At 45.3% G+C, this 108591-nt stretch overlaps 5 protein-coding genes across 11 annotated transcripts; 1 reads left to right on the top strand and 4 right to left on the bottom strand.

The window, feature by feature from the left end:
* The first annotated feature begins 801 nt into the window (after nt 1-801).
* Nucleotides 802-3659, top strand: ndufaf3 (NADH:ubiquinone oxidoreductase complex assembly factor). 3 transcript variants are annotated; one of them, XM_042339493.1, is made up of 5 exons: nt 802-954; nt 2053-2288; nt 2661-2723; nt 3025-3125; nt 3504-3659. In XM_042339493.1, exons 1-5 carry the CDS (start codon nt 875-877, stop codon nt 3600-3602), a joined length of 579 nt encoding a protein of 192 aa, XP_042195427.1. In that variant the 5' UTR covers nt 802-874; the 3' UTR covers nt 3603-3659. The 3 variants fall into 3 exon arrangements, with proteins under 3 accessions (XP_042195427.1, XP_042195426.1, XP_042195428.1); XM_042339492.1 differs by having other exon boundaries at nt 2053-2293; nt 2657-2723; XM_042339494.1 differs by having other exon boundaries at nt 807-954; nt 2053-2245; nt 2657-2723.
* Nucleotides 3660-4330: 671 nt separating this feature from the next.
* LOC103176703 (inosine-5'-monophosphate dehydrogenase 2) lies at nt 4331-21146 on the bottom strand. 2 transcript variants are annotated; one of them, XM_042339490.1, is made up of 15 exons: nt 20899-21146; nt 16349-16397; nt 15688-15789; nt 14279-14353; nt 13620-13826; nt 12768-12855; nt 12000-12199; nt 11445-11535; nt 10743-10838; nt 10168-10239; nt 7641-7784; nt 6852-6996; nt 6496-6639; nt 6317-6400; nt 4331-5642 (listed from the first exon to the last, which is right to left on the bottom strand). In XM_042339490.1, exons 1-15 carry the CDS (start codon nt 20994-20996, stop codon nt 5621-5623), a joined length of 1617 nt encoding a protein of 538 aa, XP_042195424.1. In that variant the 5' UTR covers nt 20997-21146; the 3' UTR covers nt 4331-5620. The 2 variants fall into 2 exon arrangements, with proteins under 2 accessions (XP_042195424.1, XP_042195425.1); XM_042339491.1 differs by lacking the exon at nt 10168-10239 and having other exon boundaries at nt 20899-21144.
* Nucleotides 21147-25512: 4366 nt separating this feature from the next.
* LOC103176701 (transcriptional regulator QRICH1) lies at nt 25513-41735 on the bottom strand. Of its 4 annotated transcripts, none has more exons than XM_042339502.1 (11): nt 41247-41735; nt 37850-38158; nt 36439-37398; nt 35752-35850; nt 34647-34818; nt 34227-34381; nt 33758-33872; nt 32549-32660; nt 30907-31058; nt 30365-30455; nt 25513-29613 (listed from the first exon to the last, which is right to left on the bottom strand). In XM_042339502.1, exons 2-11 carry the CDS (start codon nt 38135-38137, stop codon nt 29424-29426), a joined length of 2334 nt encoding a protein of 777 aa, XP_042195436.1. In that variant the 5' UTR covers nt 38138-38158; nt 41247-41735; the 3' UTR covers nt 25513-29423. The 4 variants fall into 4 exon arrangements, with proteins under 4 accessions (XP_042195436.1, XP_042195435.1, XP_042195437.1 ...); XM_042339501.1 differs by lacking the exon at nt 41247-41735 and adding an exon at nt 40955-41157 and having other exon boundaries at nt 32549-32657; XM_042339503.1 differs by lacking the exons at nt 35752-35850; nt 41247-41735 and adding an exon at nt 40955-41157.
* A 5128-nt stretch (nt 41736-46863) lies between these two features.
* qars1 (glutaminyl-tRNA synthetase 1) lies at nt 46864-70746 on the bottom strand. The gene is made up of 24 exons (XM_007890405.2): nt 70594-70746; nt 68655-68802; nt 68314-68423; nt 67270-67345; nt 67062-67126; nt 66483-66536; nt 64359-64419; nt 59753-59824; nt 58850-58935; nt 58012-58098; nt 57576-57675; nt 56789-56867; nt 56349-56457; nt 55520-55650; nt 54837-54929; nt 53569-53706; nt 52705-52792; nt 51955-52098; nt 50875-50979; nt 50230-50322; nt 49766-49893; nt 48909-48975; nt 48247-48372; nt 46864-47372 (listed from the first exon to the last, which is right to left on the bottom strand). Exons 1-24 carry the CDS (start codon nt 70717-70719, stop codon nt 47322-47324), a joined length of 2337 nt encoding a protein of 778 aa, XP_007888596.2. The 5' UTR covers nt 70720-70746; the 3' UTR covers nt 46864-47321.
* Nucleotides 70747-88972: 18226 nt separating this feature from the next.
* LOC103176699 (serine/threonine-protein kinase pim-1) lies at nt 88973-99089 on the bottom strand. Its single transcript, XM_042339755.1, has 6 exons — nt 98732-99089; nt 94506-94612; nt 94360-94410; nt 93564-93927; nt 92538-92714; nt 88973-91624 (listed from the first exon to the last, which is right to left on the bottom strand). The coding sequence occupies exons 1-6, from the start codon at nt 98823-98825 to the stop codon at nt 91446-91448; spliced, it is 972 nt and encodes a 323-aa protein (XP_042195689.1). The 5' UTR covers nt 98826-99089; the 3' UTR covers nt 88973-91445.
* Between the last annotated feature and the right edge of the window lie 9502 nt (nt 99090-108591).

Below are 108591 nucleotides of genomic sequence, written 5' to 3'. Positions count from 1 at the left end.
CTGACGGAATCTCCTAACTGCACACGTCACGTTACCTACCTGCTGGAAATGTCCAAAATGCGAAGCCATCACGCTTTACAGCAAAATTCCTGCGAAGCACTTCGAAACAACTTGCAGACGTGAAAGACCAAATGTAAAGATCGTCATTAAGGCATCGCTCACAGTGGTGGATCAGAGTAACCGAATAGAAAATTGTCTAAAAGCAAACAAGGAACAGAATATCAAAACAACGAGGAACATTCCAAGGAGGCGAAACAGGATATCTTGAGTCAGTCTTGGGAGCTATGGTCAGCCTTAGGGGTCAGCCTGGCTCGGGTGGTAGGACTCCCAACCTCCGAGTCAGAATTCTTTGGAATCGTAGTCGAAGGCGGAAACTCCCGACGCGGAGCCGAATCGTTGGAGGTGAAACTTCCAAACCAACGTCCCACCTGCGTGTTCGGGGACATTTCGAAACGGGGACGTCTCCAGAATCCCTGTCCCAAACAATAATCCCGCAGCGAAAAATTGGTCAATCACTTCATCGCTGTGTACTGCTCACGGCATCGCCCGTGTTTGCTCCCCGGTCACTACGCTGCTCCACCGTAAAATCCTGCAAAATGCTTCCCGGGGCAGTCGGACACCGGGCAAAGTAATAGGGAAGGCGATCTCTCCCCCCCTCCCCCCTCCCCCAACCCCAACCCCCCCCCCAAAAAAAAAATACTTCCTGAAGAACACATCCAAACCAAGTGGGAGATGAACCCAGGCAAGTGGAGGCAGGAGCTGAGGTGCAGTGGCGGGTCAGGCGCGGTAGGTGGCGCCGGGGAGTCAGTGGGAGGCGAGGCGTGTCAGCTCTTGCCTGCTCGGCGGCTCTTTGGCAGGGCGGGAACCTGGAGCAATGGCGGCGCTGGTCGTCTCCGGCCTCCGCGGCCTCTGGAGGGGCTCCGGCTCCGGCCTGAGACATCGGCAGCAGCTCAGGTGAGGGGGAGGGGGGGGGGGGGGGGAGAGAGAGGGGGTTACGGGGCAGAAGCCTCACGTGGGGACTTTTGTTTACAATGACAATAATAATCCCTGTGTTTGATATGGCGCCTTATCACGTGGTTCAGGCGTCTCAAAGCGCTTCGCAGGATATACGCTGTCAAGTGAACCGACTGTATGTATCTCTGTGGGCAATGACCAACAGCCCCCTCCCCCCCTCCATATCCCTCCCCTCCCTCCATTCCCCCCCTCCCCCTCTTCCACCCCCCACTCCCTCCTCTTCCATACCCCCCTCTCCCTCTCCTAACAAAGTGACTGTGAGACCCTCTCTGGGATTCCCGAACTGCTCATCCTCACCTACAAGGCTATTCACGGCCTCGCTCCCTCCTCCCTCTCCGACCTACTATCCCCCTACTTACCCGCCCGTACCCTCCGTCCCTCTGGCTCTGGTCTGCTCCACATCCCCCGCCCCAACCGCCCTACCATCGGTGGCCTTCAGCCTCTCAGCCCCTCGGCTCTGGAACTCTATCCCCAGTGCCTTCGCCGCTTCCTCCCTTTCCTCCTTCAAGGCCGGTCTCAAGACCTTTCTCTTTGACCGAGCCTTCAGCTCCCCTCTCGACTCTCTTCCTCCTCCTCGCTCCCTCCCTTCCCTCCCCTTACCCTGACCATTTCCCCCCTCCTCGCTCCCTCCCTTCCCTCCCCTCACCCTCACCATTCCCCCTGCTCGGGTCTTGACCCAACTGTACAGCGCCTCGGGACGTCCTCCTGACGTGAAAGGCGCTCTATAAATGCAATGTTGTTGTTGTTGTAGCGAAGGTGTGGAATAGTGCGTTACGCTGAGGTGAAAGCCCAGAGAGCTGGACACTGCTGAGTTGAAAAGAAGGAAGATAATTTGAGCAATAGTGGCTCATTCCTCCCCGAGCTGACGTTTATGAGTCTGCCGCTGGTGACCGAGGCATGGACATGAAATTATGGGGGAGTAGCACGAGTTGGTAGCTCTTTGAAAGAGCGGACGCGAAGGGCCTCATTCTTTGCTGTAAGATTCTTTGATTCTATGAAGCATTTTAACCTTCGACAAGTTGAATTTTTTTTCTGCAGGCAGCCCAGCCGAGGGCACAAGCTGACCCCAATGGACGATGAAATGTACCAGAAGACAACCATTACCTTGTTGGAGCGCGACAGCCCTGAGACCATGTTCATCGAGAATTACAGCAGTAACGGCTTCCTCATCAACGGCGACAGAGTCATCGGTCCCTGTGCCGTGATCCCACGAGCCGTCCTGCAGTGGAACGTGAGTCCAGAGTTCAACTACCAGCACCCAGACATGAATTCAGGTCAGGTGTGTGTGTGTGTGTGTGGTGGTGGTGGTGGGGGCGGGAAAGAGAGGAGGAAACAACAACAAATTACATTTGTAAAGCGCCTTTCACCTCGGGAGGACGTCCCAAAGCCGCTGGACAGCCAGTGATTTAGACCCGAGCTGGGGATTGGGATCAAGGGGGCGTGAAGGCCAAGGAGGATGGGGGTGTGGTGGTGGGGGAGTGTACAAAGGTGTGGTCGAAGAGGGTCTTGAAGGAGCAAGCGAGAGAGCGAGGCAAAGGGACTGGGATGAATTCTAAAGAGTGGGGGCACAGAGGCTGAAGGCCGGGCGGGGGACAGAAATGAAGAAAGAGGTTAAATTTGTTGCCCTTTTCTCTCTGTGCAGGTAGGAAGTTACAAGGACATCACTGAGGACAGCCTGGCTTTGTTCCACTTGTTGGAGCCGAAGATAGGTGCGTATGTGTGTCAGTTACAGAGAGGTTCACCTCACCGCTGCTGTGATGGGAGGGGGGAAAACTAAGGAAGGTCGATGGTGGTGGGTAACAGAAACAGTAATTTAATCATTGCCTGCTGCATTCATGTTAGTGGATGTTGTGTGTGGAGCTCAGCTGTTTCTAAAGATTTTCAGAGGTCAGGATTGTTTCAGACCCGGGGTCTGCAGGGAAACGAGAGTGAGTGGATGTATATGATTAGTGTCTGCAGCTTCTGCTCCTGATACAGGTTATATCTCCTGTTCTGGTTTGTGCTTTGCAGAGATTCTGGTTTTGGGACTCGGCCACAAGGTGGAGAGAGTGGATCCGCAGGTTCTGAGGTTTATAAGGAGGAAGGGAATCGCGGTGGAGATACAGGACACGGTGAGTCACACAGGAGCTGCCGTCCTGGTCCCCTTTAAGCCTTGAAGGGTGACAAAATAGGAACTGGAGGAGGCCATTTAGCTTGTCGATTCTGTTCCACAATTTTATCAGGATTTTATTTGGCTACAGTTTTTTATCCCAATTTCCTCTTATCTCTTACTTTCCAAGGATCTATCTCCTCTTTAAACATCTCAAATCGTTTTGTATCTGTGTCTTTTTACCATACTGTGTTTAAATAGACTCTTTGCGTGCAGAAACGTTTTCTGATCTCATTCGTAACGTTAAGACTTATGCCCGTTTGTATCGGATGCGTTTGGTCAGTACCCTTTGTTGTGTTAAACACCTCACTCGGGTCTTTTTTGGGTCTTTTCCCCTTAGGCAAACGCTTGCGCCACATTCAACTTTCTCACAAGTGATCGGCGAATGGCGGCAGCTGCTCTTATCCCACCGAGCTACCTACCCAAAAAATTGGTGTAAGGACTTGTGCAGTTGTTAGCTTGTAAATAGCAATCATTAAAGTACATTGCGTGATTAGCTGATGAGGTTTGGTCAGTTGTTGGATGTTAGGATTCCTGGGGTAACTCCAGTTTCCTATTAGCCTCAAACTGAACACGAGCAGCACTCCTCCGAACCTGACTATTTGCACACCCACAACCTCTCCACGGAGTTGCAGACCAGGGGACATTCAATTGATACAGCGCTCACGAATGTCAGCCGGGATGCTGCAATTGGCTTGAATGACCCTGATCTCTGGAGGGAAAAATGAAGCAGCCAGGATTCTCACCCTTTCACTCTCAAGTGATTTCAGGTAAGGAGCAGATGAGCCTCAGCTCAAAGGGGAGTGAGTTTTTTTCCACTGCAGTCAACGATCTGCTGCCTTTGGTATGGCTCATATCAAGCCCTTTGCTACATACACCCTCAGTGGAAATGTACCCCGACCAGAAGAAAGGAGAAAACATTCTTTTGATCTTTCATTTTCCTGTTTTAAATTCTGTCATGTTGGGAAAACACTTGCAATAGTCTGTAAAAGAGTTTTATATACCAAAATAAAATTCTTTAAGAAATTAAAACACTTGTTTTTGCACCAACCTGGAATTGAATACATTTTTCCTTCCACACTTTGTACTCAAGGTGCTGGCAGATGTATGTATACCCAACAGATAACTAACGGATCCGATTTCACTCATTAAATAGAGGGCATGACATTGAGGTTGTGACGATTTATTCTGCAGCACAAAGGGAATTCCTTGGTAGAGTGGCACAACATTTTGCATCAGACTTGCAGATCTACTAATGCTCAAAAAAACAGTAGATAAACATTTTTTATCATAGAGAGGCAATGTACAGGACCAGCAGATGTCAATAGTATTGGAACAGACTTGTATTAATGGATTAATGTTAAAAGAGACTCCAGCTAGGACAGGTGTCTACTGGAGCTTCCAAGGTTAACAGGATTAATAAAAAAAATTCTTATCTGTTATCACCAACTCATCTTTTACTTGCCAAGGCTCTGTTGGCAAAATACTACGGAAGGATATTCTCTTAGTTTAAAAAAATTGCATGAAAATATAAAAGGGCAGTTTCTCGTGTAAGACCCACATTGGTGATTCTTTTGTCAAAGAAAGACAAGTCTCCCAACTGTACAGCCAGTACAGAGATCCATGTAGTTAATACATTGGGGGAAATGCTATCATTAAGATGTATGAAAAATTATTCCAAATAATTTACAAACTTTGAACATTCTATCTTAAGACATTGTTGGGCGTCTAAAGCTTCAGAAACCACATCTTATTCTTGGTGCTGAAAGTGTTAACTGGCTTATTAACAAGTTCTGCAAGTCATCAGGTTAACCTTGTAAGCTCAATAGTTAATACTTGAAAAGCCACGGGTGGGCAGGAAAGTGTTCAACACATTCAGTGCTAAAAATGACTCCAGATTTTTTTTAATGCATCAACTCTTCTATAATAAGGCCAGTCCAAATCTGTAACATATAACCATTTGATATTGGCAAAAATACTTAACAAAACCCATTGGAATTCGGGGAGAACGGAGAAGGAGGGAGGGAGAGAGGCAAAGGCAATTCTATCCCAGTTTGAGTGAGAGAGTAATGCTGGACTCAGCCCCAGCAACGGGCTTTGCACTTGCAACTGGTCAATCCTGTGAATGCTTAGCACTGAAGACAGTCACACTCAGCTCTAAGTGAGAGCTGTGAGCGCTTTAAAAGCTCGAGTTGGATAACATCAGTGCATTTCAGTGAAAGAATGAACCGTTTGTAGGAATCAAACCCCAGTTAGAGACCGATTTAACCACAGAATACAAGAGAATCAAACTGCACACAGTGAGTGTCACCTCCCCAGACGCCCACGTCCTCAGTATCGATCGCACAGGGATATTGCAGCGTTTGTTTGGAAGTCAATGGACGCCAAAAACGGGTTTCGATGTGGAGCAAGATCTCGGTCTGTGCAACTTGTTGGAAGAATTTACAGCCAGTGCTTTCAGAACAGTCGCTTCTCGTATCTGGAACAGCGCAATGGGGACTTCAGTGAACATAGCATCACCCTTTACGTACAATACAACGTACATATTTATACAGCCCCTTTCATGTCAGGAAGATGTCCCAAAGCGGATTGATTTACAGTGCTGGAAGGGCACCTGAGCTCAAAGCCTGACAACACAACAATCCACATCTGCTACCTGTACAGCTGTATGTTACAGAACAGTACAATACACATAAAATAAGGTGAGGGTTAGGTGTAGGTCACCAATGCCTCTTTCTGCAGCAAACCAGTCTTCAGCCTTGTAATATAAACAAACGCCCAGAGCCAGTTCAAAGTAATTTCACACAAAACCTATTAGTGAAGGATTCAGTCAGTCAGTGAGAGCTGACATTCACTTTCTCTACTGGATGACAGTTGCAGCTTTCACACTGAATAAACTGCCATAACTTGACTTGAAATTCCCCTCTCTTTTGAAATACTGTCCTTGGGTCTTTTACATTCACCTGACCAGACATACAGGACCTCGGTTTCAACATCTAATCCAAAGGATGGCACCTCCAATAATGCAGTGCACCCTCAGTACTGCATTGGAATGTTAGCCTAGACCTCAAGTCCTAACTTGGTGTGCGTCTCAAACCCACAACCTTCTGGTTTAAAGGCCTATGTACCAGAATGATGTGTAAAGATACTTACGAGTGCAGCCCATGGACCCCTCCTTCCACCTGGGCACAGAGAGTTCTCTTCTCAAACTTCAGCTCCCCCGAGTACATCATGGCTCTGAAAACAGGAATTAAGACGGAATCAGCCACTGACGCTGGAGTTCAGCCATCGGTCAAGTCAGCGGCTCTGTACATTGTGGAAGATGGACGTACCTTAATTGTGTCAGACTCTTGGCCCCGATATCCTGGCAGCCATGCTGGATTCCAGCAATGAGATAAGGAATGAACTTCTGAATAGAACCCTTGTCCTGTACAGCACCAGACACTCCCTGAGCAACTTTGATCTTATCAGACTCACTGGAGAAGGAAGATATTTAGTTAATAAGAGCAGTTGGCGAGTTAACAGGTCTTTAGCAGCACCTCATGCAGATCTAGTGGGCCCTCTGAAGGTATGAATGATTGCTATACAGTTGCCGCCTCTCTCTACCCCACCCTCTCCCCAGGCAACACTGACTGCACTTCTAGTCGTTCCAAGTGCCCACAGTGCACAAGTGTAATTAATCTCTGACCTGAAGTAGCGGCTTTGACTGCCCAAGTGTTTGTCCATGGCATCCAGTGAACCCATCCCTCTGTATTTCTTGAGCCTGACCCCGTCCGAGAAGAAATACTCGCCAGGGGCCTCTGTTGTGGCGGCGAGGAGCGATCCCATCATCGCTGAAAGGTACCAGCCGGAGAGCAGGAGGATTAGAACACGTCTAATTGATTGTCAGACAAAGACGAACCCTCTCACATCTAATAATAATAATCCTTGCATTCGATATAGCGCCTGATCACGCAGTTCAAACGTCTCAATTTACTTAGTATTGAAGGTGACATTCTGTGCCCTGAGAAACAAATTAACGAGATGACCGACACATTTGTTTTTAACAAAACTGATTAAAAAAGTAACCCATTTACACTCGAGAACATTCGACAACCTGTTTTTCCGCAGGATAAGTTTACTTAGCCCACAGCGGTGAGTTTTGGCCGATTGTGACCGTCACAGCTGAGCCCAACCCCGCCCTCGCCCGATATCCACACCCATGCAAATTCCAGACAGTGATCAGCAGTGGGAACTGTGGGCGAGGTGCAACAAGCTAAATTGTAGCACCTCATTTATTCCCAGGCTGAGAGAAGCTTCTTAAACAAACCCGGAATTAAACCCAGGCCCTTCCAAGTCTGTGCGATTCAGTTTGAGTCTCGGTCGTCTTTACCAAGTAAGTCACTGAGTTGGCTCACCGCTCACATTATTTTAAATCAGGATTATTGCTTTACTGTAAAACAGTGCGGTTTGACTGTGACTGGAGTTTGGCAATCACCTGTGGAAGCTCCCAGCGCTAAGGCCTTGGCGATGTGTCCCACGGTCTGAATCCCTCCGTCCGCAATGACTGGAACCCCGAACCTCCTGGCGTATTCTGCCACCTTATAAACCGCAGTCGCCTGAGGTCTGCCCACAGCCAACACTACAGAGGGAAGCAACCAGAGGAGACGCATCAGCGGAGTACAGAGCGAGCTTCATTCTGTACAATTTAATCAATTGTGAATTTAGGCTGTGTCCTCAGAGAGAAAGAACCTCGCATCTTTACATGTAAAGCACAGATTTCTATCCCAGTTCGCAGTGAACCAATCTCGAGTGTGAAAAGGCATCAGAAACAAATCAATGAGATGACTGACATCCGGTTTTCCACAACTAAATACAAAGTTAAAAAAAAAATCCATTTACACTCAGGAATGTTTGACTGCCTGATTTTGCACAGGCAAAATGGAGCCATGCTTCAAGGCAACGCTGGAGAAATAGATCTAGACTCCTGAAGCGCCCTGCAATCCCCACTACTGTAACCTCAGCGCAAACCTCTGTGTTTGTGGGTACCTGAAGCATTTGTAGTCATGTTCCCATTCACCGAGTGTCAGTTTTGAGGCCCTATTGCACTCTGACATGTATGTAGTTCCCCTTCAGCACTCTGAGGGTTTAATTTTCACTCGCCCCAGACAGAGGTGTAAATCTACAGTTGGTGTGTTCATTAATTTTCTCCACGAGTCTCTCCATTTTCCACTGACACAAAGAAACCGACTCAACTTTTAAAGCTAATCATTTGACCCTCTTTTGGCAAGAGGATATCCGCGAATTCTTGCTCCAGAGGATTTACCCTCATCACAGCTTTGTTGGCACAAGATTCGTTTTGTTGCAACACTTCAAATGCACACATTTTCACCCGGGGGGAATCATTGGGCTCAGCCTTCCCTCTGTGCGTCATGCACATGCAGAGGTCCCATGCAACTCAAAACACCGAGCGCGTCAGGTTATCAGGTGCACGATAACAGACAAACAAACACAGACAAAACAACTGATGTTAAATTAGCTCTTTTGGAGACGCACACACTTGTCCACACAAGTCAAATTCACGAAGCTGTCCACTGTCATGTGAAAGGGCTCCACTCTCACTCCCAAGTACTTTGCAAAATGAACAAATGGTTTGGAGGTTTAAAAAGGAAAGAGCTAAAAGGAGCATTCAATACTCAAATGTGAAGGTACGAGTTTCTACCCATTTAAGGATGTGTCTAGCAATCAAACAAAGATTTGGAAGATACAGGACCAGATAAAGATTTACATATGAGCAACTGACTGTAACTTCTAACTCCAATCAACACAGGTTCCTCACAGACCACTGACTTCATCAGAAAGCAAGGTCCAGGATTCCAGTCCCATTATTTTAATCTTGTGTCTGCTGCACACACCACCAACCACACACACATTGCTTGAAGTTACCTTTTTGAAATTAATAAATAAAACTAAAATCCTTTTAATTGACATCCCTCCTTTCATGCCAGGAGGCCGTCTCAAACACTTCAAAGGATTTACACAGACTGTAAAATGCAGTGACCACAGTAAACTACTGATAACTCAACCTTGGCTTAACTTGTCACTATCACTGAAGTCATCTCGCTGTCAGTATCCCGGGCACATTTATTTATGTATTTATGCATATGCCTAACTTGCCATTCTGGATAACTCCTCACTGAGCCCCTTTCCCCTTGGAGACGAATTTACTGCACCTTGTAGGCAAGCGCCCTGGGACGCTACCCTGCGTGAGGGGATCTGTATATAAATGCAAGTTGTTGTTGTTGAATGTGGCAGCCAATTTGCGCACAGCAGTGTCCAACAAACAGACACGATGTGAACAACCAGAATTTAGCAATAAGGTCTCAGCTGACTGTTCAGACCAGTGGTGGCCAACCAAATAAATTTTTTCTGGAATGAATATTCCCTGATTTAATGGCCACACCAGATTGATTGGTACTCAGTAGCTACTGGAAACAAAATATTGATTTAAACAGACTTACCTAGACTAGTGTGAATGTTTTGGCCCACTGGCCATGGGTTGGCCACCACTGGTTTAGACACTAGATGGCAAACAATCTGATTTCCCTAGTGATTCTAGTTAAGTCGAGGATGATCATTTTCCTATGGTTCAGTCGCATAGAAACTCAGTCTGATTCACCATAAGATTGTTAGTGAATCTCATAGTGATGGTGCACCAAACCCCTCCACCTTGCTGATAAACACAACCCTTCCCCAGGCTAAAGTGCTCCCAACAGATTTGCTGTCAGTGTCAAACATTCGAATGGTTAGAATCAAAGAGAAAATTAAGCAAAAAAAACAAAAGCCACAAAACCCCAAATCGCATCTAAGACAAAAGTGGATCCAGTTTGGCGTGTGTGGCTGGCTGTGAGAGAGGCACGTGTTATTTTGTTTTACTTTTGGGTTTGTGGGATAAATAAAAGCAAAATAGTCAACGGTGCAGCCAATTGCAAACCAGCTAACAACACAGCCTAAAAGAAACTTACTAAAGGAGCCAGAGATGGTAGATGGGAGTTTGGGGCTGTGAGACCTAAGGTCTGGAGGGATCTTTGGCATAGCTACAGGTGGGGGGGGGAAAAAGAGGGGGGAGGGGGGAAAAGAAAGGTTATAGCAGAGAAGCAAAGTCAGACAGAGTGAGCGAGAGATCACACCTCGTGCCAACTGCTGCAGAGAAACTAAGCTGAAAGAGAGGAACAAAGGACTATAGAAAACAAATGCAGAAAGCAGCTCCCAGATAACGTGCTGGAACGGACAAAAGCCGGGATTTCTAACGCCCACGTTTTGAGCCAGTCACTTATATCGGTGCGTGGACCAGTTGGGACGCACAGAGCGCAGAAAGCACTCAGTTTGAATGGTCACCCGGGGAGTAGAGACGATTGCAAGGATATTCCCAGGGATCAGTGCAGACAAGTGGGAAAAACTGAGTGGCACAGGAGCTGCTCACTGGGTGTGAGGAGTGCACTGCATTCTCTCGGGACGCAACATGAATTATCCAGTCACTGAAGGTCAGTTGGACGCAGACCCTCTGACACACACACAGATTCGCGCCCTCTCCGCTTACCTTCCTGTGTGATGCAGATGGATCCGCTTCCCATCCCCACGCGCAGAGCGTCCACTCCGGCGTCGATCAGATTCTTGGCCTGCGCCGCAGTCACCACTGTGTCACCGAAGGGCAGAAACGGCTTCGTTACAGACGTGGTTACATGACAAAAATCACACCCGCGAAACGCCTTTCGCGCCGGGAGGAGGACTTCCCAACACGACGAGCAGGAGAGGGGCAGGCACCGCCACCGGGATGCTCCAGTTGTTATATTCAAAACTCACCCACCGCCCGTGCGTTTTATAGAGCCTTATGGTTTACAGTAATTAATGCCGAGTGAAACAACAAGAAGTGACATTTGTATAGCGCCCGTGGTGTCAGGAGGATGTCCCAAGGCGCTGGACGGTCAGGGATTTAAACCAATCTGGGGTTGGGATCAAGAAGGGTGGAGGGCAGGGAGGGTATGGGTAGGAGGGTGACCAAAGGTGCGGTCCAAGAGAAAGATCTTGCATAGAGACTGTTGCAGCCATTTTGTGTAAGTTCCGCAGTACGTTCTTACAAACAGCACAAGCGTAAGATAAATGGCCGGTCAAGGTGGCAGATTGTTGGGCATGACTGTCCCCGAAGCTGCAGCTACAGGGAGGCTGTGTGTAACAGCGCTTCCTCTTGCCCTGAACAGCAGCAGCTCAAACCTTGGATCCCAACTCATTCGAATTGACTTACCGTTGCCACCAATGACCTGCACGTCTGGGTACTTTTCTTTGATGTGTTGAATGAGGTCGATCTGGAAGATGGAATTTCCTTGAGAGGAATCCTGGAAGATAAAGGAGGGAAAGAAACGTAATAATCCTTGCACTTGCTATCGTGCTTTATCACATCGCCAAAAGGTCTCAAAGCATTTCCCACTGTACTGTATTTTGCAGCTAAATGCAGCAACCAATTTGTACATGTCCCACAAACAGCCAAGTGAACGTCCCTTCTCTATTTGAATAGTGCCACGAGATCCTTAAAGTCCACCTGAACAGGTACAAGGCATCTCAGTTAATGCATCATCCCAAGGACAGCGACTCCAACAGTGTTGTTCCTCCCCCAGGATTGTATTGGAGTGTCAGTCTCGACTGCGAGTTCACAGTCTGTGACGTGGGGCTTGAACCCACAATATTCTGAATCAAGAGGCCAGAGAGGGGCCAACCGAGTTGGCCTTAGAATACTGCAGAGGGCTTTTCAGTAGCTGGCGTAGAAACAACAGCTTGATGCTTCATCCAGTCCTGAACTCACCAGAACCACCACATCCACACCGGCCTGAAACAGCTGGTCCAGCCGGTATTTGTCGTCCTCGTGGGTCCCGATAGCAGCTCCGCACAGTAGCTGTTTCTTCGAGTCCTTGGAAGCCAGCGGGTAATCGCGATTCTTCTTCAGATCGGTCCTGGCGATGATGGCCACCAGCTCGTCGTTGTCATTCACAATGGGCAGCTTTCCTGCAAACAAACACGGCGCAGGGGGATCAAAACTCCCAACTCCAGCAGCCAAGCAATACACAACCCGGCCCTCAGATCCGGCCACAGTGAGATTATTCCATTATTATTGATGAGGGTCTGGCCTCCGCATAGCCTGAGAACTGAAAAGGTCAGACCTTCAGCAGCTCCAAGACTACACACTATTGGATGGAAGTCAATCACCCCTTCGTCTCCAAACAATGCCCGCTCACATTTTCCAGCAGGAGTCACTAAAATTGTGAGCAGGATCCAGACAGATTCTCTAACATCCAGTCTCAGTTTAGGGACACTGAAGCCAACTGCACCTCAGCCCAACTGAGATTATTTTGGCACAGACCAGGGAGTGACCCTGGCTCTCTCGAACTCTTTACAGCTTCCTGCAGCAAAAGAATCAAGGGGTAGCTGAAACTTTGGCTTGTTTGGTCCTGTGCCTTTAATTACTTTGCCTCCCTCCACGTGCCTGTTGGAACACAAACGTTTGTCTGTGCGGAGAGCATCAGTTTTGTCTCTCACAAGGCCAGCCTCAGGCAGGCACGCACCGTCAGGTTACCTTTTTTACTTCTCTGCAGAATCTCGTTGGCTTCTTTCAGAGTGACCGCGGCCGGTGCCACCACCAAATCCTCTCTCCTCGTCATCACCTGCTGACAGACAGGAAGAAGATGAAGGCGAAACAGGAAAAAACGAGCGGCTAAAAAAAAAACCCAACAAACTCTGCAGCAATGTCTGCACCACAAGGAGCCAGGTCTGACCTATTTTATGAATGCAAGTGTAACACCCCTGACAATTCCACACCCAGCCTCACATTTTCAGGTCGCGCTGAGCAGAGCACACAAAAAAATTCCTCCTCCCAGTGGCTCTTGATGTCAAGCTGCAAGTGGCTTCTTCACTCAGAAACGACACTGCTTACACTCCAGTCTCTCAGCCCGTGTTACGTCACTGGATCCACTACAAGTTACACCCTGGCTATGCTGCTATGTTTCAGTCGCGATATTTCCCAAGCAGTTGCACATCCACACAATGACACAGACATAGAGATACGTGTTGTTATTATTGTTCCATCAAACATGCAGTTAATGTGGGGGCTCAATGCAGTGACTGCTGGGAGTGCAATCTCTTGGAACTCGCCCTGGGATTAAGATACACTATAGAGGTTGGATTACACTGTGAATGGGAAACACATTTGCACCACCACATAATAATAATCCTTGCATTTGATGCAGCGCCTTATCACCTTGTTGAGAAGTGCTTCACAGAATATACTGCGAAGTGTATGACATTGTGTTTAGTGGGTAAAACATGGCAGCCAATTGCGCACAGCAGTGGCCCACAAACAGTCGTGGATTGAGTGGCCAAATTACTGTTATTATTTAACGTACAACATCACAAGTGAAGTCTCACGTACCTCAGAGAGCAGCAGGTCATGCTCCTTTTCAGTAAGGAAATCAATATCCCGAGAAGAGATGATTCCCTTAAGCTTTCCGCCCATCTTCCCGTTGTCTGTAATTGGAATTCCGGAGAAACCGTGGCGAGCTTTAGCTTCGAACACGTCTCTAACCTTTTCTGAGGGGCTCATAACAACCGGGTCTGTGATGAATCCCTGCTCGTATTTCTGAAACAAAAGACCACAGAGATCAGAGTAGATTTGAAGTTTAAAAACTCCTCTTAACGGAAGATGTTTCAGTGCATTGAATTCAGTTTAAATGGAGGTGTCAGCCTGGCTCAGTTGGTACACCCTCACCTCTGAGTTAGTAGGCTGTGGGTTCAAGCCCCGCATAGGCACTTTGAGCTCACAATCCAGGCCGACACCGCAAAATAGTGCTGGGGGGTTCTGCGTTGTCGGAAGTGCTACCCTTCAGGTAAAACATGAAACCTGATCAAGTGGTTGTTAAAGATCTCACAGGAGTATTTGATAAGAGAAGGGAGTTTAAAAACAAAAAAAACTTGGGATAATCTCATGCAAGGTCACATCACTAATCTCAGGCCTTAATTCAGTTTATTGTTGCCCTGTAACACCGCGCTCAACTCAGTTCCTCTCCTGGAACACGGACAGACCAGACATACCTTGACTTTGCGAACCTCGTTAGCTTGGAACTCCGGCGTACAGTTGTGATGGATGAACCCAATTCCTCCCATCAGCTGCAGGTGAAACAAAAACACAGAAATATGAAGCAACGCGATGTTCTGGCAGACAGTATCCACTGCCCACCCACACCGTCAGCAAGTCTGTCCTAACCCAGGCTGCCGCTCGTTCACCGGCAATTCCAGAGAAATGAGCAAACCAAAGGCAGGGCAGACAGAAACATGGGAGAAATTTTCATTAACAAATGCGATTTGGTGGCTTGGGTGGAACAGTACACAAGTAAACTATATTTTACTAAAGTGCTAATTTCACAGCACATGTCTTTGGGAAGGGAGGGGAGAGAATTTGGGTGAAGTGAAAAATCTTAAGACACACACACTTGAGGTTCCCCCAAGTAGACAATTGAGCAGCCAACTCACAGGCACAAGAGAGAGAGAGCGCATTCCTCAGTAATCAATTTAATGTAGTCCCGAGGTGCTCACGTTGGGAGGAAACTATTCTGTCTATTTAGCCGAATAAGGGAATAAGTTAATTGAATATGGTCCACTAGCCTGACCTGGCTGGGCATGTAGGTCAAACATGCTGAGAGAGAATCAATCCATTTAAAAGTTACACATTTACATTAACCAGAAAATGTAATTTCGGCTTGTGACTGCATGAATGGGAAAGAAAACTAAGAGCAAAATCCAATTAAAAAATATATATACTATTTCTCTTCTTCAAACAGCTTTCTCAGGTGGTAAGAGAGCGATCAACCCCCCCACGGACATAAATCAGAACCCAGTTACAACACACGTCATTGTAACACGATTATTGGATGTGAACTCCGACATTGATTTGTTACAAAAATTCAAAATCCTCCCACTGCCTCCATTAGACAAGGGCATGAAGGGAGATTGGCAGTGACCTTAGAGCCCAGATGTTAGTCATTTTGGCTTCGTGTTTGCCAGCCAGCTTTTGAGGCGGCAATGAAGCTGGACATCTTTCTGCGTGCGTGCACAATAAAGGCTGAAGTGCTCACTGGTCACCTCGCCCCACTATAAGCACTGATTGTGAAAATTTACGGCCTTAGCTACAGTTGGAACAGGGGCCCTACTGTATGCCAGAAAGAGGTACAACAGGCAACGGGGAGATGAATGAAGATAACTTTGATGTCGAGTGGCTGGGTGGGACACCGCAGTTTGCATCGATGCAAATATTTATTGGCTCCTAAATGCCACGGTACAACCACAAAGGCCAGGAGGTAAGCATTCGTGAATCATTTCGTCCCTGTCTTATTTTTTGTGTAGTAGTACACTTTGCGAGTGAACAAGGCTGAGTATCTAATGAATACTAGAGACAAAACAAAGCAATAGACAAATGGCTGGGACAGTCAGGACTCCACACTTACTGCCATAGCGATAGCCAGGTTAGCCTCCGTGACTGTGTCCATAGGGGATGAAACCAAGGGTGTTTTCAGGGTGATTTTCTTTGTTAGGGCAGATGTCAGGTCCTGCAGATAAAAAGTACATTTAGAAACTACTAAACTTTCATAGATTTACAAGATAATTAGTCCTATGTCTACTTGTTCAGGTCAATGTTAAAGATCCCACAGCTCAAAAAAAGAAGGGGATTTCTCCCGGTGTTTGGCCAACAACCCCCCACCCCACCCAATTAAATTGGTCACTCATTTTATAGTTCTTTGTGAGACACTGCTGGGTGCAAAATTGGTTGCCGCTTTGGCCTATAAAATATAGTCACTACACTTCACTGTAAAATGCTGTCAATCGCTTTGAGACGTCTCAATGTCATATCAAATATAAGGACTATTATAAATCAAGGATGATTGAGCAATTTTCTATTATTGTGCTTGCAGGTTACGAGTCTGATGCCAAGTGGAAGAGCAAACTATATACATTCGCACCCTCGCTTGCTTCTGGCAATAGTAGAGACTTATCCTCAAAGCCTTTTCAAATCAAATACTATTGCGTTCATGTGATTCAAGTATTTCATGAGCCTTGTCGCGAATTAACTGGGCAGCTTGATACACAAAGTTTAATGCTGAAACTTACCACCTGATCAGAGGTGAAATCGATATATCCTGGCAAAATGAGGAAATCACTAAAATAGAAAGAAACGTACAAGTGTTAAACACAGTCTGAAACCAATGGTCAAGTAATGTTCCCCACTACCTCTCAAACTTAACCCGAGCAGCCCAGACACGTAAACTGTTAATTTACTACTGTGTTTCCTTCAGGGTGGTTTGGCCCAACTATTCCTTTCACAACAGCCTTTCGGCAGGGTTAGGGGAGTAGTCAGGTTTCCTGAGGGAAAGAGAGAAACGCAGACATATGTACCTCACATTCATGTCACCAATCTGTGAACCTTGGCTTCCGAGGTCAACATTAATATTGAGTCAGAACTTTTCCAATAAAAAGTACAGTACATTAGCAGCTACCCATATGGTGACCCCACTGATGAAAATAACTCAAACATCCTTGGGTTGTGCCAAGTCAGTTGATCTCTTCTGGAAAGCAGTGGGACAGTAAATGTGCCTTCAGTGTCTCTGAGATAGGGAGAGGAAGATCATCCAAAGTTCTTCCTTGTGAACACTCTATAGTGACTTCCGCACGAAAGTATATGTGTGAGAAGGATAGGAGTGGGCTTGGCTGTTGTTGTTCTGGAGAATCCTATTTTGCCAGACATTTACTCTCCAGGTTTACATATAAAGGCACACATGGAAAGTTACCAGAACACACTGTGGAAATGTACCCGAGAACCTTCGGGGAGGGGGCAATTTTCACAACCCCTGGCTGCTTCCCTGATAACGTTTGCGTTTCACAACCTAAAATAGCTTCCAAGATGTGTGATAGACAACGCCATGTGTGGCCGTCACAGTATGAGGCTGCAACAGCCTTTCTACTGGAATCCAGACTATTTATAAGCAATGACCACAGATGCTGGCAGATGATAGCTAAGCTTATCCTAATCTGACCCCCCCACACAAATTTTCCAGCAAGAGTCACTGCCTAGTGATCAGCCACAGGGGAATTTCTGACTGCTCCTTCACCCAGGTGGCTGAAGCCAGTTTTGCACCCCAATAGCTTTGGATTCCAGTCTCTCTGGCTCAGTGTCACAAGGTGATGTGCTTGTTAAAAGGAAATTAATCAAAGAACATAGTTCAACTTGGGTCCAATATCAAACACTGATAAGAGTATCCATGTTATATCAGTTCATGGACCGTCACTTCTGACATTTGGTGGGAAATTAAAAAGAATTTCTAACTCTTTCGACCGACTGATATTCTAACAAACCCTTCTCAAGAGAAGCCTGGTGGAATCTCTGCTCACAAGGTTGACCTGCTTCCCACCCCCCCCCCACCCTCCAGAGAATAACCTCTTGATGCAAAAATCAGACCATGAACAGGACCCCTGTGCATTAAACATAATGAACATGAATTGCAATAAAGACATTGAATTCATTCATCCCAATGCCATACGCATCTGAAATCCAATCTCAAGTGACTACTGTTCAGTCACGATGAGACATCACATGCCGTGGCAATGCAGGATCACAAGTTATTTATTTACTGGAAATATCTCCTGATCGACCGCACAATTAATTTAGTTAAAATTCATATGATATACACTTCTACACTTCTGGCCAATCAAGCCATTTCATATCTGAGCTGCTGCCTTACTGAGCAGGAGGTGCTTGATGTCCAGGTCTATTGGGTTACTCAAGAGTTCTTTCCGCATCACTTTACTCACTTCTTCAAAATGCACAACTCCATGGCTCAGATAAAACATTCCACCCAGTCAGAGTTCGCTGAGTATTTACATTTATACCCACCTGCAGTCTAAACGAGATATCAGCCTTATAGAATAACTTCACAAGGACATTTGAACTCCATGTGGCCAACTCGATTATCAGACACACAGGACACCGGTTGGGAGGTGAAAGAAACACACACGTGCACAAGTCTAGTTTCTAACAATTAAACAGTTCAAATCGAGCCGTGAAACTGAAATGACAATTTCAATTGCCCGGAAATAGCCGTCACAGAAAGTCAAACCCCTCACTGAAATAAACCATTTAGTCTTACCTGTATTTATCCTCAGTGAATACAGTTTGTGGCGTATATCGAGGACAGCCACTCTGCCCTACTGGAGAGTTTTGCGTTGACCCCATTTTACATTTAGGAGGCCTGCCTCATAGCTGATTGCAGGTTATAGAGATTAGGTCATATTCAAATGTAGCAGAAATGCAACTTGCGTATAACCCTCCTCACCCCCCGGGCACTGGACATCAGATAATACCCCACACTGTTTACATGGCACCTCAGAGCTTCATAGCCGAAGTGGATCTGATGTGATCTGAAAATCAAAAGCTTGCACAAGCTGCTGAAGGAAACGTTTAGCTGAGACGGGCAGCAGCGAGGACACACACGCGCGCACAATCCATGCAGAGGGATGCATCTCTAATCGGTTATCTAACTGGATTTGCATAATTCAGTTATATATACAAAATCTGCTGCTGAATAGATAGTCACACCCTTGATCTGTGATAAGCACAATTTTATTCAGCACGTGGCTCCCGATAACCAGGGCCCAGTGAACTCCCCACGCCGGTCTGATCCCCGTTAGGCCCTCCGATAAGGAGCAACTCAGCTGGGATAAAGGTGGGAGAATCGGCCCTGGATCACAAACCAAGGGTTCAACAACAAGAAATTGTATTTATACTGCACCTTTCCCGTCCAGGGGATGTCCCACCGGGCTGGACGCTGGAGAGTTTGCACCGGACTGGAGCCTGGTGTCAAGAGGGGTGGAGGGCAAGGGGGTGGGGGTGAAGGTTTGAAGTGGGAGGTTGACCAAAGGCACAGTTGAAGAGGAAGGTCCCGAGACAGGCCTTGAAGGCGTCAATAGAGGGTGCGAGGCAGAGGGGGCTCTAGGATGGCGGGGGCACAAAGGCCGAAGTTCCGATTACCGAGGCCGGAGCAGTGAGGGTGGGGGGACATGGGGCCGGTTCACGCCCCGGCGGACGCGGGGAGCGGACAGGTCAGTAGGGTTCCAGTAGGTCGCAGAGAACGAGGAACAAGACAGCGGAGGGTTTTAAATGTGAGGGCGAGGATGGTGGAATCGATCCTCGGGGGTGGGGGGTGGGGGGGGGGAGCTAGTGAAGCCCGGCGAGGACGGGGGGGGGCGATCTCCTCACCGAGCTTGGGGCGGGGGGGGGTGTATGAGCTGCGGAGTTCTGAATAATCCGCAGCCTGTGGACGGAAGAGTCGGGAAGTCTGGCGAGAGAGGAGTTAACACGGTCGACTCCTGGAAAGCGCGTGGGACTTGGAACGACAACCCAGAAAAGGCCCAGACAGTAAGAAACGCCAACTGCTCTCCCCTTCCCCCCACCCACCGGTCGGATCACAGTCTCCCCCCCACCCCCACCCCGGCACCACCCGTGTCCGTAAAAGCGCCGGCACCGCCTGGACGTCAAGTCCGCGTGGTTCTAGCAGCGCACAAGAGTAACGTCTAGAAACCGCCGCCGCCGACAGGAGTCGACGTGCGCGGGACGTCTGCCGCGGGCGCATTTTGCACCCCGACCCCCACCGCCCCCCCCAAAAAAAAAACCCCACACACGTACGATCAAATCCACTTGTCAGGGATATCCGGCAAAGCGTTTCGAGGCGTCTCGACGATGGGAGGGAGAGAGAGAGCCCATACCGTGTGCCACAGGATTATTACTATTATTATTATTATGTTATTATTATTATAACAACACGTGACCCCGGCGGCTGCTTTAGGGGCTTAGTATTGGGATGATTTGGGGGTTACAAATTAATTGGTGGCAAACCTGACCCCCGCCCCTGTGTATTTCTTTCTCTCCACAACCCCCCCCCCCTATTCTCCCCCCACACCCCGTACCCCTCTTTCTCTCTCCCCCTTATTGTCCCCCCCCCACCCCGTAACCCCTTCTCTCCCCCCCCACCCCCCCCTATTCTCCCCCCACACACCCCCTTCTCCCCCCCCACCCCGTACCCCCTTCTCCCCTCCCCCCCACCCCGTACCCCCCTTCTCCCCCCCCACCCCGTACCCCCCTTCTCCCCCCCCACCCCGTATTCCCCTTCTCTCCCCCCCACCCCGTACCCCCTTCTCCCCCCCACCCCGTACCCCCTTCTCCCCCCCACCCCGTACCCCCTTCTCCCCCCCCCACCCCGTATTCCCCTTCTCTCCCCCCCCACACCCCGTACCCCCTTCTCCCCCCCACCCCGTACCCCCTTCTCTCCCCCCCCCCACCCCGTACCCCTTCTCTCCCCCCCCACCCCGTATTCCCCTTCTCCCCCCCCACCCCGTACCCCCCTTCTCTCCCCCCCCCACCCCGTACCCCCCTTCTCTCCCCCCACCCCCTTCTCTCCCCCCCACCCCGTACCCCCCTTCTCTCCCCCCCCACCCCGTACCCCCTTCTCTCCCCCCACCCCGTACCCCCCTTCTCTCCCCCCCACCCCGTACCCCCCTTCTCTCCCCCCCACCCCGTACCCCCTTCTCCCCCCCACCCCGTACCCCCCTTCTCTCCCCCCACCCCGTACCCCCTTCTCCCCCCCACCCCGTACCCCCCACCTCCTCACTTGTAGGTCAGGCCGTCGCCCGCTCCCAGCAGTTGTTGGGCGCTCTGCCCGTCGTCGGGGACGTATCCGGTGCCTCCGCTGATCAGGTAGTCGGCCATGTCGGCGCCGCCGTTGGGCCGGGGCTCGCTCTCCCACGGCGGCGTCAGGGACCGGCGGCTTCTCGGGACCGCCGCGGCCGGGGCCGGGGCCTCTGCGCCCCGAGGTTGGGCGCTGCAGCTGTCCAGGATCGTGGCTGTGCGGGACCGGGGCGGCGGCGAGGAGGGCGGGAGGCGGGAGGAGGGGCGGGAGGAAGGCCCGGGGCCGAGCCGACTGCACGTTGTGGCAGAGAGAGAGAGAAGGGGGGGCGGGGGGGGAGGCACGTGACCGATAACGCACTGTGACGTAACTCGAGTGCCCCCGCCCAGGAGGGGCTCAGGCCCCGCCCAGGAAGGGCTCAGGCCCCGCCCAGGAAGGGCTCAGCCCCACTGCCCAGGAGGGGCTCAGGCCCCGCCCAGGAAGGGTTCAGCTCCCTCTGCCCAGGAGGGGCTCAGGCCCCGCCCCCGCCCCCCCCCACGTTGGGGGCAACGGTGGGTTCCACGAGAGAGAGAGACAGAGAGAAAAAAACGCGGTTCGTTTCCAGAACGAACGGTGGCGCGCGGCCGCCGTGTCTCTTTCCGCCATGAAACCAATCCCGCGGGAGACCCGCCGCACACCGTTCGGGACGCGGCCGAACCGAGCCGAGCGGGCGGGTCGGCCGGGACGGCGAACCGGGTGGACCCGAGCTTTCCTGGCGCCCGGCACGTTCCCGTGTTGTTTTTGCCCCCACCCCCCACCCCCCACCGAGAATGGTGGACGGGATAATAATAATAATAATCCTTGCATTTGATATAGCCCTTTTCACGTCGGGAGGACGTCCCAAAGCGCTTCACAGAACACACTGTAAAGTGAATTGACTGTATATTTGTGGGCGAACGCGGCAGCCAATTGCGCACAGCAATGTCCCACAAACAGTCGTGGATTGAAAATGACCAATTTATTATTGTTTTGGGTTTTGGAGGGATTATTATTAGGCTCTGTGTGGAGTAAGGAAACTTGCCCAAGGTTTCGCCCTCTGCCTGGAATTGAACTCAGGTCTCTCGCTCGCAAAGCGAGTGCTCTAACCGCTGAGCTACAGGGATCTGCCAAGCGCTTCGAAGACGCGATATAAGCATAAGCGCGTGCAAGGATCATTATTCCGGATGAATGGGGGGGGGGGGGGGAGGGGAAAGACTTTTCGAGCCCGTTCCAAGCTTTCCCTCCACAATACCCACTCCCCTCCCATTCCCAGCAAAGCCCATCGCAGCACCCGCTACGCGACACGGTATCCCCAGGGCCACTGTGTTGCGTGAACCAAACCCGGGGGCGCACCCAGACACAAAAAAATTGGGCTCGCCCCAATTCCTGATCCTGGCGGTGTGACGGGGGGGGGGTGGGGGGGATTGGTTCTCGGCTGCGTTTCTCTGCTGAGTGTGTCGGGATTTGGAATTTTCTTGCCCGGTTTGTTGCTGAACTCCAGACTGTGGCTCACAATACCTCATCCACAGGGGCTGAGCCTGTAAATCGGGGACGTACGATTACCCCCATCTTCATAGATCTTCTTTACACAGAGGTTGACAAGAATGTGGAACTCACTGACATACGCAAAGACCCATGACTGCGCCGAAGTGGATTTCTCTTGTTGCACAGTGTCATGATCCCTTTGATGCCTCATCTCTGTCACAAAATCTTCCCAGAAGGGGAGGAAAATCAAGCACACGGGCCCACAATCCCACCATGTGTAAAACAACCTTTCGGAGGTGTAACAAGTTATACCATCTTGTCAGCCTGTCCTTGAATGACACCCCAGAACCGCTCCTTTATCGCTGACTGTTCCATACAGAAGCCAATGGCTTTGGGAAAAGTCTGTGGACCGCTATACCATTACACAAACTTAATATGAGAGCACAAGTCTTGCTGAAGCACAGATAAGGTCAGGTTAGTAAAAAAAAAGTACTTTAATTTCTATCCTATCCTTTGGGATTCATGAGCTTTTAGAAGAGAAAAAAGTTAAATGGAGGATAGAGGAGAAATATTTCAGATTTAATGTTTTAAAGCATCAAATGCGGGATGGGGGGGGGGGTTAGAGTTAAGGAAAACTAGAAATGGCGGGCAGGTACTCAACTCTATACAATTTACTATAATTACCTCAGAACTAAGTGGTAGGCAAGGTAAAAATGAATTTCCAGGCAGAATATTAAATATTAAATGAAATTTATCATCTGAAGAAAACAGTTAATGTGGTAAAACTACACCCCACCACAGAACATCAGGAATTTTATTAAAGGGGGTGGGGGGGGGGGGGGGGGGAAGAGAGCGGAGTGTAAAATAAATTATAAAAAAAGGCAGAAATTCTGCCGTTAGCACAAACATTTCAACTAGCACCAACTGAATACAACGCTAATACTGTGTTGCAAGCAAGGGTCAAGTGGCGAGGTTTATANTTTTTTATACATTTTTAATGCCCACCATTTATTCCTTCCCGTTACAATCCATTCCTGAAACCAATGATCCATATTGGGGATATAGCTTCACAGATAACGGCAGACCATATACCCAACATAAGCCTGACCCTGTCCTATCTCACTGACGGGACACAATATTCTCCCAATAGCTGTGCACATAAATTTTCAAATAGGCACCAAATGAACAATGCTCAGAGATCAAAAATGTGGCCTACACGTTTGCTGCCCTCCCTGACCAATCGACTAACGTGGCACCAACCGAGCATCATAACGGCGGCATTTATTCAGTGAGCATCAGGCAACACCGGTGTTGTCCATTTAATTAAAAGCAATTGTGGCGTTGCTCGTTGCCAAAAGAAATTCAGCCAAGGCTACTTTGAACTTTTCAGCACAATCCAGCAGAATATATAATCGTAGCATTTTTATGTGTTAAATAGATATTCGTGGGCTTTTTTTTTTTAACTGACAATATACTTTATTTAAAAGATACAGGCGATCAAAAGATCTAATAAAGCCGTGACATTGTGTGACTTGCTGGGATTTCTTCTAAAAAGGGCAGCTCGGGACATTAAGGATCTTGGTAGTGACAAGTCAAACTCTTTTGACAGTCTTAGGGAGTTCTCTCCAGTATCTTGGGATGATTCCACACCTAAATCAAACCGCTTAAATTGAAGTTTGGTCAAGTATTTTCTTTAGCCTCAACTTTTCAAAGACATTACAGGAAGAGGGAAAACCTACATTGCCGCTTGGCATGTTACTCCCCACATAATTACACATTTTTCATGTAACCATCGTAGCAAGCGCTTTACTTGGCAAAAAAAACATTTTTAAAACCTGTGTCCCGACTGTAAAGTCCTACTGTATTATTCAAACTTCAGAGAAACCCCTGAAGGTCATTTTGTCAAAAGAAATGGGAAAATATATTACAACCCACTGTATTACTATTTCAACAGCAAATGCAAAATGTTCAGCCAACAGTCAGGAACTAGGACATCATTCTAACAAAACAAATTCCCGCTTTTATTCATTTTATAGAATACTACAGTAAGGTAAACGTAGTGCCAGAAAGGTAGAAAGCAAATATTCTGCTAAAACATAGAAAACCTAGTCACTTATTCATGAATCTTTTAGAAACTGATCGAAACCCAATTCATAAAATTCCTGCACCAAAAGCATTTTCTGACTGTCCATTTTATTACTGGCCACAAGAAATGTGGAACATTTTCCTAGTCAAGGAGGGGTGTATAAGACTGATTAGACAGTTCTGTAATGCATTGGCAGCTCAAGGGCTGCTTGAGCCTTCTGTAAATAAACGTAATTCCTTGTGAAAACATTGTAAAGCCAATTAGTCTGCATCAAACTGAAACAAAATAAGTAAAATGATCAATGTGCTGAGCATTGGGGCACATTGCATTGAGCCTGACCTGCATGAGATGGGGTTTTGACGCTTGCCAAGCCCTCTGTTACCATCTAGTGGCATGTGAATGTGTTCCACGTGTAGTGCTGCTCAGAATTCATTATCCAAGCACATCGCCCTACATTTTCCAATGGTTTTGATCACGGCTTTTATATAAAGGCAGACATTAGAAAGTAAGTGGCCCAATGGGCGAGATTGCACTCCTTTCAACAATAATACCAAATCCAGCACTCAAATGGGATGGAAATTTCTCCCCGTCAGCTAAAAAGGGCCCCTAAAAACCATCGACAAAGAGCTAACCTAATTCAGAGACGCTACAAATAGCTGACGTGGGAAGCACAAAGGTTGCTGTACCTTTAGTCGAAAATGTTGGTGTTGCAATATTTTAGTAGTAAGAGAGTTTCTGTGGCAGTTGACCTCTGAGTGCCCAATATTGAAGCCAGCTGCTAAAGGTAGAAGATATTCCAGACATGTTGGAGATATTCTTCAGCTCAAGTAGCACAAGATTCACCAACATTGGAAAACTGTGCAGGAAGCCTGCAATCAGATTGTTTAATGTTAGTGGCCATCAAAGACTGACAAATTGTATTCGGTCAAATTGATAAATCAAAGGCTTTTGAGTTTAGTGATAACCTAAACTTAAAAGGGGTGTTAGAAGAAATATGCAACACAACGAAGTACTAAAAGAATTATATTTACTCATATCTCTGAGGTGATTCCCACCTCCCCCGAGCCCGTTGGCCTGAGAGGGAGAACAAAGTATGAACGAGTCAACGTTTTAGCAATTATTATACAGCTGATTTGCTATTTAATTTTTTCTAACAAAACCCCAACATTTTAAACTTTAACTTTATTTAAAATACTTGAACCTGTATGACAAGGGTGAAATACATGAAGGAATATTATACACGATCAAGCTTTTGCCCTTTAAATTTGTCCTAATTAATTTCAAACATGGATTCCATCTCTCTACAATAAAGCAAAAATGTTAGACTCTGAAGTACCTCAAAGCTAAAGCACTGTGGCACGTTTCTTCACTGGTTGACAGAGGCCCTGGGGAAACCTGGAAGAATAGAGCTCCCGTTTCACATGGGAGTTGAAGTGTTGTGAACTGCACTCTGGTGTCCCCAAATCTTGGCTCCTACCAACCTTATGCCTAATACTCTCTGAAATTAGATAAGACGTATGCATTGCACTCAGTGAGAGATTGTGCATTCCATTTCAGATACAGGCATATTCTAGGCTGCATACACGTGCGCAACTCAAGTCTGGTGTGATGGGTTTCCACGTGTCTGACCAAAAAGAAAATTGTTCTGAATTGCAAAACAACGTCAAAAATTATAAAGAGAAATCATGAGCGTCTTTCAGCTGCAGTTAGTCCTCCAATTAATATTTTAAATTAGCTGCTCAGAAACAACTTGGGCCATTTTGAATGGTATTTTTCAGTGACATTAAGAAAGCAGAATAACCTCAGCTTGTGGACACCTCAGTAATCAAAATATCTGTAAGAACACCTTTTATCCAAGTCTCTCTTTCCTCCTCCCCACTTCAAACTGTTGTTCAAAATCCCCAACTCACTAATAAGGACAAAGAAGGAACATATGCCATACACAATTAATATCTACTTAGCACAAAGGGATAGGCGTAAATATACTGTGCTAGAGTGGTTGGAGGAGGGTTGGTAGTCTCCATATTTTTACAAGATTCTGAGTGGGGAACAGACACTTTCCCATAGAGAGGGAAAAGTCAGGAGAATCATCAACAAACCACTTGTGTGAATGATCGTTTCAATAGACATATGTAGAGATAGAGGGGAAGAATTGTCTCAGAACGAAAAAGTCCAGCAGGATAAAGCAGAGAAACACCACCAAGCGGTACAGATGGCTTTTGTTCCCAATACAGTATTTATATATTAAACAGCATTTCAGATGAATATGTATACAGTATAATGCTCTTTATCTGCAAAGGGCACGGAAATTGAACACTGCCTTGAGAGTCCAAAACACTCTTGCGGGTACATGCAAAGTTGTGTGTAAGTTTTCTATGGAAGCTTTGATACCAGCTATGCGATCCAAGTAACCTTGTGTGCATGCACAAAACTAGGCACATGCACACTAATGTTTTTTTTTGCAGGTTGTGAAGTTAAATCTACACTTGCAGTATAGTTTAGGGTCAGAGAGAGAGAAGGCAGAGTGAGAAAGAGAGTAAAAGGGTCAAGAAAGTGGAAGAGAAAAGAGCTGACAGTGTGATATTTGATACTACATCAACTGTATAATGTCTGATGGAACGTCTTAGCACTGCAGGCAATTTGCATTTTGCTTGTTGACCAATTACCATTTTTTGCTCATCCGCAAAGCTGATGGTCCCAATTAGTTTGGGCAATCAATTAGCGCAGATAATCAGCTACCGTACTGTTTAAAGTTATGATTTTGGGGTGGTTAATGAAACTGGTTTGAAAACAGCTTAGATGAAGTTTTTTTTGAGGGTTCACCAATCCTCTTCACAGTTATGAAGTAAAGACTCAGAACTCAGTGGAGTGAGCGGACTCTGTGCATTGATGCTCTGATGTACAGTACCAGCTCTGACATTGTAATAATCAGCTGAATCCTATCTAGAAAAACACATCTAATATATTACAGATGTGAATAGCTAAGGTGACCATATGGTCCATATCTGCTTTTGTCAAATCCAAAGTAAGTGGAAGGCACTCGCGCACACAGCTGTGACATTGCAGAGCTCAATCAATCAGCAGATTATCACAGTTCATTCCCAACACTGCAGATGCCAAGTCAGGGTGGCTCTCAAGATCTGCCTCAAGTTTCCCACAATGGCCAGACAAGCGACTTTGAGTGGGAATCTGGAGGCACTTTCAGCCAACAGTTTCCCCAAAGCATCCCAATATTGTAAAAAGTAGAGGGTACAAAACATTGCAGAGCACCAAAATGTATCCACATGATAAGATATTAAATTAATAAACAGTATATGCTCACAATCTGCAGGCAGAGATATACATTCCCTTAAGTATTTAAGCTGGAGCTTCATCGAACAAAGAGCCCAAGAATTTCAACAAACTGATCCCTTGCATGGACTGCATGAACTCACCTTTGCTGGAATCTGATTACGCAGCCATGATAAAAGGTGCAAGAAGAGCCTGTGTTAAAAGGTTAGGGCATCAAGTGTGAATTTTAGAAATGTTGACTTAATTGACCTAGATTAGTAGTAACTGGGTTTTTTTTTTATGAAGCATTCCAATCGCCTCAACTGAAAAATCTCACCTTTTACAAAATATTAACAAATAGAAACGTTTTTATCTTTCTGGGTGTGTGGATCAAGTTCATCGCTAGCGATTTCACAGTAACCAAATGTGCTGCAATTTAGCTTTGCAGCCTTGTCTAGAGTTGGGTGATACTGAAAATTCTGGACCGTACAACACTCCAAATATTGCAATGTGGTATTCACAATAATTTCAATTCCTTTTTAGGAAACAAAGTATAAAATCAGAAACTTTTCAAAAATAAAGTTACTGTATCTTTACAACACAACTTTGCGATGTTAAACACTAACACAATAAATACAGTATCAATATTAATGCTAAATCACTGTCATTCATAATAGATTAATACCATATCGCTGCCCATCGCTAACCGTAGTGATACCAAAACAAAGACAAAAAAAAAACGTTGTACTTAGGATGATCAGAAACACATTGTGGATCGTTTGGCTCAATGCGTGACTTCATATTTTTTTAAAACAAGCATTTTAATGTCTAGCCTATATATGCCACCATGTCCCACACATTCTGAGTTTTAAAGATGGACCTCATATCTGGGAAATAAGTAAGTGGAATTTGCGGTTCCACCCACAAATATATGTCATTTATTTCTGAATGAAAACTTCTTGCATATAATCCCAATCTGAACAAAAATCTCTTGCTGTGTTGTACAGACCATTAAAACAAGAACAGAGAAACAGAAAGGTCTCTTTATAATGGTACATGAGTATATTACAGTAAATCCAAGCGTTTTGCTGGAGTTAAGGCCTCTGCACAAGGCCGAATGTGTGAAAAGTCTTCAGTTCTAGTTCACTTTCTAAAAACATCATTTTTTTTTGTTTTTAAAGTGTTGAAAAACTCTTTATATAAACCTTCATCAGCTTTTCATTTGCTCCCCCTTACACTAAATCCTCTTGAATGGAGGCCCAGTTTAGGCCAATAATTGGCAGAAATGATTAAACAGTCTGCCTCACCAATCACATGATAGGTACCCTAGGGTTTCGTCAGTCTCTGGCAGAGTTCATGACAAGGGTTACCAACTGTTAGCAGTACATCTGCATCCACAATGCTGCTACCAAGTTTAAAACAACAAAACAAAAAACAGGATTGCCAACTGCTTTAGAAAAGTCGACTGCCAGATTCCAGCTATCTGGTAGTGAAACCCGATTATACTATATTGTCCATAGATACACATCTGATGATTTAGTAGAAACCTCTCAAGGCTGTTGAAACTGCACTAATAAACACAGATGGCAGAAATGTCTGGCATCTTTTGTTTAGTGCACAAGATTTGAGTTTGTCTTTTTCTGGAAAACATTTAGTGCATGCTCGCAGCAGCTATGGCAAAAACTTCCTGGATTTCGCGCACCGTCAGGATTCGAGTCAACATCCTTTCCATGTGATCCTTGCCAATTGGCTGGGTAGAGTACCAAATCGGGCTGTTCGGTGCCACCACTGGCTCCGGCGTCAGATAAAAGGTATCATTCCTACCTTTCACGCTCTGGGGACTAAAGAAAATACTGGATTTGTAAATTGTACTCCCCAAGAAATACAAAAGACAAAGAACAAACAACTTCACATTCCCTCCTCTCAACTCACAGGATTTTCCCCAGAAGGTTCTCTGCTTTTAATAGCTACAACGATGAGCTAACAGGTGCATGAGAGCCACTTGAAGTGCTAGAGGTGCACTCCTGACATGAAAAGCGCTATACATTTGTCTTTGCACTGCCTTGTGTTCCCCTCCGATAATTCAATACATCTCACTCAGTTTATCAAGAAAGTTCAGCACAATTGATACATCAGGTCCATTAGCCTGCAGAAGAAACTCTCTTCCACTTTGCCATACGTTGTTGGCTGAACTCTGGCATTACTAAAACATATAAGGGGTTAAAATTCAAGGGTAAATGATACATAAGAACGGAAAAGGGAAAGGATGAAGGAAGCTAGCTTTGAAATCCAGAATACCAAAATCTACAAACACTGGAACAGAAAGACTGACAAGCTACCTTGTCCGTGCTTAGAAAAAGGATTTTGTATTTTATAACACCCATTAACATTAGAATGTCTAAAAAAAACCTCACATAAAGTGTTATTTTTAAATAAGGCAACTGTTTTTAATAGGTAAAAAGGGCCACAAGTAAACTCCGCAAACAGTTATAAGGTGAATAGCCATGTTATCTGGAGATTTGTTGGCCATCTGAAGCAAATCCCTTCTTTTTTGGAAACTTAATCATTGGATAAACAAATGCAAATTCTCACCATTTAAAGAGGTAGAAATCATAGAGCTTGATGGGACAACGCAGTGGATTCTCTGGGTTCTCGGACTGTTCTGCATACATATCATCCGTAACTGAAGAAATAAAAATTAGATTTTGCGGTCGTGATGCCCATCAGTTTTAAATCTCACCCCCATGGTATCTAGGTAATCACCAACATCATCATACTAAGTAAAATACACCCTAGGATATAGCACTGAGACATACCAACCAAGAGGGCTTTCATCCATATCAAAGGAATATGGTATCCTGTTAATCTTGCATTACCAGACAAACGTAACCATGATATTCAGTGTTCCCTCCACAGCAGTAATGACCCAAACATATCATCTAATGCCCTGTTCTAAACTCAGAAGGCCCTTCTAGCTATGTTGACATAAAACAAAGTACAAGTCAGGTAGGAAATATGCAAATGAATGCAACGAGTTGGGTCTTCTATCAATGCCATTTCTTTTCCCTCCCTCCAAAATATGTGAAGTCAGCAACAGTCTGTGTCTAGCAGGTGACTGTTCCAAAGATCCTGACCTTTTTGCCCTGTTGGGTGCAGACCAAGTGCCTTCAGATAGCGAATACTTGTGCTTTTGTCCTTGGGATTTACTGGGTTTTTCTTTGTCTGCCGAACTACCTTTGAGAAAGCCAACTTCATATGCTGCTCCACACTCTTCAACAGAAAGTACCTAAAAGGACACAGTAGTAATTACAGGGCTCTGAAAACAAAAAGCTCAGTGGCACGAAAGATTGTGTTCATCATCTCTCTTCTCCTCCCCCGCAACCCCCAAAATTAAATTATGGGGATTCAACTCGTAGGACTGGCTTGCACTCAGCCCACCCACCCAACCTTTGTGACTAACAGGTGGAGTATAAAATAGAAAATATTTTAATACAATCACAAAATTACATTTGTATAATGTCTTTCATGTTGGGAGGACATCCCACGGCGCTGGACAATCAGTGTTTCGGACCCGAGCTGGGGATCGGGATCGGTCGGGGTGGGAGACTGAAGGCACGGTCAAAGAAGAGTGTCTCGAGACGTGTCTTGAGGGAGGAAACAGGGGGGCGAAGCAGAGGGACTGCGGGATGGAGTTCCAGAGTGGAGGCAGAGGGATCACCCTGCCAATCGGGGCGGGCGAGGCGGGGGACATGAAGCAGGCCAGAGCCTGCTGAGCTGAGGGAATGGGCAGCTTGGTAGGGGGTTAGAAGGTTGCAGAGGTGAGGGCAGCAAGGCCATGGAGACAGTTATGAGGAGACAGTTCAACTACTCCTGCTTCATTGAACCTCCTGCCAGATGACCACATGTTAACTGCACCAGGAAATGCACACTACTCATCCTCACAGTTCTAAGGAAATCTTAAGGGGTTTCTTAACAAAGGAGACTGCTTCAGGAGAAACAGAATAGACTGAACAGTGAAAAAGAGTTGCTTCAGCTGAGAGATTGAAGATGTTTGGACACAGCAGAACACACTCCCAAAGACTTCAAAAGGGAACAGAGTGACTGGGAGAGAGCGGGAAGCAGAGAGAGAGGTGGTTTAAGGGAACAGCGGTAAACAACCACAAGCGTTACCATTTGCACTCTGATGCCTTCCACTATTCAAAACTCTTGAACCCCCTCACTGGTCTCTCTTCCTCACTATCATGGGCCTGACCATACTCTGTTAATCATCTGCTCTTCATCTCTGCTCACTGAACTCCTCAGCTCCTCAACTAAAGAAGCTACAGACCACCCAGGACTCTGCAGCCCATGGTTCTCTCCTGCACTCATTAACCCATCCTTCTTCGGCTCCACTTTCCCTAGTGGACAGAATTCAATATCCTTGTCCTTGTGTTCAAATCGCATCATGGCCTCGACACACACTACCCTCTGTGATCTCCTGAACCTCTGATTTACTGACACTCAGCTAACCACAGCCTTGGTGGGTGAGCTTTCAGCCATTCTGCCCCCGCTCTCTGGAATTCCATACAGAAATCTCTCCATCTTACCCTCTCCCTACCCATCTTTAAGGCCCGCCTTAAAACCCAACTTTTCGACTAAGCTTTTGGGTCAGCTATTCCACACCCTGCGCCAGCTCTGATGCCCAGTCAGCTGTGTAAAGCGTTTTGAGACATTCTCCCCACATGAAAGACTATGTAAATTAATGATGTTGTGAAAATAGCTTATTGAAGAACTCACTTTGTGTTGAAGAACATGAGCGTTGTAAGAAGTGTAGAAGGGGAGTGAGCACCAAGCTGTTTGCATTCCCATAGCATCTCCTCTGTGATGTGACTGGGGATCATGTAACCTGCTTAAAAAGAAACCTGTGCTCAGTAAGGGAACGAGTGCTGAAAGTCTACTAATTTAGAAAACCCAAAAGCTTAAGAATATAAAGCAAGTAATTCAGCACCTGAAAGAGTAACCTAGGTTAACATTTTAGGTGCATCTTCATTAGTTATGAAGAAGGGTCACATCAAATTATTCTAACCTATCTTTCTCAGTCAGATGCTGATTGACATGTTGAGTATTTCCATTTCTCTGGTGTTATTTGACATTTCCATCAGTTTTGCTTTATAACCTCTGTTCATTTCAAGCTGGGTGGAAATTTTCTGGATAGTTGCATATGTCCTGCAGTAGAGAAGCAGATTCCCTGCTGGAAATGCTTGAATATGCAAACAGTACAAATAACTAACATATTTTCATGAAATAAGTTTAAATTAGACTAAGGTATTAAACACTTTAAATTACATTTCTTGGTGAAAGAACCCTCAGAGAAAATGCTATCCCTTAGAAATGTATTTTCATTTGTCCTGCAGATATAGAGAATTCCACAGAACATTTCCAGAAATGTACACAGAAGGCATCAATGAATGACAAACACACAGTTATAGAAAGATGTTGTATGAAACATCCTATTTTGTTGCTTAAGGTTCCTGGTGTAAAGGAGATTTCAAGTTGCATGAAAATCAAGCTTTAAAAAAATCAAAAATGTATCTAAAAATCAGCATATAGATTTTGAATAAAAATTTACATGTACTAATCATTACAAATTGGTGACTACAATTTACACAAAAAAGCCTAAAAGATGTTAAAATATAATAGTTACTACTGAGCTTCGAATAATGTATTAGGTAGCACACTCTGGAAATGAACCGAATCAAAATATCAATACAACTTTCAATTCAGGCATTTTTCTTTAGAGAACAAAAATTAAACTGAAGAGTTTGAGTTTTATAAAACATGACAAAGTATTACAGACATAAGGCAGATCTTTCAGCACCATCAACAGTGTTACGAGTGTAAATCCCCATTTTACATGCATGACACATTGACTCAGCACTTCATTTAATTAAAAATAATAATGCTTGCCTGTCCCAAGATTTACTGTAATGTGTATTTTATACATACCGAGAGAGCTGATTTGAGGTTGCCAATCCTTCAACACATCATGCAACTTCTCAGTGAACCTTGTATAGTAGATATCTGAAAATATATCATCTACCCTGCCATTTTCAAAAAGGTACTGAAAAAGAAAACACAAAACTTTGAAAAACAATCAATTAGAATTGGACAAAAGAAAAAAAAAATCCTGAGTTGTTATACACGTTTTGTGGGCAAACACGGCAGCCAATCTCAACTCTATCCAAGTAACATGTTTGTCAAAATTGACAGTTTAAACTCAAATGTTCCTGGTTAAAATCAACTGCTGCAATTCCAACAGCTTTCCAATATAGAAATAATGGAGTAGCTTTCCAATAGGGAGAATTGAAAAAAATATATTTTTAAGTGCAGAAATGTTACAGATTCCTAAACTAACCGAGGACTAGTATTCCTGTGTGCTCAATTACACATCCCAAACCAAATTTGTCGGGTGTACCTTCTGTAAACAGAGGCATATGTAGTACAGCATATCAGGATCATACGCTTCTCCCTCCGGATTCCGAGCTTCCTTCAGCATTAGACAAAGTCCATAATTCAGTTCTGCAACCGCTGACGAGAGAAGGTCTTCTTGAAAACGCAATGGCTGACGCCCTTAGGAGGCAATCACACGTGCAATACGTTATGTAATTTAGAACTACTTTACTATAAATTCTCTTGAACTATATGTCACTAAAAATATACACCATCAACAACAACTTGCATTTATATAGCATCCTTCACGCGGAGAAGCGCCCCGGAGCGCTTGACAGTGGCAGGCCACTGAAGCAAGCCAGCCTCCCCACCCCTCAGATATAACAAATACACATCAGAATGTTAGTGAATACAACAGTCAACATTTATGGGCAATTGTACTTACTACCAATGGGAGCTGGCCTGTTTTCAGAATCTTTCTCAAATTCTGCATTCTTGGTTTGTGCCCAACTTTTCCAGATAGCAAGGCCTTCTTCTGGCTTCAAGGAGTTTGGCAAAAGCAATTCCGGTGGTGGTTGGGGCTGTGGCTCTTCCTCTGCTACCTGGACCGATTGAGCCTAATGTGGGGGGGAAAAAAACTAATCAATATATGTTTACAAGGACGATTTTAATAGACTACAACTATTTTCTGTCCATTAAATACCAACAGAAGTTCCATAAAACTACCTACTATAGTTATTTTAGAAGTTATGTGATTTGTTTTGTTTTGTCTTAAATAAATTAAAATAAATCCCTTAACTTGATATGGCACCTATCATATCAAACTGTTTCAAATGTGCAGTGATTTTTTTTGTGAGCAAATGCAGCAATCAATTAAGCGAATAACCAATTTTTATTTGGGAGATTGTTGGCCAGGACACCAGGAGAAACTCCGTTCACTTTTCGAATAGTGCCATGGGATCTTCAACATCTACCTGAACAGACAGACAGTCTCGGTTTAATGTCTCATCAGAAGGACGGCACCTCCAACAATGCAGCACACCCCAGCACTGCATTGGAGTATCATCCTCCACTATATGAGTTCCGAGTACAGATGTGGGGCTCGAACACACAACCTTCTTGCTCAGAGGCAAGAGTGCTACCAACTGAGCCAGGTTGGCACATGTAGAAGGATCTGAAGGCAAATAGTTTCACTAGGATCTTAGATAAAGTTCCTACATAGTAAATGCACTCTGAAATCGTGGAATTTTTTTTGCATAAATGATAATCTCCAGATAAGTAATCTTAAGTGTGAAGCAAAGCAATATATTCCTGCGCAAATCTTTAAACCAATATTAAGAGTGTTTCATACAGACAAAATACAAACAACTACATGATTATTATATCCCGTGAAGCGCTTTGAGACGTCTCAATGCAGTAATAAGGCGCTATATCAAATGCAAAGATTATTATTATTAGATGGTGAAAATCACATCCGTAGTTCTGCAACCCAAAACCCCTGTTAGCATGGAGACAGTATATTGAAAAAAATATTTTAAAAAGTTAGAAACCTGTTCAAAATGGCTAGCTAACCATTCACAATTCTTGCTGGCAGTAGTCATTGATAACCATTCACCACTGCTGCCTGTAGTAGTCAGCGAAGTGTCAAGCTGAACAGTTGAAGAGAGTCGCAAGGAAACAAGATAAGTGAAACACATTAACGTGACCCCCAAGCTTGAATTTTAAAAGTTTGTTGATTGTATGAGAGAAGTTATGAGATTTGGATCAATAAGAATTTCTCATAAGCCATCAATATATACCATAAAACGTGCAAAACCAAATAGAAAATAAAATATTTGAAATACTTATCACTGGGTTCAAAGAGACCCTCAGAAAAAGAAAAACACCTTCACAAGATGTTCATCCTTGACTTATATTGTTTTGAAAGGCAAAGTATGATACAGAAGAAAACAGGTGATGTTAGAAGACTGAATAAAGTAGCTCAGAATGAAAAACCGAACAAAATGAGTAACCTCATGGTGTTCAAGTCTTGTATATGTAGAAATACCTGCATTTATTCAAATTATCCAGGACAGAACCCAACTAAATATTCTCCTGATCAGTGCTAGCAAGTAGCCCACCCACCCTACCCAGAAAGAATCAATTCTACAATATCAAAAATACTACTTCCAAGGATAGATAATGTAACCCAGATCAAAATGAACGAGAATTTTCAGTCCAACCAGTTTTCTTCCTACCTGCAGCTGCTGCTGTGGTTGTTGTTGGTGCTGATGAGGGTCCCAGAGCTGGACTGATTGTGCCTGGGTCTGGTACGAGCCCCCCACGGCTTGCACTGCTACTGGAATATGGATGTTCCCATTCATGAACTGCGCAGGAAATATGGTGTTGGCCAATGTGTGAACCACCTCCTCGTGAGAGTTCTTCACCACGGAACCACACGTCACCAGCTTATCCTTATCATCCTCCAACTTCACAGTAGCCACTGTTGTAGGGGAACCACTGACATGAACTACATTATAGGCCTCCTGAGGGATAGCTACATGAGTGGCAGTCTGTTGTTGAATGTCAGTACGAGGTTGTGTAGAGTACACAGGGATGGTCCATGTCTCCCCACTTGGGCTGGTGATGGTACCAGCAGCTGTTGTATAGAGATGGCCACTGTCCACGGTTAAGAGATCAGGTCTGAGAGATACGTAACCTTGCTGTTGCCCCTGTGGGATAGCCAGTACTGTGGCTACTGGTTGCCCTGAAATAGTGTATGAAACTGTGATTGGCATGTCCACTTTGCGCTTCTTGACAGGTTGGAGGACATTAGAAGTGCTGGATCTCCTTTCCCCGTCACGAGGGGAGCCTTGCTGTTGAGGAGGAGGAGACAGTGTACCCACTGTCTGGATCTGAATCTGCTGTGTTTGGCCAGAGACGAGTTGAGCTTGGATCTGTTGGTGTTGAATATGTTCCTCTGTGATTTCTGAAGGCTGAACGTGCTGCACTGAGATTTGAGCTGCCTGGAGTTGGGAATTTGAGAGCTGCTGAACGGTGGTAGGACTGTGCATCGGCTGGATTTGTTGTGAAGACTGCTGTTGCTGAGTGGTTACCGGCTGCACTTGTACCTGAATTTGCTCAGACGTCTGATGAAGCTGGGGAGATAGCTGCTGTGTGGAAACATGCTGTGGTGACTGTTGCACCTGAACTTGAATCTGGAGATGGAAGGAGGGAAGCGAGAGCACATTTTCTGATTGCTTTGGTCGTAAAAATGCAAAGTTCTGTTTTAGAATTCATCTTATAATGTAGGCCAATGTGCAATTACTGTATACAGGAGTTGCATACGGCACAACTGTCATTCATTACAGGTCTGCTTAGAAACAACATTAAAAACGCTTCTCAGTTTGAGATCCAAATGCAATTACAAACCACTACTCAGTGCGAATTGGAAATTTTGAACAGAATACTTCTATAAACCTAAAACATTTCTGTTTGTTCCTAGAAAAGGTACAGTGGCAAGCAAATAATTCTGTTTCAGCAACTATTTGATGAGAATTGTTGACGTCTCTCCCACAGTTTCTCAACTCGCATTTACACTCGACATGTCTGGGTCAGGCAATCGCAGTTGTCATCCTACAGTTTGAAATGTACATTTCAATACCTTACCTGAATCTGCTGTGCCTGCTGTTGGATTTGCTCCTGCTGCTGTACGGTTGATGTTACAGGACATGCAAGCTCAAGCAGGGAGCCAGCCACTTCGGTGCTGTCTGTGTAGATACAGTTGCCACCCTGCTGATATACTGTCATGGTAGTCTGCTGGAACTCCTGAAGAGCTTCGGGTCCTTTTGCAGCCAATGATTCCAAGAACTCCTTCATTCTGTGCTGAGGGATAGTGCGTGCTTTCAGTCGAATGTACTCCTCAAATGACATGGTGTTATCTAGTGAGTTATTCATGTTTACAGTTTCTTCGAATGCCTAGGCAGAAAGTTTATTTTATTATTAAGAATATGTTTCACTTCTAATCTCTTCCATATTATACTTTGAAACTCTCAAAGACGTGATAAGGCGCTATGTCAAATGCAAGGATTATTTTTATCATTATACTTCCAAGAGTGCAGGGGATATCCAGCTTCCAGGACTGCTCTATACTGACAGTAGCAGTAAGAGAGCATGTCCATAGATTTCTTTCATTCAAATAAAGTACTATTATCTCAACAACAATAATTTACATTCATACATCACCTTTCTTTCGCTTTGGGAGGCTGACTTAAAGTGGGAAGGAGAGGTAAGTCGGAGGTACTCTAGTTGGAGTTCTAGTGTGGGTCAGAATAATTGAAAGCTCAGTAGGGCAGATATTTAGCAGAAAATGAAGAATTGTTAGCTGAGCGGAGGGAACAGCTGGGGCACAAGAGGAATGGAAGAAGGCCATGGAGGGACTGGAACTTGAGCATCTTGAATTTGATCCACTGGAGGATGGGGAGCCAGTGGGCTGAGTGACTATGGGAGCAATAGCCTCATGGAAGCTGGTATGGAGGAGGACACAAACTGGATGTTCTTGGATGGTCTTGTTTTTGGCCTCCAGGATAAGTAAGCTTTAGCCAGATCTGATGCTGGAATGAAGCCAGTTTTGAGCCATATGATTTCAATAGCACAAGCCTGGGACTTTAAGCAGCAGAGGTGAGTTATACTAGAGACATTTGAAGGGATAAGAGACAATTTGGGATGAGATGGCATAAAATTGACAGAGGAGTTAAGGTCATCGTAGGCAGATGGCCAGAGGCAGGAGTGCTCCTGTGCAGTTGTGGGGATTATTTTTTTCTAGGGGCAGCAAATGATGAGGGAGATAAGAGAAATGAACAAATGACCAGTTAAGGCTTTATTGGAGATGGAGAGAACTCAAGCGATTACCCGGGGAAGCGAGTGGGTGACCGTGTATGTAGGTGGGGGAGTTGATGTGGAGGATGAGGTTGATGAAGGAGAGGAAAATAGGAGGGAGATGTCCCGGAGAAACGAGGTATGGGGTAGAGTAGCAGTAATCAATGAAGATTTTGAGGGAAAATTGGAGGGATGGTAGTGTGAGATGCCCTCAAGGGCAGTTGATGGAATAAATTGCACAATCTAAATGTGCACCTACTATTTTCATCTTTGAACTTCCAAATTTCCTGCAGAATTCATGAATTTCCAGATACCTATATGGATGTGAACCCCTTAAGAGTTTCACATTGCTTCTATCCTCACTCAGAGATGCTACGAGAAGCATTTTCAAGATGTCAAGCCAATTGTCAAAGCTCCTTCCTGCAGCACAAAATAAACCCCCCACTTTGTAATGCTGGGTGTTGAACTGACTAAGAACATTCAGAGAGAATTGAAAAACCGTCAGCCATTGGCCTAGAATTACAACATCCCAACAGATCTGGACTGATTTGAACTATCTGAGAACTCCTGGCGAACACTGTTCTTGATTCTGAGATAACTAAATGCCTTCCGTTTGAACTGTCTTCACTCTTGTGGCATCAGGCACTGTCACCACAACAATAAGCCTGCATTGACACCCGCTGGAAAATAACTTTAAAAAATTTCCATGTACACAGAGTGCAAGTTCCAAAATAACCATTTTTAATAATTATTCCATTTGATATTGCACCTTGCATGCTGGGACGACATCTCAAATGCACTTCACAGAATTCACTGTAAACTGTAGGTGAATGCAGTGGTTCGGGGGTGGGGGGGGGGGGGTGGGGAATAGCGCAAGGCAGGGAAAGGGAGCAAAGAATGGACAACAACAACAGCAAGATTGCATTTATAGAACGCCTTTCATGTCAGAGCGCAAAAGGGGATACAAGGGCAAGGTAGGGGGAAGGAATGGATTCGAGGGCATCGCGGGGGGGGGGAAGGGGCGGGCAAGGGATGCAAAATGCAGAGGCAAATATATGTAAAGGCACAGAGGGGGGCAGGCAAGGGCACAGTTAGGGACAAGCAAGCAAGGGCACAAGCTGTTTGCCACATTAGCCTACAAATGAGGTCATACATTGCAGTAAACTCTGTGAGGCGTTGGGAGACCTTTTTGACAACGTGACGAGGCATCGTGTCAAGCGCAAGCATCGTTAACATCGCCGAGTGATAGGCGTGTGTGTGTGTGTGTGTGTGTGTGTAGTGGAGGGGTAAACGGATGCATTCCAAAAAACAGGGAAGTGAAAGAATTAATCCGTGGAGAGCAATGCAGTCGGAGGTGGTATGTGTGTGGAAGGGCGGAGAATCAGTGAGTGTGGAGGGAGGAGAAGGGGGAAATCAAAGGGGGGGGAGGGAGGCAGAGCCAAAGAGGTGAAAAGGGGGCAATCGCCTCGGTCGGTCCGCAAATACCGACCGCGAAAGCGCTGCAGGATGTCCCGGGCAGCGCGTCGAGACGTCTCAACAACGTGACAGGGCGCCACGTCAAATCAAATGCAAGGATTATTATTATTATTATTATCATCATCATTAATTTATTATCATCATTATTATAAATGCGCGGGAGCCTACCCCACCCCCTTCTCTCTACTTCCCCCCCCACCCCCTCCCCTCCTCACCCACCCCCTCTCCTCCCCCCACCCCCACTCCTCCCCCCCACCCCCAGCGCGCGCCGCCCGGACCCGATTCAAAACAAAAAAAAAAGCAGCCCCAACGGCCGCACCGACCGCGGGGGGTGGGGGGGAAGGCGCGCACAGCCCCGGGGGGGGGGTGGAGAGTGTGTGGGGGGGGTTGGGGTTGAGGGGCATTGCTTTGCTTTTATACCTCGTTCTGCATTGCCTATCTGTCTGCGCGCCAAAAGCCGGTCACACCGCGCACTCTCTCTCTCTCTCTCACACACACACGCGCGCGCGCGCACCAGAGTCAGGGTGAGGCCTACCATTCGCGGGGCCGCAGCACCGTTTGCGCTCTCTTTTTTTTCTCTCTTTTCTTTCTCTCTCCCGCTCCCGCCCACCGCCAACCACCCGCCCCCCGCCGCCCCCGCCGCCTCTTTTGTATGTTTAGCGGCCGAGCCCCGAGCCTCCCACCCGACCCGCTCAAGTCGTTCGCTTTTTACCTCAGCCCCGGGAACGTGCGGGCGGTCGTTCGCTCGCTCGTTCGTTCGCGCGCTCCTCGGCTCGGCTCGGGCTCGGGCCTGGCTGTCTGTCTGGGCCTGCAGGCCTGGGCCTCTGGTGTGTCAGGGCTGCCGCTCGTGAGGTAAAGTGCGGCCGCTCGGTCCTCGCTGCTGCTGCTGCTGCTGCCGCCGCCGCCGCCGCCGAGGGAGCGGGCGGCTGAGCTCCCGGTCCGGGGGGGTGCGGGTGCGGGCGCGCGCGCGTGTCTCTCGGTGCCCGGCCGCTCCGGGCCTCTCAGCCGCCAGGGTGTTCTCTCTCTCTCTCTCCTTTCCTTCCTTCCTTCTTTCTTTTTTTTTCTTTTCCTTCCCTCTCTCGCTCTCTCTCTCGCTCTCTCTTCTCTCGCGCGAACAATTTTCACGCCGCCGCCATTTTACAGCTCTCGGCCGCCGCGCGCCAATCAGCGCCGCCCTCCCGCCCGCCGCCAGATCTCGCGAGACTCCGCGGCCCCTCCCCCCCCCCGGACACGCCTTAAAGAGCCCCTGTCAGTCCCCCCCCCTCCCTGCAAAGTCACTCTGCAGATGGTGGTGATGGTCATCATCATCCTCCTCCTCCTCCTCACTGACCCGTGCATTGGAAGGGAACCCATGGCTACGGCCCACCCACCCACGCGCCGCGTCCGATAAAGCGCCCTCCTGGACCCCACCCCCACCCAGACGTCTCCGAGCGCTCTTGGCGGCCGCGGCCCGAGTGACCGACCGAATTACTATTATTCGGAGTCCTGTAGCTCAGTGGTTAGAGCACTCGCTTTGCGAGTGAGAGACCTGAGTTCAATTCCAGGCAGAGGGCGAAACCTCGGGCAAGTTTCCTTACTCCACACAGAGCCTAATAATAATCCCTCCAAAACCAACAACAATAATAAATTGGTCATTTTCAATCCACGACTGTTTGTGGGACATTGCTGTGCGCAATTGGCTGCCGCGTTCGCCCACAAATATACAGTCAATTCACTTTACAGTGTGTTCTGTGAAGCGCTTTGGGACATCCTCCCGACGTGAAAAGCGCTATATCAAATGCAAGGATTATTATTATTATTATTACTACAGGAGTCCTGTGGCTCGGCGGTTAAGAGTGCTCGCAAGCGAGAGACCCGAGTTCAATTCCAGGCAGGACACGGGGCGAATCCGTGGGCAAGTTTCCTGACCCCACACGCACAGAGCCCTAATAATAACCCCTCCCAAAAAAAAAACCCAAAACAATAATAAATTGGTCGTTTTCGATCCGCGACTGTTTGTGGGGCATCGCTGTGCGCAATCGGCAGCCGCGTTGGCCCACAAATATACAGTCAGTTCACTTTACAGTGTGCACTGTGAAGCGCTTTGGGACGTCCTCCCGACGTGAAAAGCGCTATGTCAAATGCGAGGATTATTATTATTGTTGTTGTTATCTGTTTTCGAAGGGATTGCTGCGCCCCCTCCCGTCGCGGGACAGCCATCCGTCCGGCACATCGACTCTGAGCCATTGTTCTCTTTTTGATCGCAGGTTCTTCTCGCGCCTGCAAAATGCGTTCACTGGAGTGCAGTTTGGAGCTGAACCAGTATACTTCCGACTCGGGAGGCCGGAGTTTTTCCGAACCGAGCCAGGATAACCCCAAAGATACACTCTCACATTTGTCCTTTAATAATAATAACACCTCTTGATTCAGGTTATTGCTCAGTAGGGTTAAGGCTGGAGGTAGTAGTTGTTGGAAACTCTGGAACAATCTCCCTCAATCCCTCTGCCTTTCTCACCCTCTCTTCCCCCCTTTTCAAGTCCTGCCTGAAAACCTTCCTCTTCGACCACGCTTATGGCCACCTCCGCCGCTGTTAAGTGCTCTTGAGACGCTGCCCTGTGTGAAGGGCGTTATGCATGTTGTTGTTGTTATGATCCATAACCAGCACAAGTAGCCAATTTCATTAAAAAAAAATTAACAGTTTGCAACTTTTGAGTCCCTTAGGTGAAGGTCTTTCTGCTGTCAGATAGATATGAAAGCAAACTCATCAGTGTTTCCTTTTTATCATTGAAGGATGATTAGTGCAGTCATATGTGGTCAGAGAAAACCAGGTTGTAATTGTTCTAACAGTTATCGTATAATGTAGAGCAGTGGACCACAAACCTTACCCATACACTTGCCTGTTTCTTGGTGAAATGTTTAGTCTTAGTGTTGAAAATAGTTACTAGGAAAAGTACAAACTGGAATACAATTACGAATGCAGACAATTTCTGATCTTTGTTGCTGTAGTTTATTTGCGGGTCAGAAATTGTTAACACAGCTGTTCATACAATCAAAAACTTTCGACAGCACAATCCAACAGTCCCTGACTGTAGTGCAGATGTGATTTGTCTAACACACTCCCACCTGACACTGCAATAGGCTTTCAGAAAATTCACCCCCATTTCAGAAATAATGAGAGCCTATACAGCTATCCTTAAATTCCATTGCTTCAATTAAAAGTAAACATTCCAATCATTAAAAACAATCAAAACGCTGATCTGGTGTGATAAATATATAGAAAATGTACGTCGGTCTTCACTAGAGTGCAAGCACTCTTGATTTATTGTGTGCTCGCACGTTTAAATAGAATTGCTGGTTGAAAAATATCTATTTTAAAAATAAAATAGAAATGATCTGAACATCTCATGATTACTTTTGCAAAGACTGCATGAAAGGACAATTTCTCTTCAGTACTTTGGCCAGCAGTACAAAAATCACAATGTTATTCTGATATTCTACTACAGCTGTAAATTTATAATATCAACACTGATGGCTAAAATACTAACGAAGAATGTAATAGCGACGAACATGAAGCTTTTATTAATTTCAGGATGTTTTCTTATCACAAACCTTTGTGGCTTCAGTAAACTGGTTCAACACAAAAGTGTTGGTAACTGACTTGGACAAGCAGGAGAATGAAGCACGAGGTAGAGACTTGGGTAGCACTTAAAACAGAATTAAATTACAAGTAGCGAAACCATTTAAGGCTGTTCGTGGTTATTATGAGGGACAAAAGTACAGGTCCAGGAATGCCTGTGTGCAAACGATTGGTGCCTTAGCTGATGAAATTTAGCCTCTGACACTGGATGTTTTTGTGAACTTATCGGACCTTTTGAAACGGCTCAAAACTAAACCAGAAGTGGGATCTGACGATATCAACGAGAAACTGCCTCCTGTTTTATAATGCAGAACATTTCTGACAAAAAACTGAGGCCCCTTCAGTGCACAATTTATTCCATAGTGGTTCAAGACAAACATGTATGCTTTGGCTACTTAAGCAAATGTGCATTTATTGCAGTAAATGCATTTAAGGGCAATTTGCCAACCTTCTACATTATGGCACAAACAGGACATTCCATAAGAGATAATGTAATGAGGCAGGAGAAAGAAATAATAGCAGCTGCAGCCAAATTCCAGGAATTCTGCAGCTAAAAAACTTAATGTGACAAATTCGCCCATTTTTTAATCCTTGAGGGCTTTAACAAGAATATCTGTGCCGTGGCATTGGAAGTAATCAGGAGTCAAGGAGTAGGGATCACTCCAAGCTTAATGCTGCTCTTCGGGGAGCCCTGGTAGCAACATCCCAAATGCGCTGTACTTTTCTTAAATATCTTGGAAGGCTTTATGGGTGTACTCTAGTATCCGGATCAACACAACTTACAGGTCGCTCCTTCCCAATCCTGCCTGAATTAGAGAAGGTTTTGTCAACCCATTCCCTAATAGCTGGGGTACTGTAGTACTGGATTTTACTAGCGTTGGCTTCAGTTAAGTTTGCGTTGTCGACCACGATTTAGTCGTCTAACGCGCAGGTATGGCCATTTTTGTGGATAATGATATATGCCCACGGTGTGGGTATCGAGGGCTCAAATATTATTCAGAACCGTTTTCCTCCTAGCTTTCGGGCAATGTAGTTACAGACCTGATCCTGCCTCCTCAGGTGGAACGCGAAGATGTGTGCTAGGGTCTCTCGAGAGCTACAGCCCCCATTGCACCATATGGGTCGGCCTCTTGCCTGCCTCTTGCCCCGCAACTTATGGTTACCTTTACCTTGCGTGTAGTCGATGTAGGATCGACCGGTTAGGACTCTCGAGCCTCCGGATATCCAATTTTGGTACCCTTTGACCAGATTGTTACTGGAGAGCCCTTTACCATCAACCAACTGATCGTGGCTGTCGAGCCCAGATATAATATGCAGTCCTGGCGCAATGAAGGGTCTCCCCCATGAAACCCTGTGCTTCTGATCCTTCCAGAACTCGTTTTCGAAAGGGATGGGAAGCTATTGTCTCTTGCATAATGGCGGATCTGGAGTTCTGTAATTTGTCGAATTGTTTAAGTATGAGGACATCGCCCCCAAACCAAACAATATTGTAATTTTGGCATCAGGCGGTGGATCCTTTGTTGCTGTTTCAGGGGAGTCTTTTGAGAGGTTTTGGATACCATGATCCAGAATTGACCCAATAGACTCCCCCTTCCCCTTATGGTGGAATTAATTCAAGGTACTGTATTTAAATTGACTTATTGCAGATAACAAAGTCGATGGTAAATTATTTACCAGAAATATTTGGGAAGCATCGACGAGATAGCATTTGTGCTTCCCGTCGATGACAATCGACAGCGTCTGTGATTTTGTAGTGTTTAATGTTAACCCTATATGTTCCAAGTTTTTCAAAAATGATTTAGCAGCCTCTGCAGCCCTGATGGTATGGATGCAAACAACAGGACGTGGCCAAAATGTTATGGAACCCTCTTGTAATTATTGAGGAGATAGTTATTATTCTGAATTGACCAGATTCAGCAGGGGAAGAAACCTTAGGGTAGTACGATTTACCCTGAAGGGCAACGGTAAGTATGAGTAAATTAACCAGAGGTTGAACATTTGATTCAGGTATTGGCAAGGCAGATCTCCCCCTCCCTGACTGGAAGCATAAGCTCCCAGACAACTGGGCTTGGGGACATCGGCCTGCCATCAGGGGTTAATCGTTTTTTCAAATAAATCAGCCCAGTAATGCTTGGTGTTTGTTGTTAGGGCCGAAGATGATTCTTGAACTTCCCATTTTCACCGCTGGTTGATGATAGTTATCATCAGTCAGAGATGTACATGAAGATTTTGAAGCCCTTCTCTCGTTTCCCCTGTTGAAGGCCATGCATAGATTAGCAAGCTTCATGAAGGCAGTAACTTTTAGAGGTAGCATTTCCTCTGTCATCCAATATGGAGACTTCCAATTATCCCCTTGTGCATAAAACTTTTTGTAAAGTAATTGAAACAAATACAAGACCAACAGCAAAATGTCACAAAATGGTACTTGATTGTTTCACACATTCAAAACAGGATCACAATATTATCAGTATCTGAGTCCATTAATTTTTCCACTTTTAGCTATCTTTGTGCAGAATTGCTTGGGATATACTTAAGACTTCCAATAATTAAGCTATTGTTTTAAGATTATGTCGATAGAGAAATAAAGGATTACTGTAGATTTCAGTTTATATGTGTTTAGGCATTTCCTCAAAATTCTACCTTGCCTCTTGGAAACGAGCTGAATTTACAAAGGCATTTGTGAACAGATGAAGAACGTTTTTGATACTTTAAATGTGTTTGCTGTGGTCTCATTTATTTCACATGCCTACAGTAGTATCCTGTTACAAGACACCCGCCCACAGAACCCACCCACCATCGTTAGATCACTTGTAAGGTGGATGCTGATTTCCCACCCGCTAAAAAATGGCCAACTTCTGGGTCATTACCATCACTTCCTCCACGATGCTCTATGTGCAGGAAGCGATGTCAGTGGCAGCCTAATGACCCCCAAAAGTTGGGGGTTCTTTTTTAGCGGAGAAAGCTGTATTTCTATTTCCATGGCCCATATCCCTCAATATCCTTTTCTGCACAAATGCAGTGTGCTGACCTGACCAGGTGCACTACTACCACCTTATAATGGTTCTTTTGTAGTTTGATGGAACGCGAAAGAATAAAGGTATCTCGATTAAAAACAAAATAAATCCCAAATATTTGCAGTTGTCTCACAGCGCCAGATCTCACGATCAAAGCTCAGATCTTGCCCGGATCCTCTTTCAGCGTCACTGTCCTGTTAAACACCAACTAAATAGAGAAGAAACAAAAGTTAAATAGCAGACAAGGTTGAATTTCTCACACATACACAACTGCAATTTAAGCAAGTTACAGGGACATGGACTCTGAATCACATCTACAAGCCGAAGTTAACGCCACAGTCACAGCAGGTACTATCACACTGGGATACAGTGTAGAGGCAGAAGACTGGCACTTTGGAGTAGTGACACTAGAAGGTGCATTTACATGGGAATTATTGCAAGATTTCACTATGTTGCAGAGAACTAATTCAAACTTGTACAGAATTTCCTTGAAGTCAGAGGTAGGGTGAGGGTAGGGTCACTCATTCCAACTGAAGTGCAGGATCCAGTTTGTTCCTCCCCACTCCCCTCTCCATTTTCACATCTGACAGGGGCATTCAGAAAATTGAACAGATCCTAATAGGAACAGGAGTACTCCATTCAGCCCCTTGAGCCTGTTCCGCTATTCTACAAGATCATGGCTGATCCGTATCTCCAATTACCCGCCTTTTGCCCGATAGCCCTTGATACCTTAACCTATCAAAAATCTATCCACTTCCCAACTAGATCAGCAACAAGCATGAATGAACAGATTTATTAACAAGCCCTGCATTAAAATCACATTAAATGGAAAGTGATTCTGATCAGTTTGTTGCCATCAGTAACATGCATTATCTGACTTACTATGTGGGAGTTGGATTACATATATACCTGAAGTTGGGGTCTCTTTTCCCCCCACCCCGCAAAAAAAAAAAAGGCCAATTGGAATCTTAAGGCTCCAATTGTAACTTTCCATCGCAGTGTTTACTGGAAGAGAAATTAATATCACGGACATCAAGCCAGTAGGTATTCGAATCATTGTTCGAGATAAAAATCACACCCACCTTTGCGCCTGTGCTGTCTGGATCCACAGAGAAGTACCCAATCCTCTCAAACTGGAACTTATCAAATGGCTTAGCATCTTTGATAGATACATCCACCAGAGCATCCTCAATTATTTTCATGGAATTCTAAGTTGAGACAATAACAGTAAATTATTTGTCAGAGAGACAGACGTGCCTCTTTCAGAATGCTCACCAACTGGGTTAAGACTGTCAGAACTCATTTTGCACAGGACCCTCACTGCCAACAGACTTACACCTTCCATTTGAGGCACTCTTTCAATGCAATGTATTATAAAGATTTATGTCTATAAGTCGCAGAATTCCATTGAAGACCAACGCATCAACTTTTTTTAAAAAGCGAATTTTAAGAACGCTCTCTCAAAATGCACTTATAACTGTAACTGGTCATAAAATTACATTTTAAATCAAGTAAGACTTAAGCCTGGGAACAAAGGACAAAACTTTCCTCTCTCTATAGATAACTCCTGACTGCTGAGTGTTCCCAGTGACTTCTGGTTTTATTTCAAGAGTTAAGACTGACCCTGATCCAGTCATCTCCTTGGCCCATTCAGCCATTGTTTGAGCTGAAGAGTGGAATCCAAGGCAAGAGGAGGGAATACAAGTGGAAATCCAGCTTTTACCCTGAAGTTAAATGTACTCACAGGGTTAATGTCTGTCAAGAAGCCACCTGGCACCTCACTGGGGTCCTCGGGAGTTTTGTGCAGGAAGCTGTACAAATATAAACATGTTAAAAGTCAGCATCTTAATTTGGGCAATATCAAAACATGAACAGAAAAAAAGTAGTACTCAACTATTAAAAAAGTACAAATAATAATAATCCTTGCACTTGATATAGCACCTTATCACCTTATCGAGACATCTCAAAGCGCTTCACAGAATATACTGTAAAGTGAATTGACTATATATTCTGCGAAGTACAAAGTGATACAAAGCATGGAACATTTGCTTTTATTTCACTCTCAGCTTTTCGCTTAGTCACCAAATCTTCTCCAAAGCTGGAGTTATATTCCGAAAGTATTTAAACATGCACCATAAATGGGCTGTTCTTGCGAGGTAGAACATTTTATCTGCTCTCACCTAAAAGCTGAGATTGCAGGAATTGGGGCGGGTGTGGGGGAGAAAAAGAATAAAAGGGAGAGAGAAAAAGCAGGAAAGCTGTACTCAACATCCAGGATTTAGCAACTGCAACCAAAAAAAGAGAGTATTGGAAGCAAGCTGATGGCTTTAACTGAACTATTTATAAATTAATTGGTGTAAGGTAAGTGTGAAATCAAATTGTCACTGAGGAAATGCAAATGTGATAACATTGTCTGGAATCCTCCTCCAAAACAATTTACATTTTGTGAGTTGACGTTTGAAAGTTACAGTGCGAGGAAAACCAGTGCTGGCTTCGTAACTGCCTTTAGTCCCAGTAATCAGACTAGAACCAGGTTACCCTCTTAACATTATGACCCCTCACCTCTCCCAAGTGCCCATATTAACTTTGCAAACAACTCACAGTCGCTCATAGAGCCTTAGCTCACAGGACGCGGGATTGGACACCCAGTGGATAAAGGCCTTCGGTTTTTCTCCTGCTTCTGATTTTTGACACGTGACCTCCAGCTCCACCAGCTTGCCATTCTTGTTCTGTGGATGTAAAGTAATATCAGCGCATTCAAAGGGAGAGGCAGAAAAAAACATTTTCTTTCAATATAATCAGGGTAGCCAGGAAACCCAAGATGTTATCCAAGTGCGGCAACCCTCAAACTGTGAGCTTCGAGAGATTCCCGTGGGATTGACCGAAAAGCAGTCAGGACCTGCCGCACCGTGGCCAGCCAATCACAACCGTGATGAAATACTTGCGTCAGTCTGTCAACACTCTCTCTCTCTTCTCCAGAAGCTTCCAACTTAACGCCTACTCAAGAAAACACATTCGGTTGACAATCGTTCACTCAAACCAATCTGATGAAGACCGACACTTACCCGAATGAGGTTGTGGACAGAGATGACGTAGCCAGCGTGCCTCAGTCCCACCGGCTGCTCGGGAGTGAGCCTCTTGTAGCCCTTCTCCATCACCTGCACACAAACACTGGGAGATGAATAGTGTTCACGTCACTGGGAATGGATGGCACAGTGCGGAATGTGCATCCGGGGCCCCATCGCCACTGCCATTGGTGGCCGCACTTTCAACCACTACACCCCAAAACTCTGGAACACTCTTCCTCTAACCCTCTGCTTGCCCCTTCCTTCCCCATCTTCAGTTTGCACCTGAAGATCTTCCTCTTCACCCATGCCTACAGTCACCTCTCCCTTGCCCTCGGCTTGGCGTTGTGCTCCACCACTGCCAACTACTCTGGGACGCTATCCTGTGGGAGGGCTGCTGTATAAATACAAGTTGCTGTTGTTGCCTGTGGGCTTTACCCTCCAACCGGGTAACATACAGAAACACTGAGAGGAATCCACGCTCTTCAAATTGTCTTCGCTTCCTCACAATAACCCTTTCGAAGAAACGCCCTGTTCGAAGTATTTATTTCTCCCTTCTCTACCCCGTCACGCCACATTCCTTAAACCTACAAGAAAACAAAGTCTAAAGCTAACCATGTTAATAATAATGGAGTGGGATCATACCTCTCGGAAATCAGACTGCTCGATGTAGATCGTGGTGGACATCAGCACTTTGTGAGATCCTTTACTTTCATCTGCTGGGAAGTTTGGAACGGTTACCTCTACAGGCTGCAAAAAATATAGCCCCATTACTGGAGAGATAGAATGAGGACACACCCTACATATTTGGTATGCACCACTCAACTTCAGCAAGTACAACACACACACACACACACAAAATGAGCTGCAGTAATAAGTGGGCAACCTCGCAGAAGCAGAGTGTCTAATTTCAGAGAAGAGGGGAAAAGAATAAGGACTGGTGAAAGGTGTGAAGAGCTCTGGCACTGTCAGAACTTGCAAGTGAAAACTACCTCATGGGAAGAGTTGGAAGGAGAATTTCTTGGGCAACGTGTCGATTTTGTCTCCGTACCTTTCTTCTCCTAAAAAGTATCGACTCGTGCAGGTTCTGGACTCAAATATCGTATCAGCCATTTTTCATACGAGAGCCTGGACAGTATTATCAACTATGTACCTACGGAGAGTTTCATTGATGAACCTAATCAGGCCCACACATGCACTTCAAGCAGGAATCATTGGATAGGGACTGTTGATGGTAGCACTGACTGCTCATTAATACTAGGATGAAATCTGGGAATTCTAGCCAGTGTATAAAAAAGTACAGCAGCAAATTAGCAAGAGAAAGATGCTGTTTACAGCAGTGAAACACCAATATTGGGGAGCAGTGAATATATTTCCAATACAGTGAAAACACTGGCACTGGTTTACTGGAACTACATGGTTGATCAAACCAGATAGCCTACTTAGAACATGGTTTCCATGGCTACATCCATACTGATCATCTGAGTGCTGCAGGCTGGGTGAAACTAACACAGTGCGAATGCTTCAGGGGCATATTTCATGATTATAATCTATGGTTATGCGTCAAGATGTGGGGTTCACATTTGTACAAACTATTCACGTCAGCGTCGGAGAGATTCACATCAACAGGAACGGAACATGAACAATGCCAGTGCCATCACTGAGAGCGCTGACTGTATAGAAATGATTAGACACTGCCACACAATAAGGCAACATCGACATTACCTCGTCAAACGGGAAGTTTGTAATTGTAACCTTCAACGGCTCCGTAACAGCCATGATTCTGGGTGCCACGTCATTCAGAACATCCCGGACGCACGCCTCTAGCAAATGGGGTTCCATTGTGGTCTGGGCCACTGTAACGCCCACCTGTGAGCATTGAGAAACACCCACAATCAGCCCACAGATCAGTGAGTAACAATTTATTTCATCAGTACAGTGAGCTGAACAGAGCTGGAAATATTACCATTCATTGTACACGGCTGCATCATTCAGTACAAGAACCGTACGACTGGGAGTTTGGTGAAGTCCTAACTGTTGTGTTGGAACACAAATGAGGCAGAGCGACTGTTTATCTAACTTTGATCTTTCAGTTGAACCCCCAAAGTCAATTAATGTATGAAACCCTGCTGCCCATATTGGACCCATCTGCCAGTATTCACTGACTTATGGGCGAGGAGGGGGACCCATGTTCCATGGTGCAGCTTGGTTTCCTGGAAAATTGGCCAAGAAGTGTCACATAACTGACCAACGGTCCTTGTATAAATTATACCATCTTCACATCCATAGCTGGTGCTAAATATGTAAATTACAGCAATTTAGAGTATATCCAAACCTCTCTCCCCCTCCCCCCAATAATTTGTCTCAGTTTCTCCTAAAAGTGTTTTGGTTTGTACCTGGTTACCGTTTCACAGGTATCGTTTGCACTCCGGTGCTTCCTGTGGTACATTTTAACAAACAAGAAACAACCTTCACCTTTGCACAGAAGTTGTTGATGGCCTCTGGAGGAAAGCCTCTTCTGCGGAGAGCAGTCAATGTAAACAAGCGTGGATCATCCCAATCCCTGGAGAGTGAGGAGGAGGAGGAAAGTAAAAAATAAGATTCTGGAGGCCAGCAAAACAAAATATTTTAGGACTGCACAAAGAACCGAAAATGCCAGAAAATTGCGATTGGAAATCTCGACTACAGCTGAATTATCGACAATTAAAAGATTCAGTGACTGCTGCTGTCAAGCAGAACAGTTCCATCGTCTATATGTACGGATACATTTGCTTATAACTGGCGTTTCGCCCACAAAATACACAGTCAATTCACTTTACAGTATATTCTGTGAAGTGCTTCAGGACTTCTCGAAGACCTGAATATGCGCTATAAATATCAAATTATTATTAATCCTTGCATTTGCATTATTTGTTTTGCATCATTAACAGCTCTTTAACCCATCATCCCCTGCCCTCCACCCCATTTTCTCCTTTGTCTTTCTTGCCCTGCCCTCCCCTCTCTGTTAGTCCTTAAAATCTCTCCCTCCCAACATCCCCCAGTTCTGATGAAGGTTCATGGACTCAAAATGTTGACCCACTTTCCATTCTCCATAGATGCTGCCTGACTTGCTGAGCGTTCCCAGCGATCTGTTTTTGTTTCAGATTTCCAGCGTCTGGAAGTGTTTTGCTTTTTTTTTAAATTATTGAATATAAGTTACTTTTTAAAGATTATATTTCACTTTAGGTCACTCCCATTATACGCCATATTACATCCTAGTGGAGATGGTGAGCAAATGATTCCATAAAATGTCTAAATCCTGTCAGAAAAGAGAATGAGGTAAATGCATAAGGCACCTACCTGACGGCACCCATCTCAACCAGTTTGATGATTTTCCTCTTCGATACCACAGTGTAATGGAGGTTCAAGCGACCATATTCCCACTGCACGGGGCAGTACACGTCCAGAGCATTACACAGCCAGTAGTAAGAGGAGCGTCTGCACAGAATAAAGTTACCGTTTAAAGGATCAGACCAGTTAAAAGTTCACACCGATGATTAAATTCCCAGGAACCATTTCCTGGCATTAATTTAATTTCTGTGTAAAAACACGAAGTAATTATTTTACTCCCACACTTCATACTGCGATAGTACAATTGGATATGAAACTTGGCAGCCAGGGGAAATATCAAAGAGTTATTGGCGGCTGTGGAACTGTTCCCTGGCACTGCTCAGTGTCTTAACACACTGAGAAAACTGGCAATAGTATCAGCGAGATACTGCAATATCATGGGTTGATTAACTAAAAGCACTTGGTCAAGGCTGAGATGCAAACGTGGAGTCCTGTAGCTCAGTGGTTAGAGCACTCGCTTTGCAAGCGAGAGACCTGAGTTCAATTCCCGGCAGAGGGCGAAACCTTGGGCAAGTTTCCTTACACCACACGCCTGATAATAATCCCTTCAAAACAAAAAACAATAATAAATTGGTCATTTTCAATCTACGACTGTTTGTGGGACATTGCTGTGCGCAATTGGCTGCCGCGTTCACCCACAAATATACAGTCAATTCACTTTACAGTGTGTTCTGTGAAGAGCTTTGGGACGTCCTCCCGACGTGAAAAGCGCTCTATCAAATGCAAGGATTATTATTATTATTATAAACCCACGACCATACCTTCACAAAGGAAGTGTACTACTTAAGTGCAGTAATGACCACTTGATTTTTGATTTCTTATGTCTGAAATCATTCCTTGTGGACAGTTAGTTACCTCCACCAGAGAGCAGGTAAGTGAGTGAGAAGCCACGGACAGCCTGTGCCAATAGTCACCATAATCTACCACAGTAGGGAGTGTGAACTCTGAAAAAGGAGATTAACCAGTTCTGCTACAACTTGCAAAGTGGTATAAAATATAGTCATATAAACTTTACAGTTTATTCTATAAAGCGCTTTGAGATGTCTCAAAGACGTGATAAGGTGCTATATCAAATGCAAGGATTATTGCTACTATTATTGGAAACCTACGAGGAGAAATGGGAGACATCAACATAGCAATTAAATATTCACTTTCTGATAGAATTCAATGTCATTTGGGAAGAAACGTCCCAAGAGCTTTGGACAACAATGGCTCACCTCGCCTGGAATTCTTTGGTGCACAGGGAGTGTGTGATGTTTTCGATGGAGTCACATAAACAATGGGTGTAGTCATATGTTGGGTATATACACCTGAAAAATGTCAAGCCGGTATAACGACAAACTTCAGAGAAGTAACACTTCGGAGAAAGAACAACAGTCTACGGTTTTGAATATGAAATAAATGATAACGCATTGGTTCCTTTGATGGAGAAAAGTTATAAATATTTATCTAACCCTGCTTTGCCACTGAAGGCGACCTGTACGAATTTTCACTGCAAACACTCAAGGCAGACACAACTGAGTGAGCTACAGATAATCAAGCACCCTCTTTGAATGAATAAGCCTTTTGTAGTTTAAGAGAACGAGATCTAGAGTGCCAGTGGGAAACAAATCAATCTAAAAGGCACAGGTTTGTTTGGTCAGGCAATTGAATGCAGAATTCAGTGTTTAACGTCTTTTATACTAGGCACAGAAATCCAAGCAATAATGCTATCTGGGAAAGTGTTCCATGGATATCAGGAGAAACAAGTGAAGTTTGTTACTATGCGCAGACTTTTTGAATTGATCGACTAAAAGTTCAATCTAACCACATTAGTAAAATACTGTCCTCAGATGACTTCTGATGACATTTACAGTTTAATTTTTTCTGGTAAATTACCATTTATAATAATAATAATAACCATTTATCACCAGTCCTGTGGTGGGGTGTGTATTTGATTCTGTACGCCACTGGATCCATCTTCCCATCCTCCATAATTAACTTCATACGAAGTGTCATCTCTCCTTCGGCAAACTTCCCTTTCCGCATTCCCTGAGACACAAAAAGAATTCCTCTCAGCCCTGTGCCAGTTTCGCCAAACCGCAATAATACAAAATAATAATAATAATAATCCTTGCTTTTGGAATAACGCCATATCATGTCTTCGAGACGGCTCAAAGCGCAAAATAAACTGTAAAGTGAATTGACTGTATATTTTCTGGGCGAAACACAAGAGCCAACTGCGCACAGCAGCGTCCCACAAACAGCTGTGGATCGAGTGACCACATTTTTTTTGAGGGATTATTACAACAACAAGATTGCATTTATAGAGCGCCTTTCGGGAGGACAGTTGGGTCAGGACCCGAGCATGGGGGAAATGGTCAGGGTGAGGGAAGGAAAGGGAGGGAGCGAGGAAGGGGTAGAGAGTCAAGAGGGGAGCTGAAGGCATGGCTGAAGAGAAGCGATCCCCCAGAAAAGCGATCCACCAATCGACTAACAACCGGGTTCCTACTTACTGCTAGGTAAACAGGGGCGTATAGAGTAAGGAAAGTTGCCCAAGGTTTCGCCATGACCGGGAATCAAACCCAGGTGCTCTCACTTTGCGAGGCGAGTGCTCTAACCACTAAACTACAGAACTCCACATTGATGTCATTCCAAACATCTTTGGTCATTTCTAACAGAACACTGGCACTTAGTAGCTAGCAGAGGTCTTCAAAGGACTGCCATTTCTCACGTCACACAAATGTTACCTCAAATAAAAGCAGAGATTCCTCGATCGGTCGATTCCTCCATGGGGACGGGGGTGGGTTGTGTCCTTTGATCTCATCTACTTTTTGGTGGCACACGTACGCGTGACCTCTGAGGGAGTCAAAAAAAGGTTTGCATAACAGAGAGGATATTGTAAATGCTGCAGTACAAAGTTATACAGAACAAATCGCTCACAACATTAGACCTGTGGTGAAAATACCCATTTTCAAGACAGCATTTCAACAGTAAAGTAACAATAAATGTTTGCCTCTGATATCTGGTGCAGCAGTGAAGCAGTATAATGTAGTGTCACTGCTGCAGTGTCAATCCCAGGTATCAAACTCAAATGACAGAAACCGCAATGGCTAATTCAGCCCTGCTACTCACAGCCCCAAAGCACCCAGTTTTATTAATCTGCGGCTGGAGTTTTAACTGCACACACCTTCTGGTCAGTTCCATTGCCCACTTGTACAGCTGTTGAAAATTGTCAGATGCATGGGTCACTGCATACGGTGAATAACCTTTGAATAATAAAATGATTTGGTTAACCGGAGAGGATGGAGGTCATCACCTCACACCTACGTTGACAAATCTAACACTGTCCATTTGATCTAAAGTGCTGACTGTTTTGCATGTTAATCCCTACAGTTTTAATATTTCCAATCAGAAAAGCTTATCTTCCAAAAAAAAGTTAACTCCACTTTCCCTTTATCAGATCATATGGGTGGTATTATCCTGGAGCACAGCAGGTTATAGCAACTGTAACAGACCCAGATTAGCTTGAAGAAAATGCTACAACAGCATTGAAGGGAACCAGTCCGCTTAGATGAGCCAGGGGTTCAGTCAATCAATCAGGGGTTTTACTCATGATGATCATCAAGCTTTCCCTACTGGAGGTGGGTGGATATGGGAGGTGACCACAGGATCATGCTCATCTATACCATCCTTCGTGCTTGGAATATCCTGCTGATATTCACTGTCTAACGCACAATGTATTACTTCTTGAATAATGTATCATGTGAAGAATCACCCCAGAAGAAGAGAGTCAGACTTTCAAGGGAAGGGGTAGGGAGATCTCACCAGTGCCAAACAATAATAAAATATCTGCGCACCCAATAAAATTAATGAATTACTGTAAAATATGAAGCACTTAGTGGACAGCTTCCCTGTAAGTCTTTTTATCGTATGTACCAGGCCTATAAATATTGTAGGTCCGTCACAAAACTCACCCAACCACTCGACCATTTCCTTGATGCCTCGGAAGTACTTCTCTTCTTCTTTCTCTGGGTTTGTATCATCGTAGCGAAGGAAGCAGATGCCATTGTTTGCCTGAGATTAAAAGAGTTTTGCTTTTAAAAATATGTCCAGTAGTCCACAGCTTTTTGACTGTTTCAGACAGTTAACTTTGATGGGCTGAATGCAGTCTATATCAACTGCTGCTCCCTCCACTCAGCAGGCTCTGGTCTGCTACACTTGTCAGATGCAGACCAAGAGCTCAGTCCTACTCCCAAGGACCAGTAAATCTTACTCTCCCCCTGACTTCATTCAAGTTTCGCCCACAAATTATAGTCAATTCACTTTACAGTATATTCTGTGAAGCGCTTTGAGATGTCTTGAAGACGTGATAAGGAGAGTTATATAAAGTGCAAGGATTATTCTTATTACCTTGGCAAAGCCAAAATTGAAATTGATGGCCTTTGCATGACCGATGTGGAGAATCCCATTGGGCTCTGGGGGAAAACGAGATCGCACCTGAGGAAGAGAGAAAAAAAAGCTTTCAGAAAGCCACCATTAAGCACTGCGACAGAGCACTTTGTTTATATGAAGCGCAATAAATGTCTTTAACGACCCATTAAAGAACTGTAAGTTCAATCTAGACATATTTTAGCAGCTTGTCAAAAAAAGCAAAACAACAGGAAGTGAAACACTTACAAAAAGTCAATCGCAATTGATTTTTATTCTTTTTAACCAGTGGGTAAAGCCACTGCCTGTTACTGAACTGGGCCATACAGATGAGAAGGCTGTGGGATCTAATCCTGGTCTGTGCCAAATTGGCTAATTTCAACAGGATCAGCAGTTGGTCGCTGCAATTAACCTGAGCCGCAGTATCTTGTGGGTCAAAGACCAACAGAAGCTTAAGTCCCCAATTGAAGTGAAGTCCCCACTTGAGGAGATCTGGACACAGTCTGACTTGGTAATAAAACAGTCATCACAGAATGAATACGGTACAGATCCACTGGCTGAGTTTCTACGCAAACTGTGCTCCGAGTAGTCACGTCTTCCTTTAGGTGTGTGTGCGCATAGAAACTGTTTCCCTGCAAAGCTGTGTCGGCTGGTGTGATCCTGATCGGTGAAGATTGTGCAAGTTATACAATATCCCGCTGTCAAAGTATGACACCGAGGGTAGTTAAGAGCAGACCACCAACTATAAGAGGTGGTGATGTGAGGGAGGGGATAAGAAACAGGGACAGAAGACGGGGACGAAATAGAGAAACCAACACACCTGTCCTGCAGTCATTTCCAGATGCATCTTTAGAAGGCTCATTGTATTTTGAGTGACGACATAACCTTCCGTCTTGAAATTTTCACCTTTTTTAAAAAAATACACCCAACATTAATTTACCTCATTCTGCTGTAATAGGCCCAGTTGGTAGCACTCCAAGCCAGAAGGTTGTGGGTTTAGCTCACAGAATAGGCTAGCATTGTTACATTATTTTATAAGAACACAGGTTAAGTCAGTCAGAAATTATCTTGTTTTTATTTAGATGAGTCAGAAATGATAAATGGCTAGAGAGGTGAGTGGACTTCACCTACGGATTCAAATCCCACCCAGACTGACTGTCTCAGAATATGTACGAAGTGAAGGGTCATTGACAGTTAGTGAGTTCACAGGCCTTTGAAACTGTTTTCTGTGGGCAAACCTGCAAATAAGGAAATTGGAAGCATCTTTTCTTTCTCGGGCAGAGAGCCAGCCAGCCAAGCCTTTCATCAGCTTAACAGGCCATGGTGCAGACATACCTTTGTACTCTGCAGACCACTTTTGTCGGATCGTCTCAAACATTTCAAACGTAAAATTGGTAAGCTAATAATACAAGGCAAGAAGGGCTGCCAGTCTGTCAGGTATTGAAAAGGTCGTCTTGATGTCTAATTCTTGGGGATTGAAACGAAAAGTCTAATTTCTCTCAAATTCAGGCGCTCATGATTTGTGCCAGCCTAATAACGAGTCTTTCCACATCAGTGACTGCAGAAATATCTCTGATATTGCCACAGAGAAAAGAAGCTGTCACCTTATCTGAAGGCACACACATAGCAGCCTGTCAAGGTTCTAAAGGCATATACCGCTGTGATTCCGTTGGATTTAACAATTCCATTGTAACTTAGCCCGACTGTGGAAGGTAATTCTTACCAGGTTTATGGAATTTCAAAGCTTCACCTCTTAACTGCTCCATCAGGGAGGCAGATTCCAGGTTCACCTCACCTGCGGGTTGGGAGGGGTGAAGGAGTGGTGGGGGTGGGGGGAGAAGGAAGAAAAGAAACCCTTTTATATTCAAAGTAACCTAACAAATGTCATCATAGTAAATCTCCAATGCCCTGGATTTAGAGTTCTCTAAATCACAAGTGCTAGTACAGTTTATTGTACGATTTGTTCTTTATGTCAGCCTGGCTCAGTTGAGAGCAGCCTCGCCTCGCACTCGGAAGTTTGTGGGTTCAAGTCACACGTTGGAACTTTAAGCTCACATAGTCTAGGCGGACGCTGCAATGCAGTGCTGTGCGAGTGTTGCGTTGCCAGAGGGGCCATGCTTCGGATGAGACTTCAACTGATGTCCTGTCTGCCTATTCATATGGACGTTAAAGATCCCATGGCATTACTCAAAAAGAGAAGGAAAATTCTCCTGATGTCCTGGCCAACAATCCCCTAGATAAAAATTGGTTGTTCAATGAATCAACATTTCTGGGATACTTCTGTGCAGAAATGTTTGTCTACAAAGTACGCAGTCACTACGCTTTAGAAGAAATCCTGTGAAGCTCTTTGAGATGACCTCCTGACATGAAAGGTGATATATCAAATGTGAGGATTATTTTTTAATTTCTCTTTGAGATGTGCCCAGTTCAGCAGCTAAGGTTTCTTAAAATCAAGGAATTGCTTTTGTATGTCAATGTGGTCACTAGGGGGCACATCGGATCTGTATCTCACTATTGAGAGCTGTATTTTTAATGTCGGAAAACATCAGTGTCTGGCACACATCACTTAAACACGAGCCAAAAATGTGCATTCCAGGCACGATCCATGATAGGTCACCTTGCTGCAAACCACAGAGTTTTAGACATTTAACAACCGTTGTCACGGTGTACGGAAAAGAATGCCAACTAATGGCAGTCTGATCTAATAAACATCTCTTATGAAGCACAAGTGATCGGATGATTCACCACTGACAGTTGTGAGTGGTTTATGGTACGCCTGAGAGCAGAGTGATTCATCAGACCGTACAGTGAGCCAGCACACGCAGCATTTAAATCCTTACAGCAACTCTGAGTCAAGCTAAGTTTTTTTGTTAATCGTGCATATTCATACATTTCAGCATTGTGAGGGGCCCACTTTTGTTGGAAGTAAACCAGAAGCATGGCTCTATGATTGAGGCACTTTGGGGTCTCAATATCTCTGAACTAAGAAGCTGAAAATCAACCAAGGTTCCAACTCATGACTACCATCCAAAGATCACTAATAATAATCCTATGACAATTTTGCATTTGATGTAATATTTTTCACGTCAGGAGGACACCTCAAAGTGCTTCATAGGACTTTCTTTCGAGTGATTGTTTTTGTAGGCAATAGGACAGCCAACACAGTCGTGTCTTACAAATAGCTGTCAAGGGAATTTCCAATTTTATCTCCTCCAAAGCATTCTTCTACAGAATATAAATCCAGTGAAGAGCTTTGAAAAAGTCTCCGTCACTGGACATCCCAAGAAACTGGACAGCTAAGCGTTTGCTCCTGAGCTGGCTGTTGAAATCAACAGGGTTGGAAGGTAGGGGGAGTGGGGGTAGGAATGTGATCAAAGGTGCAGTTAAAGAGGAAGGTCTTGAGAGGGGATTAAAGAGATTAAAGCAGTTTTTCTGAAATTTAATTTAGTTAAAGCTTTGATAAAATGGACTGTTTCAAACAAGCTATGTAAGGTTTTGTCTGAAATTTATTTTGCTTATCACCCACAAAATATACAGTCAATTCCATGAATATATTCCGTGTGCCTTGAGCTGTCTGGAAGACGTGATAAGGCAGTATATCAAATGCAAGGATTATTATTATCACAATTATAACCCATATTGATGAAAGTGACCAAGAATAAACATATTTCTTAAATGGCAGCATTTTTTACAGTAGACACACAGTCGCTCAGGTTTGCAAATGGAAGCAGATTAAAAAAAAAATCGCTGAATAAAAAAAAACTGTGAAGGGTTGAAATAAAGCTCTTTTAACTAATTCGAACAGTACATTCCTAGAAATGAACAGTACTTCTACTAATATCCCATTTGGGAATAACCCACAATATAATGAACCCACATGTTTTGGACATCATTAACTGTGCAATTCAGAAGTAAGAAATTGGAGATTATTTGATGTTTTAGGGTCAGGAATTCCACAGAGACGTCAACAAGACGTGGATGAAAACCGAGGTGTCTGCCACTCCTACGTTGACAGAGTTCTGATAGAAACTGGCCCAGCTCAAACCGCTTGAGGTTCAACTTGCAAACAAAAACCTCACTTGTTTCATCTCTAGACAGCTCACCTCAGGAGACTCAAAATGGGAATGGCATACCAGATGGTCAAACAGGCCACCCAGAAGAGCAGTAATTAATCTTTAGATGACAGGGAGAATATTTTTATGTGAAAATATGACAGTTGAGGTTGTTTCGTAAACCCAAGCTCAGGTTTTGCAAAGCATAGAAATTTGCAGCACAGAAGAATTTGTGCTGTCTGGCTCTTTGAAAGAGCGATCATGCCATCGTGTCTGTCTGGCTCTTTGATAAAGCAATCCATTCAGTCCCATTTACCTCGGCTGTAACAAACCTCCAATTACATCAATTTACCTTTCGTCTGGCTAAAGCTAATTACTGTTGGCAATGGAGCAGAGATTCAATAAGATGCAATAATACCACTGATAATACTTTTCAATACAATCTGCAGTCATGAAGTTTGATGCATGTCTGGGAACTGAATGAACAGAGATATGCAGGTCTCTAGAAACGACTGCAATTTAATAAATCACTTTCTAATTGAAGATTTTGTTTATTTTTAACCTTTTATGGGAAAAGTAACTACAGGTGGAGCAGGTAACTAGACAGAAAAACAATCCTTAGCCACAGAGACATCTCATTTCAGATTTGCTTTTAACCTATTAACTTATATCAATCTATTTATCTGATTTCTAAATACAGCTGTTCATCGTCACATATTCCCTGGGAAAATATTGGAATGCTCCTGATGGCTCAGTAAATAAATGCCTGGTGTAGCATTGAACAACATAGGCCAAAAACTAAATCCCAAATTGAATCCCTGGTAGGTCCTGAGATAGCCAGGTTAGTGGTAGGGCATAGCAATCTTGTGCTGAAGGCAATTGGGCACTTGAAACCAGGTTTGAATACTATCTCTTCCTCCCCCACACATTCCCATATCACGGTGAAACAGTTTACCAATACTCTCATGAGAAATAGTCACTTGGGTAAGGTCCAAATGAGTTGCAGTCGCCCAAGGAACCATACCCCAGCACAACAACTCAACGCCTTCAGAATTAATACTGCACCTTAGTTAACCCACCAGGAGATGCGCACATATAGTGTTTCCATACAGGGAAGGATGTTTCTCGGGAGTGGAGTGTGGCTTTTGCTTAGCATTGCCCCAACAACAAAGCCTTGCTAATATGCCATAATGATTTTCAATACTTCAACTGGTCTTGTAATCATGCAACACCACCCAATACTGGACCAGATTAAAATTAAAGCACAAGAAGGGAGCTTATGAGACACATACTAAAAGGAAAGCCACTGTTTGTACTTGAGTTTACACAGTAGCTGTAGGCAGCCAGCTGGAACTCGATAGCGTCTTCCTGTCACCACTCTAACCGCAACACACTATCTCCCAGTCCTCAACCGCCGCAGCAACACTGAGCAGTCTTGTTAAGACACAACCTCAAGAACTGAAAAAATAAACCAAGGCAGTTCTCCAGGGTGTGGATAATTTTGCCCTCTACACAGTATGATGTCGAGTGTTAACACCAGGTCTCCGCAGAGAGATCCAAGCATGGTTTTCTAAGTTGAGTCAGATTTTTATTCCAATTTCTGGGCTGGGGTGGAAAGTGTTAAACTCTTCCCAGCCTAGAGTGAGACCAGGATATTACTCAAACTAGTCGGTAGTTATACAAAGTCTTTGTCTAAATAAAACGCATTTCTCTATTCAAAGAAACAGAAAACATTTGAAACATACAAGCACACTTTGCTTTTCCAATGTATATAATAATCCTTGCAGCTGATGTAGCGACTTATCACGTATTCGAGATGCCTCAAAGCGCTTCACAGAATATACTGTATATTTTGTGGGTGAAATGCAGCAGCCAATTATCTCAATATCTCAATTAAGCTACAGAACTACAGCTCAGGTGGCTATTTTGAATCACTGACACAAAAGGAAAACACTGTAAGCCATTGCGCATTCCTTCAACAACTACTCCCGGAACTGCGTTAAAAATGCTGAACGACAAAACAGTTGATTCTGAGAGGAAATGCACCATGATCTTTAAAGTGCAATAAAGGCAAAGGAAATTGGGGTCAGAAACCTTGTGAAGGATGTATGTGCAAAGCATTGGGTTGACAAGTGTCAGAGGTGTCTTTAGCTGGTAAATGTTCACCCTCCTACCGGCAAAATAAGCAGGCAACTTTCACCACTGGAGAAACCTACCTATGGGATGTGCGCTCTGCAAGCACGAGATAGAGAATTTCTGTAACAACTTGCCACTCACCATCCACCGCAGAACCTTTCTTTTCTTCATTCATCTCTTTTGGTACCTTTTGCTTCCCGGCCTGAGGAGTGAACCACAAACCCAAAACGTTCACGACAGATGCAGAATCTCAGCTAAAATAAACATCGTTCTCGGCTGATACAGGGCACCACATCACCAAATAGCAACCCTGCTGCAGCGATGTGTCCGGGTCAACCATTTCATTGTGAAAAAGTACAAACAAGTGTTTCTCCGCTAGGGGAGGTGGGTGCATGATGAAACCCATGCTGGTCTCCTTCATCTTTTAGCAGCAGCCTCTCGTTAGCATTGGGCAGCCGACAAACAGATGGGCCTCCAATCCTTGCTCCCTCCCCTGCCTCCTTCAAGACATGTCTCAAGACCTTCCTCTTCGACCACACCTTCTGCCACCCTCCTACCTCTACCCGCTCTCACTCCTCATCACTCTTAACGTGAAAAGTGCTAATATCAAATGCAAGGATTACTATTATTATATTATTATTATCCCAACCCCCAGCTCGGGTCCAAATCCCCGACTGTCCAGCGCCTTGGGACGTGCTCCCGACACGAACGGTGCTATACAAATGTAATTTGTTGTTGTTGGTTCCAGTGAGAAAAACACTGAAGAGTTTTAAACATACATAAGGATCTTCTCAAATCAAGTATTCTCCTCAAACAACTTTTCACATCAGATTTAGTTACATAACACAGCATTTCTAATCAGTAGCAAGTTTTAAAAAAAGATTGCACTGTCGAGACCGAGGGTATAAACTGAATTAGTGCAATATAAATTGAAATCATCAGAGCGTGAGAACTATTTGTCACTCATTTTGAGTTCGGAGACTGAGAACAGCACAAACATTGCGTGTGAAATAGGATAAATTGCAACTGCAACATCTGTTACACTGTAAAATGAGGATCATATGTGAATCATATTGCCATTAACTTCTTAATAAAATTAGTAAAGAAGATTAGTGACAGACTCTAGCAAATTGCATAATGATATCTTACACAGGATAGGCTTTGGAGTGTAACAAAACAGATGTAATGCAATGTTCCACCGCAGCTTAAACATCTTCCCTTTCCCACTCCCATTGTTTTTCTCACCTCTTCGGAAGGCAGTGATCTGCATTGGGTCACTGCTACTCAAAAGCACAAGTATATTGCTCAAGTGGCTGTGCTCAAGTGGGAGTTTCCCCGAGTGATCACTCAACTATGGAGGGCATCAGAGGCAAGTTTTTCAGCTGGAAATTTACAGCACAGTAAGAGGCCATTCGGCCAACCGAGTCTGCACCTCTCAGAGCAAGTTCTGGAATACTTACTGAAGTTTCTGAATACTTCCGTGCAAAATTTTAAATAATTTCCCACCTCTTTTCTCTCCCTCCCCCACCACCAAGCATAAAGTTGGAGACAAAACCATCTTATGAATTTAGAGAAGAGGGATAACTGCAGTGCAGTACATTTACAATCATAACTGTCTGCTTGTTGAGATCCTGAAGCAGATTAGCCACAAAATAGGTTACAAAGCATTACATCAGAACTCAGCAACTGAGCCAAGTTCAACTCAGGACTGTCTTTCTTCCGGTTATCTGCGCATATCGTCTACACTCAAGTAAAAAATACGGAGCTGGAACTACAGTGATCGATGCAGAGTTTGACAAGGAAACCATTTTTCAATTCTGAAGCAGAATTAAGGAAGTTTAATAGCCAAACAGATATCAATTATGGAAATTATATTACACCCACACAAAATTAGGTCTTATAAATTCCTTCTAATTTAATCAGGAGTTTGGTCTGACCGCTACAGTGCTGAATACTTTTTAATATTTGATGCATAAATGATTTTTGTATCCTGTTTCAGATACAGTATTTAGTTTCATTGACTCAATTTGTTTTAATAAGTAACAATCTATGTTAAGTTCTTGCCATCACCCCTCTGTGATTCCAGCCAGTATTGGAGTGTCACCTTCAGAGAACAAATATCAGTGTTTTCCTTCTCTTCGAAAGAAGCGACACTTTCCTCCATAAAGTTCTCAACTTAACAGCCCTGACATAAGGCGCCAAAACTTGCACTTACAACTGGTACTTTATGAGTGTGAAGCTAGGTAATAGAGCAAATGAAGATACCTTAGGTTTCTTTTCTAGGTCAGCTTCAGTCTTGGGCCCCAGTAAATTCAGAACCTGCAAAATAAAGGTTCAAAAATGATTAAATTGAATCCAAAGCCATTTAAACCATTACCGAACAGCAGTAGTGGGTCAAGAAATTTCTTTTCACATTAGTATCAAAGCAATATCTCACAGCAAAGGTGTAATTTGCCGAGTTATTGTCAGTTACAGATAAAAAGTGCAGGATACCTATAAACAGATGTTAGAAGTGGGTAGATTTGTGAAAGATGCAGTCTAATACAGAAGCATTTGAAGTGGTGGTGAATTCCGGGAGAAAGAACAGGATGTGGAAATATAATAAAAATGATCCTTGCATTCGATGTAACGCCTTATCACGTCTTTGAGACATCACAAAGCGCTTCACAGAATACACTGTAACATGTAGGATTCTCAATGGAGTGAGGAACAGAGGGATCTTGGGGTGCAAACACATAAATTTGTTAAAAGTAGGATTGCAGTAGGATCTGTTAAGGGGCATACCACCAGAGGAGATCGCATGATATTCTACTGAACCAGAACCAACACTCTTACTTCACTTACCTGCAGGTCCATCTCATTCTTGATAATTTTACCATCTGCCCATTTCAATGCAGTCCTCACTTCACCTGGCAACAAAAATAGTTTGCTACGTATTAGAAAATTGACCAACAATCACTATTTTATACCCAAATGGTTTATTTTTTCTCTCAAACATGTTGTCTCCTCTTCGCCCGTGGTACAAAGCTACATTTTATTAAAAAAAACTCACCCATAAGCAGCCCCGTGTTAAATCGGTATCGCTCCGTAACTATCTGGTTCTTATGTTTGTTAATGGTTGCTTCGACCTGGAAAAATAAATAAGACCTTCTTTAAGTCTTACTCTGTGAAACCTTGGCCACTCCCTCTCGGAATCCTTCCCCCTTTCCTTTTCAGCTTTCAAATCCCACCTGAAGACCTAACTCTTTGACTATTTTTTGGGCACCTTCCTTCCCACCCACACAGTCTGGAAACCCAACGTCAAACACATGTCTGAAGATTATTTAAAACCAGGCTGTCACCACCCTTTAAGACAAAAGACATACATCATATTACATTGCAGACCCTCACTTCCTCCTTGAATCTTATATCCGTACTCGTGGCTTTCGTCAGCATCAAAACAGATTCTGTACACATTGTAGAAATTTCCCAATTAACTGAGTTACAGTCTAAGATGCACTGGGAGGTTACAAAAGGGAGAAGGCAAAAGCTTTAAGAAGCACCGTGTAATAGTTTTAATTAGGTAGATTGCATAATTTTTTTTTAACAAAGAAAAGCAAACGTTATTAGTGACACATCTGTGAGGTACAATATATTCTATAAATCTGCTTGCCCACCAGACAGTGTCAGCCCAGAACCACCATGAATGGAATGTTAAGGATAACCCAGAGCTCCCTCCACACATGCTCTGAATTACGAAGAATCTCCCTTGTTTATCAAAAAGTACCAAGGTATTAATCCAAATTTTAAATTTGTTTTTGTGGCTTCAGATATTCTCCACTATTCCTCAGTGGAGGGAACCTGCTCTGAACTGTCTGAAGATGAAGTTCGTAAAACCTCCTGGTCAATCTACCCTCCACCTCCCACTGACAAACTCAATAAGTAGGAAAAGCTCAGTCGCAAACCTTTGTCCTCACATATGCTCAGAGCAAAGGGTAACACCATTGTGCCACACCATCCTGTATAGCTGAGTTAAGCAGCCAAGTTTTGTAACAGTTGATCTATCTTCTGTTGAGTACCCTCTTCTGTCGAATGCCCCTCTTGCACATACACTTACCGCCTCTTCAATCTGTTCCGGCGTCACTACAATTCCAATACCACATTCTTTCTCAAAATTGGTAGCGTCAATTGGATCCACCGGATGGCTTTTAATGTAGTCCAGGGAAGCTGACGGGAGGAAGAGTTGAAACTTTATTTTTCTTCATTTTGTTTTAAAGTTAGCTTTATATTGAGATGATTATTAACTAATAAATAAATGATTTCCTGCTACCAGACCCATCACACTGTCCTAATGATATGGGTTGGCTCTACAGGCAAATCCAGCCATATGATTTGACTTATATAATATCCTGATGCTGAACAACAAAATACTTTTTAACACCCAGTGATCATCCTTACCACTTAGCTGCAGGTCTGTAATCATTTTCTTGTTTGCAACGTAACCAACTAGGAAACCCAGGCGTCTCTGGTCCTTGAGCCGTGTTGCCACATTGTACAGGAGAGTGCCCGTCACCTTGTCAATGTTCGGACCTAAAATTCTTTGTGCCTGTTTCATTTGGGGAGAGAAAGAGAGAGGACCATGAGCTGGGCGAAGAGTCAAGATGCAAGATCCTTCCCACTTTGGCTGTGTTCAGGTAAACAGATGCAGGTATAGAAGCAATGCACCCATACATAACAACAATTTGATATATCACGTCTTCGAGATGTCTCAAAGCACATCACAGAATATACCTTAAAGTGAATTGACTGTATATTTTGTGGGCGAACTGCGGCAGCCAATTGTGTATAGTAGTATCCCTTAACAGTCGTGGATTGAGTGACCAAATTATTATGATTATTTTTAAGGAAAAGCAATCCACCAATCGACTAACAACCAGGTTCCTACTTACTGATGGTAAACAGAGATGTGTGGAGCAAGGAAATTTGTCCAGCATTTCGCAAGTTTCACAAGGAATCAAACCCAGGTCCTCTCGCTTGCGAGGCGAGTGCTCTAACCACTGAGCTACAGGACTCCACATATATGTATGCTCACCCTTTGATCCAACAGCAAAAACTTCCATTGCCAATGTATAATTTTTTCTAATGGATATAAGCTCTTACTAAATAGGTTATGGTTCATATTTTGTAAGTTTTGACCTTCCTCCAGTTTGGCTTCGATCTTGGAAACTGGTGGGATAGGGCTCGATGGGGAATGGCCTACTCCTATATTCCTTAGTTGAAGGTAGAGGAAGAAATAACAAAAAAATGGATGTGACCTGTTTCAAAATTATACAGATAAAAATGTATTGGGCTACAAGTTAAAACTTAGAAGGTATAACTTGGCACTAATAATAATCCTTACATTTGATATAGCACCTTATTACCTCGTCGCGATATCTCAAAGTGCTTCACAGGATATACTGTAAAGTGGTTTGATTGTGTATTTTGTGGGTGATAGCCCTGCAGCGAGTGACCCAATTTTATTTGGGGATTTGTTGGCCGGAACACCGGACGAGAGACACGGCCCTTCTCTTTTCGAATAGCGCCGCGGGAGCTGTAACGTCCACCCGAACGGGCCGACAGAGCCTCGGCTTAACACCTCATCCCGAAGGACGGCGTCTCTCGACCACGCAGCAGCCCCGGCGCCGCGTTGGGAGTGTGACTCCAAGCCCCCGAACCCGGGTGGGGGGGAGGAGGCTTGAACCCACAACCTTTCTGACCGGCCGACCTGAGCTGACGCTGACGAGTGCATCAGTTGCGGGTTTAGCTCAGCGACGGGCGCCCAGTCATGACACGTTTGCCTCCCTTCACAACGCCACTCGCCTGGCAGCGTGTCCGCGAAGGCGCGATGAGGCGCTGTGTCAAACGCAAGGATCATTACTATCAATTATTAGCATTATTATTATTATTATTATTATCATCATCCATTCAACCTCTGGGAAACACGGGCGGCTTCGCGGACTGGAGCAGGGCCGGCGTCGCCACCCGCGGCCCCGACGGTCACCCCGGCCACGTTCAGCGGGAGACGACCGCTGAACCCCAACACCCGGGGAACAACAACAACAACAACAACAACGACGACGACGACGACTGCTTGCTTGAAAACAGCGCCTTGTCACGTGGTTGAGGCGTCTCAAAGCGCTTCACGGGAAATATGCGGCCAAGTGTAGTGACTGTGTGTGTGTGTGTGCGTGTGAGCGGGTGTGGTGGTGGGGTTTGAAGACGGGTTCTCACAAGGCCCAGAACCTTGAGGCTGCACAGCCCAGACCCGGAGGGCCTCGGCCCCCTCGGGGGCTGCAGGTCAGGCCCAGGCCCAGGCCCGGGCCGAGGGCCCACGGGTCCGCCCCCGCGCCAGTACCTGCTCAATGGCCAGTTTGAGAAGGTCGCTCAGCGCCTCGTTCTTCAGCGTCTCCTTGGCCTTCTGGTCGCTCAGGCCGATCCCGCAGAACAGCGACAGGGTCCCCCCCGCCGCCGCCGCCGCCATGTTTTCCCTCACCGCCACACACCCGGCCAGCCAATCCCACGGCGCGTTACAGCCGCCACTCAGGGCCGCAGCCAATCAGGACTCGCAACGCTTCTCATAGCGTTTTCCCCCTCCCCTCCTCCTCCTCTCCCCGCCTCCTCCCGCTTCTGCGCCAATCAGACAGCCGAACGCCCAGCCGTCCAACCAATCAGATCCCAAGGCGTTCCGTGCGAGCCAATCCACCAGCGAGGACCAGCAGCGGGAGCCAATAGCAGCTGCCGGCGAGGGGGGGCGGGGCTTGCGAGGAGCAGCGAGGGACCAATCAGGGCGTCAGGAGTCGCATTGCATCAGCCACCTGGACCTCATTGCTCCCAATAGGACTATGAGCCTCAGTGGTCCTGGTGGTTTCACCCCCACCCCACAGAATATACAGTCACTACACTTTACAGTCTGTTCTGCGAAGCGCTTTGAGACGTCTCGAAGACGTGACAAGGCGCTGAATCGAATGGAAGGATTATTATAATTAATAACAACAACTCGAGTTGGTGTTGTCGTCGTCGTTGTTGTCGTTGCTGTTGTTGTTGTTGCTGTTAACCGCGCGGATCGCATTTGCGTGTCGGCTAAGCTCAGTGGTAGCTCTCTGGCCTCGGAGGCAGGGACCCCACAACGGGACTTGGAATCACATTCGGTCCAAGATGGGGGGTGGGGGGGTGGAGTGGGGGTTCCATTGTCGGGGATGACGTCCTTTGGAGGAGATGTCAAACCGAGGTCCCTTCTGCTCGTTTAGGTGGACGTTAACGATCCCGTGACACGATTGGAAAAGAGAAGGGAGTTTCTCTCTCCCGGTGTCCTGGCCAACAATTCCCCCAAATAAAATTGCTCATGCCCTCCACGACTATTTGTGGGACACTGCTGTGTTCTTCCACAAAATACACATTCAATCCACTTCACAGTATATCCCGTGAAGCGCTTTGAGATTCCTTTCGACTGTATCTGCGGTTCAGGGTCGTTTGATATTGCTTCACATCCTTAGTCCTGTAGCTCGGTGGTTAGAGCACTCGCCTTACAAGCGAGACACCTGGGTTCAATTCCAGGCAGGTCAGGGCGAAACCTTGTGCAAGTTTCCTTACTCCACACACAGCCTAATGATAATCCCTCCAAGAACAAAACAGTAATAAATTGATCATTTTCAATCCATGACTGTTTGTGGCACATTGCTGTGCGCAATTGGCTCTGCGTTTCGCCCACAAATATACGGTCAATTCACTTTACAGTCTATTCTGTGAAGCGCTTTGAGACGTCTAGAGGACTTGAAAAGTGCTATATCAAATGCAAGGATTATTATTATTATTATTAGTTACATTGAATTGCAGCTAATCCGTGACAGACAGATTCCACAAACAGCAATGAGACAAGAGAAAAACAGAAAGAGATCTACGGGAGTCATTGCTCTCTATGCCAAAATAGTGTGAGGCACCAATAAACAAGACAAACAGAATGCTGGGACTGTATTGCCAAGTCAGTTGAGTTCTGATCCTTAGATGTCCTACCTAAGCTATTTTGTGCAGGCTGGTCAGACCACATCTCAAGTGTTGCATGCAGTTTAGATCAGCGGGACATGAGGGGGCTACTCAGGACCCAAAGACAGTGCAGGGGGGAAGCAACGAGGATAATAATAATAATCCTTGCATTTGATATAGCGCTTTTCACATCGGGAGGACGTCCCAAAGCGCTTCACAGAACACACTGTAAAGTGAATTGACTGTATATTTGTGGGCGAACGCGGCAGCCAATTGCGCACAGCAATGTCCCACAAACAGTCGTAGATTGAAAATGACCAATTTATTATTGTTTTGGGTTTTGGAGGGATTATTATTAGGCTCTGTGTGGAGTAAGGAAACTTACCCAAGGTTTCGCCCTCTGCCTGGAATTGAACTCAGGTCTCTCACTTGCAAAGCGAGTGCTCTAACCACTGAGCTACAGGATGACCCCCAATGTTAGAGGAATGAGCTATCATCAATGTTTAGACAAATTAAGGCTCTTGAAAGGAGTATTCTCAGAAGAGGCCTTGTAGTATCCAATATTTTAAATGGGTTTGGAAAAGTAAACCCAGAACAATTCGAACAAGAGGTTATAGGTTTTAGACGATTGCAGGGAATTTATTCAAAGTTGAAAAGTTTGTATCAATGTATTTAAGAGGAAGCTTAATACCTACATGATGGAGAAGGAAATAGGAAGGCATAAGATATGTCGGGGTTCTTGTGGAGTATAAACACGGGCACGGACTAGTTTGCGTGATGGGCCTATTTCTGTACTATATTATTCTTTGTAATTCTATGTAATGCTTTCTATTTTATGCTGAAAAAAGCAGTCACTGAGTCAAAATTATGCAGTGAAATACGACATCTGTTAATTGTACAACCAATTAACTTCTCTCAAGTGGAGTGGAGGTGGGGGGGTTGTTATTACCATTGACTGGTTTTATCTGGTCTTCTCAAAACATTGGGTTTAGTTTTCCCTTCCCAGTTGTTTCATCTTTTCTGACTCTGTATATTCTCTTTTCGTTCTTTTATCCTCTTTCAATTTTTTTCCCCTTTCTCTCCGAAAGATGCTTGACACCAAAATGATGAATGATCTTTTCTAGCTCAAAGAATTGTTGCGTCAACGACTCAGCCCCTGTAATGCCTGGAAGTTAATGTGTCAGCCATCAATAATTGTAAATGACTAACAAAGCATTTGAGGGGTACATTAAGCTCGGCAATCATAGGAGACCGAGCAATGCCAGTGAGGTCGCACAAGTACATCTGCTATGTCAAGGGACTGGGTGTCCATTTTTTAACTTTCAATGTTCTGCTTAGCGAGAGGGCACTGGGGTCTGGTAAGATGAAAGAATGTTTAACTATTTCTTATGAATATTTAAAATGCAATAAAATAAACCGCACGAGGCCACACAATGAGAAGCACCAACGAAGAAGCAAGGGAAGCAAGGAACCCCCTTCAGTTCCTTGGGTGAGGAACTGAAGGGGGTTCTATTGAAGTGTACCTTTGAGCCTTCATGAGGAGAAGAAAAAGGACAAAAATGGTCGAAATCTGTCTCTTGGTTCTGAGCATTTACTGAAGGATATCTCTCGCCGCTGTTCAGAAGTGTTTGGCAAATTATTTCATCTCTGACATTGCAAAAAAGACATTAAAAATGTAGTGGTGGAGCTGGAGGGAGTTGCCACCTAGGCTATGAGTGTTGGAACATTGCTGTGTGCAAATTGCCTGCTGGTATTGTCTTCAAAAGCATCACCCCACATTACAATAAACAACAACAACAACTCACATTTATATAGTGCCCTCCACCCAGGGTAGCATCTCAGAGCGCTTAACAGTGGCGGAGCCTAACTCCGAGCTGGAGGTGTTGGGAGCTGACTGTAAGCACTGTCGAAAAGGAAAGTTTTCAAGAATGTAAAGCGCTTTTTAGCATGTGAAGCGCTTTGAAACGTCCTCCCGACATGAGAGGTACTGTATCAAATGCAAGGAGGATTATCATCATCATTAGTGTTTGGTAACATGATGAAAGGCATTCATTGAACATGTTTAGTCCAACCTGTATTTTAGATCCCAATGTGCTAATTAAGAAACTAGCCACTGATGGGAGGGTGCATGATCCAAATTTTGATCAACAATTTGAAAGCTGGATGCGGTCTACTTCTGTGGAGCTTAATGCTTGATTATTAATATTTAACTTCATACTGCCGCATTGGTGGCACCATTCATAGGTGCTGGTGTTGAGTCAGCCTTTTACCACGATGGTTGGGTTTACAGCTCTGAACTAACAGACACGAGGGGCCGGAAAAAGGGGGTAAAGGGAGAAACTTATAATGCCAATAGTTAAAATTAGACAGACTTTGAACGGAATGTTCAGTGCGCAGGGAATTGTGACTCAAAGCTAGAATAGCTTCACACAAATTCCAATCACACTGTTGCATCCCTGTCATTACTTAATGGTTCTTAGCTTGGAATTTGATTTTTTTTATTTGTTGGGCAAGCCAAGGCTGTTTCCCAGCTTTTGAAGAGGTTACAGACACACGTAACCATTGAGATGCGGAAGATTTCAGGATTTTGGTCCCGTAGGTGTTCCAAACGTGTTGTTCTTTCAGCTGGGTGTGAAGGACAGGCATCGCTGCCAAAAACAGGGGCATCAAGGTTATGGCTGGCTGCTGTACAATACAATATTACTTTGGTATAGCACCTTTCACGTAGGGAGGACATCCCAAGGTGCTGGACAGTCAGGGACTTTGACCCGAGCTGGGTTGGTGGGGTGAGGGTAGTTTGGGGGGTTGTGGGTTAGTGGGTTGGAGGGCAGGGAAGGAAGGAGGGTGGCTGAAGAGGAGCGTCTTGAGATGTGCCTTGAGGGAGGCCAAGGTTCCAGGTTCTCTATAGCATCCAGTGCCTCATCGCAGTGTCATTCTCATTCAAAGCACAGGAGCACTGACACCAGTTGTAGTCCCAACAGGCCAGGGATCAAACACAAGATCACAAGATCGCTTAGGATGATTGTGGTTCAGCCAACCTGATCTCATCCTTCCAGAACACCAAACTTACCATCCCCCAATCGTAGCAATAAGCTGCTTTTTAATTGACTACCTTTATTGACAAAAGCCGAGGATCTTGCTGATCTGTGTTGCTCAGTACCACATTTCAAGGTGAATGGACCCTCTAAAAGTTTCAAGTTCAGAGCTGCTTGTCAACCATTTCTGTCCGTCTTCCTCCTCGACCGTGCTTACGGCCACCTCCCCTCCCCCCTCCCCCAGGCTCGGAGTTAAGCGCCCTGAGACGCTACCCTGCGCGGAGGGCGCTATAGAAGTGCAAGTTGTTGTTGTTGTCGGTCGGCCTGTAGATAGTAGACCCCTGCAATTCTCACTTGTACCACTAGATGTCGTACCAGCCTATGCCAGCACACACGCTCATTTCTTTGAGGTGGGGAGTGCTGAGGTAGACATGTGCTGAGGCTGTCAATTACTCTCTTCCTCCCAAAGATCATATCGCTACCACGCAAATGATTGACTTGCCAACAAGATTATGTCAAGTCCAGAGCCAAGGTCCACCCGAAGCCACTGGATGTTTATTCATTGTGTACTTCAGTTCCAATCATTATGAGTGTGTTGCCTTTATTAAGCGGGATGCAAATTCTGGATTAAGGAATACGTTTCCCATCCAGATAGTTACTTCTTAATCCAGATCAAATAAGGACGGTAAATGGTCATGTGCTTTCACCTTCCTGGCGTCTACCTTCAGGAGGGTGACCCATATTTTGTAAACCAAATCCAGATACTGTACAAGATAAATGAACTCACCACAGTTCCTGTTGCTGGCAATTACTGGAGAAGCTTATTGGATTAATGACTGTGTTTCTCTGTTGAGTTTGTCTGTTTGGGAATTTTATTGGGCTTGCTCAATTTGTTGGGGGAACTCAAGACGGGGCAAATTTGGCCCGAGGGACACAATAGCTCACCCGGGGATTGTTCCCGTAAATCAGAGACGTGTGGTCACTCTACCTTCAGCCTTACATTCTCACGTTCTTGCCCCCCCACCCCCTCCAAAAAAAACCCCAATGGATCACAACTACAACTAACTACATTTATATAGCGCCTTCCACATCAGGAGGAAGTCCCAAGGCACTGGACAGTGAGGGATTTGCAGCCGAGCTGGTGGTTGGGATCAGGAGGGCGGGGAGGAGGGTGACAGAAGTCACGGTCGAAGAGGAGGGGCACGGTCGAAGAATATGGCTTATGCAGAAGAAGTGAGAGACAAACGGGATCTGTATTCAAAGCTCGGAGAGCAGAGGGCTCGGAGCCAGTGCTGGCCTCCTCCTTCACTCCCTTTATAAGGCTGAGAATGCACGAGGCAGGAATGTCAGCACTTCAGAGCATCCCGTTCAGCTCCTTCCACATTCCATTTGCTGCTGGCCACGATTTGCATGATAATAGTGTCTGCCTGATCCCTCCTGTGTTAAGATCAACCAAGCTCCGGCTCGGACTTGTCTGGCCGGCTGTCAGAACAGGTGACAGCGTAACACACTTCGACTCGCAAAGGAGTCAATTAGTCACATGATGTAAACACAGCGAAGGGTGTAACAAGGGTACGCTGGTGATCCAGAGCAGAAACCTTGGCTGATTTCTCCGCTCTCTAGTCCAGAAACACTGAGGCAAATTGTATCATCTGCTCAGTTATTTCAGTACAGGCCAGAGATCCAATGGGCGGGAGGTTGAACGTTGTACTAATGTACAAGTTGTGTTCTAGTTGTGATAATTCGTTATCAAATATTCCCAAATTTCACCCCGTGTGATTGAGTATGGCTCAGTTAGGTGCTGGGTGACGGCTTTACTCACTGGCCAATGCGGTGGGGGTGGGGTGGGGGAGTCCCTATTGCAGATTTCATATGTTCAGAGTCTAATGCAAATATAAACTCCCTTGTTGCCCCTCTCCCCCCCACTCCCCACTCACCCATGGTGCCACGAGTGGTAAGAACTTCTTGTTCCTGATCCTCATTGATGTTTCATGAACCCCACTGGGATGTAGACATCATGTTCAGACAAGGCTGAGCTCAGCCCTGCACATAACACACAGTCAGTTTCAGACGCTGGCTTGATTAACATCCCTCTGCCTTGTTCCTCCTCTCTTCTCCTTTTTAAAGCCTGCCTTAAGACTTTTCTCTTTCACTGTGCTTTTGGTCACCTTCCCCTCCTCCACCTTCATTGCCCACAGAATATACAGTCAATTCACTTTACGGTATATTCAGTGAAGCGCTTTGAAATGTCTCGAAGACATGATAAGGTGCTATATCAAATGCAAGGAGTATTATTATTATTATTATTATCAGCTGCCCTCATCCACAGCTTGGGCACCCAGTGCGCTTCTTGAAGTGCTTTGAGCTAGTCCTCCAGACTGTGATTGTTATTTCTGGACAGTGCGATTGTATTGCTTGGATAGACATAAGCAGGCACAAATATTGCAATCAGTTAATCTGTCGGAGTTCATCTCAGATGCATAATTGAGATTTTCAGGCTTGTCAATACAGTTTAATATTGTCTAAAAGGATTCTGAGTGGCTCGGTTTTATTCCTGTAACTCGCAGAATGTGGCCTAACGATCAATAGTGAAGCTGTTAAGATTCAATATCGAGATCGCATCCCAGCACATTGAGTACAATGCGGGTAAACTACGGAGTAATCTACACAACACTGTCGCACTTGTCCCCCTGGACTCCATTTTGTATCCTTCAACAGACTCTTCTCGCAAAGTGACCTGTGGTGTACCTCACGGCTCTAGCCTTGGTCCCCACCTTTTCCTACGTGCTCATTCATGATGCTCTCATCCACAGTCATGGGGTAACTTCCACATGATGCCCAAATCTACTTTTTCACTTCTACTTAACCCAGGCCCAACCACCAGTGAGCCTTCAACTACTATACATCCTTAATCTCTGGAACTCGCGCCTCTTACCCCTTTGTCTTGCCCCATCTCTATCTATTTTTATATCCCACCTAAAAGCCTACCTCTTCTTCCCTGTCATCTCCCCATACTCTTGTTCACAGACAATGAAGCAGGTGGAGATGTGCTTGTATGTGAAGGGCAATATGTAAGTGCAAGTTGTCAAGCATTCCTGGGTCAGGACAGAAGTTAGGTATAAAGTAATTCTCCCTCTACACTGTCCTATCAGAACCTTCCTTTGGCAGGTTAGTTATACAGTAAATGCTCTTCCCCAACACTGAATTATCGAGCACTACAAATCCAGGCACACCACTGGTTGAATACAGATTAGAATTATAGAATATTGCAGAACAGAACAAGTCCATTCGGCCCATCGCGCCTGTGCTGGCTCTTTGAAAGAGCTACCCAATCAGTCCCACTACCCCACTCTTTCCCCATATCCTTGCAAATATCCTTTTCCTTTTCAAGTGCCTATCTAATTCCCTTTTGAAAATTGTTATTGAATTACAGCTTCTTCTACATTGTTCCAGCAATGCACCTCGACTCCAGTAAAGCACGTGTATTTGATCAGTATTACATTTTCAGTTCCAAACATCCACCCCTGAGATTGCCGCCGAGTTAGTGTCACTTGGTGCTGAATTATAATCAGTTCTATGGTCTGGGCCAAGTATATTACCTTCGCCTCATGGAACCCCAGCATTGGGTCAACATTAAAGGGTAGAAGTACAAAACCCTTGGGAGGAGGAGATAGATTACGAATTGTGGTGGGTGGGTATGCTTTTACACTGGCTGCTATTCACATTGGTAAACCCCAACATGGGGTAATAATGGACTAAAGCTGAAAACTCAATATGAAAATGAGCAAATTTCTCATAAACATTTTGCACTGGTGACTGTTGAACAAAGGTTACAGTATGTTAATGTGTGGAGGATTCGATCCATCATTAACTCCCATTAGTGCCCTCTGTAGAGCTCTGCTCAGACACCGAGCCAAGCTTCACTCTGTCAGTGTCAGTAATGATGCAGTTAGACTCACCCCCTGTTAATAGTTACTATCCAAGCTCTTCTGTTAATGAGATTTTACTGAGTCACTGAACTTCAAATGACAATGGTCCAAATGCTGTCTATCTCCTCCTTAAAGGGATTGTTCCATGACTCAGCCCAGTCACATGCATTTCCAGGGAAAAAAAGCTGCAGGGAAGGGAGAGGATGAAGGGGGAGGAGAGGGAGACTTGACTAATTTACCATTCCTTAATCTTCAGACACGGAGGCTAATTGCGATGTCCCAGCTAAGATCAGCTAACAGTATAGATAGAGATTTGGACCTGTGATGTTCCAGGTCAGTATAATTCTGCTCTGCATCAAACAGTGACTGCTGTCTTTAATAATCTAAAGGGGGCCTAGACAATGTAGACCATGACAGTCCGTTTCAACTGGTCCAGAATAGTAAAACCAGAGGACACAGCGTGCGATTGAAGGGGGGGAAAATTCAGAACAAATCTACGGAAAATACTGTTTCAGTGAGCTCCCTAGTCTTGATACGTGAAAGATGGTCACTTGGATGAGGCAACTCCCAGGTCAGCATCTACAGGACAGGAGGAGAAGGTTGATATGAATATAAAATAATCTAATAATATTAAAAAGCAAGTGTGGACTCACTCATTGCACTCATTGGCAGCCAACACACTCAGCCTATAGCTGTATCACCAGAACCTGTGACAATCCTGACATTGTTCTGCGCAAAATCAAAGGGTGTTTTCATCCTGGGTGAGGTCTCCAAGCACGGCAACTCCCAATTCACAAATCAACAACAATAACAACAACTTTTATACAGTTGTTGTATTTTATACAGCCCCCTTCACACGGGGCAGTGTCCCGGAGCATCATAATATTATTCTGTTGTGTCAGGCTGGGGAAGGGCACAGAAGCATGCCAAATCAGATAACAATGAGCAATCTTTAGCCTCTGAATTATTCAAAGAGGATGTCCGAGTAATTAAGCGGACATCTGTTCCCAAAGCCACAGGTCCCACTGTAGTGGGTTTGGATGAAGTTAATTTGCTCAGAGGACTACCCATTCTCTGATGAAAGGAAGGTTTGGGTATTGATTTGATACATCATTGCACATCACCTTAGCACCCATATCTGCCATCACAGCCTCCAGTTCCGAGGACACGGAAAGCTTTGTTTGCTGCAGTCCCATAAAGTCTGTTCCTAATTATTAATGAGGATTGAAGCCACACAGACAATGTCCTACATCCCATCCCTGGTCTGAATTAATCATCTCGCCTCAGCCAGATAGACAGTGAGACACTGCAACTGAGGGTTTCAGATCAGTAGGGGAAATGGAACTTATACATCGGTGGATTCGATCAACTTGTCCTGCATGTAGCTTCAGTGTTGTTCAACAACAACAATTTACATTTATGTAGTGCCCCTCATGCAAGGTAGCATCTCAGAGAGCTACCCCCTTCCTCAGTTAAATAGCCCGTGGACTCTGACTGCTCAAGCTAACACATGAAGATTGATCACTTGAGTCTGACATTCATCAACCTATTTCCAGCAGAAGTTACTGCTGTCATTAGGGGAGAGAAATGAAGCAACAATTAAAGAGGTGGAACAAAGGAAATGAGGAAATACAGATGATAAACCGCTCTGATGCTCAAATTATCTCCTCTCCAGCAGTCGGGTGTCCGACTGACTGAGCTCCGAGGAACATGAGCTGGTCTCAATCAAGTGTTGGTAGAGCAAAAGCATTTGCAGTCCAGGTGGGAGCCGCAACAACAGGAAAGGAAGGGTTAAAGGTCTGAAAGCAATAGGTGACAGATGGGTGTCTGTTACAGAACAACCTGCAGCATTCATTGCACAGGCCGAGCCTCCGATCTAATTTTAAGCACAGAAAAAAAAGAAAATTGTATTTCTGGCACTTTGAGGCCCAGTTAAGACCGGGAAGTCAGCTTGAGATAAATTACAATCAATAATTTCCTTAAAACTGCAATTGGAGGCAGAGGGAGGTGGAGTGACTGATAGCCTCCAGAGGATGTCTGGGGAAAAGACAATTGTCAGCAGAAACTGTGGATGAGCAGACAGAGGACACACATTATCATTTTCGATAGGCAAACAGCACTTAGGATATTACAACAGTATCGGCAAAGCATGTGTGATGCATTGCCCCTGTATACTTGACACGGTACTAAAGGAACAGCACCTAAAAAATGACATTGTATGACTAAAATTTCTTGCCGTGCAATGTGACGAATTTGACATCAGATTAAAAAATTAATTAGAAAAGCAATTGAAAGAGCAGTCCTGGTGGCTCAGTTGGTAAATCTGCTATGTAGTGTGGACCTAAGGCTAGGAAGGTTCCCAATGTTCACTCTACAACCTGTGCTGAGTTAGCAGGTCTCAGTGGGCAGCTGAGTAGTGTTTGGCTTCAACAGAGATGATATTGTTAACCATGACAATTAACTTCAGCTGTTTAATTTCTTCCGAACATTTAACTCCTCATCTTTTGTTTTATTTTTGTGTGGAGTCAGTCCCACAGGGCAGGACACCAACACTGTTTAGCAAAACCGCACAGAAGACATGCCTACAGATTGCAGGAGAAAGCGATGAATGAATTAGGAAAACATAAATCTAATATATAATATAATACATAATATATAATAATTAGGAAAACAGTTTGATGTTCTTAAAGAATGAGTTTGGAAATTTGGAAGAGAATTCTTGGAGGAGGAAGAGCGTGTTGGAAGTTTGGGGGAAACAAGAGAGGAATGCTGATCAATGATCGCATTAGCGTTGAGAAGCTAGAGAAAGAAATCTATCAAACAACAAGGTTTTCTTGTATTCTGTCCAGGAATGCCAGAAATAATGTCTGCAGCTGTGGAAACTGTATTCAAGTCTTAGGCAAACTTGGGCATTATAAAGAGTTCAGAGTTGGTTGCGGTGAAAATAAATGTTTGGCACGAAAGAGAAAGTCGAGCTTCTCGAAGGCTGGTTCAGCAATGAGCACACATGAGAATCCCATTCGAGATCAGAAGAGATAGTGAAGCTCAGAAAAGTTAATGAGCTATCCTTCTGTTGCTAACAACTTCCCCTTTGCCCGGGTTCCCTGTGTCACGTTCGATCTCCACCTGAGAGGTCAGGCTGGGTGTATTTTCCAACATCTAAGCCAACTCTGCTCTATAACCAGCAACCAGGACACATGCCAACCCAGCCTGGGATGACTTTTCTCTTGCCTATGAGGAAACTCTTGACCTTAGACCAGTGGCTCCCTTGATGAAGTGGCTGATGGAGGAATTCCCTGGCCAGGGTATCCTCCATCCCCTATTAACATCGGCCACCGCCTTTTTTTTAATTAAAAAGAAATCAGAGTGTGTATCTGACCTCTATCCTTATACTGGGTGCTCCAGATTGGGTGCTGATTCAGATATGATCTGATGTGAAACATCCCTCCTGTAAACAACCCCTAGGAGGGAAGAGAGCTCGAAAGAATGTGTAGAGGCAGCCAACCCTGCTGTGCTTGTCAATCCCAAAATCCCATCTCCTTACAAGTCCATTAGCTGGATGCCAGGGGATCATTTGCTATGAAGGGAAGTCAAAGACTTGCTTGTTGGCCTGCTTTTCTCACCTCCCCTTCTTATTCCTCCCCCAGAAACTTCTCTCTCTCTCTCTGGCCTGAAGCCACCTCCTTCCATTGGTATGCCTTGAGCTGCTAATATGAGACCTATAGTCAACCTTCCACTGTGAATGTTAGCAAGATGTCTCTTTTATGTAAAAGGACAAACAGGATTTTGGGTTTATTGCACATAAACCACCGAATACAGAAATAAGGAAGGGGTGATGAATCTGTCAAAGACTTTGGCTAAGCCAGAGGTGGAATATTGTGTGTAGTTTTGGCCACTACATTTGATATAGCATCATTCACTTAAAATGAAATCAGAGTGGTGTATCTGACCTCTGTCCTTATATTGGATGCTCCAGATTGGGTGCTGATTCAGATATGATCTGATATGAAACATCCCTCCTGTAAACAACCCCTAGGAGGGAAGAGAGCTGAAAAGAATGTGTAGAGGCATGTCACCTCAAAGTGCTTCACACGATATAACGTAAAGTGTAGAGACTGTGCATTTTTGTAGGTAAACACCTCAGCCAATGTACGCACAATGTCCCACAAATAGCCATGAAGTGAATGACCAATTGTGTGTATATATATACACAAATAAATATCAGAACTATGGAGAGGGTGGATCATAGGTTCTCGAGAATGATACCAGAGATGAACGGACATAGCTATAAGGAGGGACTGAAGGTGATACGACTCTTCCTATTGGAGCAGAGAAGGTTGAGAAAGTGGGATTACGATACAATATAGGTCTTTAAGGTAATCAAAGGGTTTGAGAAAATTAATTGTGAAAAACTGGGAAGGGATTTGATGATAAATAGGCATGATTTGAAGATTGTACCTGGGGGAGTAAATGTCCTGTCTCAGAGGGTTGTTAAAGTATGGAATGATTTGCCATGGGTGGCTCTCGGAACACAGTTGATTGGGAATGTCTGAAAATAATTTGGTCGAGGGTCCAGGAAAAAGAGCAGGGAATTGGGAGTAGGATATGGTGGCTCTCTCAAGAGCCAATGCCAAAAGGAAAAATTAGGCCAAATGTCTTCCCACTGTGTCGCAGTCCTCTGTGCTTCTGATAAACACATTGTAGTGGACAGAAGTGCACTAATCTGATAGGATTGCGTGTTATTTTAAATCAATACTTCATCCTGTTGTCTCGATTTGATTCCCTAAATCTCAAACACTAAATACAGTTAACCCAACCTAAATCAGATTGAGAAACAAGTGCTTTAAGGTTAGAAAGAGGCTATAAATATAAATGGCAATTCTTTTAGTTGACTTGACCCTGGCCGTTCAGTCTGCCTGTATGAATGGTTAATGAGATGTCCGTTTGCTCAGCAGAGCAGGGCAGTGATTGATACAAGTTCACCGTGCAATGACTCGCAGTTTCACTTGCCACCCCCTCCACCCCATTCCCTTCGCATCCGGGAATACACAGCATATATTTTTTGTTTAAACTCTCCCCATGCATTTCTGCAGGACTAGAGCAGAGTCAAAGCATTGGCGATCGGGTTCAAAATCCCATGAAGGGATAAAAATGGGCAGTGTAGGTGAATCCGGATTGTGCATCCATTAATCAGATCACATTGTCCCTTACGCTACAATTCCATCAGCTCATTACGGTGAGGGTGATCGCAACAGTCAATTGCAAACATTGTGGAAACTCGCAAAGTAAAATTGTCTTGTAGCTTGTCACATAGACAGCTTCTGCGGCAGAATGACTCAAGGCTTCCCCTATAGCTGGAGAAAAGTGATTAAATGTATCTGTCAGGGCTGGAATCAAACCCAACAACAACAACTTGCATTTATATAGTGCACTTCACACAGGGGTAGCGTCTCAGAGCGCTACTCCACATGAAGCCCCGATAGTGAAAGGATTGTGTCTAACCTATTCTGCAAGCAAACAAGGCCTACGGGAAACATATATGATGCTATCTGTTTACCTCGCAGCAAGTCGGAACCCAGTTGTTAAGTCGATTGGTGGATCGCTTTCTGCGGGTAATAATCCATCCAAGATAAACAAATAAATAAATAAAATAAAATTGGTCACTCACTTCATGGCTGTTTGTGGGATACCGCTGAGCACAGTTGACTGCCGCATTTCGCCCACAAAAGCACACAGTCAATCCACTAGACAGTGCATTCTGTGAAGCGCTTTGAGACGTCTCAACGATGTGATAAGGCGCTATTTGGAATGCAAGGATTACCATTATTATTATGTATAGACATAACGATTTAGGCGATCCACGCTGAGCTCACGATTATATTTCGAATATGTGCAGAAAGCATTGCCGAGGGGGTTAAGAAGCCCCCTCCTGCCGAAACACGCACTCTGCCATATCTCGCCGTGGGATTTGATTTGCTTGCTGGAGGTTAATTTCAGGAAGATCAGGCTTATTTCTACTGAATTATTGATTACAGACTGTTTCTCCTTTAAGTGCATCCAGTAAAAGTCCTGCTTTTCCTGGCCACATCCGCTGCTCGCTCAATCATTCATCACAGCCCTGCAATGGGACAGATGGTACCCTGTCAGTCATGCTCTACAGCTCAGTACCAGGGTTGTAAATTGCTCACCCTTCATGTTGCTGTTAGAGTCGATTCTGTGTCAGTGAATGTCATTGTCGTACTTTATATTTATACTTGCTATTGACCAAAAAAAGGTTTTGGCCACTCAATCCACAACTGTTTGTGGAACGCTGCTGTGCGCAATTGGCTGCCGCATTTTGCCCACAACATATACAGTCAATTTACTTTACAGTATATTCTGTGAAGCGCTTTGAAACGTCTCGAAGACGTGATAAGACGCTGTATCAAATGCAAGGATTATTATTTATAGGCTGGAATTTTCTTCCCAATCTTGATATGGATGCTGTCATTTTTTTTGTTGGTTTCTTATAAATTATAAATTTCTGGTCAAAAGGAAGACAGGTCTTACCTGTGCTCTACACAGCAATGATGGTTTGGCTCTGCTCTTGGACACCAGTCTCCTAATGATGGGATGCAGTCTCATGATGTCTGATTGCTGTTTGTTCATGTATTAGTGGCAGTGAGTGTTACAGACCACTACACCTTAAAGCATACTTCTCCCTCACCCAGCTACAACAAAAGCACACTACCAGGTTTCCGTAGAGGCTGCTTTACACCTGACACTCCGGAAAACTCTCCCTAAATCCCTCCACCTTCCCCTCCCCACCATCCTCAGTCCCCTTTTTCAAATCCCACCTGAAAACCTTCCTTTTCGACCGTGCTTACGGTTACATTCCCCCACCCCCGACTTGGAGTTAGTGCTCTGAGACGCTACCCAAGTTATTGTTGTGGTATTTCCCCTAACCCTAGGGGACCTGGAGCTAATTTAGCCTCTCAGGTGTCAGCTGAGACCACCAAAGTCAGCACAAACCAGGATTCGACGCAGTGACTGCCTAGTATGCAAACTGCTACTCCATCGACTCCAAGCCTGTCTATGGATCCAATCTCAGTGCCACCTGCGTGTGTCATGTGGTGATGCAGCGATCAGGACGGTGGTGCATGTTTTTTCTCTCGCGTGTTGGTCACAAAGTGAAGACCAATCGTCTCATTGTGCAGAGGAGAAAGGACCAACTGAAGAGAGATGAACTCTTCGACTGGACGGCTGCAACTGGTTTAACCATAGCAGGACCCAGTACGCACTCTGGGGTCCCCAAGCAGATGTGCATTTGCACCCACAACACTTCACATCTTGAATCCCCCCACCTCCCCTCCCCCTAAACTGTGGCTTCATTCAGAACAGCATTGGTAAAGATCCACAAGCGGGTTATTTACCATTCCCTCCACCAGACTTAGCCACCCGGCTATGACACAAGAGACAAAAATAGAATGAAAACCTACTAAATATCCTTTGTGTAATATATCCGGAGCAGAAAATATACATTAGCAGGAAACCAGCTAAAAATGGAGGTAACGAGAGGAATGTATCGGGTTAGACTGCGTCCAATGATGTTTTATAAATACATATTGTAATAGGTCTTGTTCTTTTTATCAGCGCTGATAGATGGTGTTGTATTGAGGAGTGGAACTGCATGAACTAATTTGATATAGCTGAAACCCTCGGGGGATAGTTTTAGATTTCATTTCCTTTGCAAATGGAGTTCTGAAGCTTGTAAATGGGAAATTGGGCAAAGAGCTGGGGGATTGCATTACACGGTCTCAGAGAGAGTGCAACAAACTGGATGCTGCATGCAGCTACTTGATGGGGTTTTTAAATGAACTGAGTCGGCAGAATTTTTTTCTAATAGCACAGAAAAGCAAGTGTGCTTCACCAGACTGGTGGCTGATCTTATTACGAACTCTCATTGGGTCTTAGAAACATCTTTGCCGTTCCACCACCAGGCACCAGGTATTGGTTAGAGCACTCGCCTCGCATGCTCGAGGACCTGAGTTCGATTCCCAGTCAGAGCAAGTGTCCTTACTCCACATGCCTCTTTGACTGAGCAGTAAGTAGGAACCCGGTTGTTAGTCGATTGCAGAATCACTTTCCGGGGTAATAATCCCTTCAAAAAAAATAATATTAATTTCATTGACTTTTTGCGGGTCAACTCTCAGATGCTCTTATCCATCTTTTTTCCCCCCCTCTGAATTGACTGTGTATTTTGTGGGCAAATCATGGCAGCCAATTCATACTGAGCAGTGAGTGGCTTTATCAACTGAGCCATTATGGAAGCCCTTTAACCTCCTCGGATCTGGTTATAAGATTTGCATTTGCAACATAGGTTACACATTGTCTCTCCGGATCCCACCATCAATACGTTTAAGATGGAGAGTGAAGCGGAGGCAGAAGAGGGGTGTAGAGAAAAAGGAAGTGTAAAAGATCACCTGTTTTGAAGTAGGGAAACTTAAAACAGCGCACAGATAGCCTCCGCTTGAGCTTGACTGGCACCGGCCTGCTGCATGTCCCTTGTGCCCGCTGTTCCACCATCGGTGGCCACGCTTTCAGCCACTACGCCCCGAAACTCTTCCTCTATCCCTCCGCCTTGACCCTTCCCTCCCATCTACAGAAATTGACTGAAGACCTTTCCCTTTATGTTCAAATCCATTCACTCCCTGGCACCTCCTTACCTCTCCGACTACCTAACTCCCCAATCCACCACCCGGTGCCTCCGCTCGACTGGCATCTCGCACCTTGGAATGTTACCCTGTGTGAGGGACTCTATATAAATGCAAGTTGTTGTTGTATGAACAATTATATTGGGAGTTGAATGAATGAGAAAATTCACAGCAAATAAATACCCTTCCACCCAACACACATATTCAGTGAGCCTAGGTATCTCAGTCTGCTGAGAACTGGATTTGGAAATGAAAGGTGCTCATTTGGAATCTGTGATACCGAGGTATTGAATTGGTTGAGATGAGTCTTGGACCCACTGAATTATGTGCTCAAATCCCTGTTTTTCAGTGCACTTTTATATTCTTCCTCCAAATTTTCTGAACTGCATCCCTGAAAGCGAGAGGACCCAGGTTCGATTCCCAGACAGGTCAAAACCACAGGCAAGTTTTCTTGTTCCACACGTCTGTTTACCTCGCAGTAAGTAGGAACCCGGTTGTTAAATCGATTGGCAGATCGCTTTTCCCAGCGTCATAATCCCTTCAATTTATATTAAAATTTATATTTAAAAAAAATCTTGTGGTCACTCAATCCACAACTGTTTGTGGGACACTGCTGTGTGCAATTGGCTGCTGTGCTTCACCCACAAAAATATACAGTCAATTCACTTTACTGTATATTCTGTGAAGCGCTTTGAGATGTGGAAAGGCACTGTAATACAAGGATTATTAACAATACAAAGGGTCAGAGCACAAAAATGTGAAGTTTAAACAGTGCGATTTTTAATTTCATTTGAAATAGAAAAATAAGAACGGAATTCTTCAACCCGTTTATAAACATTAACATCCAGCATCGCAGTGCTGCTTTTACTGATGGCTCCACGCATTGAATCTGGTCTTAACAAAACAATTAAACAACTTAGAATAAATAACTGCTCGAACAACAAATATTAAATTAGAACCTGCCTCAACGCAAGAGGCGTTTAAATTAAAGCAGTGAAGGTCCTGGGCTCACACCAGCACACAAACCAACTCCCATTAATTTGGGAAAATAAACGAAAGGTCATTGACCTGAAACTTAAACCCACTTTCCTCTCTCCATAGATGCTGCCTGACCTGCCGAATATTCCCAGCAACTTCTGTTTTTATTTCCCATTAACTTGGCCCTGATCATGCCCGATCTTAAACCGAACAACATCCTCATCCAAACAGAACGAGGTGAAACTAGGGCTGCGTCAGCTATCGATCAATACAAATCACATAGAGGATCCTGCACATTCGACTCTTAGGCGTAACATGGACTGGAGAGACGTGTCAAAACCGAAACAAAAATTTCTTTTTTTTTTTTGTGTGAAAAAAAAAGAATGCGCAATTCTGAAACAAACCGAATTACAACTAAAAATCGAGACACTGCAACCACACGAATGTGTATCTTTCTCCTTTTTTTTTATATCTTAAAAAAAATACATTTCGCATCTTAAAAACGTACTGAAAAAAGATTTCTCCGACTATAAGCTGTGCAAGAACCTTCGAACGGAAAGGTGCAGAGAACACCTTTGCGAATGATGAGGTCAGAGTTCTGAAATCTCAAAGAGGACGCTTGAAGTCTGTGCAGCCGCCCTTTCAGAGTGGGCTCACACTGGCTCAAAAAAATATAAAAGTTTGTTGACCTGAAAGGTGACTTTGTGCATTGAATCCGTTGTGGGGGCCAATCCCACACGCTCTTGCATAATACTGTAATCAATTTCACCCGAACCAGGTAAGATTTCCTCTAAATCCTGCACTGGAGCCCTGTGGCGATAGAGAATTGGGACAGAACCCCAATCCCAAATAGATTTTTCTCCAGCTCGAGGCTGGCTAGAGGTCTAACATGGTAATGAATTCTCTCTCGATTCCCTGAGAAAGGCAATCCACCCACTCTTTGCGATAAACAGTACATTGTCATTCACATTTTATTATATCTATACATCTACTGTCGATGGCCATTTATTGGCATCGAGTCAAATGGTAAGCACATTCTTGGTTTTGCATAGGTTCTTGCATTGAATGTGCTTGGGAGTCCTTAAAATATAAATGCTTCCCGTCAACTTAATAAAACATGAACCAATCTGCCAGCCGCGGGGTGGCCTCTATGTGGCTTTGATTCCCCGCCCCCACCCGCCCCACACCCACCCGAAGTCACTAAACACAGATTCCCGGCATTTGTGCTTTGTAGAAATACAACAGCCTCAATTGTTCACGCAAAGGGATCTCCACAGCTGGGGTTCTGAAATGACACTTGTGCTGTAGGCTTCCTCCTATCGCCCAGTTTTCATTTACCATACCCCTCAGCCTTGACCCACTTGTCTTCTTCAAAAATTGACTGATTTTTTCAGAAAAATAAACTTTAGTCAAACAGAGTATGGTTGGAAAATCTGAAATGTTCTAAGCCTCAAGATTCTACTACATTTAACTCCATTTTCATGTAGTTTTTCTCCCCCCCACCCCACCCTTGTTGAGCTCTGGGACAAAATATAACCAAGAAACCACCTTATAATCAAACCCCTCCTTTTGTACATCCAGAGGCACCTTCTAACCTCTTCTTCCCCCCTTCCCGACACTTGGTCAACTGTAACCAGCATCACACAGATTCAGTGAGACAGACAACGCTTCAGTCTGCACCAGACAATGATTCTGATTGTAGAAGGAAACAGGAAATGTCCATTGGATATCCATGCTTGCCTCTGGCTCACCTTTATGCTGGTTCCATTGTACTGTGTTAATATCATATAAGCTTGACTGAAACCAGAACACATTAACCGAAGGACACAATCAATCATACAAAAGTACCCCCGACACAAGATGATTTTGCTGGTCGCAATGAATGGATCAGAAACACACACCTTCTGATGCTGGTAACTTCAGAATCAAGTCACAATGACATTAGCATCAGCTTTTGCCCCCCCCACCACCTCCGCCCATATAATCCTCACGGTTGACAATCATTGCGAATACCAGCAATCATCCCCAATCTAGAAGCAACCCTCCAAGTGCTTGGTGCTACCGCTCAATGATCAAGTGTTGGAGAACCCTTGCGACAATTTCCAACCAACATATTCTGATGTGTATCGTCCAGCCAAGTAGACTTGCGATCTCCAAGGCTAAGACTTCCTTGGCCTTCAATCAGTCCCAAAGCCATGGAGGTCTTCCACGTAGTTTATTTAAAAAAAAATGATACCGACCCTTTGTAACTCTGCTCAGCGGCCCTACAATGTCTATTCGAAAGCCACCTGTTGGACGGATTGCTGACGTGATCTTGGACCACACTGTCCTGTCCAACCCCACCACCACCACCACCTCCTCCTCCAATCGACACCGCACTCAATCCTGAGAATTTAAATCTGTCCAGCGTTCGAATGAGTGCCAACTCCAAACTGGACCCTGGCATCCGCCATGGCTTTTCAATCCCAACTGCAGCTCTCAGTCAGTAACGTGTACCAACGCTGTGGCCTGGCCCTCCAACACAAACTCATGTGGCCCGCCTGGCGTTCGCTTGCTCGCTCTTGTGCTCCCAGGTTCACGCCGACTCTAGCCTTACAAGCTTTCTTGGCTGGAGCTGGAGGACTTCTCCTCGAGTCCCTTCCACCTCAACTCCCCCTCCGCTTGCTGCAGGAAGCTCTCTTGCTTCAGCCAAGGGTGCACGAGGATCTGCTCCAAGGACGGTCTGTCGGAGGGTCGCAGAGACAGGCACCACTGGATAAGATGCTGACAATCTGCAATGTAGAAACACGGAAAATCTTTAGTGGTCAAAGTTATTATAATTATTATTAATAAATAATTTTTTAAAAAAACGTCATCATCAATACTGTCAAATCAAAAAAGTTTGACCGATATTGACATTATAAAACTCTTGCACATCTGGATTAGGTAAAAAATATAAAGCTCAACTGTTTGTGGGACACTGCTGTGCGCAATTGGCTGTCGCAATTCACCCACAAGTTTACAGTATATTCTGTGAAGCGCTACGAGACATCTCGAAGACGTGATAAGGCGCTATATCAAATGCAAGGATTATTATTATTATCGCCGAGAGGTCTGTAGGAATGTACAGCCTCAGAAGACTGCAGCGACCAAATCAATTGAGGTTTCCCCTCACCTCTTCAGCATCGACTTTGCCACTAACTCTCCTCCAGGCCGTTGAGACCCTCATCACATCCAGGCTGAACTATTCGAACTTGCTCATCAGACTCTCCACTACTTCCCTATACCTACTGCAGATCAGCCAGAGTGCTGTAGCTCATGTCCTCTCCCCGCACCGGGCACCCAGAGGAAATCACCCCTGTTCTCGCTCGGTTCCCCATCCCCCTCGAACTCAAGACCTTCATCCTCTTTCGTATCCCTCCACAGCCTCATTCCACCCAACCTCTGTGACCTCCCTCCAACAACCCTCTTGCTCTGTTTAAATTATTCTACCGAAGCAGTAAGTACATGATGGCATTTGCTTCTCTACTGTGTAAATAATAAATTCTTTGATATAGCACCTTATCACGTTATTGAGACGTTGCAAAGTGCTTCATTGAACATACTATATTTTGTGAGTACCAAACAACTTGGCCATCTGTGTTGGGAGAACTCTTTTTCGTCGCATCCGAGCACCAGAGGCTGAACGAACGAGCAGATATTTACCTCTGGAGATACCTCTCTGGAAGAAAACCTTCCCACGGATGATCTCCTCGTCGTGCTCGAAAGGGATGTCGCCACAGATCATGTCATACAGCAGGATCCCCAGAGACCAGACGGTGGCTGAACGGCCGTGGTACCTGTGACAGAGTATCCACTCTGGAGGGCTGTACACGTGAGTGCCTGGAAAGAAGGTCACACGTCTCAATCAGTTTTTCATGTTGGAGCATTTTGTTCCTGACACGTACAAAGCAATCGCGATGGGGCAAGTTACACTGCTTTCTCCTCCGTTCTCCCTCAGCCTCGCAAGGAGCTGAAGGGGGTGCCAGCCAGGATGCAATCCCTGTGATCACGGGCGTTAAAACGGCAATCACGGGAGCTGGAACATTAGACGGGAGAAAATCTAACTGCACCTGTACTGATTCTGCAATAAAGGAAATGAGCACTGTTCCCATTCGAATCAGAATACTGCGTGACCCACTTATTACACTTCCCCTTGTTCAACACTGATCTGCTTATAGCGCAGGTGAACTACATTATACACATTGTACTAGGCTTTCTGCGCTAAAAAAATAATACTTTTAGTAAGGGCGTAAAGTATCAGCTGACATCACATCCTATGCACTGCGCACACACACACACGCACGCGCTGCTGAAGTCTTTCTTTGTGAACGAAATGATTTCAGAGGGGCTTCTTGCGCAATTATACCCAATGGTTCAGTGGGTAAACTACAGTAACGCGCAAGTTCCTAAACTTGTCCCAAATTCTGTGGCTGAGATCGCTGATTGAGGTCTCGAGATCGCAATACAAAACAAATGACCAAAGTCAAAGCGTCTACGTCAATTAGCAAACAAGCTAACTCATTTCTAACAACGTTGCGAGGTCTATTTCAAGACAGCGCGTGTCACATGGAATTGGCCCACAAAATAGTCAGTTCACTCTACGGTATATTCTGTGAAGCGCTTTAAGACGTCTCAAAGACGTGATAAGGCGTTGTATCGAATGCCAGGGTTATTATTATTATTATTTACCATCAAAGTCTGTGTAGACCGTGTCCCGCAGCAACGCTCCCGACCCAAAGTCGATGAGTTTCAGCTCTCCCGTCCTCAGGTCGACCAGGATGTTCTCATCCTTGATGTCGCGATGGATCACGCCGCAGTTGTGACAGTGCCTGACCGCTTCCACCACTTGCCGGAAGAAATTGCGGGCCACCTCCTCCGAGAGCGCGCCCCTCTCGGTGATGAAGTCGAACAGGTCCTGGACGGACTCCGGACGCTCCAGTATCAGGAGGAAGCCGTCCGGTCGCTCGTACCACTCCAGAAGCCGGATCACGCCCCGAAAGCCCGTCGACACCTTCCTCAGCAGCACAATTTCTAATGGGACCATAGACCCATTCTGTAAGAACAGGAAATAAAATGAGTCCCAAACTCATGCGGATATGTATCAAAAAAAATAATCCTTGCATTTGATATAGCGCCTTATCGCGTCTTTAAGACTCTCAAAACGCTTCACAGAATATACTGTAAAGTGTACTGACTCTATAATTCGTGGGCAAAACATGGCAACCAATTGCGCACAGCAGCGTCCCACAAACAGCCGTGGATTGAGTGACCCAATTATTATTATTTTTAACACACGGTTTGAAGGGAAAAGCGATTAATAATCAATCACGTTCCTGCTTACTGCAAGGTTAAACGGAAGAGTGTGGAGTAAGGAAACTTGCCCAAAGTTTCGTCCTGCCCGGGAATCGAACCCAGGACCTCTCACTTGCGAACTCATGCCAAAAAATTAAGCTTGTAACTAAAACGGAAACTTATAAACTCTTACCAGTGTTTTCCAGTCGGTGATCCTCTCCCTTGCCACATGTTTGATAGCAACCTGAAAAAGACACGAACGTCGTTTTAAACACACATCCCGGTTTGCGATATAGAGATCAGAGACCACACCGGTCTTCAAATAGATGAGCAACTCACCGAAATCCCATCTGAAACGCGAACTCCGGAATAAACAGTCCCAAAGCCACCGCTTCCCAGAATTGGACCCACTTGGTAACTCTTCTCGAACGGCTCCCGTTCTTTCACTGACGAAAAATAAACATGGAGATCAGTAAGTTTGCGAACCACCGACAGATTTTATTTGTGCAGTGTTATTAAGAAGCCCAAGTCCTTCTTGGGTGACCTGCTCTTCACTCCTGTGAGCATCCCGCAGCGTCCACTCAAGTTTATCCCCAAACTCTTCGCTCAAAACCTTGTGGAAAGAGGACCAGAGGTAGCGCCTAAATACATGGCCGAGCACACGCTCAAATCTTTCTATTGTTATTGTCTCACAGGTACTTAAACGTTCGGGTCCAAGAGATCAGGTCAAAACGTCTAAATTGTAAACACTCCGAAAAAAAAAAGACAAGACAGTCAGACACACACACACACACATACAACACACACGCACCCACCAACAATCTATTATGATCGTGATTCCCAGCCAGATTAAACTCTCTCTAAAATTCTCTCCTGTCCAGCCAAGATCATCCCGATAATAAAAACGGGACGGCCGTCTCAAAAACTGCTGCCAAAGCCCAGGCGCTTGCTTTCACCTTCCCGAAGCCACGGGAGGAACTCACGGCAGAGACGGTAGGGAGTAGCCAGCCCGGTACCCAGCGCCAGGGACCCGGTGCTTGCTATCTATCTATCCATCCATCCATCCATCTACCTGCCATCGCTGCCGCTTGGATCTGCATCTTACTCTGAAGCAAATCACGGTCCTGGGGGTGAATGGCGGGTTTGCTGGGTTCCAGCATCGTGGTGGGTCGTGGTGAACCCGACTGAGGGGAGAGGGTGGTCGGGAGGTTGGGTGGTCAACAGCTGGAGAGATCCCGTGCGAGGAACCACTCTGTGTCTCTCTCTCTCTCTCTGTGTGGCTGATTTCTCAATCTCTGGTCCTCTCCCCGACTCCCGCCACCACTCACTCCCACCTGCCCCGCCCCGGCCCCCCTCCTCCAATCAGCGTCTCCCAACTCGATACACTCGTGGGCCAATCGGAGGCCGAGCCCGAGGCGGGCGCGCGAGCTCCACGTGCCGTTACGTTGCCCCCCCCCGGCCAATCAGCGGCCGGCGCTCGCAGGGCGCGGGAAACGCTGGGTACAGTCGGCAGCCAATGGGGATCGAGGGACTCGCCGGGTTGCCTTCAAACCATTCACACCCAGTATTATTATGTCTAATATTCATCACCACCATCATCATTATCACCACCATCATCACCATCACCACCATCATCACCATCACCGCATTTGATACAGCGCCTTATCACCTCGTTGAGACGCCCCTCCAAAAAAAGCGCGTCACAGGAATACGGCAGTAAAGTGAATCGGTTGAATACTTTGTGGGTGAAATAAGAATTATGAATGACTTAACCCCTTGCGTTTGATGTTGGGTGATGGGGAAAGGTCAGGCAAATTGGGACTCAAAAGATCGCTCTGAAAAAAAAAAGAGGCAGCACAGACCCAACGGGCTCCTCCGACGAATTTCTATGGATCTGCCATAGGGCGAAACATCTCGAGGCGCGTCGCGAGATTCTACCGTAGAAGTGGTGCGACTCTGTACCTCGTCGGCAATTGTGGCAACCAATGTGTCCCCGGCAATGGCCCACAAACGGCTCATGGAAAGCCAATTTTATTTGGGGAGATTGTTGGCCCAATTGGTGTCAGGATAAACTTTTAACTGAATAAAAATGCCTGACGCTACAAGGAAATACCTGGCGCGTACGAAGCGCTGGAAAGATATGGTGGATGACACAACGCAACTGAAAACTTAGTTTAAAATCCGCTGCCTCTAAATACGAGCAAATGCAGTTCATTCTTCTGATTAATACCGTACTATTCAATCTCGTGATGTTTCTCACAGATGTTGGGGATTGGCCAATCAGTCCTCAGGTCGGGCGTACAGCATTTATATTTAAAAATAGAAATAAAGTGAGCAGTCATGTGCAGTAACAGTTATATTATTACTGGGATGTTAAGTTATCAATTGTGCAGTTTCGTATCCAGCGAATCAATTACAGGTGAATAATCCTGGCATTTGATACGGCGCCGTACCGTGTCTTCGCGACGTCTCAAAGCGCTTCACAGAATATACCCTCAAGTGAACGGAGCGAATGAATGGCTTGTGGGCGAAACCCGGCAGCCAACCGCTCACAGCGGTGTCCCGCAAACAGTTACTTTAAAATTAATTTTAAAACGGCCATTTCCTTCAGCTACGGCAGACGTGCGTCGATGAGGAGAAAGAATCTTTCCGATATCACTGCTGGAGATTGGTATTTTGACAAGAACTCAAACCAAAAGCTAAGGGGGTTAATGCCAGATTCACCCCCCACGCCCCCCCCCCCTCCACGCCCCCAGCAGTGATTGCGTTGTTCCGACAGGCGGCGCCACGTGGGTGGTCTCTGACTCACTACACAGCCTGTCTGTGACCCTCCAAAACCATCGCAATGCTGTCCTCTCGGCAACTCGAGACCACGGGACCGCACGTTTGCTGTGCGAGGATTCTTTTAATCCAGTTTTTTTTTTAAAATAAAGCACTGAATGCAGTCAGGAAGGACTAGGAAATAATTGCATAATTGCACCTGTCATGAGCTGGGCAAACCCCCACCGCCCAAACTCACCCCCCCCCCCCCCGCCCCCCACTTCTCCTCTCTCTCTCCTTACCCTTTGCAAAAGTTACAGCCTTGTCACTTGATCTTTTCACGAGTTAGTGAAACGATTTATCAAGGCGGTGGGTGGTGGTGGTGGTGGGAGGGGGGGGATCAGCTGGGGTAACACATGCACCACCCCCCACCCCCCACCCCCCCCCCACCCCTCCCAAGGCTTTGCTTCACTGTTTACAGCATCAAACGCTGCTGTCACAATGCAAAGCCCGTCAGGCACTGAAAGAAACTTGACAACCTCAACACAAATTGAACGGATCCCCTGGGGTGGGAGGCGGTGGTGGGGGGGGGGGGGGGGGGTGGGGTGTGGGGGCGATTCATTAATTTAATATTAAATAAATAACCAGTTCCACAACGGGCCGACAGCATCCGAGCTCCAAACCTCTGAAAGCCTCAGTATTTCGAAAAGTTTCGTGTTTTTTTTAAATATAAAAAAAATTAAAAAAACAGTTCAGTGGGAAAAGAAAGAGAGAGAGAGAGAGAGAGAGAGGGAAAGAGAGAGCAAATGAAACTAGATCTGGAATCGGAGTGGCGTCTCTGGCTTTGCCCTTTGCTGTGATGGAAATAAGGTTGACATAAGGTTCATCTGTAATCTCTGATCTTGGGAGTCCTGTAGCTCAGTGGTTAGAGCACTCGCTTTGCGAGCGAGAGACCCGAGTTCAATTCCAGGCAGAGGGCGAAACCTCGGGCAAGTTTCCTTACTCCACACAGAGCCTAATAATAATCCCTCCAAAACCAAAAACAATAATAAATTGGTCATTTTCAATCCACGAGTGTTTGTGGGACATTGCTGTGCGCAATTGGCTGCCACGTTCGCCCACAAATATACAGTCAATTCACTTTACAGTGTGTACTGTGAAGCGCTTTGGGACGTCCGCCCGACGTGAAAAGCGCTATATCAATTGCAAGGATTATCATTATTATTATTATCTTAGAGCGGGGGGCGAACACACACACTAAAGGGGATACTGGTTCCTTTCTCTCAACTTAGATCCAGAGTCACACCATTACATTCAATAAGACACCAACGTGGGGTGCAAGAGTTTTTTTTTGGGGGGGGGGGGGGGGAGAAATATGAAGGTGGACTTCAGTGAGCATCGTCACCTATAAGGTTTGGATCTAACCATATTTCATCCATCCTCAGAAGCCTCTTTAAACGTTCCGCTGAGGGTCTGTTAAATGGTACACCTTCTCTCAGCCTCGCGTTTCTCCCCGGCCGAAAAAAAACACGGTAAAAAGCACGATTTTTAAGGAACGCTCTGCAATCCTCGTGACCATGAAACGCACGTCGGACTCAACAACGCTTAGGAAATAACTACGAGTAGAATTGGCTTTGCAATCAATCAACCCATCAATCCATCAATAACGCGACCCATCAATAACGCGACCCATCAATAACGCGACCCATCAATAACGCGACCCATCAATAACGCGACCCATCAATAACGCGACCCATCAATCAATCAATAACTGAATCAATCAATCAATCAATGGCTTGCCTTACCTGGACAGCAGGTTAAATCCTCTTTGGGCAGCACTGTATTTATAATGTAGCTGTGGATATGTTTAGAGGTGATCACCTGAGTGGTGGTGGCCATGCTGGTCAGAAAGTCTTCTTTATATATATATATATTAATATATATATATATATTGTGGATTAATCACAAAGCAGTGCAAACCAATCACTGTAAATCCAAGTTGCTATTCTTCTCTCTTCCACCACCACCAAAAAAAAAATCTGTTCTGCAGAAATATTCTGCAATTCAGTGCAATAGCAGGTCCCAGGTGACAACTTAGGTGCTAAAAAATATCCTCTCTGTTGGGTGAGGAGATAACTGATGCTCTCTTGGCTTGAGCACAGGCTGGGGTGGGCTGGGGCTGGGGTGGGTGGTCTGGGGTGGTCTGGGGGGTGGTCTGGGGTGGTCTGGGGTGGGGTGGGTGGTCTGGTCTGGGGTGGTCTAGGCTGAGGTGGGGTGGTCTGGGGTGGGGTGGTCTGGGGTGGTCTGGGCTGGTCTGGGGTGGGTGGTCTGGTCTGGGGTGGTCTAGGCTGAGGTGGGGTGGTCTGGGCTGGGTGGTCTGGGGTGGGTTGGGGTGGTCTGGGCTGGTCTGGGGTGGGTGGTCTGGGCTGGGCTGGTGGTCTGGGCTGGTGGTCTGGGGTGGGGTGGGTGGTCTGGGCTGGTGGTCTGGGCTGGGAAGGGAAGTCTAGACAAGGCAGCAGTCCAACACCACCAAAGTTCAAGACAAATCTGCTCTCAAGGACAGGCAGTCAGAGCGCTTATAAACCAACTGTGTGTGTGTGTGTGTGTGAGTCCCACTCCAGTGACTCACTCCCTCTGCACTCACACACACACACACACAGTGAGCGCGGTCAACCTCCCGACCAATCACAGCCCCCCGCCCCGCCCCCCGGCCCCGCCCCCCGGCCAATCACAACACGCCGCTCCGCCCACAGGTGCGCCACCCGCGCCCACCAGCCAATCGCAGCGCTCCCTCTCGCCCCGCCCTCGCCCCGCCCACTCCTCCCACGCACCAATCGCGGGCGGCCATTCGCCCTTGCGGCTCTCAGCCAATCAGAGCTCTCTCTCACCCCCTCACCCCCCCCCCGTTGATGCAACACAGACGAGTTACAACTTTAGGGAATAATGACATCTATCATTTATATTATATAATAATAATAATTATTATTATATAATAATAATAATGATACGCGCGTCTCGACGTGGCGCCCGATCGTGTCTTCGAGGCGTCTCGAAGCGCTTCCCGGGACGCGCTGCGAAGTTCGTGGCCACCGTACAATTGTGGGCAAAAAAAATCACTGAGGTTGAAACCCCCCCCACCCCACCCCCCCACCCACCCACCCCCCCCACCCCGACGGAGAGGTCGGTCGGGTGGGTGGGGGTGGGGGGGGGGGGTTGGAACCTACGACTTGCTCTCCGCCGAAACACCGTCCCGTCCCGTCCCGCGTCGCGCGCTTACGGCGATGGGAACCGCTCGCGTTCGTTTCGCGCCTCTGCACTGTCGGCCGTTGCCCTCGTTCGCACGAGACGCCAGAGACCGAGGTCCCGCGTGTGTTTTTGACGGAATTGGCACATCCCGTCGGCACTCATCGCGGACGGAAGGGAATTTCGCTCAAATGTTCCCGGCCGACGATCTCTCAGATAAAAAATCGCTCGGCTCACGGCTGTTTGTAGGACATCACACCGTTTTCTGCCTTCCCTCACCCCTGCACCATCCCTCCCCCGTGCTCGGGTGCCCCGACACCGACACCGACAGCGCTTTGGGAGCCCCCCCCACACACACACTCACTCACTCATTCACACACACTCACTCCTCCCTCTATAAATGTCGTTGTGTTGTTTGCAAATTGGCCGCTGTGTTTGGTTACAAATATACGGTCACTCCTCTTAACAGTAAAATTCCTGTGAAGCTCTTTTAAGACGTTTCGACAATGAGTTAAGGGCAAACGCAAGGATAATATATGTTGTTATTTACTCATTCAGCCAGTCATGACGCTCTGGGACGCTACCCCGTGTGAACGCCGCTATGTAAAAGCAAGTTGGTGGTGGTGGTAATGGTATTAATGCAAAAAAGAGTGACAAAAAGGAGAAGGGGGTCAGAAAGGTTTCTTCTAAAGGGTCGTTGTTGTCGGATAATCTTTCTGTCAAAAGAGGATCGTGTGTATGATGTGATCAGTGTCGAAGTGATTATCTCAGTGCTGAGTAATCACAGTTTGTGCCAACGTATTTTAAAAAGTTCCCCAGAGTTTTAAAAGTCCCAAGCACAGTAGGAAAAGTTCCTGGTGCTCCATCACTGTTCCCAGCGTTAATATGCGCCAGCATCACAGCGGAGATTCTGGAGCAACCATCAACTAAAGCTTCTCGGACAAAACGTCAATAAATTTGCCTGTATATGGTGCCCTTCACATAGGATAATGTCTCGGAGCGCTTCGCAATGATGGGAATCAGGCGCTGAGCAAGGGAGAGGTGGAAGGGGGAGATGTTCGTAGGCACAGCTGAAGAGGCCCATTTGTAAGAGGATTTAAAGTTCAGATAGAGAGGGGTGAAAGCTAAGGCGTAGAAGGAAGAAGTTTCTTGGGTCAGCATCAACAATAACAGCAACTTGCATTTATATAGTGCCTTTCATGTTTGGAGGACGTCCCACGGTCCTGGATAGTCAAAGATTTGCACCCGAGCTGAGAGTTGGAATCGAGAGGGGTGGTGGCGGGAGGATGACTGAAGGCACGGTCAAAGAGGAAGGTCTTGAGATGGGCCTTGAAGGCGGTGAGGGAGGGGGTGAGGCGAAGGGATTCTGGGATGGAGTTCTAGAGGGTGAGGTGCAGAAAGGCTGACGGTGAAGCTGACTCCTGATGGTGGGTCGGGCAGGGCGGAGATATGGAGCAAACCAGTGCCCGCCGAGTGGAGGGAGCGGGCAGGTTGGTAAGGTTTTAATAGGTCGCAAAGGTAGCGAGGAGCAAGACCGTGGAGGGCTTTAATAGTCAGGGGGAAGGATCTTCAACTCAAATCTCTGGGGGATGGGGAACAAGTGAAGCCGGGCGAGGCTGGGTGGGGGGTGCGATTGGCTCACGGAGCTTGGAGCGGGAGATATCAAAGATACCTGTGGCTCAAACTGCAACTTGATTTAACTTTTAGCTCCGTAAAGCTGTAACAGGCCTATGTATACGGATACAGAGTTGGCCTGTCTTCCAGCTCAGGGTCCAGTTAAAGCAGGAGAGAGAGATTGGCAGAAAAAGAACCATATGCAGTAAATGTACGACACAATATGAGGCTATTTTTTCATGTCAGCATTTGCTCTTCCAAGAAGCCATCCACCTGTATCCCAATGCTGTTTCCCTATATCCTCTAACACCCTTCCTCTGAAATGCCCCCAATCCGCTCTAACAGCCATTCCTGGCAAATCATTCCATTCGCTGCCTGACAACACTCTGGGAAGAAATTCTTCCAATCTTGCCTTTTATTCCCGTAGTCACAATTTAGGACGAAGAAAGGCCCATGATTACAGCACATAAATAAGACGCAAACCAATTTAGGAGCAATAAATAATTAACTTCCTCGAAAATCAGTTCTTCCTTTTAAGATACCCGAATATTTTAGCTTCATTTAGTTTTTTCCTTGGCAACTTGCCTGATAGGAAACTGACCTTGAAAGGCAGAGTGGGTTTGAAGTGCTCTAAAATCTTTTATTTGCTCTTATATAAGGTTTATACAACACAAACCATGTACCATTATATCTCATATTTCCTAAATGACTTATGAAATGTTTATTAAGATCATAGAAGGCTTATATTATGCAGTAGCTGGGCTGAGCTTTATTAATTATTGTTGAAAATGACCCTGTCCATTTTATTTTTATGGTGGCCTGACTCAGTACTGTCTTGTAAATGACCATTACTCTATTGCTGACTTACTCAAACCAGATTCTGATTAATTTGCTTTGGATAAGAAACAGCAATAACATTCAAATAAAAAACACAATTAAAGGCGTAAAATAAGTGAAAAGGTTTGCAACAAACACATAGCCTGTTCACCTACAAATCACACTTTACAGGTCATCCTGTGAGGAGCTTTGAGACGTCCTCCTGATGTGAAAGCTGCTATATCAAAAAGCAAGGTGATCGTATTCATACAGTCACTTAGCTCTTTTTTTTGTCAAATTTTTCTTCCTATTTCTCCACTCCTGAAGGAGTTTGGTCTCTCAATCCACGACTGTTTGTGGGGACGCTGCTGTGCGCAATCGGCTGCCGCGTTTCACCCACAAAATATACCGTCAATTCACTTTACAGTATATTCCGTGAATCGCTTTGAGACGAATCGAAGACGCGATGAGGTGCTATGTCAAATGCAAGGATTATTATTAAATTATTATGATTTTTTTTTTACTTCCTCAGAAGATACACAGGTGCCAGCACTGCACCCAAATGGCCGCTGTTTATGTGTGAGGTTTGACTGTGAATATTCACAGGCTACTTGCAAAGGGCACTCCATCCATCAATTATAAATTTTTATATTTTTGTAGGAATGACGCATTATTATCAAGAGAGAAAGTGACTCAGGCAAAGTGCTCCGGCCAGTCCCCTGTTCCTCTTCCTGACGGCAGGAGCAAACTTCTATTTAAGAGAACGAGAGGAAATTAAATCCAGGAAAAAATACATCTTGGTTTTAAACATACAAAGGTATCTTGCAGGGTATTTAAACAAGGTTCATCCTTTTCTCGGGCGAGAGACTGCGAATTCTATTCCCGGAGCAAGGGAGAGGAACTCACGTTAGACGGGGTTAATTCTGCAGGCTCCCCAAATAAAGCACGATGTACGGTTACTCACGCAAAGCAGTCACTCTCCGCTAGCTCACGAGCTTCTGCGTCACACACTGTGCGTCAGCCTGTTGTCAGCGGGCTGAGTCAGCTGGTGAGCTGATTACTATGGTGATCTCCCCTCGCCAGGACTGCTCCGCGCGGAGGTGATTAATGCGTGTCGTGGACGCGGACAGCAGCAGCCAGCCTCGCTGTGCGGAGCAGCTCGCCAGTAAGATAACCTGATTTTAAGGGCTAAGTGAGCAGACTGCTACGTCGGTAGTACCAATTACCATGGCAACCGCTCTTCCCAAAGCTCAATCTCATCCGAGAGCCCTCGGAGAACCGCCATCACAATTTGGTGCGACATAAATCTCTATCTATCAGCAGAGTGGCATTTCACAGTTTGCACAGAGACGACTTGTGACATTCTTCGATCCTAAAAATAGGCTTTTATCGTCTTACGACTAACTACAAACGAGATTTTTTGGGAATGGGTGGACTTGGGGGAGCCCTCCCACCCCGCCCCCCCTTCTCTCTCTCTCTCTCTCTCTCTCTCCCTCCCTCTCTCCCAGGGATGATGATAAAAAAAAAACATCTTATTCTCCTTCCGATTCCTTGCGCAAAGAGGTGCGAGGTCCTCGGGAACAAAAAATTCAAAGTCAGAAGGTGATGGTGATAAAAATAAAAATTATAATATATTGTTAATAATCCTTGCATTTGGTACACAGACGCCTTTCACGCCGGGAGGACGTCCCAAAGCGCTTCACAGTGTTTACTGGGAAGTGGAGTGACTGTGCATTTGTGGGCAAACACGGCAGCCAATTCCAAAGAGAAAAGCCCTCTGTAAATTGTATGTTACTGAGTTTAATTTAAGAAATTTCCCAAATTCTGCGCAATTCAGTAATTTAAAACAAGGGTCGATAATTTCAGACCTATGGAGACCAATTGGATGATAGGATGAGTGTCTGATTCGACGGTTGAGCAGTGTGCTTCAGGAGAAAACACATCTGAGAAAATAATGAAAGGTTAACACACAAACAAAATGTCTCTGGTATATTAATGGCATCCAATTACAGTGAGCACTGTAGGGGAGGAAACACGATGAAAGCCCTGGCATACTCAATGGGACTGAATGGGTATGAGCTCACATGGGCTGCGTATGGGGCAAGACTTCAACAATCTGGCATTGATTGCACTGTGGTGATGCATCCATACTCAAGACCGATCGCGTGTGCACTTGTGTGTCACTCAAGGTACTGGGTATTGGCTTGTTAAAGGGGCAGACCAATGCCAGACCTGCCCCTGGAGCTCTCTCCACTCTCCTCTTCTCCGTTACATCATTGGCATGCGGAAAATGTGCAGCTCAAAACTGCTGAGAGATCTGTGACACTGGCAGTGCTTATTTATATCTGGGATTGGAATATTGGCAGTGGACAATGTGCAATGAGACTCCAACTCTCGGACGATCCAATCTATCAAAATTGTGCAGAACTGAAGTGCTTTGAGATGTCTTGAAGACGTGATAAGGCACTATATCAAATACAAGGATTATTATTATCGCTCCCACCCAAGCCTTGGCTCAAGTTAAGATCCTTAGAGTGATTGGGAATTATCCGCTTGGTTTCCTCCATTTGGTAAATCACAGATCCCCCCCCATCTTGGAGGACAGGACAGTAGGTGACAAGGCTGCGGTTGCTTAAGTGCTTCTATTGTGATTCTTGCAAGATTTATTTCTCATTGCTGATGCTTAGCTTAGCTCAACACATCTGGTCTCAAGCCACAAGCATCCTCACTTAAGATGCTTAACATAAACATTAATCCTTGCATTTGATATACAGTAGCACCTTTCACATCATTGAGACATCTCAAAGTGCTTTACGGAATATATTATTAAGTGAATTGATTGCTTATTCTTGTGGGTGTAACATGGCAGCCAATTACACACAGCATTGTCCCACAAACAGTCTTGGATTGAGCAATCACATTTTTTGGGGGGCGGTTTTATTACCCCCGGAAAGCGATCTGCCATTCGACTAACAACCGGCTTCGTACTTACTGCTAAGTGAACAGAGCCATGTGGAGTGAGGAAACTTGCCTGAGGTTTCACCCCACCCGGGACTCAAACCCAGGTCCTCTCGCTTGCGAGGCCACTAAGCTACAGGACTCCACTCTGCTTAAGAGTCAATGATAAATGGCCACTTGAGGTAGCGGCAGGTGACCAGTGTCATTGACAAATACTCCAACCTGAGGACTGGAGATCAACTCAAGCCTCCAGAAATAATAAGGTTAGACTGACATCAATTGCTTGGATTTAATCACTGCTGTTAAATGGCGTAGCAGAGAAGATGGACAAAGGCTGGGAGGGGACTCAGGGATAAAAAAGAGAGCCACAGAATAGGCTTTGCTCAAAATGTCTTCACCTGTCCATTGAAGCATCGCGTGAAAGCTGCAATAGTAATCATAGACAGAAATAGCAATTCACAACAGCCAATCATTGATAAGTGGAGAATGTGCAATTAATATGGTACATGGCCAGGTTATCCAAGTTTCTGTGCATGTTCTGGCTAACATTTTTCGAGAACCATTATAACTGCATGTGTCCTGATCTAACCTGTATTAATGATACTGACTCGGTGGTTCTGGCAATCAGAGACAAGCCCAAATTAGATCAGGGCTCAGATTAGTTTCTCCCTCCCTCCTCCTCTGCCCTGTAGGGACAGCTGGTAGATTCAGTCCCCAGAGCAGATGTCACATTCCGATTTTCGGGAAAGCTCAGTTGTATATCTGGAATGTCATTGCTACAGGTCCAGGGATGGTGACTATTGTGGGGTGAGACCGAGGGTAGTGGGTTGCATTAAGAACAAGCAGGTGTACTTTTGCGTTTTAAAAGTCTCTGGCCGCACTCTTGTGTTTGCGTTCATGAAGTCAAGCAGAAAAGCTGCTAAATTCCTAGGCTACTCAAAGAATACTACAAAAACCCAAATCTCTGTGGGTTTCTAAATGTCTGCAGTCCCACTGAATACTATACCACTGCAGGTAATTGAATCAAATCGATGTAATGTGCAATGTAACAGTTCTTGCATTAGATATGGTGCCTATAACACCAAAGCGTCTCAAAGTGCAGCACAGGTCACTGCAGATAAATGTACATTTCCAGGCATTTTGCACTTTGCAAGGTTTGAGAAATAGCCATGAGGTGAATGTCCAATTTATCTGGAGGATTATTGGCCAGGCTTGGGAGATATTCTCTTCTCTGTTCAGATATTGTCTTGGAATTCATCTGAAACGATTGCTCGGGAGGGGTGTGTGGTGGGGGGAAAGGGGTGTGTGGTATGAGACAATGAGTTTATTTCACTTCCGCTTTACCAGAATCCCTGGTTCTGGTTCTTAGACAATGACTGGATTAAACTCAAGTAAAACGGATTAATCACCCGTCGTCAACTAATTCTTCCTGATCAGATCTGAGGGGAGTACAAGCCTCCGACCACTCAGGTTGTAAATACAGGCAGAAATACCAGTGACGAGCTGCAACACCAGCAACAACAACATGCGTTTCTATAATACTATTGGGCTTCGAAGAAGCTTATCTTCCAATCCACATCAGAATTGTACTCATTCTCAAGTCTGTGCAGTTAATTAACCTCCATCATTTTTTCTCCTGAGAGTTAATTAAATTTTATTGCAGTTAATCCATCTCCTGACAGTGTCGTCTCTGTGGTGATCGCTGTCTGGAGTTTTACTTAGGAACTCGAAGAGTCTGTGCTGTGGTAACTCTGTTCATTCAACCGTTCAATGAGAATACCACTGAGGCCACATGAAAAGGAAGGAAGTGATAAAAGGGATGCCAGCAGCCTTTGTAAATCGAGCTAATGTCTGACTAATTTGATTGAATTCTTTGAAGAAGTAACCGAGATGAGGGAGATATAGTAGATGTTGCTTATTTGGGTTTTAGGAAAAAATTCAATAGGATGCTGCGTAATAGGTTGGTGGCCAGAGGAAAGCACGTGGAATAGGTGGTAGAGTAGTTGTTAGTCGATTGGTGGATTGCTTTTCCGGGGGTAATAATCCCTTAAAAAAAAATAATTTGGTAACTCAATCCATGACTGTTTGTGGGACACTGCTGTGTGCAATTTGCCCACAAAATATGCAGTCGATTCACTTTCCAGTGTACCCTGCAGCACATTGAGACGTCTCAACGATGTGATAAGGCGCTATATCAAATGCAAGGATTATTTTTATTGTGAATTATAATAAGGGAGGACTGGGGGGGGGGGGGGGGGGGGACTCACAACTCCTTGATACAGATCCAGGAGCAACACTATTCATCTGAAGTGAGTTTAGGTTAGGGGGTGTGAGACTTACGTAAGGATGATGGATGATGAGTTATTTTGATACATGACATGTATTTGGATTTTACTGAGCTGAGCAAATGGCAGTGTGATTCTGCAGTGTCAGGGCCCAGCTGTGTGGCATGTATCAGAGTAAGTGCCAGAAACTGCACACGCCAGCCAGCAGGTCACACTTGCGAGGCTGCAACAGAGAGCACGCCGCACTTCATTCTGGAACTCGATCCCGCAACCCCTCCGCCTCACCACCTCTCTTGCCTCCTTCGAGTCCCGTCTAACGACCTTCCTCTTCGACCGTGCCTTCGGCCGACCTCTCCCACCCCTTCCTGACCCCCAAATCCCAGCTTTAATGATGATTATAATAAGAAAAAAGACCCATCGTTGAAAACCGTTTAGAAATGGCCTCTGCAGTGATTTAAACTGTAATAACTTTCCGGCCACAAAATACACAGTCAATTCACTTTACAGTCTATTCTGCGAAGCGCTTTGAGACGTCTAGAAGACCTGATAATGCCCTGTATTAAATGCAAGGACTATTATTATTATTATCTGGCCACGGCACCAGGGAGAAACTCCCTTGTCTTTTTGAACGGTGTTATTGGATCTTTAACATCCACCTGAACAGGCAGATCTCATCTGAAGGACGGCACCTCTGGTAATGCAACACCTCCTCAGCCCTGCATTGGTAGGTGAGTTTAGACTCTGTGGGG

This window comes from Callorhinchus milii, unplaced genomic scaffold (assembly GCF_018977255.1).
Source record: "Callorhinchus milii isolate IMCB2004 unplaced genomic scaffold, IMCB_Cmil_1.0 Scaffold12, whole genome shotgun sequence".
NCBI lineage: Eukaryota > Metazoa > Chordata > Chondrichthyes > Chimaeriformes > Callorhinchidae > Callorhinchus > Callorhinchus milii.
Note: the sequence above shows the minus strand (reverse complement) of the source record. Positions and strands in the feature narration are given on the sequence as shown.

What these genes read in the sequence shown, in the direction of transcription:
- ndufaf3 (XM_042339492.1), top strand. Translation starts at nt 875, where the DNA reads ATGGCGGCGCTGGTCGTCTCCGGCCTCCGCGGCCTCTGGAGGGGCTCC. An exon ending in AGACATCGGCAGCAGCTCAG is followed by an intron (nt 955 to 2,052) that starts GTGAGGGGGAGG and finishes TTTTTTCTGCAG; the next exon opens with GCAGCCCAGCCGAGGGCACA. An exon ending in CAGACATGAATTCAGGTCAG is followed by an intron (nt 2,294 to 2,656) that starts GTGTGTGTGTGT and finishes CTCTCTGTGCAG; the next exon opens with GTAGGAAGTTACAAGGACAT.
- LOC103176701 (XM_042339501.1), bottom strand. An exon ending in CAGGCCAGCTCCCATTGGTA is followed by an intron (nt 34,382 to 34,646) that starts GTAAGTACAATT and finishes TTGCCTCCTAAG; the next exon opens with GGCGTCAGCCATTGCGTTTT. An exon ending in GCACCCAACAGGGCAAAAAG is followed by an intron (nt 30,456 to 30,906) that starts GTCAGGATCTTT and finishes TTATTTCTTCAG; the next exon opens with TTACGGATGATATGTATGCA.
- LOC103176703 (XM_042339490.1), bottom strand. Translation starts at nt 20,996, where the DNA reads ATGGCCGACTACCTGATCAGCGGAGGCACCGGATACGTCCCCGACGAC. An exon ending in AGCGCTGGGAGCTTCCACAG is followed by an intron (nt 6,997 to 7,640) that starts GTGATTGCCAAA and finishes GGTACCTTTCAG; the next exon opens with CGATGATGGGATCGCTCCTC. An exon ending in GGGGTCCATGGGCTGCACTC is followed by an intron (nt 5,643 to 6,316) that starts GTAAGTATCTTT and finishes GCGCTGTTCCAG; the next exon opens with ATACGAGAAGCGACTGTTCT.
- LOC103176699 (XM_042339755.1), bottom strand. Translation starts at nt 98,825, where the DNA reads ATGGCCACCACCACTCAGGTGATCACCTCTAAACATATCCACAGCTAC. An exon ending in GGATTTAACCTGCTGTCCAG is followed by an intron (nt 94,613 to 98,731) that starts GTAAGGCAAGCC and finishes ATTTTTCGTCAG; the next exon opens with TGAAAGAACGGGAGCCGTTC. An exon ending in CCAGAGAGGTATCTCCAGAG is followed by an intron (nt 91,625 to 92,537) that starts GTAAATATCTGC and finishes TCTACATTGCAG; the next exon opens with ATTGTCAGCATCTTATCCAG.
- qars1 (XM_007890405.2), bottom strand. Translation starts at nt 70,719, where the DNA reads ATGGCGGCGGCGGCGGCGGGGGGGACCCTGTCGCTGTTCTGCGGGATC. An exon ending in TCAAACTGGCCATTGAGCAG is followed by an intron (nt 68,803 to 70,593) that starts GTACTGGCGCGG and finishes CAAATGAAACAG; the next exon opens with GCACAAAGAATTTTAGGTCC. An exon ending in CAAACTTCCCGTTTGACGAG is followed by an intron (nt 50,980 to 51,954) that starts GTAATGTCGATG and finishes TATTTTTTGCAG; the next exon opens with CCTGTAGAGGTAACCGTTCC.